Consider the following 118,855-nt stretch of genomic DNA (forward strand, 5'->3'; position numbering starts at 1 on the left):
TTCAATTGTTATACAAATCTGCATTTTAACATGAATGTCAACTGTCATTGACAATCACTGTCAATATTGTATATTGCATCTCATCTAAAAGTCAAATTTATACTTATCAGAAGTCCTCTGGGCGGCACGGTGGCCCGACTGGTTTGCACGATGGCGTCACAGTGCGAGACAGCATTGGGCGTGGGTTCAATCCCGGCTACGGCCATCCTGTGTGGAGTTTGCATGTTCTCCCCGTGCTTGCGTGGGTTTCCTCCGGGTACTCTGGTTTCCTCCCACATTCCAAAAACATGCATGGCAGGTCGAATGAACGCTCTAAATTGCCCCTAGGTATGAGTGTGAGCGCGGATGGTTGTTCGTCTCTGTGTGCCCTGCAATTGGCTGGCAACCAATTCAGGGTGTCCCCCGCCTACTGCCCGAAGATAGCTGGGATAGGCTCCAGCACCCCCTGCGACCCTAGTGAGGAGAAGCGGGACAGAAGATGGAGGGATGGAAGTCCTCCTAAAATTGCATAACAAATCCAGTGGTCCACATTTAAATAGTATCTGAGTTTGGGTGAAAGGGAAAGACCCTTCTACTGGTGGATGACCAATTGCAGGGCCATGTATAGACAAAGTACCATTCTCACTCATATTCAAAGCTATGAGCAATTTAGAATCTTAAACAATGGTAACATGCATGCTTTTGAAATGCAGAAGGAAGACAAAGTACCGTATTTTTACGGCCATACGACGCACTGCCTCAAAGTGCGCAACACCAGTTGAGGGTGCTATTTTCGTCTTTAATGCATATACTAGGCGCGGCGCATTACAAGGCGCTAGCTCGTTCGCGCTACGCGAACCGAGCTCGTTCTTGCGAGCTCTTCGCGCTAGCTCGTTCGCGCTAGCTCAGCTGATGCCAGCTCACCAGGACTCAAACCCATAAAGAATCGCTACCTGAGGTATCACCCCATTTCAATGACAGATGTCATGAAACTATTAGGAATCACTGTCAATAACAATGACTCTAACCAACAAAAGGTGTCTAGGCAATAGTCTACTAGACAACGTCAGGGGAGGGACTTCACTGGTCACCACACTCCTTAGAGTCACGGTTTCAAATCAAAACCAAAAAAAACATACAAGCAAACAATGAAACAAAGAAATAAGATTAACACAAAACATGTATCTCTCATGCCATCTATATACCCAAAAGAAATAAAAATAACAAAAAGATTATAGCAATGGCTTCTTGGGAGCCACTCAGCCTTAGCCAATTACAGCAATGGCTTCTTGGGAGCCACTCAGACTCAGCCAATCACATGGCAGTTTAGAGAGATGTGCATGGCTGTTTAGAGAGATGTGCTGTTGTGCTTTGGGCTTTTTGCGGTTTGTTGTCTAAACCTGGGACGTTTCTTGCTTGCAATAGCATAAATGATAAGACAGACTACAACATTGTGGACAGCTGCCCTTTTGTCCAGCTTTCTCCTACACCAACACCCAAACACCATAGTCACATAATGTATAAGTCACGGTCAATTAGAAGCATAGATGACTCGGACTTTGTCCAGCAGGGTGTGCTAACATGCACTCCGAACAGCCCAATGAGTAAAAGGGTTGATGGTCGCGAGTGATGCTTAGTCCATATAATGGGTGCGTCGCTTTACTAGGCGCTTTGTTTGTTTTGGGGAAGATTCGGGACTTTAAAGAGCGCCCTATGGCCCGGAAAATACGGTACCTGAACAGAATCAGAAATCCCTTTATTGTCATTGTATAGTGCGCAACGAGATTAGAGAGCTCCCATCTCCAGTGCAATACAACGATAATTTTATTAAATATATAAATTAGATAAATAAAAGAATAAATAATCAGATGGAAAATAATCCGAAATTGGATAAATAAAAACACATAACGTCGCTGTTCTGCAAGGTATGGGTGGTTGAGTGTGTGTGTGAGAGTTCAGAATGGAGATGGCTCTCGGAAAGAAACTGTTTTTCAGTCTATTAGTCTTTGATTTGATGCACCTGTAGCGCCTGCCAGAGGGCAACCGGTCGAACAGGTGGGAGTTCGGGTGAGTATTGTCTTTGACGATATTGAGAGCTGAGCTCTGCTGAGGCACCAGGTGGTGTAGATGTCCGACAGGGAGGGGAGAGGGCAGCCTATAATCCTCTGTGCCGTTTTGACTGTCCTCCTGAGCCTCACTCTGTCTGCCTCAGTGCAGCTGCTGTACCAGGTGGAGACACAGTAGGTCAGCAGGCTCTCGATGGACGAGTGGTAGAAGGCCAGCAGCAGCTTCCTGTCCAGGTTAAATTTCCTGAGGACCCTCAGGAAGAGCAGACCCTTCTTTACCACTGCTGTGGTGTAGTGTGTCCAGGAGAAGTCATCGGAGATCTGTACTCCCAGGAACTTGAATGTGTGGACCCTCTCCACACACACACACACACACACACACCTTTGATGTAGAGGGGGGGTGGCACAGTCTTGTTCCTGCTAAAGTGGATGACGATCTCCTTTGTTTTTGCAATATTGAGTTGCAGTCTGTTGTCCTCACACCAAGCCGTTAGTCTCTGGACCTCCTCCCTGTAAGCTGTCTCGTCACCTCTCGAGATCAGACCGACCACTGTTGTATCGTCAGCAAATTTGACGTCGGTGTTGTTACCGTGGGCCGGGCAGCAGTCATAGGTGTAGAGGGCGTACAGGAGAGGGCTCAGCACGCATCCTTGAGGGGAACCGGTGCTCAGCGTTTGGGTGGAGGACGTGTAGGGGCCGAGCAACACAGTCTGGGGTCTGTTGGTCAGAAAGTCCTTAATCCAGATGCGTGTGAGGGCAGGGAGGCAGAGAATGTCCAGTTTGGAGATGAGGATGTCTGGTATGATTGTGTTGAATGCCGAGCTGTAGTCCACAAAGAGCATCCTGGCATAGCTCTGATGTTGTTCCAGGTGGCCCAACAAAACACGCAGAGCAGTGTCGATGGCGTCCTCAGTGGATCTGTTTGCTCGGTATGCAAACTGGTAGGGGTCCAGTGTGGGAGGAAGGCAGTCCCTGATGTGCTGGAGAACCAGTCTCTCGAAGCACTTCATGATGACTGGCGTGAGAGCAACAGGACGGTAGTCATTCAGTAGGACTGCGGGTGACTTTTTGGGGACAGGAATAATGGTGGAAGTTTTCAAGCGGGGGTGATTGTCAGGATTGCCTTATGGCAAGGAGGAGGTGGACCCAATAGGCGAGGAGGCAGGGAAATGGATGATGTTAAGGGGAATTTATTGAAGGGATCAAACGAGGACGAACAGCGAGGCAGGATACAAAACAACAAGGGCAAACAGGACGCGACTAACTGGGACAAGGATAAAGGGCCGGAACGAGGACGGAAACGAGAACCAGAGCAGGAACGAGATCTAGGGGCGGTCGTGACAGTCCGTGACGCAGCAACAGGGAGCCAAACGGGATAATGACCCGACACTGGGTTGAGGGCATGGGAGGTATAAATAGTCCGGTAATCAGGGGAGCAGATGGGGAGCAGGTGTGTGATCGTGAACTGGGAACAGGTGCGTGGCTGGTGAGAACGAAAACAATAACACGAAGCACATGGCAGGGAGGTGACGAAAACAATAACAAAAGACACATGGCAGGGAGGTGACGACAACAATAACAAAAGGCTGTCATGCCCGACGCGGATCATGACAGTACCCCCCTTCAAGGGACGGATTCCAGCCGTCCCCAAGAATAACAAAAACGAAAAAAACCATGTCCCAAAAACAAGGGTGGGCGGAAGGGGTCGGGAGGTGGGTCAACGACCCGTGATCGAGGCCGGTCTGGCGGATGCCCGGGGGGCCAGACCAGCGAGTCCTTTCGTGGCCCTTCAGGGGGCCGTGCGGGTGGCCAGACCAATACGTCCCGATGGGGCCATTCAGGCGGACGTCCGGGACGACCCGAACTCCACCTTGAGTCCGCTGATGGGGCTGAGACGAGGGGCGGCGGCGGGACGCTGGGTGCTGCAGAGGACGGAGCTTGGACCGGCGTTGAGGCGGGCGCAGCCGAGGCAGGAACTTGGAGCGATGGCGGGACGTCGGACGCCGCCGAGACGGAGACGAGGCATGGTGGAACGCCGGACCCCGCCGGAGCCGGGACGAGACGTGGCGGTGGGACGTCGACCGCCGTCGAGGCAGGCACTTGGTGCGGCGGCTGGTCGTCGAACCCCGCCGAGACCGGAACATGGAGCGGCGGCTGGTCGTCGAACCCCGCCGAGACAGGAACGTGGAGCGGCGGCGGCGGCTGGTCGTCGAACCCCGCCGAGACAGGAACGTGGAGCGGCGGCGGCGGCTGGTCGTCGAACCCCGCCGGGACAGGAACGCGGAGCGGCGGCTGGTCGTCGAACCACGCCGAGACAGGAACGTGGAGCGGCGGCTGGTCCTCGAACCCCGCCGAGACAGGAACGTGGAGCGGCGGCTGGTCCTCGAACCCCGCCGAGACAGGAACGTGGAGCGGCGGCTGGTCCTCGAACCCCGCCGAGACCCGAACGTGGAGCGGCGGCTGGTCGTCGAACCCCGCCGAGACAGGAACGTGGCATGGCGGCTGGTCCTCGAACCCTGCAGAGACAGGAAAGTGGAGCGGCGGCTGGTTGTCAAGCCCCGCCGGGACAGGAACGTGGAGTGGTGGCGGTTCGTCGGATGCCGCCGAGGCAAGGGCGGCAGGCGGCGGCTGGTCCTCCAACCCCGCTGAGACAGGAACGTGGCACGGCGGCTGGTCCTCCAACCCCGCCGAGACAGGAACGTGGAGCGGCGGCTGGTCCTCGAACCCCGCCGAGACAGGAACGTGGAGCGGCGGCTGGTCCTCGAACCCCGCCGAGACCGGAACGTGGCACGGCGGCTGGTCCTCCAACCCCGCTGAGACAGGAACGTGGAACGGCGGCGCTTCGTCGGGAGCCGCTGTGACAGAGACGAGAAGCGACGGCGGGTCGTCGTCCACCGCCCAGGCAGGAAACTGGAGCGCCGGCGAATCGTCGAGTTCCGCCGAAAAAGGAGCTTGGGGCGACGGCGGATCGTCGAGCACCGCCGAGGGAGTGACGGGAAGCAATGGCGTGTCCTCGGGCGCCGCCGGGACAGGGAATTGGGTTGGCGGCGGGCCGTCTGGCACCGCCGAAGCAGGGATTTGTGGCGGACGCATGGCGTGCTCCGCCGGAACAGGGACTTGTGGCGGACGCAGGACGTGCTCCGCCAGAGCAGGGACTTGTGGCGGAGGCATGGCGTGCTCCGCCGGAACAGGGACTTGGGGCGGACGCATGGAGTGCTCCGCCGGAACAGGGACTTGGGGCGGACGCATGGAGTGCTCCGCCGGAACAGGGACTGGTGGCGGACGCAGGACGTGCTCCGCCAGAACAGGGACTTGTGGCGGACACAGAACGTGCTCCGCCAGAACAGGGACTTGTGGCGGACGCATGGCGTGCTCCGCAGGAACAGGGGCTGGTGGCGGACGCAGGGCGTGCTCCGCCGGACCAGGGACTTGTGGCGGACGCCGAACGTGCTCCGCCAGAACTGGGACTTGTGGCGGACGCATGGCGTGCTCCGCCGGAACAGGGACTGGTGGCGGACGCAGGGCGTGCTCCGCCGGAACAGGGACTTGTGGCGGACGCAGGACGTGCTCCGCCGGAACAGGGACTGGTGGCGGACGCAGGGCGTGCTCCGCCGGACCAGGGACTTGTGGCGGACGCCGAACGTGCTCCGCCAGAACTGGGACTTGTGGCGGACGCATGGCGTGCTCCGCCGGAACAGGGACTGGTGGCGGACGCAGGGCGTGCTCCGCCGGAACAGGGACTTGTGGCGGACGCAGGGCGTGCTCCGCCGGAACAGGGGCTGGTGGCGGACGCAGGACGTGCTCCGCCAGAACAGGGACTTGTGGCGGACGCAGGACGTGCTCCGCCGGACCAGGGACTTGTGACGCTGGCGAGGCGCCGGAGGGGGGGTCAGCAGCTCTCAGGAGGCCAGAACGGGCCCCCCCAGCTTGGGGTGAGCCGGGACGGGGCGTATCAACTGGCGGGGAGCCGGAACGGGGTTCAGCAGCTGGCAGGAAGTCCGGACGGGACTCAACAGCTGGGGAGGAGCCGGAACAGGACTCATCCGCTGGCGGGGAGCCGGCACTTGACTCATCCGCTGGCGTGGAGCCGGAACGGGGCTCGGCAGCTGGCGGGGAGCCGGGAAGGGGCTCGGCAGCTGGCGGGGCGCCGGAACGGGGCTCAGCAGCTAGCGGGGAGCCGGAACGGGGCTCAGCAGCTAGCGGGGAGCCGAGACGGGGCTCAGCAGCTGGCAGAGCGCCGGGACGGGGCTCGGCAGCTGGCCGGGAACCGGGAAGGGGCTCGGCAGCTGGCGGGGAGCCGGGAAGGGGCTCGGCAGCTGGCGGGGAGCCGGGAAGGGGCTCGGCAGCTGGCGGGGAGCCGGGAAGGGGCTCGGCAGCTGCCGGGGAGCCGGAACAGGGTTCAGCAGCGGGCGAGGAGCCGGGATGGGACGCTGCGGCTGGGGGGCAGCCGGGAAGGGACGCTGCGGCTGGCGGGGAGCCGGGAAGGGACTCAGCAGCTGGCGGGCAGCCGGGAAGGGACGCTGCGGCTGGCGGGGAGCCAGGAAGGGACTCAGCAGCTGGCGGGGAGCCGTGGCAGGGCTCAGCAGCTGGCGGGGGGGCGACAGAGGGCTGGGCGCAGCAGTCGGTCCGGGCACAGCCGAACCGGGGGCCCTGATCCCTATCAGCCTGCCGCCATAGGGAATCAGGGGAATGGGGAACACGAGGGACCGAGGTTACCGTGGCTGGTGAACGCGAGCTAGGGGGTGCCAGGAGAACGTGAGCAGGTTTTGAAACTGTTGGGGAACGAGGTGTGCGACGAGACCGTGACTTCCGAGATTTGGGACGTGAAGCGCGCGAGGTGGAGTGGGAGGTGATCTGGGAAGACTCAAACGAGAAAGGTGTCAGGAATGGTTCGGGGGGGAAAAAGTGACTGGTACTAACGGTGTCCGGGTTGCGCTGAGCGTCTAACAAGGCGTATATGTAGTCGGCATCGTACTCGTGATCCGAGTCGACCAACACGTGCGGGGCATAGTGCTCAGAATCATAATCGACCGACAAGTGAGGGGCATAGTGCTCAAAATCTTCTGCTAAATCATAATCAACAAAAACGTGAGGGGGGGGATTGGCCTGGTGATCAAAATTTTCGTGGTAATCGGAATCTATAATACAGTGCGGAGGAAGGTCGGGGAGGAAGTCGAGGGCGTTACCGTAACACGAAGACGAGGTACGGGGCTGGTCGGCAGGCTGATGAGGGCGGTTGTCTGGGCGGCGGTGTCCCTGACGCCGCCGGGAGCCCCTCGTTGGGTCCTTCTTAGGTCGGGTCATTCTGTCAGGATTGCCTTATGGCAAGGAGGAGGTGGACCCAATAGGCGAGGAGGCAGGGAAATGGATGATGTTAAGGGGAATTTATTGAAGGGATCAAACGAGGACAAACAGCGAGGCAGGATACAAAACAACAAGGGCAAACAGGACGCGACTAACTGGGACAAGGATAAAGGGCCGGAACGAGGACGGAAACGAGAACCAGAGCAGGAACGAGATCTAGGGGCGGTCGTGACAGTCCGTGACGCAGCAACAGGGAGCCAAACGGGATAATGACCCGACACTGGGTTGAGGGCATGGGAGGTATAAATAGTCCGGTAATCAGGGGAGCAGATGGGGAGCAGGTGTGTGATCGTGAACTGGGAACAGGTGCGTGGCTGGTGAGAACGAAAACAATAACACGAAGCACATGGCAGGGAGGTGACGAAAACAATAACAAAAGACACATGGCAGGGAGGTGACGACAACAATAACAAAAGGCTGTCATGCCCGACGCGGATCATGACAGTGATGACTGCTTGAGCCAGGGAGCGGTTGAAGATCCTGCAAAAAACATGTGATAGTTGGTGGGCACATGTTCTGAGGACCCTGCCTGGTATTCCGTCGGGTCCAGTAGCTTTCCTGGGGTTAACAACCCACACATGCAAGGGGAGGACATGCAAACTCCATACATGAGGACCTGAGCGTAGATTTAAACCACAACTGTTAGGGAGATGTGCTAACCCCTGCCTGCATGCTGTTATGTATTAATTTAATGCACTATCCTCCTCATTGCCCATCGCTTTGCATTCCCATTTGCAATATTTCTGATGGATTTGCCCTTTAAAAAATCTCTTTATATAAGGACGTTACACTGATGCCACAAATGGTGGTTGGGCCCAGCTGTTTGTTTGCTTCTTTCACAAATTTGTCCCACATGAATTCTTGACAGCCCCTTTGTCAGGCTTAACTCATTGCCTCAACCAATTTATTTTCCCTCCTAGATTGACAAGTTTGTTGAGGTAATAGCAGGCATCATGACACAACTATCAAATTGAGAGTAAAGACTCTGCTGGTTCGTTCATATGCTGACAGCATTTCAAACACGATCACTGCATCGAGAGCATCCCTTTCAACATCTGACTGACCAGTACAATTTTAGCCATTTTGTCTCTCAAGCTCAAAAGTTCATGTTAACGATTTGAGCGTTTTTTAGAATTGTGCTTAATAAACCATTAGTTTTTTAAATTTTCTTTCTTGAATATGCAATATACATACAACATCTGCAGAACAATGCAGAAAGGTGAATCTGTAAGCATTTTATTTTAACAGTTATCCTGTGCAATAGGGGAGTTTGAAATACTTTCTATGTGGTTGTTTGTATTGTGCTATAGTTATTGGAGATGCAGCCGGACAGAACAATGTTTGTGAGGGGACAGACAGTGAGAACTGAACAGTGAAAAAACAAGAAATAGATTAGCAAAACACTAGTAGAATGACATGATATAGACTACAATCAAATTTCAGTTTCTTCTTCTGTTCTGCCACATCAAGTACTCTACCTCTCCCATACCGATTTTAAAGGGAATGAGAGGAGCTCCTTTGATTGGCAGGCAATCAAGTTGGCTGTGTTCACACCCACAACAGCGCAAAATACCTGTTCGTAACTGCACCAAGATGCATGCGTCTGTGAAAATATCTCAACACAGTCTAGTCTGCACCTGCGCAGATTTGAACCACGATTTGCACCACACTTGTGTGATAAAAGAAAATAGCGCCCAGTCTGTCACTGGTGATTTATTAGTTAATAAACACCATTGTACATGCATGTTAGTTATCGGTTGTCAAGAGTGGCTATGTAAACACAATGAGAACATGTGTTGCATATAAGAATATTACAATGTGATAAATGTATAACTATTTGTAATTTGATGGAAATTTGTTAAGATTCAAAGTATATATATATTGCATTGATAAGGATAGAAAAATAAATACTTCATTAATATGGAAGCACAAACAAACATTTCAAATGGTTGAACAGGTTAAAAGTGTATTTAGTTTTTATTCTAACCCTTGTTTTTAATCTATCACACCAGTCAAAGTGGTAATCTGGGATCTCCCCACAGTTTGTGTTTGAGTGATCTTCGGTTGTTTGTTTGTTTCCATGCACCTACCGTTTTCTCACACATAAACAGGGTGTAACACAGGCAGACTTGGTCACTCACACTGGCCAGAAGTACCACCTCCCAAAGAGAGCAAACAAGCAGCTACACCCCCAGCCAACCACGCCACCTACTCACAGCCCAGTGCACCACACCAATGCAATTTCTCCGCTCTAGGATTAATGCATTCTTCTTCATCTTTTTTTCTTCTTCTCATGGCTGAGAGCACTTATGACCCGCAACCCGTGCCTGCTGCACAATCACCCAGCTCACCAAAACATGTTCCTATCTTTGTGGTCCTCCCAAGCCCAACACCGCTCTCCCCTAACTCGTGGGTGTATAGTGGATTAAAACCAGGGGCTAGCAGGGCAGAGGAGCTAAGTAGCTTGACAAGGGAACAGAGACAGCACTATTGTGCCATCACTTGGTCAACTGGTACGCCGTCTGCTCTCTATGCACTCATCCATCCATCCATCCATCTATGATCTGAATCGCTTGTGCAAAATGTTTTGTTTGTAGTAGCCATTCTGACTCAATGATATGATGGACACCCATATGAGGAAAAAAACAGGCTTTTATCGTGCAATGTAAGGTGGTGTCAATAGGAAACAAGGAACGCAAATAAACAACAAAACTTATGCAACATAGCCAAAATTGGAGTAGAATACGCTTCAATTTCCTCAATACAAATGGATCCACATACACTCCAGAAGGTTGGTTGCAATGTAATTGTGTCCCACCACCCCTGACAGCAGCAGGATCAGCCCAACTACAGGAACCACCTTCACGAGGTGTTGGGCCCAACTAAGTGTTCCTGGCAACAACGAGATACAATTGGCCCGAATTATCTCGTTGTTCAACAACAACAATAGCAGCAGGATCATTGATCATTCTGCAAGTCTGAAGTGCATAATACAAATAAGCAAAAGGCTTGCATATGGGGTCTCAGATGTGTTGGAGCACACTCGCCCCTCGTAAGTTCATTTCCTCTGTGTTGGTTTGGCCTAGTTTAGATCTGTGAGAAGAACTTCATATAATTTCCTCCATGTATTTGTTTTCAGAGGCAGAATCCTCTGGTGGCATGCAGATGATAATGGAAAGGACGAATTGATGGTCTGCCTTGTGCCTCTACAAGACTTTGGCATATATATATATATATATATATATATATATATATATATATATATATATATATATATATATATATGTATATATATATATAAATATATATAAACATATACTGACCCACATAGGTGCTTTGAACCACTGGCAGACTCAACAAGATTATCTGGGCCCCCTTCCCAGGAAGACCACTGAGACGTGCGTGTGCTGTGATGTGTGCGCGAAATGTATTCCGTAACTGAAGAATCAGTCTCTGCATGTGTTTATGCATTGCTGCCGCAGTTTGTGACAGAACATTGGATGATGTTGAAACACACGGAGAGGTTTCGTCTCCAGGTGATTCACGTTCTTCTGACTTCAGACTCTCTTTGAGGACGCATGAAGGAGAAAACTGAGGAGTTACGCTCTCCAGAGAGGCGGCATTCTTTGGCATTCATATACTGCAAGACTATCTTTGCTATTTGCACGGGTTAAATACAGCTGTGCTATCGTAGATGGAGATAGTTCGACATATTTCATTTATCCATTCATTTTACATTTTGCTTGTATAGTGCTATGGGTGAGCAGGGGTGTGCAGAGGGTAGGACCAACAGGCATCAACTTGGGGTCAAGCATGCATTAAAACTGACATTCATTGTGCATAATTTTGGGTTTACAATCAGCCTTACATGCAAGTTTCTGTAAAAAAATGGTGGTGGTGGTGGTGTGTGTGTAGGGGGGTGTGCGTGTGTGTGTGTGTGTGTGTGTTTTGGGGGGCTGTAGTAAAACCAAAGCATAAGGAGAACAAACATATTCCTCACAGGAGGGCCAGATCCGAGATTCAAACCTGGAACCACTGAATTTTTAGACATCCTTACTGTGTACTGTATATACTAAGGAGTTTTCACTGAACTGTAATAACTGTGCAATGACCTGTGCCCACTCCTCTATCTTGATTAGTTCAGATTAATAATTGGCTGTGCGTTCCAGTTACTTCCTCTAGCACAACCCTGAAATAAGTTCCCTCTGCAATCTGGCGTATCACTTTACATGGCACCAAATTTTTTTCTTTGAAGGCTTCAGAGGCAAGAAACCCTCTGATCTGACGAAGTAAAGAAAAAGGCCCCTGCAGTTAACATTCTGCTAAAAAAATAAAAAAAAAATCTGCAATTTGGCTTACATACAAACACTCACAAGAACATAAAGTTAAGTTAAGAAAACAAGAAGTGGTATGAAACAATGACAATCTGGACACACTGGTAATTTCCCGTTGTCGTTTGTGTGATGTGGTGATGATTGTTCTGCCGGGATCAATCAAACTCATGAGCAGATGGCATTACACTGCTCCAGTGGACTCGTGAGTATCTGTGTTTTATTCAGAGGCAGTAATTGGCCTGCTCTGGCGTGTCACGAGATGGAGCCTGCTAACTGCCACCACTGCTGCAACGCATCAACACATGCACCTTCTGCTTTAGCACACTTCGGACAGGCAAACCTGTGCTACTATTTAATACAAACTCTGAGTGGTTAATTGTTGTTATAGTTAATAAGCTATGACATCGGCCTGTTTGACAGATAATAAAAAAACATTTAAAGAGAGCAAAGTAGCTAAAAAAATGCAGAGCTAATCTGAGCCTACTCATTAATTGTTCGTCACCACTCCACACCTCCTCCCAGGAGCCTTGTGCAAATAATCTTCAGCTCTGTTACAGGCATCCGCAAAGAAATGCCACGGAATTTCTGACAGTCTGTGGCTGTATCTGCTAACAAGCTTTGCTTTTAGGTGAGGAACGATTGTGTGGATAAATGGAACCGTGTGTGGGCGAATTTGCACACGTTGAAAAGAGAACCAGAGTAATTGCTAGGTACCGTATATTTTAGAGTGTGTTGTTGGGGGTAGGGGCTGGTGAGGCGTTTGAGGCTGAGAAGCCACGCACTTCAAAGCTTTGATGTAGGCGCTCTAAATGAGGGCCACCAGAGGTCCAGACTAATGGGAGTTCATGGGGAGATTAGAGGCCCAGTATGGCAGGCAGTCAACACAAAATAATCTTTGTATTTGACAGCATAAGTTTGTGTGTAATTATTGTATTTTTTTGCAATTAAAAGTAAGTTTGCTTTGAAAGTCTCTAGAAAGTTAGATGGTGAGGAAAAAAATGCTAGCTTGTCCCTTATTCTGGTATAAATCCTTTATTAAATAATCATAACAATAAACAAAACAATCACAAAAGAGCATTTCTGTACAAAGACCCCTTTAAAACAACAACAACAGCAGCAGCAGCAGTCCAAGCAGTGCAAGAGGAGGTCTCGTTCTCTAATGTGTTTGGTCCTCCTTGTTCAAAGGGGCACAACTGTGGTCACTCTCAGTGTCATGCAACTGTCTAGAACTGGATCCAAAGGCAAGTTGGATACCCGAGGCTCCAAGGCACTTTGAAGAGAGTCAGTGGGGTTCCGAGACGTGGGCCTGTTTGTATGTGTGTGCGTTCGATAGGGATGTTGAGTGTGTGTAAATTGTGGACGTGATGGAAGGTGTGTTTCTTCATAATGTCAACGGGGATCTCAGTACATTAATCCCTGTTTTTTTGCAAAGGTTATGATAAAAAAATACTGCAAAAAAGTGAAAATAGTAATACCCAAAGCCATTTTCTTTAAATATGAAAGGTACTGTAACTCATTCCATAGTCTATGGACTCACACTAGTGAAGATGCAAAACTTGATAAATTGGCTGTGCGTTACTCTATAAAGATGACGATAATTTGTATTGTACAGGTGGGTCAATCTACAACATTGGGACGTAACACTAAGAAATATTAGTTTTGACTCACAACGTTTGTGCTCTAAACACAAGACAGTATGCTCAGTTACCACCATACTTACTGTTTATCCATTTGAATCATTTATAATTATGGCCTAAAATTGTTTTTTCATACAAATGATTCATGTGATTATGATACTACTGCAATTAGTATCACACTGTGGTGTTCTGACTTGACTGTACATAATAACTGGGTTACATCTGTGTCATAGGAATGGAACTCCGTCCCCTACACTGAGCAGCAAAGCGGAGCATTTTCAGCTCTTCAGCAGGATGAAATTCAATAAAAACAATTTGTGGTAGGCGCTTTATGGAGCGGGTACCTTCCAATAGAAACGTATTTCAATTACAAATCCATAAAGTCTTAATCGCAATATAGCGGGGATTACTGTGAAAGCCTTGGTTTCAAGTTTATTGTGCATCTGTGTAGGAGTGTGTGAGTCTCAGGGACCTTTGATCTTTGCACATGTATATCTACAAGCCAATCATGTCAGTGTGTCATTGTGAGATTTATGTAGCATCACAGAAAAATCTACATTTTTTCTCCCATTTTCCTTCTCGAGTCTTAGTATATTCATGTGCAGGGTCTTTTCAAAGAAATGCCCAACTTGCTTTACGGCAGCTGAAAATAGCTGAAATAAAAACATAATAAAGTAGGCCGTCGTAGGCCATGCCGTTGGGTGACACTTATGCAATGGTTGTTTGTGATGCCAGTGGGATAGGTCCTTCAAATCATGGCTTCTCTGGTCCAAAGTGGGATGCACTCTCACCTTGGTGTCTCTTCAGCACGTCTGTTAAACATTTTTAGTTTAAGGCTTGATGTGTGTCCATTGAGACGAGCAATTTCTAGTTGCATGTTCAATTCTCGTCTTTGGCACAGAGCGGGAACATAGTGGCGAGCGGAGTGCTCTCTGCTTCTCCTTCCTCCACAGTCGTCAGTTCCTGCCCTCAGCAGCAATCCATAGGTTGCACTCACCAAAACTCCTTGACCTTTTGCCATTAAGTACAAAGAAAACATAACTTTCTCTCCAGAGAACAGCTGCAAAGACTATAACTCTCCTCGCCATTAAAAAAAAAAAAAAAAAAAAAAAGCACACACACATTACCACCGCACTAACCTTCACCCCTACTTGACGTGTCCCCTACATATCAGGCATCACGAATTGGCCATGGGCCAGAACAGAAACATTAAACACAAAGAGTGAGTGCAGAAATCCAACCTGATGGACGTCATTGACTAAAAATACCACGGCAAAGGCGTGCCCAATAAGGAGCAGAGTCTACAATGGAACTAAAAGTCAATAGGCCAGAGAGTGGAGTTAAGCTCGAGACCAACACGTTCACGTTAGAGCCAAAAAAGATGCTAGTTAAGCACGTTCCTAACCTACCACCCTTCCAACACAATATTTCAACTCAGTGTGTGCACTTTCAAAACTAGAACTTTTACAAATCTATGACGATCATTTAGAAACTTCTCTTTTGGTGGGGCAGGGATCTAAAGTTGATATGTGTAGATATTGAGATGTCCGAGGCCTTGTAATGGAGCAATTTGTGGTGCTGACCTCTGTGTTTTTCACATTGTTTCTTTCACTACAAAAAAATTGACTGTGCCATTTTCCCAAAACTGGGGAAAGAGAGCTCACTTGAGCTAAAAAATGGCCAACTTGTCCATGTGTGCAGGGATCTGTCTCCTCGAGGAAATCAGCTGACACTAAGGTGAACCTAGGAGCAAATGAACATCGAGAGAGGTATTCACAAAACTGATGTTGTCCTTCCCTCTCTCTGTCCACTCACGCCTCGGTGCAGCAGCGCTGCTGGTTCAGTTTGACCTTGTGCTTGAGGCCGTCGTACAGTTCAAAGTTGTAGTTCTCCAGTGTGGTGGAAGAACGTGAGGACAGGCCACTGTAGGAACAGGTGCAGTAGAGAAGGAGGCCTGCGCACACTGCCCCCAGGAGGACGCCCAGGGAACTCATGACAATGATCGTGACCAGAATGGGGTCCAACGTGTACAGCCACGAGTTGTCCTTCTCTGAAGCCGGAGTCACTGGAGGGTCCAACGATGGCGATGCTGTGTACCATTCTGGAAACTGTAGACCTAGGACAGGACCCGAGTATGTCAGGTGGGAATTTTCTATATTTGAAACAAGAGACTAATGCTTACCTCCCCCAAGTGGTTCGCTGCCTCTGTCGAGCCGCACATCTCCAAAGTGATGAGGTGTCTTGACTGCTAGAGAGAAGCACACAACATTTGTTGCCTTGACACTAATCCAGACATTTTTTTGCATGCATGCACACAAATACATAATTGCCGCCATAGCTTACCCTGAGACTAAATTCTTCATTTTACTATTTTAAGACATTATAGACAATTTGACTTGGTCTGAACCAGCACCATGATGTAGCCATTAGCGCGTTCGCCTTTGATGTCCCAGAGCGATTATCCTGCGGTGTGGGGTGCTTTAATAAAGATTTTCTTTCCTCCAACATCTGCTCAGAAAATTTGGGTCTGATAATCCTCACTCTTAAAGCAGTTTTGCATTTCCAATTGAGAATCCTTATGTGTCATATTGAAGTTTGCTGAGCACCATTGTGACAATAGAAATGGAACTCCATCGAATTAGGAAGTGACATGCTTTTGCCGAACAGAGATAGAGGAGCACCTGGTTGTGCTGAGTGTTCGTATGACATGTTTCAAAAGTCATTCGCAACACCACAAATGAGATGGAGCGTTTACAACTGCTATGTAGATACCAGATAAACTAACACAGTCAAGGGAACCCCACATCTCGTCCCAAAGTCAGCAGGGATAGGCTATGGAAGGGTAGCTTGATGTGGACTAACTTGAGAATCCCGACCTGAACCTAATAATAATAATAATACATATTTGGGAATTTAATGAAGTTGGACTGAGACAGTGACCTCTGGCCTCACAAATGTTCTTGTTGATAAATGCAAAACCACAGAAACACACTTATATCATGGTGAAAATTTCTAACCGTGAGGGCGGAATAATTCCATTTTATTTTCTTCCATTTTCACCTCTTGCCACAGAGACCCGATGGACATGTGTCCATGCAGAGTGTAAATATTGTTACAAAGCACATAAAACATCCACCAAAAAAGTACAGCATTCATACAGTGTTTACAGAAATACAATATTGGACAGCTCTTGAAATAGTAAAAAAATATTACTTTATTAATTAGCGAAAGATCATTATGATACATTGCTGACAAAACACAGTCAAGATGTAGCATAGTGATGTTATAAGACTGTTCATTCTGTGTGAATCAAGATGCAAACTTGTCATTAGATAACAAAGTCTTCTTTAAAAACAATCAAAACTATCACCCTTAAGAGCCGTGTATTAAGTGAGTGAAGACTTTTTGTGTGTGTGCGTGTGTGTGTGTGAAGTGCACTCGCTGCGGTTGGCAGGCATACAGGAATGGGAGTAACTGCTTGGCAAGGCACACTTCTCGATCTGAAGGGCTGCGATGGCCAATAGCGTTATTACAAATGTTTCCAGGGCAACTGAACTTGGCAGGCTATAGCATGGTGGAAGTGCAGTAGAGGGACAGAAAAGTGCATTGCGCAGCCTTAATAAATGTAATCTGTCCATTAACTAATTACAAGTATTGGAGGCTTGAAGCGGAACCGTGTCAAGCTAGGTGTTCGGTCCCTCCTCCTGCTGATTTAAAAGCACAGCATCAGCCAAAACCACTCCGGACACAAAAGTGCAGTGACTGAAAGTGGCAATGTGCATCCTGCTGAGTGGCATGTGAGGTGCAGTTCAGTTTTATATGCTAATGGTAAGAGACAAGTCTGCACATTCATACATAAAAATATTCTTAGCTTTCTTCAGCTTGTTTTAACCAGACATATTAGTGAATCAATAGGTCGGTTGGTTCAAACCCAATAATTAAGAATAGAATGGTAAATTGATTAAGATGTCATTCCAGTGGTGCTTATAGCCACTGTCGGGCATATTTTCATGTTAAAAGCTTTCATATCCTGTGATGTAATAATTAGCGTTGGTAGACATCATCGCAGCATTCACGTAAAATTTGTCAGGGAATCATTATTTCTACTTTCCTGTTAAGCACCACCTATGAAAAGTAGAATAACAGCGATGCTTTATATTGCTCTTGGTTTTAATGGTGCCTTGGCTCAACCTTCAAATATAACGCCATTTTAAGCAGCTGATCAGATGGCCTACTTGGATTGGTAGGTGCAAACATCAAGAAAGGGATATTGGTAGACAGCTTTGTCTATTTTCAAGCCATCACAAATTCACCACTGAAAACACCCTCAACTTAACTCTGCTCCGTGCGGCTTTCATCCGGGCAGTACTAAAGATGTAGAGAGAATAACGCAAGTGGGCGGTGTGATGCGTAAAATGGGAGAGGACAGACGTGCTTTATTATGAAAGATAATACTAACATAAAAATTGAGCACGGATGATGACTGCATCTATCACTGACTGACGTCATACCAGCAACATTTCATTGTTTCCTAAAAGTGAGCATGCTTGTTTGGAAATGATCATGGAACCACCACCACCACCACCATCACCACAACAGGCCAAAGTCAAAGCAAGAGCAGAGTTCATTTCTACAGCCAGATTCATCCTCGTGTTTCAGATGTCTTGTTTTAGCTGGTGGCTTGGCAGCTGTCACTGGCTAAAGCCATCCCACACGGTTGGGTGGAAGTGCATGCTGGGGAGTTGCAAAAGGATGATCTGGGCCTGAGGGGCCAGACAGCACATAATGGGCCCTAACAATCTGTTCACATAAATAAGACACTCCAGGATCAGCGGGTCATAGTGTGACAAACGTCAATATCAAATTCCTCAGCGAAGGACGAGGATAACAAGCAACCAAAGCGTCATCCAAAAGTGAGTACACTCATTTGTTTTTGTAGGCTTTTGTAGACTTCCATCATCACCCGTGCTGCTGTAAACTGATGAGTAAGTTGATAGGCTTTGTGACACCAACGTCACGAGTAGGCATTGGGCAAACGCTCAAGCCAATCGGCTCATTTCAGCAGAGAGTGCGGTGTCGGTCCCGGCTGTCCAACCTCACTGTCAGCACTGGCTCCACCCCTGGGGTGGCCATACTTGTGGACCAATTTGAGTACTGGAAGCATTGTGAAGAGCTGTGATAGGCCACCGACTGTTGGCTCTTCTGGGTGGCCAGGTGTCGTCTGCAGCAACAAAGAGCTCTGACCAAGATGGCCACAGCCAGGATGATGAGTGTGGCTCCAACAGCCATAATGTAATACCAGTGGATGGGGAAGGGAGGCACGGGAATACCTCCCCCTGGTGGAAAGATACAGAATAATTGGCCGACAGGAAAAGAGAGGAATGGGGCTGCATTTGCTGTAATGATCAATTATCTAGGAGGCGGCACCTTAGCATGCACAAGCATGCTGAGTGAAAAAAAAAGAACAAATACCCAATGACCAAAGAAATGTTCAAATGCATCCATGTGCATAAATGCATCTTTGAGTTGGAGAACACATTTTCACACCAAGAACATTCATTTGAAATCAGCCCAATTGTCAAACTAATCAATGGAAATGCCACTGCATTTCTTAACAACTCAACAACATGACTTGGTGTGAAAGCAAGTTGGAATAATTAGTTGAAAAGCACCCGCACACACGGAATTAAGGAGTCTTTTCTTTCTTCTTGGGCCCTCAACTACATCACCATGCAAGACACCACATTCGAATCGAGTGCTGCCAGAGTTTGCTTTGGGCTGATGGTGGATTTGTTACTTAACCTGCTTGACTTGGCAGATAGGCTTCAAACATAGAGCTCGTGTTATTCTGTGTTCTTACTTTGCCTTTCCTCACATGCACCAGCCTCCAGGCCAGCCCTCTCCTCCACAAGCCAAAAGCGTTTCACAATGTTGCCCCTGGATTGAACTCCTTCTCCATTTATTGGGACTAACTAACCAAAACGCTTTCCAAGAAATCTCTACTCCAAAATTCCACACACAAATCCAATCCAGGGACTAAAGAAAAAAATTATTTCACAACTATGATCCAAATCTGACTCAGAGAACTTAAAAGGCCCTGCAGAGCAGCAGTGAACTTGGAGGAGAGAAGCAGAGCTGATTTTTAATGCCAGAAGGAGTTGCTACATGCCATCACTGCTGCAGCTTCAGATTGAGCACATTCATGAGGTGAGCTGCGGAGCGGAGGGACGCTCAGGCTTGTTGTGTGTATACGTGGCCATATTATTGTGTGGGATGTAGAAGATGCAGTGAAAGAAAGGCATTGGAGAACGAGGGTGGGCACACATGATATTTGCAGTGACAGCAACCACCATGCTCTTATCTTATTAGAGGATTTTATGAGATGCCAGAGCACAAACATCAATCTCATAGCGTCCCGCAGGATGCTCTAAATATTTTTCATGAGGCAGACAGTTATTTAAAACCCGTCAGGCTGGATCTGTGAGCCAGAAACTGAGATCCATGAAAAAGATATTTTCTCATATCTGACTGCAAGAGGTATGCTTCATTTCACTTGCCTTTCATGCAACGTGTGCATTTTCGCAAAGAATCATCTTGGTTCCACTGGGACACAATGAATTACCAAAATAATTATTTATTTTCTCCAAACTCACATAATCTGGCATCAATTAGTATGTGTTTGGTGATTTGTACATGCCGCTTCGGATGTGCACTTGTATTCATTCTGAAATCCTTGGAGTGTAGTCGGCCATGGGATAGTTTGTGCAGCTTATATTGTTATTGAGACATATTGGTGCTGCCAAGCGAAAACCCACAGCCTGGTGCATACTAACAAGCAAAAGCAGCAAGGCCAGAGAGTAAATGACAGCATACACTCACCGGTCATATCTGGAGAGAAGGCATTGATGGGTTCTGTGAGGACAGTCCAAAAACATGGGTGATGAGGGGAGAGAGAGAGACAGAGCGAGCGTGAGCAAGACAGAGCGAGAGAGAGAGAGAGAGAGAGAACGGTTAGATAACTTTACATATGACGGAAAAGCCAAGCAAATGTCAAATAAATGTCACAAGACACCCAAACTACTCCTGAGGAAATTTAAGTTAATTCCTGAGACAGCTCTCGTGAATTATGTCCTTTATTCGACTCCATTGTGAAAATGCAATTTATGTGAGCTGGGAAACGGCATGCATGCATTTCAAGATGTTTATCAGAGACCAGTTCAACAGTAGTGGCTATTTGGGAATCCACAGAGCAGAGCAAAGCCTTCACTTTGATTTTAGGGAATGAAAACACAAGTGTGTGGTTCTTGTGTGTGCAATGGATGGGCGGGTGGGCAAGAAGTGGAAAAAAGCCTTGAGAACTGGCGCCTATGGCAGAAACGCCAACGTACTGTGCAAAATTCTACCATGTTGGGTGATAAGCAGCATCCCAGCACACTGTGGGAGTGGCAAATGAGCCAGGCTTTGCTGTCAGTTTTTGCTTTCTTGACTGCTGAGCGGTTTAGACTCTCAATATACACACTCCATGACTGATGCAAATGCAGAGAGGCAAAAGCACACACAAGAAGCATTTTCCACATTGGCTGGTCTGGCTCAAAAGCACCATGGATGTCAGGCAGAAAACGGTGGCAGTTTTCTAACGCTGCACCTCCAGCTTGGTCTCTGATCTGCTTAAGACCCTCTCCAAAGCCCCTTCTCAGGCCAGATTAAGGAGACTACATTGGCTCTCGGTTTGCGCCAGCCGCTCCACCATTTACTTTGGAAACAGCCTGTCGAGTAATTCCCTTTGACAGCTCGGGAAAAGCTCTGTTTACAAATGCAACCGGCTTGTGCGCATAAGAAATAGAGGAAGGAGAGAAAGGGAAGAATAGAAATCTAATGAAACATAGATTAGCATCGCGGGGGCCCACAGGGCGTTTATGGCCTACTTTTCCTATTCTTCTTTTTTTCTGGGGGAGTTTATACAGTGCCCCTCCTTCGCTCGCTTCGCCTCTTTCATCTATGTACTAGGTGGGTGTTTTGAAATAAAATGTCTCTCTAAAGCTGCATGTGGAGGAATGTCGGGGGTGTTTATCATTTCGCATCCATTACTGATGCCTTTAAGAGGTGTAAGCCAAGAGGATGGTGACGGTGACAGAAGACTGGTGGGTCAAATAAAGAACAAAAAAGTACAGCACGTCCCACTGGTGTTGACACACGATGAATGTGGGTTTGCGCCACTTACGTGTACACTCCTCCAGAGGCGTGCTGGAGCTCATGCGGATGTTGTCAATCCAGACATGTCCTCTCGTGCCATGTGCAAAGAACCCCTCCATCACAACCTAAGCGACAGTAACAGAGCAGGAAGAAAAAAGAGGAGCGAGAGGAGCAAAGGAAGGATGGAAGGAGAGGAGAAAGGCAATACAAGGGACAAGAAGGAGGAAGAGGCGGAATGAAAACTTAATAGACTGCTTGCAATTTCAAAGCAACAACTCATACTTGCAATCATCTTCTCCCTTGCTTGCAAGCAACTTACTATTTGATGAGAACATCAGTGTGATGGCTGTAAAAAATGCAACTCTAAACAATCATGCAACCCAAAGAGACATTGTGGCTTCTTTTATTTTGTAAAGGTTCCACAGAGCCAGGGAATTCAACACTACCTGGTAGTCTTTAGGTGAGCGAGGCAGGATAGTGCGACCCTCCTTCCAGACGGGGCCCTGGTCATCTTTCAGAGTCCACAGAAGGGTCTCCTCATTGTGGATGTCTCGCAACAGGACCCTGAGGTGCCCCTGAGCCTCGCCCCACATTTGGTAGGAAAAAAGGAGGCAGACAGGTCCGGTGTCCGACGGCACCACGGGGCTGAGGAGACGAGCTCGCTGCTGTTCTGTCTTTGGGCTGGCTTCGATGTACAGATGACTGTTGAGCTCTGGAGAAGATGCAGCACCATGAGAGATCATTTGGTATTTCTATAATAAACGTAAATGTGTGTGCGCAAAATCCATAAGAAGCAAATACAGTATTGTTCAGGAGCAGTAATAGCAACAAAGTTTGAATAAAAATACTAAGAATTGCTGTAATGTGTAACATTAGTCAAAACTTCAAAACTGTGTTCCCACACACGTGCACAAAAAGAAACATGTTTTTCATTTTCATTGATTTCGGCCAGGAGGTTCTAAAAAGCACACATGATGCCGTATTTAAGCTAAATGACATGAATGGAGCACAAACACACTGTATGTGTGTGTTCATAGCTGCAATGACACCGTCGTCATCATCAATCATCCATGTGGGAAAAGAAAGCTCCAGTAATTCATCTTTATTCTTACAAACAGGACAGTACTTTGAACCCAATCGCACCAAGTGCAAAAAGGACGCTAGTCATCTCTTACTTACAGGAATGACATCCTATAGTTACCCTCTCCAAACAATATAAACAGACTGAAGAGTAAACACACAGAAGAATAGACCCAGTGAGGTCTCCCTTCTGATGACATCTGCCAAAAACCCAATGGGACAATGGCTTTTCAGTCTCGAGTAGGTCAACTTCAACTCCGGAAAAAGTCCAACAAATATGGTGGCCCTCCATTTGTTCTATCGTTAAGAGTTTTTACCTTGTAAATTGCCTGCACAATTGTGACCTAGGGAGCGAGATGCCTGAGTCTAGTGTATTTGCTTGTCAGTTGAAGACCTTGGTAAATGGGTTTGTGAGAATAATTATATAGATTAAAACATGGTTATCGTAACCACTCACTGTGTGAAAGTGTATGCAGATCTGTGTGTATTCATGCTTTTCCGTTTAACAAGCAGAGGGAATAAAGACCGAAAGTACTTAACATTACACACATTTGTGCATAATTTCTCACAGTTATTTTACTTTAGGTGGTTCCAAATGCACCATATTTAATGCTACACTTGCTGGTGAGACAACAAGAGGAAGTTTGCAACGGCTCTCTTTTTGCCCCCAGGTGGTAATGAAAGCCAGATGAAACCTGAAAAAAATGACAGAACGAGGGCTGTCTTACTCTCTTGAGTTCAGCATGACAATAAAAAGTGTGTGTAAAGTTTGCTACATCTCCTGATCTTGGGATATGTTTGTGAAAGCGTGCCACAGACATTAAGACACCAAGGAACTGTTTGAAATTGTGGCAAAAAAAAAATGCAATTATTTGACTTAAGTTGCATTATTTACTGTATGTATACAAGGGAAAGAAATTCATCTGTGTTTTAGTTCATATTTTCCCCAACCATGTTGTGCATGCTAACCAAACAGTTCATTATCGAGGCTGCTTCACAATGTAAAGCACAAGTGAACATTGTCAATCCATTTCACAACAAGTCCCTGCAAACAAGAAGCAAACTAGACCTGCATGTTTCAAGCATACATATTTGGAAACTGCAATTTTGGAGCACACTGTCAAAATAAGTATTACTTCTATTCTATTCTATTATTTAAAAGGCTACCAACGCACACAACCTAAAACATGGATGATAAATGAAGTAAGGAAATTTAAAAAAAAGTGGCAGGGCAACAAAAAGATTTTTTACAACTATTCTGTGAGGTCAAGAAAGGCAGACGTATTCAAATTAATAAATGACCACAAGGATAATTTTATTTTCTACTATTAACCAACTTTTTAATCCGGATTTTGGCCTCTTCCCTTTAACCCTGTGAATACCTTTTGTGAGGATTTTGCAGCCCACTTCAGAGGGAAGACTGACATCATCAGATGCAATATTTAATCTGACCGCAACATGACTTGAACTGCATATGAGTCCTTATCTCGACCGGAGGAAACACTGGACAAGTTTGCCCTGGTAAATGCTGAGATGCTTAATATAATTATCTCCATAGTGAGGCCCACCTCTTGTATTTATACTACCTCACAGAAGGTTTCATGGTCAATTTAGATACAGGCTCATCTATGAAGTAACATGCGGTTAAATATTAGGTCCTGGCGGTGTTATTAGTGTCCGAATGAAGTTCCATAGCTACGCTGATGACACGTAGTTGTACATACCTGTCTCCTGATGATGCCAGTCCTATGGATGTTAAAAATGAAACCGAGATTGTTTTTTATCACTTTAAGAATATCGCCAGAGACCGCCCATTTCTCACTCAGACTAACACGAAGGTGCTATGCTTTTATTTCCTGTCATTTAGATTTTTGTAATGCCCTGCTCTCTGATGTTCCTATAAAATATTGATATTTTTTATCACTTTAAGAACAAAGCCAGTGTCCGCCCCTTTCTCTCTTGGCCAAAGACGGAGATACTAATGTATGCTTTTATCAAATGAAATTGAATGCTGTAATGCATTGCTTTCTAGTCTTCTAGTCTAAAAAGAGCATTTCATGTCTGCAAAGACTGCAGAATTTGACAGAATGTGTCCTGACTAAAACTAGAATGCAGTAGCATATTACATCATTTTTAAAATTTCTGCATTAGTGTTTCAGTATTGATTTTAAGGTATTTTAAGGTGTTTTCAAATTTCTTAATTGTCGAGGGACTTTATATCTTTCAGAACTCCTTTAACCACATGAATCCTTGCAAGTTCTGTGCTCCTCCGCCACAGATCCTTTAATCATTCCCAAAGGCAGGACACACATACGTGGTGAGGCATTGTTCCAGTATTTTAGCACAGGTTTGTGGAATAGACTGCTGGAGAAAGAAGGGCTGTAGAGACTGTTTATATTTTTAAGAACCAACTGAAGACATACCTTTTTAATTTGGCTTTTAACTCAGACCTATTTACTGTACTTCTCTGTTTCAAATATTTTTATTATGAGACAGAGCATATCATTCATACAATTATGGAGCAGACATTGTGCCTCATTTTCCACGATCCAAACACAAAAAAAAAACGGAAATGGAACTAAATAATAATCCAAAATAGTAATTATAATAAAAATGATGATAATAATAAATAGCAAATTCTCTATAAGGAAAAATGAATACATGTAACGAAACACCTGCCCCTATCCCACCCCACAGAAGAGTAGTGCTACTCGGTATAGATATGACAACTATACACAGTTAGTTTTACACATCTTTTCTCTCCAAGAATGAAAGCAAATTCTTGGAGTCTTTCGTTGAGGGCATACCGAATCCTCTCCAGGTGAAGGGTATCAGTAAGTAATGATGTCCAAGCTTTGATAGTTGGTACAGCTCGCTCTTTCCAGAATAGTAGAATTAGTTTCTTTGCACATACAAGGCCATATGACAGAAGCTGTTGCTGTGGATCCTTTAAGTGTATAGACGTTTCTGAGATACCCAGTATGATCAAAAGTGGATTTAATGTTAGTTGGACACCAAAAATCTTAGAATAACATGAACATATTTCAGTCCAAAACTCTTTTAATTTAGGGCAAGATACATAGCTGTGTGCTAAATCCACTTCTGCTCGTTCACATTTATCACACACAGGTGAAATTTCTGGGAAAATTTTATGGAGCGTTACCTTTGAATAATGTAATCTATGTAGGATTTTAAACTGAATCGCATTGAGGGAGCAGTTGCTATCATATTTCAAACACTTATCCCAGATGTCTTGAGAAATTACTATTCCCAACTCTTTCTCCCAGTCCTGTTTGATGTAGTTCATGTTAATTTGTTTTAGTCCTTGTAATTGATTGTATATAAATGAAATTGCACACCTTTCTTTTGTACAGTCTCTGAGGCACTGATCAAGCTTATCTGGTGTTGCATTTTCAAAACTGTCGAGATGAGTTCTAACAAAGTGCCTAATCTGGAGGTATCTAAAGAACTCCATTTTTGACAATCCATATTTCTCCTGAAGCTGTTGGAGAGATGCAAATGATCCCTGAATGTACAGATCGCCAACACAATACAGTCCAAATTCTTTCCATTGACTGAAGGTACCATCAAGAACTGAATGAATAAATGAAGTGTTCGCAGCTAATGGCAACGTAAAGGACAGAGGTCTGAGCTTCAATTGTTTTGCTATTTGTTTCCAGATCTGTATGGAACTGTGTAAAATTGGGTTACAATTGTAGTATGCTTTCTTCAGATGAATGGGAGACATAAGAATAGTCCCGATCGAGTAGGGAAGACAGTCCTCCCTTTCCATGTTCAACCAACTAGACAGCACAATTGTCTCATCCAACCAAAAGGAAACAGAATGAATATTTGCCGCCCAGTAATAGCACCTAAAATCTGGGAGGGCCAGTCCACCCCTCTTTTTACCCTTGCACAGATGCTCTTTTCTTATCCTATGGGATTTATAATTCCAAATGAATGGACTATTTACTGTACTTCTCAACTTGATTTTTATGCATGTTCTTCAATTTTGTATTGTATCTCATTCACAAGCTGCTTTTATATTTTGTATTCAGATGCAATTAAATTTTAGTGTTTGGAGTTTAATAGTTTTAGCTTTCATAATAACTATTGCTATTAATATTTTCTCCTCTCAGTGGGAGCCCTCTGCAGCAGGAGTTGGGCTGTGTCCGTATCCCATGGGGTCCGCGACCACTGTGTGTGGAGGTTCTTTCTGTGATACGGCATCAAGGGACTCCATTTTGATGGCCTGTGGCTGCGGCTTATGGTTCTGTCCCAGCCCAGAGGGCTCCTTGGGATGGTGTACTTGTCTTTTGGATGCCCTGTGTCAGCTGAGCCTTATGTTTCTTTGGTCAGTTGTGTTTTAATTTGAATGTTTTTGTGTGTGCGTGTGTGTGTGTGTGTGAGTGCGTGTGAGTGTGTTGTCTTTTGTGGTGCTTCGAAGCTTTGTGGCTTGTTTTGCAGGAGGTGGGGTGGGGGTTTTTGGAGGATTCATTTTAACTCATCTAAAGCACTTGCGTTGCATATTTTGGATGAAAAGTCCCATATATTTAGAAAGTTGATTGTATTGCATTGTGTTGTATTGTATTCTATTGTACTCTATTCTATTCGATGTTCATTGAGCTAAATAATGTTCATCATTGTGCCTCATTCAGAGCGACTTTATGTGAGGAAACATTGGCTTGTTGGTTATAAGAGAAAAAAAAAACCGAGTGACAGTGATTTGGCAGTGGTGAAATAATAATCCTATCCTGGATGGGATTTAGGACCTTTGACACCAACAAGGAATTCAAAGGGTATGTGGTGCCGGCGGACGGCTGGAAATGATTCCTTATGCACGAAAGCCACAACTTGGACCGATCCAAGGAGCAACGCTTGAATGCCGTATTGAAAGACGACACTTTGAAGCTCCTTGTCAGAGACAGCGTGGCGCTCAAGAGGTCACACTGGAGCACTCCCTTTGCTTTGAGATCGGATGAACATGATCCAGGTACTAGCTGGCGTTTGACAAAAATGTACTTAATTCCCACCAGATGGAAAAAACGAAATCTTTCACGAAGACAGTGAATTTCAAAACAAGGTTCTGCAAACCATCTCTTAAATTTCATAGAAAAAACAATGCATTTAAGAAAACACTGTGTAAACGCAGAGAGCTTGGTCTTTTACAGCATTCAATATCATGCCAAAATATACACTTTTGATCCACTAATATACAGAAAAGAGAGGGACTAATTTCTTAAAGTGTTTTAAATGGTTGGAAATTGCACAGCACTCTTCCCGAGATAGGCAGAAAAAGCTGTCTTTGAATAATAGACTGCATCTCTTTGGAATCTCCTCTTCTTAGTTTTTTTTCCTACTGCTCCTGCATTACATACAAGTGCGTGCGTGGGTCTGCGAGTGTGTGTGTGTGTGTGTGTTTCTGTCACATATTAGCATGCCTGGCACAGACGTCTAAATTTGTTTTCAATGGAAGGAATTATCTTGGTCACATTGAAAGAGGAACTCACTAAAGTTGCAGGAGGAGGAAAAAGACTCAATTTAATTGTAAGAAACCCTATCTTGTCTAGACTCAGTGATAAATTCAACTTCAATACATTTTTGTTTGTGCATTTTTATGAGACCAATTGTAATTTTGCCTAAAGTTGCTCACATAAACACTCTGGAGTAAATAGAAACCAATGGAGTGCTTGCCCATTCTAATTGTGAGGTGCATTATGTTTACTGTTGTATCTTTTAGACTAATTTGCATGTTGAGCTTTTGTCCACCAAAAGCTCACTGTGCAGAAAACATCAAATCCTTGAGCAGGCAGAGATGCTGACTGATGAGGTCACTCACCATGACTGTGCATGGACCAGAGGAGGGGCGCGGAGGGGTCATGCATCCACCCACACAGACCACGCTCAAAGTCACACACGCCATCTGCTGGTGGAGGGGTGGCAACTGTGCAGGAGAAAGGCGAACAACCGTGAGAGCCAGCAAGCAGTGAGCCTCCTTTCTCTTCCACAGTTTGGTCTTACCTGTGCTGGATACAATAACAGTGGTGGTCTGAGCAGGTTGTGTGGGCGTGACCGTGTCTGCTGGCGTGGTGATTTCTGCAGGAACAACAGGGACATCAGACTCAACTCAACACAACTTTATTTATAGAGCCCTTTAAAACAACCACAGCTGCATACAAATTGCACACAAAGTAACACATCAGACAAAGACAAATAAAATGATCTTAAATTGAACTCTAAAATGTACAGGGAGCCAGTGCAGGGAGGCCGATTCGAGTTGTGTGCTCCCTCCTACTAGCTCCAGTTAGTAGGTGAGCAGCAGCATTTTGAACCAAATGGAGACGCTTGCTCGAGGACTGGCTGACTCCAGAATAAAGAGCATTACGCTAACCCAGCCAAAATGTAACAAAGGAATGAATTACTGTTTCCCAGATTACTGTGAAAGGAGAGGCTTTATCAGCTGCCAAATAGATGGATTTAACACAGTACCCATTTGCCATTACAATATAAAATCACAGTTTCATTTAAAGCCCCCCAAAAAACAAGGGGCCCCAGTCAACAGGATACCACAGGGACCAAACACTTCAACTTCTGTTCTCTTTTCGTTGAAGTTTAGTGCCATCCAAACTTTGATTTCCTCCAGACAGGACAAAAGTGGCCATAAGGAGAAACTGTCCTTTCTCCTTAGCAGGCTATAGATATGACTGTCATCCATAAAGCAGTGAAATGTAAAATCATGGGGCAGCAAATACATTGAAAACAACAGAGGTCCCAAAATTGAACCTTGCGGAACACCATACAGCTTTGGGGCAGAATGGGACGCAGAGCAAACAAGCCTAACGCAAAAATTCCTGTCTGCCAAATAGGATCAAAACTTCTCGAGAGTGCTACCAGTAATGCCCATCTGTTGTTGAAAACAAGCCAACAAATGTTAAATTTCACAAATCATATGAAGTGAACGATTGCAAATATCTGTCAGGACGCTATTATCGCAATAACTGAACCTTATCCTCACTCTAAATCACAGGGATAGGCCCAAGCTTTTCTCTGACAGAGCCCAGAATAAATGACAGCAAATGGAGAGATGGATTTTTACCGTCACATTTTGGACAATTAATGTGTTTTGCATTCTTGCCAAATCTCACATGATAAGAAACAACCCTCAACAACCCAATTTTACAGCCGAAGCTCACCAACCACTGTGTGTATACTAATGCACCCCTTACTTCTTGTTTCAACACGTAAACCCAAGTGAGAAAATGACAATTGAGGTATTACAGTGGGCTACGTGTCAGATTATTTCTTGGCTGAGAGCAGATACTTCTCGGGGTCTGTGTTGGTTGCCTGGCAACTGGTCCTAGCAAAGCACTTGTGTGGCACAAATAGCAAATGAACTTTTTGGCAGGTGGGGGATTTCATTGCAATGTAAAGCACATGTAATTTTTCCCTATGTTTTTCTCTTGAAGATCATCAGAGAATGCTTCAAATCCATTCGCTGAAGTTTTAGAACTTTTCTCATCCTACTAAGGCCAGCAAAAAGACCTCTAGTACATCAAGGTGAGTGTGCCATATTGTGGCTGTGTCATTGTCAGTATGTAGACACACTTGCACATACACAAGCACATACTGATTCTCATTCATCTCTGAGGTATTAATTTAACACTTAGTTTATTATGGTGATTCCCTGCAGTTGAACCTATTGTTGTGATGCTTAACACTAATTAGAAGCATCCTATTGACCACTCTCCTCTTTCCAAATGACTTGTGACATCCTTTGACAACTATGGAGGCACTGAGGGGAACAAATGCAGTGTGACACACAACTGGTCTACTCAAAGGAACTGTGACCAATTCCCAACTGCCGAGATGGCTGACATGAAAGCACTCTCGTAGTTGGCGAAGGCTTCAGACATTAATGCTGCATTTATGTTCCGTCCGTTATGCCATCTAATGAGGTGCCTATCTGTTCAGCGTGTTGAGTTGTTATGGCACTTTCAAAATCAAGAGTCTCGTTTTGCCTTTTGTCCGGTCTTTTGCTGTTTTTAATAAAGTTTTATTCAAATTCTATTTCAGGTTTTGGGGTAAGATCTTGTAATTAACCAAATGCCTAATTGTAACCTGCTTGCTGTTGAATAAACACACAACTGTTAAACACACAGAACAGACACAGTGCCGTCGGCTATTAAAATTCTCTCCAGCTCCTGAAAGCTCAGTGCTTTGAAAGGTCACAGTGTAAATGTGTTGACCTTTCATGGGTGACAGGAGTGTCATGGGCAATGGGAATAAGAACGACTTGCGTGATTGTGGGCCTGTGGATGTTTACACACAAAGAATGTGCCTGACCTAACTAGTTCATTGAAAGCTACTATTGTTGATGAGAACAGGGAATATGTCACATATTTTGTGGCCCGGAAATTGATCTTCTGCATGAAAGTGTTGTTTTATATTCTGGGCCCTATTTTAAAGTTAAGTCTAGCACAAAATGCAGTCTAACTGTGCACATGGGTGTAGTTTCCTTTCTTTTTTTGCTGAACTTTGTGCTGGTAAAAATGGGTGTAACGGGCGGGGCGTTTGTGCGCCGTTGTGGAATGTAGTGTTTTCCTCCTGGCCAATCATTGTATCATCCATCATTCAAAAGCATCACAATTAGGGTGGTACGGAGAGCAAGACTGAGTACACCTTGCACAAACAAAAATAAAACTCACTGGAATCTGTGCATAACATTGACAAGTAACCTGCAGTATCTCCCCTTTTGGAGGATGTAGTCGGCCGTGTGTGTGAATTTGTCTGCCTGTGCCTCAATTAAATACACTAAGATCACATTAGGCCACCTGCGTTGCAAAACTCACTACCATTTAGACAGTCTAAAATGCAGTCTACTTTTTGTCACTAAATTGCGAGATGCGCTGGGCGGTGCAGCACGAATGCCCAGTGATGCGTAGCGTGCCTCCTAAATTCACAAACACGGTGATCTAGACTATTGCCTCGACATGCAAATGACAATGCGCTCAATTTTATGCAGAGTGCAGACTACTTTCTGTGACCAAATTATTAGGTGCAATGGGCGCGAGGCTCCATCGTGTGCCGACATACCCAGACAGGCGCAATACGGCCCCAAAACCTAGACCTGAGCTGGTACAAAAATGAAGTTACGTTTGCGCTATACGGCGAGCGCACGTGCTAGTCTACCAAAACTAGGCCAGAAGTGTTTTTCACAGTTGCATATGATGATGTAAGCCATCATCAGCAGACTGTAAATTACCAATTGGTGCACCTGCACACGAGTTAACACCTGCAAGACTTAAGTCCCGGTTTTGGTAGACTGGCATAAAAACACACATACCTTCATGTTCATGCCAGTAAAAGTCAAGTCGATTGTGTAAGGGGCCGTGTTGCATCTGGATGTTTTAGCGCATGGCGTTGCCACAAAAGCAAATCAGCCGACAATTGGTAACAGAAAGTAGGATCAGCTCGGCGTAAAAATGGGCATGGGCAATGATCTAGTTCAGCATGTTTGAGAATTTGGAAGACATGGTATGCCTCACTGGGCGTTGCTGCCTACCCACCTGCGTATCTGCAAATTTGGTTACAAAAAGTAGACTAAATTGTAGATGGAAAAGGACTAAAGGACTAATTTTGCAGCGTGGGTATTTTGCATGATTTTAGTGTATTTGATCAAGGCAGACAAATTCGGTGCGGTGTAGATTTGCGTGGTGGATCTCATGCTTTTTCATTCATAAATATGACACCAGCGTGGGGCAATACCTCTGAATCATTGCAGTAATCAATTGAATGGATATAATCATCATCTTAAAAATATTTTAATAGCACCCCATCACTATTGTTAGGGGGGGGGGGCGAAGGGTGGGGCCAACGGGGTGGCTGTTATCCTTCCGGAAGTGGGCATCACATCACAAATGACTAATTCCCGCAGTCGACGTAAATGTGCCAGGGCATGTTCTTCAGCCGATCAATAATGGAATAATGTTGTTGAAGGGGCATCCCTCGAGGATAGAGGGGGCATATACTTTGAGACAGTTCCACTCCTCGAATATGAAAAAAATTCGGGTAATGTATAACGAATGCCATATACCTTTCACTGTGGTCATAAGGCGATTTGGTGAGCTGGCAGTCCGGGTTCTTTGCTCGGCAAATAGTGCTGTGCACTCCCAATCCAGCGGCATGGGGTCGATCAAAGTTGGGTGGTTTATTGTTTCGGCAATATCAGACACTCCGTACTCGGGTGTGCCCTATGACTGCGTTGAATTTGATGCAAATGAGGGATGTTGGGAGGATTTGCCGGGAAAAGTATACTTCTATCCCACAAAGGCGCCCAATTCTACTGGTGCTAAATCTAGCAAAATATCCCCCCGAAGAAAAAAAAAAAAAAGAAAACTGCAGCCACGCACAGAGTTACAGTACACTTTAGCACCTGACGTGTTTTTCATGAGATATTGGGGTTTTGTCAGAAAATAATGGACTATAGGTCAAATTAGCATAAAATTGACAAAAGAAATTTAAACCGTGAATGATAAAAAAATACAGTAATACGCCCCACTACTTTCAATAATGCGCACAATTTTGGCGGCTTAAAAATAGTACTTTGTGTTTGAGGAGGGTGCTGTGCAAGGACTGTTTTTTGGCACTGGAAATATTTCTATTCAAATAACATACAGTATTTGCTAATAAATTGTTATTCAAATAAACCCATTTGACTTTTTGCCTGTCACCATCCCAAATTCTGTATGTTATGATGCTGTGACACCAGACATTTAATTCGTAGATGTGCATGTGTGAACAATACAATCCTCCTCCCAGACTGAAATCCTCCTCATATATTTTGCATTTTGGAGAGAGTACTTTTGCAAAAGCAGTGAAGTGAGGGTGTCTGTGTGTATGTGTGTGTATGCATTTGCGCAGATATGTAGAGGATGAGATGGGGAGGATGAGAGAATAGACAAAAAACATTATGAACCCACGCACAGGGCCTCGAGGGGGAAAGAAGTGCAACCATATGTTGGTATGGTGAGAAGGATTTTATTCTACCCTACTGTCACAGCTTCAACTTCAAACTACACCAGGAGTCAGGTACAAGGTTAAAAATATGGAAATGCCTAGCAAAGCGTAAGAGGGCATGATTGAGTGCAGAAATGAATAGTATACAGTACATGAGAGAAAATAGAGGATTTATAGGCTGTCATCAGTGGTTCAGCTGAGCGTGGAACATGGTGTGACCCTTGACATTAGACGTGGTACTTCCACTTAATAATTTGGTGATGCACTTTCTGTGTTGCACGCGTCAAGCACAATAAAATGCAATCGTCACCCATGACAATGGAATGGGGCATGATGTCATATCTCTGTGCTTACGTGTATATCTCTCAGTGGTTTGCTTGATGGGAGTGTTGTACGTATGTGACATGCTTGGCTTTTACACGGCACCAGTCATCCTGTTCAGGCTCAGAGGGAGTGGTGAACAGTGCAAGTCCACATGTGTGCTTGTGCAAGTGGATGTATGAGTATGTATGTATCAGTGTAAATGTGTGCGCCACACACACATCTGGACAACAGACCATGCAGAAAGTTTTCTCTGGGGATGCATTCCTGTAACACAAACCCTGTCCACTCTCTCCTGGTAAAGGCACGCAAGCTTGTAGATAAGTCATATTTTCCAGGTGAAATAATTTCCAAACATATCATGCTGAAGGATTTTTGTGCTGGCTCTTCAAATCTGCAATTGGTGTCTTTCTTCCCCCGACTGACTGCATGTTTGTCAGTTGTTATTCAGACACAAGTCTCACTATTGTTGGAAGCACCTTCCCTCAGGTTCATTTTGCTTAGATGGTCTGCGTTTTTATAGCATATATATATTTGTTTTGTTAAACAGTTTATTATTTTATAGGAGGGCCTCAAGTTACGAACAACTTCTGCTCCGACGCTGAATACATACCCCCTAAATCTCAAAATAAATTTTGAGATACACACATTATATGTCATAATAATAACATTTATTAAATCAAAATAATAAAAAAACAAGATACTGTACTTAGAGAGTTTAGCCGTTCAGACCGTGACAAAAAAAACAAATCTGATGCTGGTCGCATAGGGCCCAAAAAATCTGATCTGGGTCCATTTGCCTGTAGTGTGAGTCTAAAATGATGGATGTGACTCGGGCGTCGTAAAGTCAGAACAGCGCAGGACGAGTAACGTGGAACTTGACAAAATATTACTAAAATAAACAATTACACATACATTTAAAACTCCAATCAAATCATTGGTTGGTTCATTAAAAATAAAGTAATAAAAGCCGATTTTCCTTTGGGTATGGATTGGGTTTGAAACTCCTGTCGTGCCTTCCTGCTTCCCTGCACTTACGTCCCAACCATGCAAAACACTCACACTTTCACATCTTTTACATTCAAATTTTAACAAAAGGTATACAATTGTTTCACAATAATCCCTGTCATAGCAGCAGAATCTCCTACCTGGAAGGTCACAGCCCAGTATTTCCACTCTCATCCCAATCCCTGCTGGAGACCACCGCTCAGGGTACAGTCTGATGTACTGGGCCACTGTCTCCTCAAAATGACGCAGCTCTGGTGTGTCATAATGTGTGTTACCCTCAAAGATCTGGAAGAAATAAAGACAAACACAATCCACAGAGTTGAATCTCCAACAAAAATACAACATCTATCCTGCTTTCTATACCCACCTTGGGCTGGCTGGTCTTTCTGTCTATGATGAAATTCCATTCTTTTCCATTCAGGCTATATGCAACTTTGTACTTGCGGACAAAAGCCCGGTTCTCTGTGGCTCCTCCACTTGTTGCATCTCCCCCCCTTGCTCCCTGGGTGATGACTCCACGCACTGTTTTGGGCATACCCAGGTCCACCTGGAACCAATCAATTATGAAAAAAAGCCTTTATGGTTCTCCAGCAGCTTGAATAATTAGCCCTACCAAGGAGATTATGCTTTCATAGTCATGTGTTTTATTTTTGTTTACGGGCAGGAAAAAGCAAAATCACATTAACAAATATCCACAAAAACATTTTGCCTCTTTAAATTTTTCAGTAAACAGTGAATGAATATTCATTCATTCATTATTCAAGGCCCTTATCATCACATGGGGCATGCTGGAGCCCATTCGAGCCCTCTTAAGGCAGCAGGCGGGTACACCATGAACTGGGTGCCAACAACCATTCACACTCACAAGGACAATTAAGAATGTTCAATTAATTCGGAGGAAATCAGAGTACCCGAAAAACAAAGCCTACACATGCAAACTCCCCACAGGGCCGGAATCGAACCCCAGTCCACTCTACTGTGTGGCAGACGTGCTGCTAACCAGTCGACCACCGTGCCGCCAAGGTTGGGCTAAATCTTGGCATTGAAGGTGGAGCTCTATAAAATGTGTACAATTTGGTGCATTGTGTTTTGCTGATTGCCATGATAACATGCGATGCATCCAAATGAGAAGCAATGGAAAACACAGTTCAAATTTTATCGTACCTGAAGCCACTCTTCCCCAGCAAGGGGCTGTGAAGGTGCAGGGAACCAGCCAGAGCGACTGGCCACTAAGCGGGCTGTGCTGGGGTTCCACATCATGTCCCTACCGGAGGAGGCAGAGATCTGGTTGTCAGGCAGCAGGCCGGACAACAGGCCCTGCAGCCTGGAGCATGGAGCATCTGTGAAAATTGATATTATCGATCTTATTTTCACCTTCACCTCAAGTGGGCGGATGGACACATCGGAGTCATTGACCTGACACGTTCACTCATGCTGTTCCACATATTCCCAACTGGAAGCAGTTAAGCTCCACCACATCATAGCACTACTGGCCTCTGAACACTACGACTGGAGCAAAGGCTGAGTTAGATGGCAAGCGTCTATATGTTTAAAATTGGTGTATATCAGTGGGATGAGAGCATGTGTTTCCTCAGCATTCATGAAAACATCTCAATGTATTTGAAATACCTTATTTCGGATCCCATCAATCATCTCCATTCACACACACATATACACACACACGCACATTGAGTAAAACACACCCGTCGGAATGAAACTTATTCAGATATTGGAAAGAGGGTGCCACTGAAAGTTGCTGCATGCGAAGGAGAAATGAGAATAAATGGGGGCTGGGATGACAGCTTGGGGATGCTGGAATGACACTCCGGCAGTCATAAGCAGAAGCTGTGGGAAGGCAAGGGTGAGGCAACCATCAAAATGGGGGGAGGAAGCGGATGAGACACAGGAAGTGAGAAAGGGCTGGAGGAAAGGAGAATTTAGCTGTGGTGACAGTTTAAGAGAACACAGATCAAAGTTTCATGCTGTTATGTCATTGCAAAGGATGTAGAAATAAATTATTTATTTAAGGCACAGGGTTTTTATACGCTTGTGTGTGTACATTTCAAAGGGTGTGCTACTACATTTAGAAACTATCAGCGCGTGGATGTACTTGTTCTAGTGACGCTAATAGTTATTTCACTTGCAGTGGTTAGCAGCTGAAGTGGATCACAGTGTGCCATATACGGACTGGGAGGCATCCATGAAAGATTGATTGCAGCTCATTCCCCGACTGTGTAGGCTCACAGAGCAAAGAGGACACATAAAAAAAGTCTAAAACCATGAGAGGGAAGACGGGCGCCGTCTGGAGAAGGAGCGAGAGGTAAATGACAGCAGTGAAGAATCTGGAAGGAAGAATAGAGTAATACTTTCCTTTCATTAGCCTGAAGCGAGCTGTGTTTAAAATATAGCACGGGGAGTGTGACGGGGAGTATGAGACAGCCTAATTGAGTGCGAATGTGCGTGCTTTTAATGGTTTAGGAAAGTATTTTCTGTTTAAGTTGAACTAAATAAAATTGCATTGTATTGCATTGTATTGTATTTAGTTACGCTTTCTTTTTCAAGGTCAGACAGAAAAATATTATGAGTTTCGAACAAGCTCAATTGTTTTCTTTGCATGCATGACACAATGATATCCTAACCTCTTGCTATGTAAAATGTATACAAAACATTACATTTCTTGGGGTCTTTGGTTTATGATGACTGATGAATAAATACTTAATAATACTTATTTGAAATATGAATGTACCCTCTACTAGTATACAAGTCACAGCAAAGTCCGTATTGTTTTTATTGAAATGTATTATTATTATTTATTCATTCATTCTGTTGTTATTATTGTACCATTTAATTATGTTTTTGATGCATCTAAACATGCAAAAAAATTGATAACATTTGCACACTCACATTTTCACCGTGACGGCAAAAGCTGTAGGAACTCGACCCAGATGATAATATTTTGTCAAGATTTCACACATTTGAAGTAAATCCAGGCCTGAAGACATTTAGGAACTTATCTTTCATTGTAGTGGTAGCAATACATATTGTAGCCTTTTATCCCCCCCCCCCTAGCGGATTAATGAAATCAATCTATACTTGCTGGGAAGAGTGTTTAGGCTTCTATAGCCAGGTTTACATGGACCCTTGTAACTCTGATTAGAAAGGATCGGAATGAATCCGAATGGAATTTCATTTGAATTCATAGGGGTACTAGCTTCCTTTTGCCAGTCATGGCAAAGTCATGAGCCCGTCATGAGCGACATGTTAACAGTTTAATCAGAATAGCCAGGCTGCGTCCGGTCCACGCATACTCTGTCTTGACGTAAATGCGTAGCGTCCGCTGCTTACGCACTTTAAAATGGCAGCGTATTAGCAGAGCTCATCTGTGATGTGAGAACTTGTTTAAAAGCACTGCTAACTTGTCTTTATCAAGATGTGGCTTTAATGGAAGTGTTATAACAATCGCAGCACAGTATTGCTAAATAGGTGAATGACTCCTTCTTGTTAATCATGTGATGTTTACTTATATTGATCTCTGCCTGTCACATGGCTGATATGATTAACAGGGTGGAGCAAGCAAATGGTCAATCGGAAAAGATCACGTCACATCTAAACAGGTGACCGGATACCTTTATTTCGAATGATTTCAATCAGAATGACAACAATGTCTCCATGTAAACCTGGTTAATGATGTTGAAACAAAAAGTTTGTGGTGTTTTGTGAAACGCTTTTGCCGTGGCAATGTTTTCTGTTTTATGAGAAAAAAATCAATGCTGCTTTTGACGGTCTAAACATGCACAAAAGATCAAGAAACTGGCTTTATTGTGTCCCCAAGAAAGTTTTAACAATGCAGCCCCAGTTGAGGTTTCACAAAGATCTGCAAGACGTTTTAGGCATATGTAACCAGCCCAAGACCAATAAAAAAGTCTATTGGTGTTGAAGTTATCAGGAAGTCCACCATTTTTATTTTTTTTCATATTTGGACACATATTTTGCCTTTTAATGAGGTTACAGTTCAAACAACTCCCCATAGAGATTTTTACAGATTGTCGTGAAACTGGGTGTGTTTCATCTAAAGATGTTCAAGATGGAAAGTAAAACAATCTTTGTATTTCGTCAAATGTTGTTGCCATAGTGACACGCTGTTTAACATGAACAATTATGCTGATTTGGATGGCGTGAAAGCATCTCATCACTGTTCAGTGAAAAAAAAAACATGACCAATTTTGTCTTTTTTTTGGTTTAATTTCGACGTTAATGGAATGTCTGTAATACGGAAACCCCATTAACATCTATCCATCCATTATCGAAGCCACTTCTCCGTACAGGGGTCGCGGGTGTGCTGGAGCCTATCCCAGCTGGCCTTGGGCAGTAGGCGAGGTACACACTGAACTGTTTGCCAGTGAATTGCAGGACACACAAAGACAAACCATCTGGGCTCACGCTCATACAGAGGGACAATTTATAGGGTTCAATCACATCCCATGTATGTCTTTGGACTGTCGGAAGAAACTGGAGTACCCGGAAAAAACCCACGCAGTCACAGAACATGCAAACTCCACACAGGAAGGCCGGAGCCGGAACCAAACTCTGCACCGCTGAATTGCAAGGCCATCGTACTGACGAGTCGGCCTAATAACTAGCTGGCAGCCACCGGACAAAAGCAGTAATCAATCGTGCCATCTTTTGATCATGCACATTTGCTACTAACAATGATGCACACGCTGTTAGGATTATGACATGAAAATTACCGTATTTTCCGGGCCATAGGGTGCTCTTTAAAGTCCCTAATCTTCCCCAAAACGAACAAAGCGCCTTGTAAAGCGACGCACCCATTATATGGACTGAGCATCACTCTCGACCATCAACCCTTTTACTCATTGGGCTGTTCGGAGTGCATGTTAGCACACCCTGCTGGTCAAAATCTGAGTCATCTATGCTTCAAATTGACCGTGACTTATACATTATGTGGCTATGGTGTTTGGGTGATGGTGTAGGAGAAAGCTGGACAAAAGGGCAGCTGTCCACAATGTTGTAGTCTGTCTTATCATTTATGTTATTGCAAGCAAGAAACATCCCAGGTTTAGACAACAGACTGCAAAAAGCCCAAAGCACAACAGCACATCTCTCTAAACAGCCATGTGATTGGCTGAGTCTGAGTGGCTCCCAAGAAGCCATTGCGGTAATTGGATAAGGCTGAGTGGCTCCCAAGAAGCCATTGCTATAATCTTTTTGCGTTATTTTTATTTCTTTTGGGTATATAGATGGCATGAGAGATACATGTTTTGTGTTAATCTTATTTCTTTGTTTCATTGTTTGCTTGTATGCTGAGTTTTTTTTTGGTTTTGATTTGAAACCGTGACTCTAAGGAGTGTGGTGACCAGTGAAGTCCCTCCCCTGACGTTGTCTAGTAGACTATTGCCATGACATCTTATATTGGTCAGAGTCAGTGTTATTGACAGTGATTCCTTATAGTTTCAGGACATCTGTCATTGGAACGCGGGGATACTTCTGGCAGCGATCTTTTCGGGGTTTGAGTCCTGGTGAGCTGGCATCAGCTAGCGCGAGCAGCTGAGCTAGTGCAGCGAGCAGCTGAGCTAGCATGAGCCGGTGAGCTAGCGCGAGCCGCTGAGCTAGCGCCTTGTAGTGCGGCACGCCTAGTATATGCATTAAATACGGAAATAGCACCCTCAACTGGTGTTGCGCCCTTTGATGCAGCGCGTCTTATGGCTGTAAAAATACGGTATGTTTACATTTTAAGATGTACTCATTATTCTTGAGGGGCCCATTTTTAGGAGTTCACTGTGTTACATTGAATTGCATTTGTTGTACTGTTGAATTGAATTGCTTGAAATTAATGAAAGAAATGTACATTAATAAAATGTTGTTGTTGTCAGTACCAATGCTTTAAAATTGGTCATTTCAAACAAAAGGAAATGTTTTTTCTTTTAAAACCATAATCCCCCACCTCCAAACATTTTACCATTGGATTGAAGCAGCAATGACATGAATAGAATGTTACGTTGTCTTCTACACACCTGTAATCTGGCATCCATAGAGCTCAAAACGCAAGGCGATGCCGTTACGCCACGACTGTGGTCGGATACGCACAAACCGGGCCAGAACGGGCTGGGGTACGCGATTGAGTACCACTTCAGCTGGGTCTGTATTGGCATGGAAAACCTGCAAAGAAAAGTAAAGACTATTATTATCAGATTGGTTGCTGTTGAATGTACTCACCCTTATGCGGGTTTGTCTTATCTGTCTTTTCCTCACACTTCAGCGCACAGTGAACGGCTGCGCTTGGCTACACACACACAAACACACGCACACACGCACAGAGACAGGCCAACACAGTAGAGACAACCCAAACATGGATCCGATGTCTCCAACCCAGCTGTCATTGTGTTTTGGGGTCAAAGGTTTGAGTCTAGGAGGCTGGGAAAGCGAGAGGATAGATGAGGGTTTATGATCTTAGGGCCTCACTCACACAAACTCACTCACACACGCAGACAAGCTCCCACACACCTCTCGGTGGTGACTGTGAGAGAGACATGACCTAACAAGAACAAACATGATTTGGTCATTAAGCTCAGGAAGTGTGCCCAGGTGGGCAGGATGTGAGGACATAAGGTATCCAATCCATCCCATAGTCAACATTCACCTCTCCTCAAGGAACATTCCCTCCCTCCCATTGGGTCTTTTGCGGCCGAGCGGGCCTGCAGGGGTGAGAGGGCAAAAGTAGCCCGCATTCTCTGGTTACTTCCTGTTTAGAGGTAAAAAGAGTCCTGGATGCACAAAGGGTCATTTCATGGTGGCTTTCATTGACAGAATCTTCCTTTAAAAAGATCACTTCCTCTTTTCTATGGCACATACTCTTTGTGCAAATGTGTATTTCTCACGTTAAATTTAAACCACACACAAGCAAAGTAGCTGAAAGACAGTTAAGTGTATATTTTGTTATGTTATGTTATGGCTAGGCATCACAGTAGAGAAGGGTGGAAAGGCAAACACAAAGTAAAATGATTAAAAGTGCCTGAAAATACTTGCTGGTGGAACCATGTTGGTTGAAAGTGACCCATTTGCAATATTCTTTCTCTGGCATATGCCTCTCAGAGTGACAAGACAGATGATAGGACTTCAAAATGTTACTCTAGGGTTTTATTTGATTTTGGGCATGGCCTGATTTAATCAAGTGGAGCTGACGGTGGTTATACAAACTAGTCAGTGTTTGAACAGAAAAGTAGGCTATCTGCTGTTTCTGCTGCTGGATGAATGACCGGCAACCTTTTATAATTAGCGTAGAGGCCAAACAGTGGATGTGAGCTCTTATGAGGCTTATGCAAACACCCACACACGCCAACACAAAGGCAACGTCTTTGTCGCTTCTAGATATTTGAAACAAAGAGCTGTGGGGGCGGGGCCGGTGGGTAGAAGACAAGAAAAACAAAAAAAATAGATATGAGAATGTCTTGATACGAATTCATGAATGCAGGTGAAGAGCAAGGATGTAAGAAGCTCAACTGGAGGGCACCATTTCAGTACCCTTCCAATTAAAGTCTGGGAAGGCACCCACAGATTATCCTGAATGATTGTCTACGGTGTGTGTTAAGTGACAGTTATAAACGTTAAACATGTTCAATATATGTAATAAGAGATCCTAATGTGTGTGTCGAGCCAGAGACTCCCTGATTTTTTATGTGAGCCTGAAAGAGAGCCACTTAGGAAGGGACCTGAAGCTGTGCTGTTGTCGGCCACAAATAGAGAAGCCACTGGATATGTTTGTAGTCTACACATATAACCAATTGTGTCTTCCTGTACCACAAACCCATGTGGGTGCCTGCACCACCATCACGTCACTGACTTTGAAATAGACAGTACTGATGGGTCTCTAGCTCATCGGCCTGTACCTTCTTTGATGGCTCAGAAGAGTACGATCTTGCGAACGTACAATCATGCCGCTCAAGCAGGCAACCATTCCAGACATATAGAGTGTTTGTATAACGTGTCTCACAAGTTGCTCATCATGGTTATTTGTGTGCGTGTGCTGTGCTGTGTTGGTAATCTAGAGTACCTCACACACCACACAAGTAGAACGCACACACACGGCTGAGGTTCTTCTTGGCCACATATTAAAAACACAACTAGATGTTAAAAATTGTTTTGTATGCGCTGTGCTTATCTTGATGGGGAACAAGAAAACAGGCATGGAGGGGTAAGGAACGGGGCAAGTGGGAAGCACAATAAGCAGCTTTATCGCTGGACAGGAAGTAAACTATCAGAGCATTAAATGGCAAATTAGCTTAGACTTGCCATTAATATGGATCATGAGAAAGTCGAGGTAATGAAAGTGGGACAACAGACTGGAAAGCAGAAACGGATCCAAAATGCCAACCATATCCAATGAGCATATCTGTGATTTTGTTGCCAAATTTTGACCACAGGCTATTTAAATGAAACAGTAAGACAAATTAGCTCTCAAGAGTTCGGAGCAGAGAAGACAACGTCAGCGAAGAAAAGGAGACAAGGGAGACACAAAGTCAATGGCGGTTCAGTTTCCTCACTTCCTCTTGTCTATTGTTGCAGCAGCCGACCCCAGTGCTTCAAACGTTAAAGGCCATCAGCTTTGGGAAGCAGATGCTTGCTCAACTGACCAACTTGTTGATGGTGGTGTCACTTTTTAAATGGCACTGTTTCAGAAACAGAAACGTTGCGTTTAAAATGCTTCCCTGTAATCTGCCTGACGACTGGGGTGCGGTACCAGCTTGTGTCACATGCAGGCGAGGTGAGTTGAATAATTAAAGCGGCCATGTTGTGTCTCCTGGCGTGGAGAGTCATGAAAATATAACGAAGCTCCGCTCGTTGTGGAAAGCTCGGCATAAACACACACGTTGGCTGCATGTAACGGCCAGACAGGGTGTGGACCATAGGTATTTAACTATTGATGACCTTTTGAGAAAAATAAGGTCACAGTGGAAGATGTGTGTGGGTGTGTGTACAATGCTACACAGACTTTGAAGATCAGTTGTGGCGGCCCAGCAAACAGAAAGTCAAATGGTGATGTGCACCACACAGTAGACATCATTTTACAGAATGTGGTTAGCGCTCTGGGACAAAAGATTTCTATGCACGTCACAGCTAACTTCATGTCCCCCTGTCGCATTCCTCTCACTTTTGGATCCGTCTGGCCTGTGCAGCCTCAGCAGTACCCTCCTCGGAGCTGACTGACTGAGTACACCACAGGGAAACGTGGCGAGCACTGCACCGCACATTATCAAACTAATCTTTCACTCATTTGTGTTTTTCTTCCATCTTTCATTGTCACGACAGTCCTCACAAGTCTCCTCCCAACTTCCTTCTACCCCATTTATATCCTATTTCTCCGCCTGTAAAGCCATGACCTCCACTCCTCTCCCTACCTCGTTCTTGCTATGAAGATGTTGACAGCATGAACTGGTTTCAGATGGCCGCTTGCTCCTCTGGGCCCTGCGATGGACTGGTTGCATGTGCGCACGCAAGTATGCAAACGTGTACGTGGGCTAACATCTCATGAAGGAATGAGATGCATGTGCAAAAGGTGTGTTTTTAAATCAACGTGTCACATGGGTGTCAGATGGACAATGTGTTGCAACAAAGACAGCCATAAAAACATAGGCCAATAGTAACACATGCACTCACACACAGATTAATAAAACAAGCATACACTTGTGCAAAACCACAATATACTCTTGAGCACTGTGCTAAATGACAATTACAGAAGCAAAATCCTCGTCATTATAGGACCCCCTGACAGAAAATGAGCTTCAACCACTTAAGGGCTCTTTGGGGAGCTTAGGACGGCTAACCGGGAGTTTGTACTGCGTGGATGATGGATTAGCAGTCACAGTAGATTTGAATGTGCCCCATGGAAACAACGGGAGGAACCTGGCTTGCTTCAGTCAGATAATTGTTGTTAGCTGGCATTTGCTTTGTATGAATTTATCGTAAAGTCTGTTTATTCATTTGGGAAGTTACACCTAATAAAATATAATTCTGTCATTTTTGGAATCTCAGAAATGTGTGAAGTGGCTCAGATTACAAAGCGGCTGTCTGTCTCGTGACAGGGTGACAAAACAGAGATTATTTTACAGGAGCACCCCGTTGAGGCGTTCTAGCAAACTGCACAGATGTTGTTGCTTTTATTTAAGTCAAATCCACGTTTCACTCAGTAATCTCCACATTTGATACCCCCCACCGGCCCAACCCAAACTAATCAGGGGCCAGCGCAGAAGGGGTCTATGTTGTTAAATGAAAGTGGGTGTGTGTGTCAGTGAATTAACCCGTCCACAAAGCCACCATCCCCCTCAACACATCTTTTTTCTAGTAAAAACCCACAGCGACCTCTACCCAGATATGAAGAATGGAGACCAATGGGCTGTGAAAACAACATCCTGCACAGCACATACATTTATACATAAACTCGTAAATGTGCAAGTGTGGCAATGTGAGAATGATTACAGATAACACTCCCAGTAGAAGGGCACACAGAGGACTCCATTGTATTTGTTGTTGGGTTGCCTCTCCGTCTCGTGCTTCAAATTTTCCTCCTTCCCATCACCTCTTTTTTGCTACATGACTAATGTCATGTGTCACTCTAGAAGAGAGGCTCTGTTTCCACCAAGATGTATTTTTCAGTTTGGCATAGTACACAGTTGTTTTGCCTTTCAATTCTCAAACATTTTGTTCTGTACTATTGCGTCCTCATTCCATACCTGGAATGAGGAACTGATGGCCCGCGGGACATATAGTGAGTAATTTGGCCCCCAAAAAAGTTTTTTGAACACAAATAATCCTTCAGAAATGCTGATAAATATTCAATAGACATTTTAAAAAATGTGAAAAATTAAAAATGTGAAAAAATATATTAAAAAAACTAAAACAAATGATCCAATATTACTAATCACCTCAAGTTGTTTAGTAGGTTTGTGCCATCCTTGAATGGTAATTTTCATGCAAGAGTGCGCTTTGAGAAAAAAAATTACAGTACATTTTTATTTTGTTGTTTGCTTTAAACCCTTTGTTGTTGGGTTAGGATAATGGATCTTCTATACATGCATTAAAAAATCAAAAATGAAATATATTAATAGCGAGTATTTTCCACGTATGCACGTATTTTGTCTTTTGCATACTGCACATCTGGTAATGAAGTTGATGGATTCAGAAGAAAAAAGATAAATTTAAATGCATCCATCCATTATCTGTACCGCTTCTCTTCACTAGGGTGGCGGAGGGTGCTGGAGCCTATCCCAGCTGTCTCCGGGCAGTAGGCGGGGTACACCCTAAATTGGTTGCCAGCCAATCGCAGGGCACACATTAGACGAACAACCATCCCCGCTCACACTCATACCTAGGGGAAATTTAGAGTGTCCAATCAACCTGCCACGCAGGTTTTAGGAATGTGGGATGAAACCGGAGTACCCGGAGGAAACCCCCGCAGGCACGTGGAGAACATGCAAATTCAACACAGGAAGGCTGCAACCGGAATCAAAACCACGACCTCCGTATTGTGAGGCCATCGTGTTAACCAGTCGGGCCACCGTGCCGCCCCAATAAATTTCTATATCCAGTTTCCACCTAAAAAAAGCTTTTTTCTAATAAGCAACCAGGGAAAAAGGACACAAATACTGTAAATGAGCTGTTTTGCATTTTTGTCCTTTAGTTGATGCATCACATTGTTGAATTCATTGCCAGTAAGATGTGCATTGCGTGCACATGCATTTCTGTACCTTGTGGTTCTTGCCATGCCGATAGATCATCCAGTCCTCCCCGTTGGTGCTGACCTCCAGCTTGAAGGTGGTGACGTAGTAAGACTTTTGTGTCTCTTTGGAAATGGCCCCTTGGGTGGCAATGCCCGTCAACACCTTCAGGAAGTGAAGGTCAACCTTGAAGAAAGAAGCAAAGGGAACGTTGAATATAAAATATGTTGTATTTTCTTCATAGAGAACGATACATGGGAGAGGAGCAACCGTAAAGCATCCAGTGGGGATTTATGAGACACAGGATTGACATAAACAACCAAGACAAGCATCCAACTGTTCCTATTTTTCATGCAGACAGCAGCGGATCTACGGCACACATGAAACTGGGGTGGCGCTTGCGTCTGGGCATTGTCATGTGTAAATGAAGAAGAACGCTGGATGCTAACATCAGTGGCATTATATTTGAAAGGAATGCACTGCAGCATCTTCATCCATTATACTGCTCTCGCCCTGCACATATGCGTGTATATAAATATAAATATACTGCACACCGCGTGTGCGTGTTAAGCGCATTTCCTTATCATCAGTTTGCAGTTCCTTGAGTGCACGTTTCTTCAGCGTCACTGCTGCTTAGTGCATTTGTATCAATAAGTGACGTTTTATTTCGAGCTTTTGTTTTCATTTCTTTCTGGAGATGGAAAGGGAAAGATGCATTGTCAGACCTGGATGTACTCTTTGTTGCTGTCCTCTGAGGGCGTCCAGGCGTTGTCGTGGTTGTTGAGGCGAGCCTGACGCGGCAGCCAGCGATTGTCGTAGAAGCTTGTGGAGGCACTGATCTGGTCATCACTGATCTTCCCTGACTCCATGCCGAGCGCCATACTACAGTGAAACGCTGACAGAGGGAAAGAAAAGGGAATTTGGTTGGCATGGAAGGGTGAATAGAATGGATGATCAACTCAAGACGGAGTAGATTATAAAACCGGAAAATGTGAGTGTCAAACCACAAACAGAATGGGCAAACTGACTCAGAAGTTAATTGGGTTGGTGTTAATTTAAATTTGAAATAAAACAGAGGTGCTAAAGGGGTGAACTCCAGGATTGCATTAGGGCAAGCCTCACAGAAGTTGAGGTGTAGAAAGAAAAACAAGTGTCGGAAAATGGTGCAGAAATAGAGTTTTAATAAGAGCAGGTAAACAAACCTGCCAAACACAAACACACACGCACACCCCCACCCACCCCCACACACACACGCGCACACACACACTCATATATAGAGACAGGGCGACATCGTGCACTCACAGTCGCTGATTTCTTTTCGGGTCATGTTGTATCGGGCAGAGAAGCCGTCTTTGGCCACCGCCATGTCCGTGTGGAAGGAAAGTGACAGCAGCCCAGAGGACGACTGAATCTCTGGAGGGATCTTTGTACCACAGTAGCGCCCGATCAGCGGGGAGACTGCAGATAACAAATCACGTTATTCAACAAGTTAGGACCTTTCAGTGATTTAAATGAAAACAACACTGGACTTTTATTTTGCTTCAGATATTTGTTGGTGCTTTTTGAGGATATAGTAGCAAAGAAATGAACTTTTATTCTACTAAGTGATGGCTAATGATGTACCACCATTCCCACACCCACCAGCGTCATCTTTCTTTCTGCTGATTCCCCCTCCATCTGTGTGACTGAGCCAGACCGCAGCAGGGGGACGAGAATCCTCGCCTTAATGAAAGCTGCTCTCGGATCATCCGCATGCGCGCGCAACCAAACCAGGGAGGATTACAGTAGTCTCAACACGTGCTCCCTTGCCAGACGCCAAATTCTTCACCCTTCCCGCTTGTCTGCAAAGACCCTTTCATGCCTGAGGACTAGGCTCACTCCAACTGGGATACGGTTTAATTTCCTCCTAATTCTCCTTCTTTGAATGTCTGCAACTACCTGATCTCCCAAATTCAAGGCTATACGTAATTGAAAAATTCGATCCATGTTTCCCTTTTTCAAAACCCCAAATTTAATTATTAAAGCAAAGCAGGCCATTGTCTTAGATGATTTAAATAAAAGGGATGAAAAGAAAAACGGAAGAGGGTGAGGAGCAAAAGTGCCATTTAGTCACATTAATGTGGTTTTCATCAGTGATACGGTAGCCATTACTGTTTGGTGGTAACAATCAAAGCTCTTTATAACAACTGTTTTTGGTTTGCCATTTCCTGACATTGTGGACCTTCACAAGAGCCAAATAGAGTCCCATCACGAAACTCACGCTCATCCAGGGAAGGAAAGAAACATAAGGAGTAAGGACATTGGGGATAGGAAGGCATTGATGAAGTGTGTTCATATGCGGGGAAGATGGGCATGAGAAAGGCTTGCTCCTTTGGGGTATCGAAGCCCTTTCGGATGCCAGTGTGAAATAATGTTTCCTATATGTAACCTAAAGCAGTAGAAGGCAAGGCTACACATCAAAGCGGGCTCTTCCTGAGAGAACGTTCACGTGGGAATGTGGAGATGCCGCGGGTCTGCATGGGCTTGCAGTGTGGAAATGAATTTGAGTGTTCTTGTGCACTTACCTTGCGGCAAGCCGTCCCACACGTCCAACCAGTCGTATTTGCAGTCTCCCTCTCCCACCAGCAGCGGGTCATTCTCCAGGTCAAAGGTAAGGAATGTGAGGCTGATTTCCATGTTGGCCGGAGCAATGATCATGTATGAGCACTCAAGATTGTGCGGGTATTTATCTGGGAAGCCTGGTGACTCAATCATAGCGGAGCTGCTGGTGAAATTGCGGAAGCAGAATTCTGACCCTGAGATGAGACAAAGATGAGAAGAAGCCATCTGTCATAAAAGAGCTTACAAATCATAGATATAGAGACAGAGAAAGTTCATCCCTGGCATTTTACAGTGTGTCCAATATTACATGAAGACAAAATCCCCCCCACCCCCCACCCGGCGGGGTCAAAGCCTGCCAATCATGAGCACTTTGACACAACACCATGCTGTTTTCAGCAACTTTTGCATCCTAAAAAACAATAAAATTGCTTCAAGATGTGAAGAAAGATCTGTTACTCATTCTAAGCCTTAAAAGCTCCCAAGCAAATGTGTTTTTTATAGAAAGTAGTTTGACACGCATCATTATAGGCCAGGCTTTTGAGGACCTCAGTAGTACCTCTGACTTGTGAGCTTTTGCATACATTCGAAATAAAGTTCGCAAATGCTCCCTATAAACTCTCATTTTCAGTCGCTCCCTTTTCTCATGAAGTCAAACATACCACAGACTTTATGTAATGGCTCTAAGTAAGCCCTTTGCGGCAGTTCCTTGTTAGCTATGCAGATCTATGCATGCCACTGTGAGGCTCACCTTGAGTGTCTGCAGCTGCACCACACTTCCCATCTACCCATTGGACCTTCAACTGTTCACAAACTACACCTATAATGTGTTGATTCACAACACTCTGCTATATTCAGCTTCACCTTCATCTTATTCCAACACATATTATCGGTCACATTACATGTTTTTAAGCTTCTTTCTTTTCTTGCCTTAATAACCGCATCTTGAAGCAATGGAGTTGATAAGTACATTTTCACAATTTCTTGATTGTATTTTTAGCAAATTGAACATAACAGACAGGGGAGAGGTTCCGGTCTCTGAAGTTTAAACCTGAGACCAGAGAGTTAACAGCCACATCGAAATGTATAAAACGAGCTCCAGGACCTCAGACATGTTAACAGCACATTCCTCCAGCAGCATTCCAACAAGGCACCGGTCTTTATTATCAGGCAGACCTATAAAAGTGGCGGGGTGGGTTGGCTGTTACCCCACTGCTGCCGTCTGCGCTTGATAATGGCAGAGGACCCACCTTATTTAGCCCAAGGATGAGTGAACAACTTCACAAGGCTAACACTGTATTTCCTGCTTCCCACTCTTACTGACTGTGCTTGAAGCACAATGTGACGTTCCCATGTCGTTGCTGGTCTAATGACATAAATGCATAGTAAATGCTATTTTCTTCAGTGCATTTAAAAACCTTGTTGGTCTTCTACATTCAAGCCAGGGTGACGACCCATGCATGCATACAAAAGAATGCAAACTGCACACTGGAAGGCCTGAGTTGAGATTTGAACGCGGCACCTCAGAAATGTTAGCCAGATGTGTTCCCCATGAATCCACTGTGCTGCCTGCTTGCTGATAATTATCAGCAAGTGGGAAGCAATATCTACAACAAGCTAAGGGCATGTACATGATTTTAAGTTCTCATGTGTGGGTCACTTTTTGTGAGGGTCTTTGCTTGTATTTCTGTTTTATTAAAAGCCTAGTCTTTTCTTCTTTGCCACTCTGATTTTTTTTGTTTCTTTTCTTTCATGTGCTGCATGTGAGGTGAGTGCGTGATAGCTACTCAGTGTGTGTCAGACCTAGTAACACAGTGGCCTTGTTTCTTACTGGGTCACAAATCAGCAGTCTGGAGTTGCGAAAACTTCAATATGAGCACAGCTTGACTCCATGTCTCCGAGCACAGTGCTCCACTGTGTTTGCATTTTGCAGCTGATGTGCACCAACTGGTCACTGCATGCGCCACACACTGTGCATGGGTGTCTTCGTTATTTTGCGTTCTTCTGAGGCAGTCACGTATGCACGAGTACTTTCACCTGCTGTTCGTGGTCATTAGTTCACGGTGCGCGAGCATGCCAAAAACAAGTCTTAGAACCTCCCTCCATCACTTTCTGTGCATATATTTGACCAATACAAGCTCCTGCTTGGCGTGAGCTGTCATTGGTCAAAAGCTGTGCACTGGCCAAGGGGAGGAGTTACACTCTCAGTGTGAGCCTGAAATTGGGCGCGAAAAGCTGAGTTGCTGGGTAAAACCCCCCCAAGTTTTTCACACGAGTGCCCCCTGATTCACCCCCCACCCCCACTTCACTGTTTTGACGTGCAGTCTGCGCTCTCTCTCCATCTTGTCTGCTGTCTGATCTTTCCCTGCCTTAGCACACAGCTCCTACCAAGGATTCACCTCTGCGCCCTCCTCAGTGTCTTGTATCGTAACTGCATTCACCTGCTTGTCTGACACACGTCAAGCACTCAGAAACACGTCTCTTGTGTAACCCTGCCAGAGCTACCCGAGTACATTTATTTAAAAAAAACAAATGTGGGGTAAATTCGAAATTTCAAGGCAACAAATATGGATACTATTTTAAATTGGACAATTCAACAAAATGTTTTATGTTTTGATGTTGTGAAAATTGCTTTTTCTGCATTTCAAATCAAAGAAATTAGTTTCCACAAAGGTTGACTTTTTGTATTGTAACACTAACTAAAAGACTTAAGGACAACCAACTTGCTTGCTTTGATATACGAACTAACATTGTTGCCATAAATATCTGTAATAATTCGGAGGTTTTCACGCTTAAATGAATGTTTCGGGACAAAAATATCCAATTTTCTTCTTTTTTTTTTTTACAGTGTTGAAGAATAGAAGAATAATCGGTTCAGGATACATGCAGAAGGTGCATTCGCAATAGGGTGAGGACAGAATGAGAGTAAAATCATCAATAAAAAAATAATAGGACATGAAAAGGCACGAAGAGAAAAGCAACATTCTTGCCACGTCACAAGTCAACAGGTTTAGGCATAGCGAGACGGTTTGCGTGAATGTGACGCCGCTTGCGTCAAACTCAGACATCATTTTGTTGACTTTAATGTAGGCTGTGGAATTGGCATTTTACAATCTTGAGCATGAACAGACTTAAAAACTGTTTATTTGTCCTTTGATTTACCAACGCGTTATTGTTTCTTTGAGGATGACATGAATGATGAAGAAGTAAAAGTCAGTATGGCATTTACTATAGTAAAGTCCCACTGTTGTTCGGGAGGGTCGACGTCCGATCATTGTGACGGAATCAGAAATACATACAGTCTACCCAGACCATGTGTGACTGGCGCCCTGGCTAACAGGGGGTTTCCAGCCTCTGTGCTCCCGCCGTGACCGTTCACATGTCTTGGCTGCGGTCACCAATGGTCACAGAAGGGACCTTGCGCCTTCAAGTGCACCCGCCTAGCGATTGGCTGAGATGTAGCCCCATACCACTCTAGTAGTGGGGCTTTGGGAACCAGGAAAAGCTGGCTTTCACTGGTGAGTCTGCCTCCAGTAGCCGTGGTAACAGCATCAACGACACGTGACTGAGTGAGTATGGATGACGAATGGATGAGGGCGTTGGGGGAGGGGGTAGTCCCCGATGAATAAAGGGTTAAGCACGCACCAGTGAGAGTGAAGTAGGCCACAATAATATGGGCATTGGGCTTGGGGGTGGAGGAAACAGGGACATACAATTTTACTGTACAACATTTAGGTTAAACCATTCAAGTGAATCGGGATTAAGAGGCTGTTTCTCAGTAGCACATTTGTGGGAGTGGGAAAGGTTGTGGATATCATGGTGGATGCGGAGCCAATTGGGCACTCCCATGCCTCCTACATGTAAATCATGAGTATGCACACACACGCACGCACACACAAATAACCACATCCACACACAACTTAATGCACATGTTGACACTAACAATCCAACGCTCCCTGGAGTAGTTACACTCATCGCTTACGTAACAACATTGAATGAGCCAAACAAAAACAAGTCAGTCGTCAGCTCGAGCAGAACACTCTCACACACAAGCATACACACACCAACACACACAATCCCCAGATGATGACCAGTGTCTGGCCCTTGGAAGCAATGTGTCGGGTGGGCTTGTGCTCAGAGCCGTGTTGTCTGGATGTCAACAAATACATACACACACACGCACACATGCACACGCACACCCACGCACACTTCTCACAACACATGTAACTGTTTATTGAGATCTTGATCTGTGGAAAGACACGCCCTTTAACAACACATGCACATCAAAGAGCCTTAAAACTGATTATAAAAGAGGCAAAGACCTTTTTATTTTTTTGCTCAAATATGTTCTAAAAAGGTAGCACCCGTATAGCTTTAACGTTATACAAGACGACTGTAATCACCAAAAGAGTGAAGGTAATTGAAATGCAATTACTTTAACTCTAGTGAATAAACATGTCAGTTGGGAAGTGGTGTGTGTGTGTTTGTGTGTGAGTGTGCTGCCTCATCCTGCTGTTGGAAGACAAACACCGATGATGATGATGAAAGTGTTGCAATTAACACAGGGCCTCAACCATCCTCGTCATCCTCCTCTTCCTCCTCCTCATCATCATTCATCATTACCTTCCTCACCATTCATATTGTCTGTCAATTTCACTAGTCACCATCTCTGTTGTCATGTATTTATCACTGCTCCCACACATTGAGACATGTATCACGCTGAGTCAAAACACCCACTTGAGCAGCAAGCAGACACCTATGTGTGTTGGCAGTGTCACACGTCTGCTGAATGCTGCAAATGTATGCCACAAGCTTGTCAAAAGCATGGGAATACTGAGCAAGTGTTTATATGTAAGGCTGGGTTTACAATGCAGGTCCAAGGGCACATTTCCACTTTAATGCCTAGTTCCAAGTATATTTTCAGTAAGACATATCATATGTGGCTGTGTTTGCAGTGACGAACGACATGAAAGAATGCAAATGTGCAGATGCCCTTGTACATGGATAATCCTTATATCATCAATCACTGACAAAATGGAGGAAAATAGCAATACATATAAAACAAATACTAAAGATACTGTTCAGTTTGCCTGGACTGACACTTGGACTCATTAAATGCGGATAACCTCAATACTATTCCATAGAACACAATTATTTTGCTTATTTAATTTCAGTCACAGCTCTCATCAACCATATTCTGTAGTTTTAATTGTCGATGCATTTACAGTAGTTAAGACTTTCAAGGCTGTTACGTCGTGACTCCACTTCTTGCGGAGTATGACATCTGATTAGATTTTAGATGTCATGGCATCTGACTATTATAAGATTCCTTTCATGCAACCAAAAACACATTGGGATGCAGTTTGTCTTTATAAACCATGTTTTTTTCCTTCTGACAAACAAAGGTATACTTTAAATATACTCAAAAGTATTCAAAATAAAAGTGAGTGGTTAACATTTTTATTGTATTGTTAGTCAATTGATTTACTTTGGTGGTGTATAATATGAGTGCATTCTACTTAAGTACAATAACAAAGTATTTGCACTCTGTTACATTACAAGACTACTGGTGACCAAAGTACCAACATCTGGATCACTGACACTTTTCTTAGAAGCATAAAACATGTAAGAGGTGACAACTAAATTCTGCATTATGAAGTTTGCGCTGGCTGCTTTAATCCTGACACACTTTTAAAATTTATATGCGCTTTCAGGGAGTAGATATTTTGCTCAAATTGAGCTGCCTAAAATGTTGTTGAGTCAAATCAACTCACTTCAACATAAATCCTGCAGCTGCCTCAAGGCCACCTGACCATTTCACCTCCTCCCACAAATACACACACAACCACGCACACTCTCACAAACACATACGCGTACACACGCACACACCAAGCACAAAACAACCTCACATTCAAACTGCACTCCACCTTGTGCACTTTAGCGGCATCCGCAAAATTCCATTTGAGCCCATGCTCGTCCCCGTCAATTTCCTTGCTTCAACCTTTACCCATAAACCTTTGACCTGAGGAAGACTGACTCCAAGAGGCCATTATCAGTCCTCCCATTGCCGTTGTCCTTTTCCTCATTGCCTAAGAGGAAACTGATTTCACTTCATTTAATCAAGCATTCCTTACATAGTTTAAGGTGGATTAAAGTTGTGAATAAAATATGACTTTTCACACCTTTGTGCCACTTGCTTGGCCACTTTTGATTAATTTTTTTGGGAGTTCTGGGGAACACCATTGCGACCAAGCCTTGGTTCTAGGCAATTAACCAGAAGCAAAGAACAGGAGGGGACGACACAAAATCATTAAGAGAAGTGATAGTGTGAAGTCTTTCAGACAGTGATATAAATGATAAACAGTTTGTATGTTTGCACTCATTTAATCTGCAACATGATTTAAATTCAAATGACCTTCCCTTTTTTAAATTTGATATGGCCCTCTCCAACTGGAACCATGCAGTGTCAGTGTTACATAAAATTGATTTTGAAAGGCCCTCATCACATCAGCGGCTGCGGACACCTCACCTGTTTTAAAGATTTCGTAGCGCAGAGAGAAGCCAGCCCCTTGGTGAGCATAGTCTGACACAAATCGTATCTGGAGGGAGGGACCTGATGATATGATTGGTGCCGGGGCGATGTTGCTGCAGTGCCGACCCAAGACGTCTGCATTTTCCGAAGTGCCGTCTCGGATTTCAATGAAGTCGTACCTGGTTTGAAAAAAGGGGGGTTTGGGTAAAAAGATGAGTGGTTAAACATGTTCTTGACCAGCGACACTGCAGTAAGGGATTGTTACAATGGAAAGGAGATGAGGCAGCAATGTGAAAGAGAGACAAAAAGTCACAATTTGCACTGCAGAGCATTTAGGATCACAACAACCATGCCAAGATCGAAGTAACCATATTAGCCACGGACTTGGCTCTTGGTCAACAAGTAGGCATCAGCTGCTTCAGATGCGCTGCCTTCAATTAATCTTCAAGTCACACTCGTCAACTCTGGAAAACCCCAAACTTTGGACCATGGAGAAAAACAAGTAGCAAGAATCTGAGGATGTGACTTTCTTTTCACCCACCCAACTCTGTTTTAGATTACAAAAAATGATTTATGGAATACTCTGATCACACCATCACTGACTGATTGTAAGTGGGGGTGTAAGTTATTGTGAAGAATGTCTGCCTTGGATAGTCAGAAGTATCTAGACTACACTATTGGTTTAAATTAAACATATAGCATTTGTTCCTGGTACATTTTACCCAAATGACATTGATAATGCTCCTGCTCAGCAAAAATGCCCTTAGGGTACAGGGTTAGTACAAATCTCCACCTGATGCTTTTGCATGCGGATAAACGCCGCCAAAGTTGTTTTTGTGATCTCGTTTTTAAAATGTATTTTTTTTTGGGTTCGAAGGGATCAAACATTTTTTAAATGCCAGTTGCTTGTGGACAGTGCCTGAGGGCAATGATGCCTGTTGGGTAATTAATTACATGAATTGTGGTTGGGGGTGCTTTGGAGAGAAAATGGGTTGGGGCATTATCGGCACAAGGGATTAAGTGAAAAGAAAATTCGGATCAATTAACGTAAAGGCACTTCACATGCTGGGGTTAACAGTTCATTATGATACTTGACCCGGGAGCTGACCCTGAACAAAAAAGCTAATTCTTAGGTGTCAAGACAGAGTCCACCTGGCCCATCCCAAATGACCTAACTTGGAGCAGTTTTTGGACCGTGTTTGTTTTTGCATAAATATAATTTAGTCTCACAAGCTCGCGCACGCACACACACGCACATACACACTCCCACACAGAAAGAAGATGATGTTACACCTTTTGGACACTAGATGCGGTCACATGAGTTTATGTTTGACTTTGCTAATATCACACAGGCCAGCCAGAGGCATGTTGATGAGTCAATGTTCCACATGTCTCTTTTGTTTGAACATCTATTCTCTTTAGAATAAGAGAGAGAGAAACAACAAAACTGAAAAAGAAACAATTAAATGGTGTATGGTTTTTGTATTGAAAAAAAAAATCAAGATATCTCCTAGTAGTAAATGCAGAAACCAGTAAATTTGACTTTTACTGTACACAGTTTATGATAATTTTGATAACGGGTATGCTGGAGCCTATCCTTGCTGACTGCTTGGTATACTCATGACTGAATACCAGTCAGTTGTAGCTAGACAATCTTCTTGGAAGTTATTAGGGGTGGGACAATACGGGTAACTCACGATTCGATACTGTGACGATATGTGGCCCACGATAACGATAATATCACAATACACAATGTCTACGATATTCAATATATCATTAAAAATCGCTTCAACAATATATCACGAGATATGTGACTAAAAATGAAAAAAATGGCCATAAAAATTAAAACATCCATTTTTTTTTTCAATGCCAATACGTGTACAAAGTACAAAGAAAGGTGCATTTGCAAAGTACCTCACTGCCGCTGAGTCTTAACACTGTAGCTACGGCTGAACGAATTAAAGTGCACAAACATTAATAACATGTTTTATGTAAACCAAGACACTGCACTACTTTCTGAACCTGAAATGTCAGTATCAACTGTCATTAAAGTGCTATACGTTAACCCGCCCAGTGGAAACATCAAGGCATATTCTTCTTGAGGAACACTAACTGTACAACATGCTCCGACGTAAGAGCACACTAAAGGGAAACTTTGCTTTGAAAGCAGTAGTGATTGTCGGCTGTCTTGGTTCGCCTTTTATTATCACCTGCGAGTAGTAACCGTGATAGCGAATGAGGTAGCTTTGCAGAGTCGTAGTGTTGATGTTATATTTAACCTTTGCAAAGCAGTTCTTGCAGATTGCATACTCTTAATCCAGTGTTCTCCCGTCACCGGTCTCGTAAAAAGCAAAGTGTCTCCACACTTTCGAGTGGAAACTCTTGAAACTTGATTTGTTTTTCTGGGTTTTCCGCCATTCTTGCATTAGTTCTTTATCTATTGTAAATTCTTTACACTCTTCACCGGCCGCTGACCCCGGCAATTTTAGAACCGTTTGCGACATTAGCGCCCCCACTGACAGGACAGGAGAGATTAAATACGGATGGTGATGACGAGGTAAATCCATTATGTGCGTTGTTTTGAAATATCGCTATTGCCACCAGGCTATCAATTATTTATTGCAACAGAGTTAGCAACAATTTATTGCAATATCGATTTTTTTTCCCACCCCTAGAAGTTATCATTTCAAGTTGCTTACTAAAAAGTTACTTTTCTGTTATTAGCCAAATCAAAACAACAAGTCAACAAAAAGGTAAATCCTCACAGCTGCTGTTGCATTTGAGGTGGTACAACTGTGAGTAACAAGTCTTCTAATTCTGCTTCCTCACATGCAGAGATGAGCATATCTTCCCAGGATTGGAACAGTCCAATGAACGCCCGTTTTGATGATGGAGGACGGAGGAAAAGAAGTTTTTAAAAAAACGATGGACGATGGATGGCTGTGTGAAGAAGCATTTGATAGCTAACTGGTAAAAAAAAAGGACAAAAGAGCTTTTGTAGGACGAAGACAGACGGCGGCAGATGGTTATTTTATAAATAAAGATGGCTGGACGATGACAGACAGGTGCCCAGGTCACGGACCGGCAAAGTAGGGTAAAGTGCCCATCTCTGCCCACATGTCTCTAAATAGGCTCATGTGACAACACCATCAAATACAACTGGACTCCTGCTCATTCATTGACCACTGGTGTAAATACTGCTCGATTGATATGAATTTTGTTAACCGTTTGGCCTACTTTCAAACAGCTCCAGTCACATATGGTTATGTCTCAATTCTGTGATTTAAGTCCCATTTGGAATAAAAGGAGAACTGAGTCTGAAATTTCAGAGATGTGATGATTAAATTGATGCTCAGAGCAAAGTCAACGTTTAGGCCCTGGAACTGAGATGAGATGATCCAAACCTGACATTAGAGAGGAGGCACATGCAATCTGGGTAGCACCAAGAATGAATGGTAGCACTACTACCGTATGTAAGTGCAAAACACACTCTTGGGGAAAACATACATGCAAAACGAGACAAAGGCAGGAGAGCACTCATGTTCACAGCACCATTTTGTGAACAGTGAGGATAAAAGGCCTGTGAAGAATCTGAGAGCCTAATTAGTTTTTAATTGATTTTGGAGTGGGTCTCTATGTTAGTTTCCCACTTCCCCTTGCTCTGTCTCACGCTCTCCTGTCGTGGATTAGCGTCAGTGAGTGAGTGTTCCTCAGATGTGATTATTGACCGGTGCGCTCACCCTCGGATGAATACATGCATTAGCGTCTGACACGTCTCCGGCACACACTTGAACGCATTCCAGGACACATTTTTCTTTCGTGCATACACAAAGACCCCAAAAGCACCACCTCTATCTCGCTAAGTCAAGTCCCCACTCCTAGTCTTTTGTCTGAGAGGCAGAAGATGTGTGAATCTTGTGCTACGCTCAACAGGAAATGATTGGTCCGAACGCTAAAAGACCACTGAAGACCAGCAGATGTACATTAGTCGGCTTTTCCTCTCATAACCATAACTCCAATGCGCCGCCATAACATCTAATTGCCTTTCACACTTTTGGCTATTTGTGTCCAGGGACTTTTTCTCCAGTATGCACCTCACTATTGGTGTGCGTGCGTGTGTGCGTGCAAGTGCATGCAAGTATATTTAGGCATCATGAGCGGTGGCTTTAAGGGGACAACAGCAGTATATTCTCATTTTTTTCTCCTAGCAAGGGATTGAAAATCGCTGGTCATTTTTTGATTATATTTGGTCCCAAAGACATAATTTACTGTAGTTGCTCATGTTAACTCAGGTTCAGCCTGCTTAAGCAGCTTGAGTTTCTTGTGAATATAAGTAAATGCAACTTTGCAGACTCTTGAGTTGCGTCTGCTCCATTGTGTACTTTCCCTTGTTCGTCCATAACAGAACAAATGGGAACACAATCTGCTAACAATCGGGGAGCTGTCATCTTTTTTTTCTGCTTCTGCCTTCCACAAGCAGGAATAAAATAAGGGGAGGGGGAGTGAGTACAGTAGAAACACACATACACACGCTTCTCCCGCCCATCTAATAAACCATAAGTGCCTCTGAAATATTAACAAGATGCTGGGAGCAAAATCCCCGCAGAACCCGGGGGCCTGCCATCTTCAATCCAACCCAAAACCAAAGAGCTCTCTTCCTCCCCATGTCCTCACATTTGTGCTAACCATCTCACCGCCCATCCCTGAGACATGACGACCTGGATCAGGTCACCAACAGAGGCAGTTATTACTCAGACTTCCATCCATCCATATTCTGTGCCGCTTCTCCTCACAAGGGTTGTTGGGGGGTGCTGGAGCCTATCCCAGCTATCTTTGGGCAGTAGGCGGGGTACACCTTGAACTGGTTGCCAGCCAATCGCAGGGCACACATAGACGCAAAACCATCCGTGCTCAAACTCATACCTAGGGGGAATTTAGAGTGTCCAATCAACCTGCCACGCACGTTTTTGGAATGTGGGAGGAAACCCACGCTGGCACGGGTAGTACATGCAAACTCCACAAAGGAAGGCCGGAGCCGGAATCGATCCCACGACCTTTGCAGTGTGAGGCCATCGTGCTAACCAGTCAGGCCACCGTGTTGCCCTGAATCCAACTTTGGAGTGGAAAAATGAGGCTGCGGTCAAGCAGCATACCTTTGTTGTTTGAGCCTGCTGCAATTAACTAGTTGGATCTTCGACTGTCTCATAAAGGAAAGGTCAACACTGTAGGACAGCAGGTATTACAAGCCTGTCTTTAATGCCAGCCCTATATTGATATTCCCTTTGGTGACGCTTATCAGTCTTTTTCCTCACCGTCTTTGCCCGGAGTTGCTCCATCTGTATGTTAGCGCTCATCTATTGACTGCTTATTACAAGTCAAAATATAGGAATTAATCCAAGATTGCCCTCCATTGGGAAAGTTCAAAAATGCATATACACACACACCCCCACGCACGCACACCCACACACACACACGCACACACACATATAGTAAATGAACAGCAACAGTTTACACCTCAGGATAAATCCAGCAGCAAATTGGCCAATTTGATTTAAAAAAAGGTGAAATTGTGTGTGTGTAGGGGTGTGTGTGTGTGTGGGTGTGTATGCGTGTGTGCGTATTGTCATTCCGGAAGCTCCCATGTTTAATTCAGGTGAGTAAAAATCAAACGGGCCCCCTTCTGGCCTGCAGGAGAGGCAGATGGAGAAGGCAGCAATGTGAGGGAAGGCAGCTCAAGAAAGGGAACAATTGGTAGGAGGAACCTAGAAGAAGCAGTCCTCCGTTGCTCTTGGTGTATCCTGGGGCGCGACAATGGCAGATTGCATTAGAGATATGGGCCTGATATTTCATCTAGCCTTTATTACATTTAGTTCACATCAATCGGCTGGAAGCCTGGAGGTTAGGGCTTTTTGGCATGTGGCCAGACTCCCTGTGAGATGAAACCCTGAATTAAAGTGCCACCTCACACGCGGAACTCTTCTATACGGCTGCAGATTTGATTGCAGCAGCAGTGTGGTGGTTCAGGTGTGCTAGGTTGGCTAGGAGTTTGAAACCGCTAAGGGGAACTAGCCAGCAGGGATGTTAGGTGGAGAAATTTTTGCCGGGGCTGACCAAGCACTTCTTGTGGTGTTGCAATTGGCAGACGAATGTGCGTAGGTGGGTGTATTCTGTAGTACATCCACTGTGAGCAAGTTCAAGTGTAGCTTGCATAGCTGTGTGCGTTTTAGCTAAATTACTGTTATGGAGCTCCCAGCTGTCATGCAGATTTGATTTCTCAGGCCGAACCGAGACGGGGAGCCTTTAGCCTCTGCACCCCTCCAGAGGCTGCCCACCCCCATAACCTCACCAGTACGAAAACACGCACAAATCTACTCCTCTGCTCACTGGCACCGCTGTGCCTAATCGCACTGGCAAAGAGAGAAGCTACCCGTGACGGTGCTCATGGGGGCGTACATGCACCTCGGGCTAGCGAGCATAGCCGGTCTCAAAGAAGAGATTTTTATTTTTCATAAAAATAGATTCCAGTATGATGTGGTAACTCTAACGAGACGGATGGAGGGAGCAACAACTCTGAATAAAACTCACATGCTTGCAGACTTACTCACACGCTCGCACCGTACACCACAAACGCGCTCATCCAAACACATTCCGAGAGAAGAGAGTGAGAGTGGGCGTGTGTCAGAGGGGAGGCCAAGGCCTTCGTCCCTTCAGGCAAGCGTACAGAAAAGAAGCCCCCATAAAATTCTCAGTGGGAAGTGAAGACGAAAATTTTCGAAAGTTTCTTGTCTGCCTTTTTGCCTCCCAGTCTAAGGCAGCTAGAAACATCTTGACACTGACTTGAACAATAGTTTTGCTAATGTGCAGTGCTGTGATTGGGAAATAAAGATTCATATCCGGAGGATAAAAAAATCCGACATCATAAAATTGAATGACATAGCCACTTTTAATGTTAAGTAAATAACTACATTTTACAGAGAAAGGATCGGATGAGTGTGACTGGCTTAGCGTAACTAACGGGTAAACATTTTACGGAAACCTGAGTTTCCGAGTTGATGTAAAAGTGTCATAATTGTAATTGTTATTTGTACTTTTAAATATTTGTCTGGGAAGAAAAATGTGAGATTGCGCTTTGCAGTGTTTAATTTACTCAATTTCCAATTTACATTTAATATGCAGCAGCATATATTTCAAATAGGCAAAGAAACTGATTTTGCATTTGCTTCTCCCATGAAAACAAGTTCCAATAACTGCTTGCTTGTTACAGCTAATGTGTTGTTTTGATTTAAATTTGAACAACTTCCAACATTGAGAAAATATTGGCATATGAGTTTTGAAAGTGGATGAAACAGAAGAAAAGTGTTTTTACTCTCGTTGAGTAAGAAACAGATGATTTGGATTACTCACACTCCGGGAAAATTGACCAACAGTGACATCCAAACAGCTGGACTTTATTCTGTGCTTCTTGCCCGTCCCTCCCGTGCTTGCCTTCTCTCTGACACCCACCAGCAAATGTTAATCATTTCTTCCCTTGGTTCTGTCTGTATTTTGAATAATTCCTTCCATTTAGCCTTTTTTTTATTATGACCCGCATTCCTCGTCCCTTCAACCGCAGAACTAAGGTGCTTATGAGCTGACGTGCCCCCGAGCAAGGAACTCCAGCCGGTAATTGCCCCCGAAGAAGCGCTGAAGAGGCCAAGATGTTTGTGGTTGAGCTTGGCCGCATCCACCCCATTAAATGTGCGTGATGCTGTTTGTACTCAATTCTCTCAATAACAAAACCACAGTCCACTTAATGGTCTGCATCTTACACAAAACTTGTAAGTACAATTAAAGTTTCCTTAGCGACTGATCAGAATCCTGGGATCAAACCATACAGAACAGCTGACAGCAATTACAATAATACGTAAAAAATGAGTAAACAAGCTTGCCACCACCCTCCCTGTCTTACTTGCAATCCAGCCTCTCGATCTCGAAGTGTGGGTTGAAGTTGAGGACGATGCGCTGCGAGGGCTCCGGTGCTGTGATGACCCACTGGCAGTTCTGGTGAGGCGGGTATTCAAGAGGGTATCCGGGGGAGGTGATGTAGCCGGCCTCGCTGGCATCAAAGATACCCCTACACTCGCTTGCTGCTAAAAGACGACACAGAGGCAACATTGAAAAACACACACCACAAAATGCAACTGTTGAATAGGTAGATATTATTACAGTATATGAGAGCAATTTCTCTGTGTCCTTTGCATAACTGAATTATAAACGCGCTCCTCATTATCTTGTTTCTTCTCTATAAAGATATGGTGCAACAGATGAACAGTAAAACAAAGAATACAATTTAGGCCGTCAACTTGGAGGAAATTGGAAAAACTTCTCCATTGTGAAATCTCAATGCAAGCGACTAATAAAACGATACAAAATCATTGCAGACACACATTCTATTCTCTCTCTTCCTCTCTCTCTCCCACTCTTACACACACACACACTCAGCCCCTTCCACACCCAGGCTCTTATCGCCCCATTCCCCCTTGGGGAGCGTTCTCCAACTATAATTGTTGCACCAGCAAGCCAATCTGCAAACATTAGAACACATTCTCCGATCCTATCACGCTCTCCCAGGAACAATAGCCTGCCAATGGCATCGCTGAGTAGGCTTAGACAGGAAGTGACACGCAGACGGCCTGTCTAGCGGGGCTCTGGGGGTTGGTGGTCACCCCAACTCTGTAATGAGAAAGTAACGCCACAACAAAGTCTCCTTTCTCTTCTCAGCCACACACAGCTCTTCTGCTGTTATCTCCCCAAAACACGGCAAACACGTCAACTCACATACAAAAGAATCATGTATAGACTCGATGAATCTTTACAATACAATACAATTTTATTTATATAGCGCATTTCATAACAACTGGAGCTGTAACAAAGCACTTACCATATGCCGTCATATAAATTAGCAGGTAATTAGAACACAAATTAAAACACATAAACACATTTACAATAGATACCAGAATAATAGCAGAACAGCGATAGTCCCATGTTGAGTCGAACGCTAAGGAATAAAATGTGTCTTCAAACTTTTTTAAAAAATGGACAGAGAGGGGGGTTGCCAAACATTTATTGGAAGCTCATGCAATAGGGAAGGACCAGCAACAGAAAAGGCATGATCCCCCCAGAGGCTCCGCCTAGTGCTCGGCACCTTCAGCAGCATTTGGTCCACAGACCTGAGGCAGCGGGCATGTGCGTAGGGGTGGAGGAGCTCAGAGGGGTACGCTGAGGCGAGGCCATTTAAAGATTTGAAGACGAACAGAAGTATCTTTAAGCAAACTCTAAAGTGCACTGGGAGCCAGTGAAGTGAGGCCAAGATTGGGGTTATGTGATCCGTCTTCCGAGCGCCAGTTAAGAGGCGAGCGGCGGCATTTTGGACCAGTTGGAGGCACTTGAGCGAGGACTGTTGTGTACATTGTGTACAATGCGTCTTTTATTACTCTTGCCTTGCCATAGATTTGTAGACTAATCATTTTTACAGGCTGATAGGGGTTCTATATGAGGACTGCAAGTGGTGGCTGTAGATTTGGTTTGTACTTTTGTTTATCGGCAAAGGTTTGATAAATTTGATATTCAAATGGTGTGGTGTGTAAAGTAAAGCGACACTATGACTGGCATTTATTGGCTATACAAAAGAAACTATACTCTCTAACCTATATGGTGACAAATAGTGAGCTATGGCTCTTCTTGACATAAATGGGTTGCTATTCTTGCATGTTTCTTTAAAAAAAAAAACTGTAACAACAACAATAAAGGAAGCGAAAAAAGGTGCACCAGATGCTTGAAGTGTAATAGACCCTTCAAGCGTTGACATTTCCGCCTCCTATTGTGCTTAAAAGGCACACTTAAGATTTTTTGACATTTGAAAGCGCTGCAACGACTTCCTTTGAGGAGAGACGCCCACGTGCACTATTGTGCGTGTCTTCCTGGCACCGAAGATTTGAGCCTTTTGGGAAAGCTGCCCACCAAGTGAAAGTCTCACGATGATTGGAAAGTTGAGACATGTACACTCGTGCACTCACAAACAAACACACATGCGCACACACTCATATTTGGGAAGCATACAAAGCAAATTGGTGCAGCAGGTGTGTCAAACCCTCCGTATATTACAGCAGGCTACACATACACCGATTTTGAAAATCTCAATCAATGTTCAAAAGGACCCGAAATGTGATGAAGAACTTGTATTCTGGCATGTGTGGAGTGTGGTTTACTGGAAAATACCAACACAGCACACAAAAACACCAACAGTATCTTCCTGAGTACCAAGAATGGCCTGTAAGAGGCAACATGGTGCCACAGGCCAACCAGTTTGTCAGAAAAGACAAAAAGGAAGAACAAGTAATAGGGGTTGCTTATCTTGAGACTGCTGTAACCATTGTGGTGCAAACGCTTATCCTTCTTATTGCTATGACTTATGAGACACGTTATACCAACACTTAACAGAACCAGTTGCTCCTGTAAACGTGTCAGGCAGCAGCAGAAGTGTCAGGTTGCTTCCTAATTGGCTGTTGCTCTGTTTCTCATCACAATCAGTGACAACACAAATCAGGATTTGTGTGAAGAAAGAAGGAACAGGTTTACAATTTACAGGGCGACTCTTTTGTGCGCAGATTGGGGAGGAAGAAAATCACTCTTAACACACCTTACACAGCAGGATAATCACTCAGGATAATTTTCTTCACACTTCTGTCAGACTTTTGCTGATTTGATAGGAGATTGAGGGAATATGCTCAAATAGCGGTCCAATTTTTGGCATGTTTGTGGTAAGCCATGCCGGGAGCATCCTGCAACATTGACACTTTCTTCCTTGGCTGTCTATTTAAGCCACAGGAAGGATGAGGAGTGAGAAAGGGATAGCGTGCTACAGATAAAAGATGGATTAAGGCAGAAAACGCAGGAGATTGATCAGAAGGTAGCGAGAAGATTGAAGGAAGCAATTTAAGATCATATATGAGAAAAACTAACAATGAGGAGAGTGAGTGGTGCTCGTGATGAAATGTTGACAATGTTGAACCCCCTTGAAAACCTCTGCCACTCGCACACAAGATGTTATTATGCATTTGTGTTTGTGTGAGCGCACGTCAGCTTCGTTACAAAAAGACATCCATGTTTAGTTTTGTGCCACTTGTAGTCATTACTAAGAGTCACCGTCATTTCCTGGAGTTGTATCATAATACCATAAAGATGATCACTATTTGGCAGGCCTTACCACTGAACAATTTGTCCTAAATGAACAGGCCTTCCATATTTAGTGCACAAGGGTAGCTGTACCTCTTTTGCATGAATTAATATTCACAACACTTTCTGCACTCATGGATTTAATTGCAACGTTTCATTTCATTTGTGAAGGGTTCTCTGTGCTCGAGTGTGTGTGCGCGCCCACATCCAGTCAGATGCAGACATCTCTGCACAAAGCAGCCCCTGCCTTATCTTCTCTATCTGTGAAAATGTGCATATGTCTGCATATAGAGCTCATTTCTATTAGCTGCCTTATCTGGAAAGGGTGGTGTAACGTTCTGGGATAAGCAGCGAATGTGAAGGGAGGCTGATAAATCCCTCCATCATTCCCAGTGCAGCACCCCCCACCATCATCTACGCCCCATCCCACCTTAATTAAAAAGTGCTATCACCCAGAGTGAGGGAATGAGAGGGGCGAATGAGCAGCGCTCATCCATTCAGTCCAAAGCTGAGCTTTAATCTCAGCCATCCTCCAGCAGACTGGACTCAGGATGAGGAGGCGTGACCAAAAAGCAAGGCACCGAACTGGATGTCTTTTCTGGGGTGTCATTTATTCGGAATTTATACTGTACATCATGAGTTCCCACATCATCGACATTTACTGCTACTGATCATCCAACGGAAATTATTATACAATAGCTTTTTGTTCATCAGTTTTAAATCTTGAACGGGATTTTGCTCCCTAAAGAAACTAACAATAGCCACATTAAGGAGAGATAATGTCAACCCCCACTGTCTTTTTTACTTCTATTCTTCTTCCTTTCTACTCTTCCCTCCCTAACAGGATAAGTGTCCCATGCTAATCAGCTAAATGCACAGTGCTGCCCATTGTGATCGATGCTTCAATGGATCAATCGGCTAAACAGATGGTTGCTGGTGCCTGCGGGGGTGTAATTGCGGGGATCTAATCCTAAACACTACCTGACTGCAGTATCATGTCTCCTTGCTTCGCTAGCGCTCTATTTCCTCACACAGTGGTGTCTGAATGACAACACGGAAGCACTTCTCCAGGGACGCACTTCATCAGCAGGGGAAAAGTGTGAAGAATTAATATTTTGCTGCATGAGTCTCTGGTGATTTGTTGCCACCCCTGTTCTGAATGCATTATTTTCTCACAGGCTCACACACTATGATTTAACCCCACTTTTCAATAACAATAAATCCTATATGCGCTTACAAACGTGATGCTCTCATCTGCTAAGCTTGCCCCCCCTCCCCAAGGCCATTAAAATAAAACCATGTGAAAGACCCAGCTCTGGTCTATTTATGGAGGTATTTTGGCACGCTGTTTGCATGCATGCATACCTGACTCATATTGAACAGGCCGCTTGGCCAAGAAACGATGAGACGTGACCTTGTTTTCGCAGCTGATACCTCTGAGACCCAGGCAGATTTAAAGATTCGAAGGGCGGCACGGGGGAAGACGTGAGACAAACAACAAATAGAGCAAAACACAAGGAGGGAAAAATGAGAAGCAGCCTGAAGCGAGCATTTGAAAAACAAATGATTAAATGAGCAGATCCAACTCTGGGAGAAAATGATACCATAGGTGGAGGCGCTGCACAACCACCCACTCAATAAACATGCAAATGAGCAGCTTAATGGAGGGAATATTAATCCTGGTGGTTCTGGTAATTAATGTACATGTCAGCGAGTCAAACTATTGTGATTACAGCACAAGTGTGCAATGAAAGTTTCCCTGCATTCCAAGTGATGAGCAGGTTTGAAAATGGACAGGTGAAGTGTGCACATCTAAGCACATTTTTGCTTTTCAAGGGTCATCAGTCATGGTCACAGAAGTCAGTCACTTGTAGCAAGTCAAGCTCCTGTGTGCACGAGCTTGTTGCTGGACAAGTCAAGCTCCTGTCTGCACGAGCTTGTTGCTGGACGCCTTCCTTGACGTTATGGGAGACCACTTGCTAAAACGTCTCGCTAAAGAGGCCATGATGTGCTCTGGGGGCATTGAATCACAAGGGAGCCACTGTCTGTGAATTCACTCTCACTTCTTGAACCTAGATCTGCACTGCCTCTGTCCGTTTTAACTCAGCGACCCAGCATGCTTTGATGTTGCCCTCTGGCATGAGCAGCCCACCCCCCGAGTCACGCCGCCAAGTCTCCCTCCTTCACGTTATGCTTTGGCGGATGCCACTCATCTCCACGCACAGCACTGCACGCATCCTCCTCCTCGTCCTTCCCCTTCTCTCCACTAGCTCCCCGAGGCCTCCTGCTCGGCCTTCTGGCTGCTCCCTTCCTGCCTCTCCCTCCTCTGCTCCTCTGCCGTCGACTGAAATGTGGCTCTTGAGGCAAACTCTTGGCAGGGAGACACAGAAGGAGGGGATGGAGCTTCTTGGGCCGTTACTGCCTAGTGGTCCACATCTGTCTAGCATCAGCGGTGCATCGGCAGACAGTAAAACACATACACCCGCACCCCGTCACGCACACACACACGCACGCACTTACAAACAGCCAGAGGAGCCCCTGATGGAACAGGTTGCCAAAAAAAAATGACAATGCCATAAAACAACAGTCACCATCACTTAGGTCATGTACTTCCCACTTCTGATGACTAACTGCAATAAAACTAAACGGAAATTTAGACCTATAGAATTTATGAAAAAAATGACGCAAGTTGAAATACACTTTACAATAACATATCCTTTCTGCACTTTATCTATCTTCACCTATCACATAAAAGTTTATATGATCCAAGCATATTGATAATAATTAATAAATTATTGATCATGGGAAATCTACAAACTTAGCAGACGTACACCTTAGGACGATGATTAATTAATTTAGGACAGCATCAATTTTTGGCTGCCTCAAACGATATCCAAAAATACTCCACTCACTGTAGATGTAACCAAAAGGTTAAAAATAACATTTATACTTGACGTGTTTTTTGTAAGTAAAACGGGAACTTGTTTTATGATAGCTGCTGCTCCGCTGTTTTTTGTTTTGCTTTGTGTGTTTTTTATTTATTTATTTATTTTTTAATTATAATAATAATTTTCGATCCTGCGTTCCGGTGCGTTTATGTTTGTGGGGGGTGTCGCTTCGGGCTGCCGGCTGGCAGACCTGAGCCTGCCGAACAGGAGGTGATAATGAAGGACAGACTTTTACTCCCCGATGAAGATTATCGAGGTGCCGATTAGGCTCCACTTAGCCTTCCTAGAAACAACTAACAGACCAGCTATGTGCACGCTTTTTGGACACCAGTGAGTGTTTTCTATTTTGGAGTATAGTTGTTTATATTCTTAAAGAAGGAGAAAATAGTGGGAAATTGGGATGAATAACTTTTTGAATGTATGAGACTCAAACCAGACTCAATTAAGCCTCTACATGATGTTGCACACAGAATATATAAAACTTGTACTTGTGAAGTGCCATGTATAAGTAAAACTCACCGTCTTCTCCACTGACATACAGCACCAAATGACACAGTGCCAAAAGCCATCCAAACAGCGAGCACACAAAATCCATCTTGGAAGATGCAATAACTTGGTGTCGATTTTTCCAATCTTTACACTCGGAGAAGCTAAAATGGGCTCCACATCCCCTCGTGAAGAAACGGGAATGAGATCAATAATCCCACGGCGCGTATTCAGTCACGGTCGATTTGGCAACGTGACAACTACATGTCACAAAACTAATTCAAACGTCTGCCCCGTTGCCCCATGCCATGTACTGACAGCACATTCACATTCAAGGAGATGTTTAAGTCACCCAAAAGGGGTCTGACTGCCTGCGTAAGGAGTCAGGAGGATCCGCAGAGTGTGCAGTCCGGCTCCGGGGTGCGCCTCTCTGTCCACACGTGATTTACGCACACAAGGGTCGCCTCTCAAGAAGTGAGTGGACAAGTCCGCCGCAGTGTCTCACTTGAGTCAAGCGCGCGGGGCAGTGTGTGAGCTACTCTACCAGCAGCTGAGTCTGAGATCTGCTCAGTCCTCAGCATGCGTCTCGTGTGCTTGGGAGAGAGAGAGAAAGAGAGAGAGCGAGAGAGAGAGAGAGAGAGAGAGAGAGCGAGAGAGAGAGAGGGCGAGAGAGAGAGAGAGAGAGAGAGAGAGAGTGAGATAGAGAGAGAGAGAGAGAGAGAGCGTCGTCTCGCTTTTGAGCCCAGCAGCTATCACATTACAGTCAGCGCCTTGGCCCCGCCCCCTCCAGGCGGATTAAGGGGAGGGAGAAAAAGAAAAGGCGGGCAACTGGGGCTGGCGGTGCACGTGCACGCGCTCATACTCCCCTCACACAAACATACGCAAGACGATCAGAGCAGAGATAGGAAGCCCTCCACACAGATAAGACGAACCACCCCACAAAGAAAACACCTCCCAAGGCTGTTTGAAAAAAGAGAGAGCAGAAACAGACAGCCAAGAAATATAGTGAGGGTTGTAGTACTGTCAGTGCAAAGGCGAGGGTGCACAACAAATGGCAAATGGTGGCCTTTCACCACAAAACACATGAAACAGTCTCACCATTGTCATCGACTTTGACTCAGTGGCGTGGCGGAGCCCACCTCGTCCCTGCCCTGCAATCAGTGGGACTAAATTCAAAGTGGCCAAGGTCTAATGACACACTAGCGAGCCCAAAATAATCTGCTGAGAAAGTCCTCCTCATGTGCCCTGCCCATGGCTTTGAGTTACTATGTAATAGAAGGGCTTGACATAATGAGGCCTCATTGGCATCTTTATTTGAGTTGGCTAGGTGCATTCTCAAAGACCAGACGTACGGAAAGCTTTGGAAGGAGGTGAAACGTTGTGGAACCTGAAAGCTCCAAGGCAACCCGTGGAAATCAAACGCCACTGAGGTCAAACGATTCAGCCAAAACATTCTGGAAAAATATGTCTCTTCCCACAAAACTTAATTCCGGACAGTTGTCATGCATGATGTCACACAAAATGTTGTAATTTACATGCCCTCAATTCAGCTGGCATTGAAAGATGAACTTGATGAGTGCTGTGCTTTTTCATTGGTTTTCTGTCTGTTTTCTGCTCCACACATTATAATATAGAAGTATCGCTATGAGGGATGATAAAGAGACAATAAAAGAGAGGAAAAGACTATACATTCTGTCAAGCGAGCTGACTCGCATTCAAAGCATTTGTCACATGCTATGAAAGTTAAAATCAGTTGTTTTTCAAATTGTTTCCAGGTTTTACAATGGCTTCATTTTTTTCCCAGTGAATGACAATTATGCACTACAACTGTATCCGCTCAGCTTACCTGCAACTTATTCATTGTGCTCAGGCTAATTGCAAAGTGAACTGATTACTTAAATGTCACCAGAATAATGCAAAATAATAATAATAATAATAATGATAATAATATAAATATACATAATGGAAAATGAATGTAAAGCAGTGAGTTGCATTACAAAATTAACAAAGTCACTGCAAAGCAAAGTTTGGGCTTTGAGATTTGCAAACCTTGTGAGTGGTTTTGCAGTAGATATTCATAGTTTTAGAAATTGTGCAACAAAAATAACTGTTAGGGGTTACGCATTCAGAAAAAAACAGTAACAAGAATATGATCAGCCTATCTATTGCTCCAAACAAACACTTTTTGCTTCCACAGTAGACACCCAATTTAATGCACCTGATAATCAATCATCAACCTCTGCATACATTTTGTTTTTGACTACCAAGCCATAAACTATGCATAGGAGATGTAATCATTCCAAATGACCCAGAGCTGAATACTGTTGTTTGGGACTGTAATAAATTTTTTAATATAAGACAGTAACCGAAATATCAAGCACATTATTGTAAAAAAATAAAAATAAAAACAAAAAAAAAAAACACTGCGTGTCCACCGTGCTTTTTTTTTTTTTTTTTTTTTCCAAATGTGACTTCAAAATATCCAGCACAGATAGAGAGAGACCAGTGTTCAGCGTCCAGGAAAGCATTGTTTGAGCCAGAAAAAGAAGAAAGAAAGAATAAAAGTTGAAGAAGAACAAGAAGAATGCTTTTGAACTTCCACTCTACTTATTCAAATCCAACATATCCAGCACACTGCTATTAAAACTTCAGAACTACCACGCAGGAATAAAAAGAATCAAGTGCCCTTGACTGAAGGTTGCATGACAACTGTGTCTGCATCTGTATTTGTGTGTGTGCGGGTGGGTGTGTAAGTGTACGTGTATTAACCCCTTCCCCCGCAACCCCGTGTTGAGATGCCCTCAATGGCCTTCTTGCAGCATGTCACTTACTTTTAAGACCACCCCTGGCCCGAGGGTGCTGTCAAATGTCACTCAGATTGTCTTATCTGGGCCTTCTGGTGGTGTACGTGGGGCATGAAGCAATTCATCATTTGTACTGATGTTATGACTTTAGCTTCATGCACACAAACTAAAATGTAGTGGCCGCTGGGTAAGGAGGCCTTCATTTAACCTCAGTGCTGACCCCTTCTCACTGATAAAGAGATAAAGAAGACAGTGTAAAACCTCCATGCAACGCTGTTCTACCACACCGACCCCCACTCTCATTCCTCAAGGGTCATGTGATACCCCTCGCGCCCATTTGTCAACATCTCCCCCCCCTCATGTGATCTACCCTAACATTAGGTCAATGCTTGTTCTAACGGAGGGCAACAGTCAACTGGAGGACTTGGAAAAAAATATTTCTTGTGGATCCAACAAAGAGAGCTGAATTTCTTATAGAGTTATCCATATTTTTGGGGAAGTCCCGAGACTTCACCAGACCCCAAAATTTTGAGTTGGGTACTGAAATTGCAACTGCCAAGACTCGACGACTGTCCCCGTGTACACCTCAGCACACTTGTACTTGCTCCTGCGAGCAAAAGAGCAGAATGCAAGATGCCATGCTACACTGTAAAAAAGGGGAGTGATATTTACTTGAAAAAAATCTAGTCGTATTTTCACTCAAACATTCTAAGTAAATTTTGCAAGAAGAGTTTTCGAGTAAATTTCACAAGTTTATTGAATTTTGAAAAAGCCACTGATGGGAAGTTAGCGTTTACTTTCCCCACACAGCTCATTTCATACACAAGGTTACTCAATGGGATTGAGGTTTGAACCAACTACCACCAGATTTAGAGACGGCTGCTCGACACCTGAGCTATGGCTCCGCGACTTGTTGCTGGTGTCTCCAAAAGAAGGCCAAATATTGCTTTGAATGTCGGATTTTGAGATTTGCACCTGACAACAACAATGTACTGATGGGCAGTAGCAAACATGGCTCATGTGTAGAGTGGCCGTGTCCCACCCTTGAGGTAATAGGTTTAATCCTCTACTGCATTGAGTTTCCTTGCGTATGAAATGTGTGTACAGGACTTTAAAATGGGTTTTCTTGGAGTTACTTTAAATTAGTTTACTCTGAATCTTTGAGTGAAACAACTTTACTAGGATTTTTCAAGTTTTTTGAAACTTCAAAGTTGGCCCGAAGACCGACAGCATGACTGATAACACCCCCACCTAACTATTTCACTCTCTTAGCTTCTAGCCACCCACCCACCACAAAAATCATCAGACCATTTTGCTAGCCAACATGCTCAAGGTTCAAGTGTTTTTGAGTGCTCATAAGAGACTCAATAGAGATTCAACATCTAATTTAATAGTGGTGATTTGACCCTATCAGTGTTTTAAAAGAGAGAGGAAGGGGCTAAGAGGACCCCAAGTATAGCAAGATTGGAGATGAGCAATTGCTTTTGAAATTCATTGGTGTGGTACCTCAGTGCAGATCTTCTTCTTCTTTTTGATTTCAGTGCCATTAAATGAAGACTGAGGCTCTGCAAGTCAGCAAAATTTGGTGTAGTTTTACCTTCGGCTAAGGTGACCCAGATTCCCTGTGGGATCATCAGAATGTCATCTGATCTCGATCTCAAAGGCCCTTCTGCATGTGAATGCACAAAACCCAAATTGACACATTTTTCTCCAAAATAGCGGGACTTTATTCTCGTTGCTATACAGCCAACCCAAGGTAACCATTGTACACTGTGGTCCAGCATGTGCTGCGGTGTCAGGCTGGTTGGAAACATCTGGATGTCAGGCAACTCCTCCCACATTCTGTTGAACATGCTGCTTGCAGTAAAAAAAAAAGAGCTGTCTCTCAATTCATTTGCAATGCACAGGTGAGCCTGATGGGGCAGCCACCTGGATGAGGTTGCGACAGCAAAGAGTCAGGCGACAGGAGCAACGCGTGAACAGATGAGTAAACGCGTTCTTTAATTCAGAAGCATTTGGGCGAAAGATACAAAATAAATGAAAATAAATAAATTAATTAATTAAAAAAAAAGATTATTAGCAGAACTGTGACAAATTCTTCAAAAATTGTAGTTAAGATGTGCAGAATGTTTTTGTCATTTTGTCAGCATTGCTTGATTCTGGTTCTGACTTAGGCTTGAGATGTTCTGCTCTCAGAGAATGTTGTTTGCTTGCTTTAATTGCTAGATGCCTGCTTTATTCCCCAGCCAACTCTAGTTTATGATGAAGCATCATTATCCGCTGTGTGCTGTAGGAGAGATGAGAGGACGCAATTCCTTTTCCTTGCCTTCTCCACCAGGATCCATTTTACGTCTGCTCAACCTCTTTTCATCTCCTTCCACTGGGCCGCTGTGTGTCTTTATTGGCACATCAAAGTGACCTTCAACACCCCGTTTTCCTCCGAAACACACCCCTCCTCTCCGCATCCATTGCTTCATTTTAGCAGGCAGGAAGACTCAAGGGAGGGAGGGGGCTTAGGAAGTTACGGCACACACTTTCCAGATGGCAATCCAATACCTGATAGGAGTGGTTTTGCAATTAAACTGCAACAAAAAAAGATGTTTTCTCTAGAAGTTGGAAAGGATAGCCTTGTGAGTGCAACATCTTGAAGTGTCCCCCAGGACTGCTCAAATGATGTCATTGGAGTGAGCTGTGCATAACAAAGAGAAAAGATGCCATTCTCCACGCCTTGTTTACTGTGGGGTGCTTTTATTGCGCTGTAAGCTCAGGCACAGAGCAGCGCACTCGAGAACTAGTGTATGCTAACGAGAAAGAGAGAGTTTATTGTTTTATAGAGAGGGAGGGGCAATGCAACCAGGGCCGCCTTTACCTACCATACTCATGGGCTCTGTGGTGAACCCTCAAATAAAAGATCTCCTCCCAAACCTGAATCAAAATGCTCAACATTGACAAACAGAGCACCATGCATATTTTTGCATTGCAGCAATTTTAACAAATAGAATAGCCAACAAATCAAAAGGTTCACACACTATACTTTTGATGAAACATTTTTTTCCTTCCATGAATAAAAAGCATATTTTAATAGTACTGCACTAATATAACAACTGCACTTAATCATATTAGCACACATAGCGCACTCTTGCGCCTACTATACTTGCACAGATTAAAATTTTTAGTATTAGTATTTAAAAAGTAATAAATGAAGCACAAAAATGTACAACAAATGATAAAGCGCTTGACGTTGGCCTCACACATCCCACAATGCCGTGCGCCAAATGCAAACAACATCATTTAGGCACAAGTTAGAAAACTTAACTCGCTCATTTAAAGAAATGCCACAAGAGGTAGCAAAAAAGGTGCGAGCAGAGGGTATCAAAAGCAGAAACAATTTGTGCCAGTGTTTGGACGGACGGTTCCTCAGTCTCTTTCCAGCGCCAGGGTAGCTGCAAGCTCCCACGCTAGTGCCATCCACTTCACCATCCAGGGGGCCCAACCTCCCATTCTTCAGCAAGGCCAATACGCAAGTCAAGTTTTTTTTCTCCCTTAAATAGTTTTGAATCTCAAAATATAAAAAAAATAATAATAATAAAAAGTACACATTTCATAGAGATCAATGAAATCCCCTGGTCTAAAACCCCACATACAGGCATAGACAAACTCGGAAATTATCCATTAAGGAAAAAAGGGAAGAGACCTTGAGCAGGGATCACATATGGAGGATTTCCTTCCAGGATGACTAGGCTGCAATGGATGCTGAGTGGGCAACATTAATTACATGGCAAATAAATTCTATCCAATTTTAGTTGTCCATCAGATGAAATTAAATACCGCCTTTGGGAAGTCTGTCTTGGCCACAGGCACAGCAACAGCGTCACTTCACTCATCGCCACCCTCATCAGGCAGAGTGAGAGGCTAGTTTTCCGCTCAACCAAAACAGAGAGTGTACAAGTTTTAAGTCAAGATTTAAATGGAAGTAGCGCTCTGTTTTCCATGTGTTGGGCATTCAACATGACTCCAGCTGAATAGAGAATCGTCTAGATCCTGCTGACTTCTTTTTAAGTAAGCTGTGAGCGCAAAGCTCGGGAGGGAACACAAGTCAGCAAGATAGCAAGGCACTAAGCCATGTAATATCTTTTGAACAAGTAGCAAAACCTTTAAATCACATTTCAGCTGGTGCCAGTGCAGGATGGTCAGTATCGGGGAAATACGATCAAACTTTCTAGGCCAGCTAAAGAACAATTTGATATTAGGCATGGGAAGACCACGCACTGTTCCAATAGTCAAGATGAGATGAAACACATACGTGATCTATGGTCTATGCAGCTCTCAGGGATAGAAAGAACTATATCGAAGCTAGATTGCCAAGATGAAAAACAGTTCCTGCAGTGTTATTTCAGTTAGTTTTTTTTTTTTTTGCTGGCTTTGGCACATTTTTTGTTACCATTGGTTAGTTTTCAAAACTCTTCAAAACATTGTTGTCATCTTGCAAAAGCAAAAATCTTCATAAAAATGATTTTGCCTCAAACAATTAACACAAGCCATCATATTAGTAAGCACACCGTGAGTCAACTACACGCTGATGAGAAGAATGAAAAACACATCTGGCTTTTGATTCCCTTGTGCACAAGTTAGGTTATGCGAGATTGAGGGTACATTTTTGCCACAGTTCTGTAAACACAAAGGGATTTCAAGTATCTGTATTCAAGGTGTTTTCTGTATTTACTTTAAACACTTCAAAACAAACACAAAACAGTATTTTTGCAATGTCAAAACACACATACCCAAAAAAGCAAAAGAAAACAGTTGACATTGTGTCGTCCTTCTGGGTCCGGCCACAAGATTTCGTCAACATCACATGCATTGTCTTCAAGTCCACACCAACGTCTTTCCTGTAGCTTATTTATGGTGCTCTACCAAATTGCAAAGTGAAAAAAATGATCTTAAGAGTTTTCTGCTGTGATAGTGTGGCCAGTTGACAGAATAGTGTAAATAATAGCATGCATGAATGTCAATCAATAGTTTTGCAAGGAGATTGTTGATCATTTGGAAATTGAGTGGAAAGCAATGTTTCAAAATTAGAAACCTAATACAAAGCAGTGTTTCTGATTCAGCTTTTTCAAAATAATACACATTGTATTATTATTATTATTATTATTATTATTATTATTATTATTAAGACTGTTTCTAGTCAGTGCAAAATAAAATGATGTCTACTGTATTATTATGTTGAATATTCAAGTATTGCAGGTTGCAGCAGTATTGCACAGTGGAAACATTTAAGAGTGCGGGATTACAAAAGAAAAATATTGCATATTGTAGTTGACGGATTGTCATGTAATTTTAATTTTGTATTTATTTTGTTTTCTTTTGTTATTTTGTTGATGTTGTATTTAACATTGAATATGAAAGATTCTGATCACATAGTGATGCAATGATTTTTTCAAAGAATCTTTTTTAGAGGGTTTAAAGTTGGGTTAAAACTATTTTAGTGAGTATCCTATAAAGATTCAAAGTTAAATGACTGAGCCTTACATTTAGCAGAAAAGAAATATCATGAAGAGAAACAAAAGACAAAGTGAAATGTGCAAAGTGCAGGATTTCCGACAAAGGAATTATTCCACTAAAGTCAGCCAATTAAAAGCAGGGAGATAAGGATGATGTGAAGATATAAAAGCGGAGGAGATCTGCTGTGGAGGAAGTTGAGGGCGAGGCGAAGGGCATACAAGAAGAAAAGTCCTATTAAAAGAGACTGCAAGAAGCAGCACCAGCGCCAAAGGACGCCACTTAAAATAGCGGACAACAATTAAAAAAGGGAAAATCTTGCGTTCTTTACCCAGCGGTGTTCACATTACCATAGTAATCTTATCAATAGGAGACGGCTAAGCGCTCAGCTCCATTAGTAGAACCAAATCCACTTCCAGCCTTTTGACCACAAAGGTAACATCTGTGTCAGCCAGCTAAGTGACTAGCCGTGCGCCGCCGCCACCACACGCGCGCACACACACACACACACACACACACATGCTCGTTGTGTGCCTCCTTTGGCAGTGATTGACCTTGATATGCACCACTGGATGGAAAATAGGAGTGCAGCTTTGTCTCCTTGAGGTGGGATGTGCAGTCAACGATGCTGTCTGGCCTTCATGGTGGCACAAAGGAACATCTCGGCGCACGACAAACGTGATGTCACCGAGGTTGCAGCGCACACAAGAAGCGTGACTAAAAGGAGACAGGTGAACAAGACAGGCCACAGATCCATCATTATTTAGACATGGATATAGAATATCATATCCGCCCAGGCGCCTAATATATTCTGATGAAAGCGAGAGAGATGTAAGACACATGAAATCTGATGGAGAATGACACTCCATCTTGATGAACTGTAATCCAATAAAGTCTCCCGAGTTTCCTCATAGTAAATCAATGGTGACAGAAAAACAAATATAGAAACAGTCAATAAGCAGCCGTCTGGGTAAACTGTCATGATTTCCATGAGTCTATGCTCTCACCAACAGCGAGGGGAAGAATGACAAGCGATCTTAGGTATGCATTTGGGGTTCATTTGGAAAGGAATAAGGAAATATGTGGAAGGGCTGTTATCAAACTTGCAGTGACCTCAGGTGAAGCCTAGTGTAACCAAAGTGAAGATGGATGAAGATCAATGGGTGACAGGGCAAACACAACAAACACGTTTGTCTGAAAAGAGCAGTTGAGGTCATCCCACACCTTCTCATGGGTTTAAATTGTGCAACTATCCACAGGTGTTTTAGTCTTACTATCGTGGACAGCCCCCGTGCAGCAATAATTTGACACTGCGGCATATCTTCCTTGCCACATGCTTGTAAGCGCTCTATTCAAACTGCATTCATGAGTAAACAGCAGACCAGTCAGGAAACACATAGTTAGATTCCCTCACTCACATTAGGTCCACATCTTGGAAATAAAGTAGCAGAGCCAATGCAAAGTTAATTAACTGCTTAATATCACCTCGAACACACCTGCACTACCCTAATGAGCTACAGCCCACTGGAGCAGAAATGTGTGCGCACACGTGTGGGTAGGGGTGTGTGTGTGTGGGGGTGTGGGGGTGTGTGTGCGTGTGCATGTGTGCGAACACATCTCTAATGCAGCTAAGACTTGCTTGTTACTTTATTTCCAACTCTGTTTGTAAGCTGGCCAGACGTCCTGTTCCCACAAACATGTTCTCTTTCTGGAACGGGCTCTAACAGACCAGATTCAACTGCGATTGTTCAGTTCCCATGCAGTGATTGGCCAGGCCATGTGACAATAATGAGCAAACACACCAAGTGAGGCCACAGTGTCATGTTTTTAGACAAGTCAAAAATGGACACTTTAGGTTTGAACATTGAACAACAACCTTGTTGTTTTGAGTTAGTGTACAGGCGTCAAATGTGCACCCCATGTTGTGGTTTCTTTCTGTCTGGGCAAATCTGTCAAATGTTTATCAACATGATGTTTTTGGGTGTTTTCAATTTCCATCTCTTTGTACTTTCAAGACAATATGATGAATTAGGGGTGACAAATATAAAAAGGAGAAAGTGACCTGTGACTCGTGAATATAAATGTTATTTGTGATGTTATGAGGACATGAATCACTTTTGTTGCCAGATGAGCACAATGTGATTCGTTTAGTACCTGAATAACTCAGAGATTCCTGAGAACTTTTCTTTCTGAATTGTGTATAAACTAATATCAGAAAAAAAACAAGTGCATCTTTTCCCAAACTAGTTGCACACATATCCAACATTTGTCTGCCACCAGCAAAGCCATAGTAAATGAGGTTAGAGATAAATCTGATTACATCCAAATTAAACTCCTATGGTGCTAACTTGACACAATGGGATTCTACCCTCAGGTCGAAAGTCTAGACAAAAAATTGTATACATTTATTTTCGTCAATTATCAATTAATTAGGAAATTATTACTTCACCCCAGGCATTGGATGACTGACCTAATAAGCAGAGAGTGATAGCGGCAGAATGAGAAAGTTGATTCACCACTAACACTGCTTGTGAGTTTTGCTCCTAAATTTAGTTTTTGAAAAATTGAATTAAAAAAGCCGGTGTTACCTTTTGATACAGAAATGCTTGTGAGTGTGGGTTCTGTGACACATGATTGTGCTGACACACACTCAACACAATACATTCACACATTTTCCTATTAACACGCCTGTAGTGAAATGCTGCTAATTATACAGTGCAACTCCTCTTTGCAGGCGTGTGAGATGAAATCTCACCCACTGTGCCTTAGTTTGTTTCTCTGTGTTGACTGATGGAGTGAAGCCCAGTCTACAATCTGAAAAAGAAAGTGACTGACTTTATCTTCCTCTCTCAGGCACTACCCCTCACCGTTGTCTTTTGACAAAGGTGATGCGGGAGGTTCTTTGATGTGAATGGACCTCAAATTGTCCTTAACAAAATTAGCCACAGAAGTCTGGGGGAGGGGAAGCATTCACACCCTCCATCAACAAAGCTCTATAAAAGAGATAGAGGAGATAATATAATTGCAAACACATTTTGGTATCCCTCTTTTATAGACAGGAAAATAATTACTAAATAATAATAATAAATGAAAATCAACCAATGATTATCAAATATGGCGGCACGGTGGTTGACTGGTTAGCACGATGGCCTCACAGTGAGAGACAGCATCGGGCGTCGGTTTGATTCCCGCTCTAGCCATCCAGTGTGGAGTTTGCATGTTCTTCCCATACCTGCGTGGGTTTCCTCCGGGTACTCCAGTTTCCTCCCACATTCCAAAAACATGCATGGCAGGTCGATTGAACACTCTAAATTGGCCCTAGGTATGAGTGTGAGCGCGGATGGTTGTTCGTCTCTGTGTGCCCTGCGATTGGCTGGCAACCAGTTCAGGGTGTCCCCTGCCTACTGCCCAAAGATAGCTGGGATGGGCTCCAGCCCACCACCCCCCGCGACCCTAGTGAGCAGAAGTGGCACAGAATATGGATGGATGGATAATCAAATGTGGCTTTTGAAGTGTGTTTCAACAGAATGATTATAAAAAAAAAAGCTGGAAGAACTGATGCAACATGCAATGACTGACTTAACTTTACTGGCTAAAAGGTGGTCTATTTTTTAGCGCAGGTGGTCAATCGGGATTTGGGTGTATTTAATCGTGGTGTAGGCAGACAGTTTTAGCGCTCTGTGGAGATACAAAGTGGACATTTTGGGATTTCATTCATAAAAATGACAATTGTGTGGCATAATCCGTCTGATGGTAGAAATCAAATCATTGAACAAATTATAATATTATCATCTTAAAAATATTTTAGAAGCATTTGGTGGGCTCAGACACAGGCGCATGATCAGCAGGTCCAAAGACAGTCTCCAATTGTACATCACACACACAGTCGACTACATCATCCAAAAGGTGAAATATTGCAATTTACATGCCAGTGAAATTTACAAACTCCAGCTAGTTTAGTTTCTGTTTCTGCAATGTTCAAGCACGGCGTATTCGGGCATGTGCTCCGTACGACCTTGATTTTCATACAAATGAGCAATGGCACAAGTATTGGCAGGGAAAACACTGTTCCATCCCACAACGGCACGCAAAGGTGTAAACGTCTTGTTGCAGTCAATTCTACCGACGTAAAGTCTAACAAAATATAAAAAGAAAGAATTCCACCTATGCGCACAGTTAGACTGCGTTTTGTGTGAAACTTAGAACTAGCACTTAGAACGAAAGTAGGGCAGAATATTTTGAGGCAATTACTGTAATCAAACAATTGTAACTTTCACTGCGACTTGTGCACTTGTCAGGAGTTATTTTGGCTCAGACTTCATGGTCAAACCGATCCAGTTGTCTCAGATTTGAGGGGTATTTTCTCTAGATGATGTTTCTGCTCCTTCCACAGATGTTCAATCGGATTTAGATTAGGGCTCAAAACCCGTCTTTGTATTTTTAGCTGTGTATGTATGCGTTTGTGTATCATCATGTTGCTCAACCCATCACATGAGTCTGAGACCAAACATTTGGACACCCGGTAGAACATTTGTCTTTGGAAAACCCTGACACTCTTCAGCATTTCATTGTAGCCTACACAGATTCAAGACACTATGTTCCAGATGTAGGAAAGAAGCCCCGGAACATAAACAAGGCTCTTGCATTTTTCACAGTAGGGACAGTGTTCTTTGTGTTTTTTCCACAAGTTCAGTTTTGTCTAATTTGTACATAGGATATTCTCTGAGAAGCTAGTAGCATTTTAACATGCAGTTTCTATATGATTTATTCTCAACAGTTGCGTCCTCCTCTGTCGTTTTCCATGATATCCACTTCGGCCCAAACATTGACAAATGGTGCGATCTGACACTGATGTACCTTGATCTTGAAGTTCACCTTTTATTTCTTCAGCGGTTGTCCTGGACTCTTTTGTTACCATTCTGTCTGCTCAATTTGCCATCAATTTTCCTCCTGCAGCCACATCCAGGCATGTTGGCACCCATCCAGTGAATCTTATATTTCGGAATATGTGTAACTGTACTCCCTGGAAAATCAAGCTGCTTTTAGATGGTTTTGTCCATAATTTTCTTTCTAATTTCTTGAGTGAACACACTCCTTCTCTTTCCCTGGCCATTGTTCATGTCATCAAACCTCTCAGTGACTACTTGTCACCCTCAAATAGGACGACTGTCTGATTACAAGTTTGAAGACACCTGTAATGTTGATTAGACGCAACACATTGGTTGTTGACTGACAATTTAAAAGCAATGTTTGATTTTCATCGGTTAATTTGCATTCCAACTTGAATTTCTTCTTCTTCTTTTTCCTTTTCTTTTTTTTCTTCTTATTTTTCTTCATCTACTTCTTCTTATTATGATTATAGTCATCATCCCTTTATTATTTTCCGAATCACTTATCCTTAAAAAGGTCTCAGGATTATTATTCATATTATTATTTCATTAACCGATTGATGCAAACAATTTTGCCCATGTGTGTGAACGTTGATTTAAGATTTAAATGATAAAGACCCAACATAAACAGGAAAATTGTGATTGTGAGTTTCACCAATCGCCCAAATGCCTGCAAAGGTGACAGAGAGCACTGTCATATACATTCCAGGCCAACGGTCATGATTTGTATTTGTTATATTTGGTTTAGTATTTAGTTTCATGTTTTGGCCTTGCGTTCCTATGTCTTGTCTCGTCTTGTCTATTGTGTCCACCTGTGTTCGTTTACCGAAGCCCTTTTGTTAACCAATCCGGTCCTTCCAACCCTCCGTGTCTTGTCCAGGTGCTCCTCGTTGTCTCGTCAATTTGTGCGTATTTAGTTCCCTGGTTGCTTTCACTTCTTGTTGGTCCATTGTCATTGTCACTGTTGCTTATCCCTGTCGCTTGTCCTTGTTGCCTGTTCCTGTCGCTGGTTTCCTGTCGTTGTCCAGTTTTTCCAAGTTCCTCGTTTGCCTTTTGTTTTCTGTTTATTAAATGCCCTTTAAGTTACCCCTGCCTGGCTTCCCTGCGTTTGGGTCCTCTCCTACCTCAACCCGTTACGCAACAGAATGGACCAACCAGTCATGGACCCAGCGGGAAGCTTACGGCGGCGTGTTCGACGTCGCCGCTCGGCCTACTACCCCCCAAACTCTTCACGTAGGTTCTGCTTTTTGTTCCAAGCCTGTTTCTCCCTCTTCTTCCCGTTTTAGCATCTTAGATTATGACACCATTTTGTCCCCCCATGTTTTTGTTGATCCCGATTTAGATGATGACCCTTATTTTACTTTTTCTGATTCCGAGTTTGACCCAGATTTAGATTTTTCACATCAGTTTTCTTCTCCTAGTCCGTTTTTGTCACTGTTTCCTTTTGAGTCCACCCCTGAATCCCACCCATCAGACCTTGACTTGGGCACCCGGTCGGCCATCTATCCCGGACCTCTGCGGGGTGGTAAACGACGGCGCCCAAGTAAAGGGTCTGCCACCCGTCGTAATAACACCCGCTTTTCACACCCTGAGCCACATTCTTCACAGCCACTTCGTTCACCTCGTCCACAGTCGGTTTCTGCCCCACCTTCTGTTCGACCCACGTTTTGTAGCGCACGTTCACCAGCCCCTGTAGTCCCGGTCCCTCGCGTCTCTCGTTCCCCTGAATCCCTATGGCGGCAGGCTGATAGGGATCAGGTCCCCGCTCCGGCTTCACGCCAGCTGCGGCCTCCCGTCCCGGCTCCTCGCCAGCTGCAGCCTCCCGTCCCGGCTCCTCGCCAGCTGCAACCTCCCGTCCCGGCTCCTCGCCAGCTGCAGCGTCCCGTCCCGGCTCCTCGCCAGCTGCAGCGTCCCGTCCCGGCTCCTCGCCAGCTGCAGCGTCCCGACCCGGCTCCTCGCCAGCTGCAGCGTCCCGTCCCGGCTCCTCGCCAGCTGCAGCGTCCCGTCCCGGCTCCTCGCCAGCTGCAGCGTCCCGTCCCGGCGCTCCAAGTCTTTTCTCGGCGGCGCCCGACCCGCAGCCGCCTCTCGTCCCGGCGCTTCAAGTCCCCGTCTCGGCGCCGCCCGACCCGCAGCCGCATCTTGTCTCGGCCTCGGGCCGCCCGACCCGCAGCCGCTATTCGTCTCGCCCTCGGCGCCGCCCGACCCGCAGCCGCCTTTTGTCTCTCCCTCGGCGCCGCCCGACCCGCAGCCGCCTTTCGTCTCTCCCTCGGCGCCACACTCCACGCGGCTGCAATGGCCTCCCGGACGCCCGCCTGAATGGCCACTGCTAGACTCGCTGGTCTGGCCTCCCGGATGCCTGCCTGACCAGCCTTTATTGCGGGCAGTGGTCCCGCCTCCTGGCCCCCCTTCCGCCCACCCTGATTTTGGACAATTTTCTTTTGTTTGTGTTTGGGACGTCTGGGATCCGTCCCTTAAGGGGGGGGATACTGTCATGATTTGTATTTGTTATTTTTGGTTTAGTATTTAGTTTCATGTTTTGGCATTGTGTTCCTGTGTCTTGTCTTGTCTATTGTGTCCACCTGTGTTCGTTTACCCAAGCCCTTGTGTTAACCAATCCGGTCCTTCCAACCCGCCGTGTCTTGTCCAGGTGTACCTCGTTGTCTCGTCAATTTGTGTGTATTTAGTTCCCTGGTTGCTTTCAGTTCTTATTGGTCCATTGTCATTGTAACTGTTGCTTGTCCCTGTCGCTTGTCCTTGTTGCCTGTTCCTGTCGCCTGTCCCTGTCGTTGGTTTCCTGTTGTTGTCCAGTTTTTCGAAGTTCCTCGTTTGCCTTGTGTTTTCTGTAGTGATGGCTCGATGAGGCATCCTGTATCGTTTAGACACAGTGACACAATGTGTTGACACTGTGTTGCTGAATACTGACACCTGGTGGACTTGCAGGAAACATTTGACAGGGTCATCTGACACTGATCTGTCAAACTAATTTTATCCAACGCCATTGATTAGCGATGTGATGTGTTTTTATATACCCTATTTTGTATTACTTTTCATCGCACTAATTATTCTCTTATCTAATTTATATATGTAACTGAATTATTGTTGTATTGCACTGGAGAGGGGAGCTCTCTAATCTCGTTGCACACTTGAGTACAATGACAAAGGGATTTCTGATTCTGATTAGGCGTTTGCTTTCACATTATTTTTACATACACGCAATTTCATAAAAAAATCTTTGATATTCAAGACGCAGTTGATAAATTAAGTGAACATGTGTCTGAATGCCCAAGTAAAAGTGTTGTGAATGACAATGGACTCATTGTAATTAAAGATTTTTATTAAAAAAAATTAGTTTCTCCAGCGTTTTGTTATTCAGTCTACTTCTTTTTTTGAGGCAATTTCCCCCGCCTTTTAGAAGATCCTCTCACAAGGCACTGAAGAGGCCGGTGTGCACAACGCCTGTGTGGCTAATATAAATAGGTGAGGGAACGTTGCCTCCATGGACTTCCAGTATAAGAGCGGGTCTTCCGTACGTGCAACGTGTCCTGCTGACATATAGCGCTGCACCTCTGAGTGCGCATCAACAGTGACGTCTTCCATCTTGCGGATACTTAACGCAAAGTAACGCGCCAATAACTCGATGCTTGTTTTGAGCGTCCATCCTGTTGACAGATGCGCTTCCTTATGAACACAGTTTGGCGCGCGACCGCTGTGTCGACACGATTCCGGTAGTGGTCACGTGACTTTCTTAAAGCGGTACGCGCACCGACATGGGGTTTGCCCTGGAAGCTCGGCACGCGCATCGACGCCTCAGTGTCGCTGGACCCATCGCTAGTTTTGTTTATTAAATGCCCTTTAAGTTACCTCTGCCTGGCTTCCCTGCGTTTGGGTCCTCACCTACCTCAACCCGTTACGTGACACCAACAGTTGGTGGTGCCAGTTTTTTAACGTACTGTATTTTCGCGACCATAAGGCACACTTTAAAGTCCCAAGTCTTCCCCAAAACAAACGAGGTGCCTTGTAATGCGACACGCCTATTATATAGACTGAGCAACTCTCTCGACTATTGGGCCTGATCCCCTTGGGGTATTTCAGAGTGCATGTCAGCACACCCAGCTGGCCAAATTCTGATTTATCTATGCTTTGAATTGACTGTGAGAAAATACAAATAATGTGAAAACGGTTTTTGGTGATGGTGCAGGAGAAAGCTGGACAAAAGGGCAGCTGTCCACGATGTTGTGGTCTGTCTCATCATTCATGTTATTGCAAGCAAGAATCATCACAGGTTTAGACAGCAGACTGCATTAAAATAAATAAAAATAAAAACATACTGCCCAAAGCACACCACTCACATCTCTCTAAACAGCCATGTGATTGGCTGAGGCTGGATGGCATTGCTGTAATCTTTTTGAGTTATTTATATTTCTTTTGGGGATATGAATGGCATGAGAGATACATATTTTGTGTTAATTTTATTTCTTTGTTTCATTGTTTGCTTGTATGCTGAGATATTTTTGGTTTTGATTTGAAACCGTGACTCTGAGTGTGGTGACCAGTGAAATCCCTCCTCTGACGTTTCGATTAGGTGTGTTGCCATGACATCTCTCATCGGTATGAGGTGCTGTGACTGGCAGTGATCCCTTATTCGCATGAGTGCTGGCATGTGTGAGCTAGCACGTACGAGCTAGCTTCGCAGTAGTATAACTATTAAATGCCGAAATAGCACTCTCAACTGCTGCTGCGCCCATTGATACAGTGGGTCTTTTGGCCGTAAAAATACAGTACTGATTGAGTGTGCTAGCAAGATTTTCCACATTTTTTAACACCCCCTCCTTGAGCCATCACCTGCTTGTGATGGAGGGTTTCGCATGTCCCAGTGATCCCAACAGCTAAGTTGCTAGTAGCATATGCCCCTGGTAACATCACCCAGGGAAAGCAGGTCCTTGGTGAATGGCCAAAACACGGCTCACAACCCCCAGTGATGGAAAATAAAAAGGAAGAAATGTAAATGGATGATTGCCTCACAGTGCAGAGGTCTTGGATGCTATTTCCGCTCCGGCCTTCTTGTGTGGAGTTTGCATGTTCTCCCCGTGCCTGCGTGGGTTTCCTCCCACATTCCAAAAACATGTATGGCAGGTTGATTGGACTCTCTAAATTGACCCGAGGTATGAGTGTGAGCACGGAAGGTTGTTTGTCTCTGTGTGCCCTGCAATTGGCTGGCAACCAGTTCAGGGTGTCCCCCGCCTACTGCCCGAAGATAGCTGGGATAGGCTCCAGCACCCCACGTGACCCTAGTGAGGAGAAGCGGTACAGAAAATGGATGGATGGACAGTATTCACGTAAGGTTAGTGATGATTTATGGATTTATTTGTAGTCTGCTCATTGCATGCATGTACTCATTTACACTTAGATGGAATCATGTGTAGTTTGAATGCTATTTATTTGATTCAGTGTATTTAAAACCTAAAATTATCCATTTAACATTGTTTAGGTTATTACCTGCTGATTCTTTCTGCTCTTTGAACTACATCCACTCATCATTTACAGCCAAGTGTTAAATAAAAAAGAGGAAAAAGGGGAAGATTTTGACCTGAGTAATACTCGCAGTACACCGTGGTCAATGCTTTTCCGTGGGAAAACCGAACACTGCTCAATTTCAAGTATCGCTCCTTAAGCTAAAGTTTCGATATTTGCAATTAATTTATTTCCTTTACTTTATCTCAATAATTTGTAGATTTTTCACCATGTTAACTAATTTTTCCTTGCTGCACAAGCGGCGGGAGACACGAGCGAAGCAAGGTAGTACGGTAGTTCACGTGATATGTCACGAGGAGAAAGTAGTTGGCAGAGATGGGCACTTGACCCTATTTTGCTGGACTGTCCTCCATCCGTGCATGACGAGACACTCACAGCAGAGGTTTCACAAGTCACAACTTTATTTAAAGCTCATTGGCTGGATAATTTCCAATTAAAAACTGCTTATTATAAATTCCGGACTACAAAACACACCAGGTTAAAAGTCACAATAGCTAAATTTAGCCATAAAAACAGATTTGTACATAAATTAGCTGCTTTGCGCTCATAATTAAATTATCTATATTATATACAGTGGTTTTTTTCCCCAAGCGATGCTAATCGTTACAGATTCATTTTGTCACACAAGGCAAAATTCACAGATGAGCTCGGACTGGGATCACATTGTAGAGATGGCTGTAATAATTGCATTTCATCCCTTTGTTCAAATTAAATGCAACTTCAGATGCTTATTTTGGGTCTTAATTGCTTTTTCACACAGCCGCGCATATTGCTTCCGTGTTTTTGCCCTTCCGGTCTTGCGCTCTCTCTCACATTATGAGCTAACACACTTGGACACCTAAACAAAGTATATACATGGATACATAGGCTAAATATCCAGCTTATGATTATATAGACTGCTTAGATTTGATAAATTTTCTTTGCTTGCATTTTCTTTATCGTATATACTGTATTTTTTTCTGAAAAAAAAACCCCAACGCTTAGTAGCATGTAGCAGTAGCATGATTTAAGTAACGGCTGCATTATTGAATTTTCTTGAGATTCTCAAAAACACATTTTAAAAAATTTTTTCTCATGAAAAATTAATACACTAGTTAAAAATAACCCTTTGGTTAAATGGTAAGGTTCAGAAACAGTAAAAAAAAAGTTCTAGACATTAAAGATAGAAAAAAAATGTCCAAAAATAACTGGTTCGAAATGGAATCAAATGAAAGAATTGTAATTGGTATTGTCCAAATTCAAACGATGCCCAACCATTTTTTCCATGCCATGTATCATGTATCATAATTGGCTGGATATACTATCATACGTCAGCGGGCGGGCCTTCAGCCAACGTAGATGTTCTTGTGTAGTAGTTGCCAAAGAGACAGGCGGCATGACCCAGGTGGTATTCAGATCTGCTCAGGGTTCCTAAAGGTTCTGGATGTTGCTGACATGTCTCTGCAGCATTACAAGGATTCAGTGATGGTGCTTCTGGTTTGGCAGACCAGGCTTTGCAGAACATACATTTCATGTTGTTTGAGAAATGTGATTTGTACACCCTGTGGCCCACCTTTGTTTTGTCTGTGATGTACTAGAAATATCTAGACGAAACACTTGAAATGCTAGCTCATATCTCTCGTGTCCCAGGATGTTTTCCGTGATGATTACTTAGTAAATGGTGTAATTATGGAACATTCCATTAAGACACAAATCAGGAGCCACAACAATTGATGTGTAAAATGGAACCTCGGTCGGCAATGGACAGATGGAGTGGGCGTGCAACCAAGTGCGATCAAAATAGAATAGGAAATCAAGGACAAACAATAGAACAAGACAAATCCAGGCCAACATTTAGCCTCAAATGTGGAAATGATTTTTATTTTGAAGTGGCTGCGTGAGAGCAGTTTCCTGTAGCTTGATCACAGGCAAAACAACAGGAACAACATCAAACATTCCCGGCAATGACATGCACGGCTCAGAAACAAAAAGAGGGGGCTGAAGAAGGTAAGTTAGGTGAAGGAACGGATGACAACCAACCGATATACATGAACTGTCATATTATGGCTGTTGTGGGATGACTGATTGTAGTTGCCATGCAACGGCTTGCCGAGAGTGCATAATTTATTTGCATGCATGTAATGTAATTGTTAATGTAATTGTTGAGTTATTATTTGAAAAAATATTGTTGGTAGGTGTGTTCATACATAACATCTGCACTGTCACAAGAAAAGTGAGGAAAATTAGAAAGGTTTAGGGCAAAGCAGAGCATCATTACAAAGATAGACTTTAAGGACAAGGCTTTAACAGAAAATAAAAGTGATGCCTATATGGAACATTAGTTAATATAGTTACAAAATAGAAACAATAATAACAGGTCAATGGAGCAACAGAGGAAAATGAGATTGACTCTTTATGTGCCATATGATACCATGAGGGAGTAAAACCTTATTTGTTTATTTTTTTTGTCCGGCTGGTTTGCACACCTTTCACTTTTGTGGATTCTCCTGTCTAGACTTCTGAAACGCCAGGAGAGTGACTCACTGAAATCGGAGGTTGGATGCAAATCATGGAGCATGGACTCTTCCTGATTCTTATCAATCACATTTAAATTAATTTGGTAAATACAGAACACTTAAAAATGAAAGTACCTTAACATTGCGGATGTGACGTGTTGCCTGCATATGTCATTCTCTCGAACAAATACAAGTTAAAGGGAAGCATTTAATATTTTTTTATCTATTGCACAATTGTACCATTACGAAGACTGTAGTGTAGTGTTGATTTTGTTAATGAAAACCAAAGAAAAATATTTCTTTTGCATTTTTGTGGACTCATGAAGAGCAAATGAAAATCTAGTTTGTCAAATAAAGACTTGGCTGTAATCTATAGACATTTTAATTCATGAGCAAAGATGATCTGTGATTGGCTGGCATCCAGTTCAGGGTGTACTCGCAAGCGCACAGGGGCCACATGCGACAGAAAATTGCCACATTTTACAGTTGCTTGACCTTGAGTGCCAGAGGTGTCCAAGTCCAGAAAGTAAAAACCTTCCACAGTTTGGCTTTAGCCACAGGTGCTATTACTCATCCGGTAGGTAAGAGCGTTATTACCTGACGGATGAGTTGAAGCACCTGTGGCGAAAGCCAAAATGTGAAAGAGTTATTACTGTCAGGACCAGGATTTGTCACATTTGCTGAGTTGTACCTGGCATGAGGGTGTGTGAATGACAGATTTGAGTGGACGGGTGAATACACGCAGCCTGGAAAGTGCACGGCTGTGAGGTTTTTGTGATCTACACAAATGGGAAAATATAGTCCCATGTGAAGTGACCACCTCCTGCATGTATATCATTTTTCATTTATTTCATTTATAAATTAAGAGGGGGTACACAAATAATTTCTTTGGAGTTTATTATTAACAGTGATTAACTTCTCTTAGAAGTGGTAAGGCAGTTAGGAATATCCATCCATCCATTATCTTGTGTGCTGGAGCCTATCCCAGCTATCTTCGGGCAGTAGGTGGTGTACACCTTGAACTGGTTGCCAGCCAATCACAGGGCACACACAGATGAACAACCATTCATGCTCACAAACACAACTAGGGGCAATACAATCAACCTATCATGCATGTTTTTGGAATGTGGGAGGAAACCGGAGTAACTAGAGGAAACCCACCCAGGCATGGGGAGAACATGCAAACTCCACGCAGGAAAGCCGGAGGTGGAATCGAAACCTGCACCTCTGAACTGTGAGGCCATTGTGCTAACCAGTCACCACCGTGCCGCCCCAGTTGAGGATATTAAAATGTTATTTCAAATACATAAAGAAAACTATCTTTTGCACAAGCTTAGCATGATTATCTTTCTGAATGGAGCTCTTGTATTGGATTGCACCTAGACTGTATACTTTATGTTGTGGCCTGAGCCGGACTCATTATTTCCCATCTCCAGTGCCAGGGCACTAAGCATCCAAAGGTCATGGTGATACCCTCTAATTGCTTGGATGGGTGGGTCACAAGCCTGTTTTGGTAAACAAGATGTTCACATGTCATGCTCATCATTATTAATAATGACCTCATGGTTAAAAACCGCGTTGACCATGCAGCTTCGTGTCAGTATGCTTCCAGTCTGCGTAGGTTACCTGTCAGATGTTCTTGAAGTCATGCTGTCACAAAAGTCGACTCTTTACATACACTATGTTGTTGCTGCTCACGCCAGCCAGCATCGCTGCTGTTGTCCACTTAAGTTATCCCAGTGGCTAGTTTCATCTGTGGCATACAAATGCATGACAAAAATGATAAAGGAGGTGACATGCACGTGCACATGCACACACCCACACACGTAGTTCAAGATTCTTTTTATAGGTCTTTAACAAACAAATATAGCCAGAGTCCAGTTGGTCATGCAGAGTTGTAATGTCAACAATGAGGTTACATTGCTGACTCGTGACAACAACTTTCCAGTCATCGCACTTGTAAGTGTCACACATGCACACAGTTTGTGTAAATGCATCAAACTGATGGCGTTTGTTATCATGCCACCTCAAATCATCTCGTCAGCCCATACATAAATCATTGATTTTGTTGCTGTTGGGCGGAAAACCCGTTTGTCCAAATTTGCACAGTTTAACTTTTTATTTCGATTATAGTTTTTATTTTGCTGAGAGAGCGAAGGCGAAACCATAACCATCCCACAGATTTCTGTATATGTTGCAGAGACAGCAGCATTTGCAACACAATCAAGTCTGGGAGCACACTTGCTTCTTGCTGCCACAATCGGCTTTTTAGGGAAGCTTTAGTGCCATGACAATTAAGAGGTTGGATGAGTGGGCTAGAACTGGGATTGCCATTTTCGACCGCAAGAGAGCTGATCCACACTGTGCACACACGATGCATACACAATGAATTGGCAGCTGCTGTAAACAATAGCTAGGTCATTTTCGTGAGCAGGCTGCTTTCTGTCCAAGCTTATAAAATGAGAATATTTGCATCATTGGAAATGTCCTAAATACGAAATCCATTGCACACTCTGCAAAGACAACAGTGGACACCACAACAGGCAGCATGCTTGCACAAAAACAAAGTTGGTTTGCTTAAAGTTTCAATTGACTCAAAAGGCCTTGCATGCACACACGAGTCAATCTCTTCCAAGAAACTGATTAACCTCTGATTTTATATATTTTTCCAATAGTGAAGGAAATGCAAGTTCAGTGATAATTTTTTAGGGCAATCTATGCCATTTCTAAACCTTAAATAATGGTAAAAGAACGTGTATAGAAACATTTGAACAATCATAGTAGACATACAAGTGTAAGAATGTGTGAACCATTGCACATAGTAAAACTCATTCGAGAGGATGAAGAGGCAAGACTAGTAAGCACACATATGATGCATCAAATTGTGCTTGTCATTTTGCCAGGATGGCCGAGTGGTCTAAGGCGCCGCATTCAGGACCCAGTCTCCCCAGGAGGCCTGGGTTCCAATCTCGAATTTCCCCATTGTGGGACTAATAAAGGGAATATTATTATTATTATTATTATTATTATGAGATTATGCAAGTATAAAAAAGAAGTTATGTGCTGTTCACAGCAAAACTTGAAAACAGTACAACATGCAACTTGCAGATTACTGCTTTGAAGCGTGCTTAACAAAGACTAACTTCAGATCCATTTTTTGTTTGTTTTTTTGTCAACTAAGTTGACCTTGCGCTCAACAGCCAGAATTGACCTCTTAACCTATTTTGGCAAATGTTACATTTTCTTCTTGTTGCCACACTCGTACCGCGTTTGTGGTGGCATGACAAACAAAGCATAAAAACAAAATGCAAAGCACAATCCTACTCAGCTCATGTCTTGAAAGATTACATGAACGACAACAGTATTCAGAAACAACAGAAATAAATCTCGTTGTATATTACAGATTGACAGGTGCTTGAAGAAGTCACATGAGTAACACTTTGCTTTACTGCGCTCCACATTTCCTTCTTTTAATGACCTGAATCCAGCCTCATAACTTTAAGGCACAGTACACCAGTTGCTGTCATGCTATGTGGCACGCTAAAAATAGACATGCTATTCGTGGGCCGGTCCCATGCATATTATCTTTGCAACACCATCTTGACATAGACACTTTGGAGGCAAGATCATACACGTGTGGGTGTGTGTGTGTATGTGTATATTTGTCAAAGAGCAATTAGTGTGACATGTCAGTGTGGTTTATAGCCAGCTCATTTTCATATCAGAGGTGATGTTATGGTGCCATGATTGATTAATATGTGTTCAGAAGGATATTTTTCAAAGACCTGCACATGACACAAAATAACACGCACACACGCGCACACGCAAATGCAGCCACACACGCACACACCCCCCCCTTCGCACACACGCACAGACGCACACACACACACACAAATGAGATGAACACTAGGCCGTAAATGGCTCTTAATTGAAGCGCTGCATCCTTTGATTCATTATTTACAGGCCTGCCTCATTATTCCCATTCCACAGTGCCGTTTCCATGATAGGAACAAATACAAAACAGGAGCCCAGAATAGCAAAACGACCCAACAACATTACACCAAAGGGGTAAGGTGTGACAACATCAGACATTGAGGAAACCACAAATCAATGCTGATCTTGCATACTCGCTTCATATTTGGTCATAAACCGTGGAAGCAGAACTTGAGAGCCCAGCCCTGTCTCTAACCGTTCCTGCCTTCTTTGAAACAAAAGTTGTTAAAATGTCTCAGATGACCAATAACATGGTTTAATTTACTTTATACATTCCTTACAGGAGTCAATTTAAGGCGTCAGCTTTTCCAGCAAAAGGAGACGGCGCCTTGGAAAAGTCATGTGAAACTTGGAAAGGCTGATTAAAATGTAATGTTTGATTGTTGCTGTGCACGTTGAGAGGGAGGTCATGTTGTGATGTGGACGCCATTGAATCAGGCTGCTGTCTCCAGACTGGCCATGAAGAGGCCCAATCTACAGCTGCCTTAGCAAGATAATGCGTCTAGTCACTACAAGGTTTGGAAAACAAGAGTATGATTTCGTGAAGGTGTGTGCGTGTGGGGGTGTGCGTGCGTGTGTGTGGGTGTGTGTGCATACATGTGCCTGAGTAGACGTCTGAAATCGAGCCAAAGGCAGACTGACATGCCTGCAGCATGAGCAGCAAACTTTCCGCAGTAACTGAGAACTCCAGCTGCTCTCCACAGAGTTGTGTAACATTTATGCTGCTAACGTGAAGCGACACTCCAAAAACGAGGAGGGGAAGCCCTGGTCCCATTTGAGGATGATAAAACAAGAACAAATGTCGATGAGAAGAAGAGAGAAACATTCTCATATCAGATGGGGGTGGGGGGATAGAGGAAGAAATGCAGCCCAAACTCTAAGATGGACTAAAAGAGCAACTTGTCAATCACGAGCCCAGGGGACACGCGATGAGCAGGTGAGCTGAGGTCTAACTGATACTCATGCTGACGAGTCAATTACGGCCCGGCGAGGCGGAATGTCACGGCCGCCTGGACACTAAACCGGCAGCTTAACCTTCATGCGCCACATCAATATGCTGCCGCCAGAGAGGAAAAGCGACGGACGGTGTGGAGACGGGATTGCTGGGGATGACAGCACACGCATGATGGCAAGTTGCAGGCATCACACCCATTAAAATTCATGCGGGGAGACGGACCATTCCCAGAGTTATTTTCCCCATAGAGATTACATTTTAATCACTGTTTGTTAGCAGAATAATATATGAAAAAATGAAATTCAAAACTAATTATCCATTTAACTTGATCAGTACTGTAAATTAATCGAGCTCCACAGCAAATTCTAATCAGGATTGCGTATTATGTCCCTAAACATATTTTTAATACAGATTTAAAACATGTCTACTTTGTGGCGTTTGCACATTCTCCCCATAATTTTGTAGGTTTTCTCCAGGTAATCTTCACACCTTCTACAAATATGCATGTTAGCTCACTTGAATACTCTAAATTGTTCCTAGTGAATGTTTGTGTGAATAGTTGTTTATCTATTACTGCGCGCAATATGTGCCCTGTGATTGACTGATAATCGGCCCATGGTGCAGCTTTCCCATGACGCTAAAAAAGACAACTGCGATTGAAAACGGATGGCTGGATGATTAAATTACTATTAAAATAAAATAAAATAATTATTATCTTCTTTCATATACAGTATATTTAAAACATCCTCCTGGCCGCCTCAAAGCATGGGTGTGAGGGTGGTGGTCTTGGCCCACATGGATGCACTTCATGTCAGGGTTGGAAGGCAGTCGTCCATTGCTCACCTCACAGTGGCCTCACCCGCAAATGGAGATCTTTCAGTTGACATACATACTTTGTAAGTGTTGTGCTCATTGATGTACTCCACCAAGTCAGTTTAGGCTCCCACCATGTCGACCGGCCACCTCTGATTTTACAGGGAATGTGAGGATCCACTTTCACGTCAGCTGTGTGTCACTCCGACACCGGTCCAAACGCCCCAATCTAACTAAGTGCATCTACGAAAATATTAAAAGAAAACTCCACCCAGGTGCACAGTTGAACCACGCTTTGGGCTTGACTGGACTAGCGCAGGGCATGAATAAAGGCCCTGAGTGTGTTGTGGTACTCTTCTGAAGTATTGACTTCCTCATTTGCCGAGCACATCGTCATTTGTGTGTGTAAATACACTGTTGTTCTTTCTTGTCACAAGTCTGCAGTATGGATGTACATATGGTGCCTCAATTAGAATAAGAACAAAATTATGAGGCAACCTGAGGCTCACATGCGAACATACGCTTCTCCTCTGAGAATCCATGATTTTACAATGGCAACACTATTCTGTTATCTTTCATGCAAGCTGATGAACATGTGAGCGTATGTGTGTGTGCCTGATGGTCTTGGCAGAGGGAATCTCCTGCCGGGCTTTGTAGACTGAAGTGGGACAGTTACACAAACACACGGGCTCAGCGGGAGGTCCGGTGAGCAGGTCATCAGTGCTGCTGTTTACAGGGGAAATCCACAGTGTGGGTGGACATGAGGACAGCACTGGTCTGTGTGTGTGTGTGTGTGCGTGTGCGTGTGTGCGGGAGGAAGTCGAGTCATCATTTTTATCTGCAGGGAACGACTGAGCGACTCCCAAGGTGACTGCACACTAGGACTACCAGGGAATGTGAATTTTAATAAAGGGAAGAGGTCAGTAGGGTGACAAAGAGTCAGGAAGTGTTGCAGCTTGCACATTTCAACATAAATATATTAGATTCCTTATGACTAGTGTGCGTGTGTGCGTGTGTGGGGGGTGTGCGTGGGTGTGTGTGTGTGTGTGCGTGCGCCTGTGTCTGCATGTATGGAGCTCTCATTTTCTTCCTATCAGTGCTCATCTGTGCACACTGCTGAATTGGGAGAGTGAATGCGAATAAGGCGATGGAAAAAGGTGGCAGAGGGTAACGGATGAAGGTAGCACCAAGTTACAAAGATGTGAGGAGTGTGTCGTGCACACACACGCACCCCCACCCCCACACCCGCATGCACGCACACACACACACCCGAGTCCTGTTTTTTTTCCCCATATTTTTTTTCACGACAACCAATAATTGTAACAATAAATAATACTGTTTTATAGCACCTTTCAAGGCACCCAAGGAGGAATAACTGCATTACTTATAGACATACAAGTGTGTTCATATCACTGCCGGATGTTGTGTGCAGAAAAAGAGGCGAAATAAAATGGAAATGACTTCCATATTTAAGGCCATGCATTCCAAATTTGGATAGACAATAAACCAAATAGCACTTGCATAGAATATGCTTGAGTTTTTGCCATTCAGATTCATTATTCATTTATTCAACCTGCGGTGTCAAAAAGGTTGAAAAATAAAATTCAGTATTATATCCAGATTAACAATTTAATGGGTTCATGATTTGCAAACATCAGTTTCAGTACACACCTACCATTTCTTTTTTAAATGATATAAACCGATTTTTAAGAAACGAGAAAAAAAAATCTGTATCCGTGTGCTTACTGCTATTATAATGTCTCACGTACTGAAGATGACCAACGGTAAAAAAAAAGTCTCCCTTAGTAAACCTAAAAATGTTCACATACAATAATGTTTCCTATGAACCCTGAGCAATTTTCAGGCAACAGAATGTGACAAAATGGATGCTCCATGAGATGGATAATTCTTACTTAACTCATGTTCCACAAACACAATATTAATAAGAATGCAGTATTTAGTCCAGTGGGGGCACATAAAATGTATTATTGTAAAGAAAAAAAATGGTTGATTTCCCCTTAAGACACTTTGCTCAGAAGCAAGGAAAAAATGCTTGAATTTTCTCAATTATTGATAAGTTTGTAACCCACTTCAGTATTTTTTATTTATTTGTTTTAAACAAACCAGCTCTGAAGCAAAAGGGAAAGGCACTCTTTCCTTAATCGAGGAAGCTTGTGTGTGAAATACAGGTGCATGGTTGTGGAAGCAGTATCACTGCAGAGAGCTTCTCATATGGCGAGCAGGACATTTTGCACTAATGAATTTGGCAGCTGTGTGTGTGTGTGAGAGTCTGTGTGTGTTTTGAGAGATAGAACACAGAGATCTAATGGGAGCTCGGCTCATATTCAGCAGGCTGTTTGGCATACCCTGGAAGGAATGCGTGGATGGATTACACTGTTGGCTGCAACATTGACTTTCCAATGAGACTCCACTTTGTCTTCAACCATATCTATCCATCTTGGCAAAATGAACATGAGAGCTGAATCTCAGTGCCTGGCCTGATTTTTCCTTTTTTTTCATAGACGCACATTTTAGCAACTACATTCTGTTCACTGCACAAAAAACAGGGCAAAAAATATAGCGAATCAGTAGCACTCACAAAGAGTCCTGGTTGAACATGAGCCAATGACGGGAGTGTGATGGACGTTGCATGTGGTGTCAACAACTCAAAGCCGGTCACAAAGTGAAGACAATATATCAGACATGGAAAGTAAGCAGCATGTAATTCCACTTGGGCCTCTCTACAGTGCTCTATATATGGGCCATTGGGGACAGTCACATTACACCCACAGCAACCCAACACTAGTGACATCCACTCCACCCCCGACCACCAAGTAAACTCCTGACATCTGTATGAGAAGGGCACCAATTCCACAGCGATCTTTCTCTCTCACACGTGCACACACACACGCACACGCACCCCCACACGCACGCACACACGCACAGGCACGCACGCACGCACGCACGCACACGCATTTGCCGCCTGTGTTTGTTTACAGCCAGCATCCCACTGAGCGGCGAACGTTTGCAAGTGTTTGCAGGGCAGGGCTATTTCTTTTTCATCAGGGTTCGTTCGTCACAAGATGATCAACAATTTTTCTTAGCCAAAATTTTCTCGAGACAAGAAAAATCATTCAAACTGTTGGCGAATGTCTGGTGAACGTCAGGCAAATGTTCGCGACCTTAAACGAAACCTGACAAACACAAGAGCATATCGCGGTGTGAAAGCTTCAGGAATCTATCTACAAGGTTCTGTTCATGTGTACGTTATATCATACCTGTCAACTTATACGGTTTCCCCGTATTTTATACGTTTTTTGACAATTTCTAATCACATACGGCGTATAACGACTTTTATACGGGAAACCACAAAAAAGTTAAACAAAAAAAAATCCCAATGACGTTTCAGTCCAGACCGATATCGACTCGCCATTCGGTAATAATTCCTGGCGCGTGAGGCTGGTGCGGAGGGGACGGTTTCGCCCGCTGACAAGCGGGCGGGCCGGCCCGTTACGCCCGCCGCGCGCCGGGGCTCGCCGCGACCCGGAGCCGCATCCGTGGCGGTAGGTTCAGGCATGCAAGGAGTAGGTACCGGGACCCGTGCGGTAGTGTGGCCCGCGGGGACGGCTGTAACGGGGCCGGGGAGTGGGGATTGCGGGGGCTGCACGCGGCGCGAGTCGCGTGCAGTTATCCGTTTAACCTCCTCGAGGAAGCGGGGGCAGTTATCCGATTCCTTTTCCCTCGGCCCAACCTCGTCCGTCCCCGGTCTGGATCGCCCCGTCCCCGCCGCCTCGTCCCGCCCCGCTCCTGCTTGTTACGTTCCCGCCGTCTCGGGTACTAGTCTAAACCCCACTAGTCTGGCCGGGCCACGGCCGGCGGGCCGGGGCCGGGAGGGGGGTGCTGGGGCTCAACCGCCCTGCGCTACTCCCCCTCCCTCAGCCCCGCAGCCGTCGGTGTCAGCGGGGCCTGGCCGCCCTCGGAACCAAAAACCAAGTTGCCGGGTACCCAACTCTTGCCCCAGACTTCTCAGGATCAAAGGTCAATTCCCAAAGAATTTTGGCCTAAAATCTTTGAGCTGAAAACTGGATCTGGCCAAGAGCGTTTCCCCCTCATCCGACAGCTCTACCAAGTGCTCCTGTGCCTGCCTCATAGCAATGCTGACAGTGAGCGTGTGTTCAGCAACGTCAGAAAGATTCACACCGAATATAGAAAGACAATGGGCACTGACACTCTTACAGCTCTACTCCAGGTGAAGTTAAACTGTGATGACCTATGCTTCAAAGTTAAACCATCTCGGGAGCAGATTATGTCAGCAAAATCATGCACATCGGAATATAATAAAAAACATTAAACGTTAACACTGACTATGAAAATAAAGGTGAAATTGTTTATTTGAATACATGCTGGGCCTGGAAGTACAATGCAAGAATGTTATGCATACTGCCTTTATTATTTTCCATTACATTGTCTTTCTTGCTAAATACTTAATAGTGATAATAAAATATAATTAAAAAACGCCGCGATTGTGTTTATAAGGTTTTTTATCCATTTATAAGGGGAACTACACTGGTTTATAAGGGGAGTCACTGTCCGAGGTTGACAGGTATGTTATATAACTCATTTAGGTAGCTTGTCATTGATCCATTTTATTGGAGGCTTCCATTCTTGGGTCCCAGTGGTGGTGGTGATGGGGTCCCAGACTTTTACCAGGTCACATCGCAACTCGGTGAAGAGGGCACGAGGATCAGGTTGGACTGTCAGTGCACATTTCTCACTGTTGACATAAAAAGAAAGCTAAGCAGTTTAAAGACGCGAAACAGAAAGATGTTGTCGGAAGGTGTGGAAAAGGTAGCGAGGGCTCCAAAAATACTTGGTATGAATCACCAACATCAAACACATCCTGGGGAGAAGACAATCTGATTCTCTGAGTGGCACCAGAGGCTTACATGCTAACCGTACTCCTAATGGGCTATCAAAAATGAATGCCAAATGTCAACAATGGACAATCAGGACAGGTTTCGCAAATAAGCGTGCGCTGCCAGCAAGAAATACAAGAAGGGGCTGCTGTGCAGAAGAAGTTGCCCATGTTTCCATGGTGACAGTTGGTGAAAAAGATGATGTGTGGGCGACTCCGAGCCAGTCGGCAACATTGCTTTTAAGGGTAAATCAACAACCCCCCCCAAAAAAAAACGCAAAATGTAAGAATGGAACCTTTAAACAAAGCGCAAGGTGAGAAACCAAGCAAGAATATTGCACCGGATATGAAATAATTTCTAATATCAGGCCAACTGTGGAAATCCAATTTCACAGATGGTGAACAATATGAAACAAACACGGTGGCTGAAGGAGCACCCTCCAAGTTGAGTTATGCCGTGTGTGGCGCCACCACAGCAGACATGAAAGTGGATGAGGTGTGTGAAGGGCAGGCGAGTTGGCAAGAATCATCCAGAACAGCGCCAATCTCCATATTCAGGCCCTTTAAAAAGCACATCGGTCGCCAGATATTCCCTTGGCCTCATGTGGACCTGAAGGTGGGGAGGAGGGGGCTTTTTAATGAATGATATAATTATCGGGCCAGGGCGGGTTTGTGACGTTTTAACGAGGGCTGAATTGAAATCAGTGGCAGCAGGTGAAGGACAGAGCGATGGCGGCCCAACGCGGGGGAATGGGCCTTTAATGAAGAAGATGAACGAGGGCGATTGCGAGGAGGTCGAGGTCATTGTGGGTGCTCACCTGGAACTTCATTGTGGATGTTGAGGGTGAGTCATCCCAACATGCACTCGACAGACACCTTCCTCCCTCCCTCCTCCCTGACGTTTTGGGAACTGTGTGAGGCAGAGATAAGTGGTTCAGCCCTTCACTCTGCCCTCCCTGGAGCATGCTGTTTGATTGACACATGCTAACAAGGTAAGGTGTTGGACAGAATTCGCCCACAATTCAGCAAACCGACCAAGGGAGCGGCTTCTTCATTCCTTTTTCAGCATCCTGAGGAGGCACAAATATTCAGATCACAACTGGAATTTTAATTGTTTGAATTCTTTCATTAAACTTCATGCAATATTCATCAAGGAAAGGTTAAGGAGTGAAGAACAAGCCTCAGATGTGCAACAAAATTCAACATCATGGCATTTTCTTCTACAAAGTTTCAGAAATGAATCGTTTTCACATACGGCGACAAAAGCAGCCTCAGTGGAGGTAAAAAAAAAAAGTGGAAATCAAATAGACAACCTGTGAGAACATCTTCGTATAATGCATATGCACACTAAATGATGAGAGGCAAGACAAAGTCATTAATTTGCATCATGTGACTTGTGAAGCAGGAAGACAGTACTTAGAGCAAACGTTTAGCCCACATTCAGTAGGATGTTCAATCGATGGAAGATGAGTTGCGGCTGTGCATCGTCTGTGCCACCATGTTGACCACGTGTGGAGGCTGTGGCGCATTTTTGCTTTAAATTACCATGAGTGGGTGGCTGAGAATGAATGCACGGGCACATCACAAAAATAGAAAATTTAGCTCCGTGATTAGCATATTGCATTGTTGTAAACTTGCATACAAACACCAAAAAAGTTGGTTATTTTTTGTTTCTGTTAGAGTAGCATCCATCAGCAAACTAAGGCAACTAAGTCATCCCCAGAATGATGCTCTGTTTTAACATCAGGGTCTTATAATGCACAAAGTGATCTTGTCTGTGCATTCAATGCAGCACATTTGTCTAATGTATCACAGAGTTAATGATGTACTTTTAGCTTTGCGAATAAATCCAACAATGAGGAAACCATGTGGTCAAATTGCATAGAAATATCTCTCCATACTAACACCTTCAAAGTTAAATCCACGCATGTGCATCGAATGTGCTCCTAACAAGGTGCTGCACTAGCAAATGCACAGAGTTAAATTAGCAGCCAAAAGTATGTACAAATTGAGCAATTATCGAATGAAATAATGCTTAAACCAGAGGTCAACAACCTTTTTGAAAGTGAGAGCTACTTCTTGGGTACTGATTAGTGCAAAAGGCTTGCGGTTTGATACATACCTGTGAAGTAACAAATTTTCAGAAATTATCTCGAATGATTTCATTATTGATGAATGACAATGATATTTATCAATTTGAAGATATTATCATGTTAATCATGTCATGAAAACTCCTTAGTTCTATAAATCTCTGCAAGTGCTTATATTACACATGATCACTTCAACTACATTCCTTGAAAATCCCACGTCCCAGACCTGGTATTCTATATTTTTTAGCTCCATGCGATGCAAGTGGTCCTTGGGTGCTACATGTTGCCCGCTCGCACTATATATGTAGGCTTACACACTGCTCCAAATTCTTTCTAATGGTTCAGAACACACACACAAAACAATAAAACAAGCACTTGTGTGCATGTGTGTGTATGGCAAAAGTATATTAATTGGTATCATACCCCAAAATGATAGCCTTCTGACCACTTCAGCCATGACAAATAAATTATTCAGGAGTCCAGAAAAGGTGCAAGTGGTATAACAGATTTGTCACAACTTGCATATATAACGCATTTACAGTAACTCATGTTTTGAACCATGAAACCCCAATCTTGGCCTATCTTCACCGGCTCCCAGTGCACTTTAGAGTTCGCTTAAAGATACTTTTGTTCGTCTTCAAATCTTTAAATGGCCTCGCCCCAGCGTACATCTCTGAGCTCCTCCACCCCTTTCGCACCTGCCCACTGCCTCAGGTCTGCGGACCACATGTTGCTGGAGGTGCCAAGGACTAGGTGGAGCCACAAGGGCCTTTTCTGTTGCCGGTCCTTTTCAATGGAATGACCATGCATTAAATGAAAGTTCATTTTGTTAAAATGAATTGTAACACGGTTTTATTCTCTATATGCAGCTGATGCTGGTTTAAGGGTGCAGACAGCAGCATCCAACCGGCGGAGGCTTGCCCTCTGTTGGCTTTGACGCTAATTAAGGACTGATTAAAAAAGGGCCTCTCTCTCCACAGTAATTATGTCCCTTTCAGCACTAATTTTGCCAATCAGTGCCATCTATAGTTCGGAGAGCAAATTGGGCCATAATCATTATCTTGGAGGAGATCTAATTGCTGCCGATGATTTGGTCCTTATCAGAACACTGGCTACTTCTATCAGTCATCTCACAGAGCTCATTTATCGCAAATGATCTGCGGGTAATTTAGGCTGAATATTATAAAGTGATGACTAATGATGTTGTATTAGTTCAAATGAACATTTGAAATATGCATGTATGCGAATAAATGAACCAGAGCAAAATAATTTTCACATTTATTAATGCAAAATGTTTATATAAAAATTGTGTTAAATTAACTGAGGCACAGTATAAAGTCATTTATCGTCTACACTTGATCAAACATTTTACATTTCATCAGAAACACCACAAATTATTATTATAATATATATATGTCTGATGAAACAATACTAGCAAAGGACATCATTCCAATATCCTGTACTGTGATTCTGACATCCTGCGACTTGAGTGAGTAGAAGTGTCCTTGCTTTACCTCCTATCCAGTGAAGCCCAGTTTGTCGGGAAAAAAACGTTGATTCTATGCAAAAATATAGCATAAACTGTCTATATGAAATCAAAATACCCTAGATTTCACAATTTTACAAGATTATAAATACATACACATGCTTGCAATTATAAAGCTGCTTTTTGGCCATCCTTGGTTTAGAAAATAATCTCTGGATAATAGTTCACAGATTTAGAAAAACACCCACTTGCAAAGTTTCAATTAAACAGCACCTATCATGGGGTTCTTCTGTCTTGGATCAGGCTGCCTGTCGTCTCTGTAGTCATAGCGATTTGGGCTGGCGTAACGACCAGGGCTGGCCTGTCGGGAGCCACCCCCACCGTTTCCTACAGCCTCATAGTAGTGACGTCCTTTGCGGCCACTTGCGGGGGAGGACAGAACGTCCTGACTCACGGCCGCACGGGACTGCGGTCCGGCATGGGGAGATGAGGTGTAGTGGCGTTGGTTGTAGGCTGCTGGCTGATGGACCGACTGACTTTTGTCATGGTGGCGATCCTGGTAGTAATCTCTTGGTACATCATTTTGTGTAGCTCTAGAGTGGGTCGGGTAATCATATGGGTCCCTCCTGAAAGAGACAGATGAAAAAGCCATTAGCTGAAGCGACCAATTTAACTTCAGGTGTTTGCAAGTGTCTCATACTAACTGTAAAATATTAGGATTATATTAGACGAAATGAAATGAAATAAGATTAGACGAAGTCCCCACTTGAGGGACATAGTGAAGGAAAGTTGAGGGCGCAAGCTGCTTACTAATTGCATAATTGGAAATACTGCACTGCATGTGCCGAGAAACACACGGCTTGCATCAATTTGGCTCATGCTAACTCCCCCTCCAGCTGAAACCTCCCCTTGTTCTGCCATCATACCAAAGCGTCTCCGCTGTCCAGTCCGAGTCTGTCACAGCACCTGTTGACTCGCCAATTAGAATGCCTCACTAACCACAGATTAGACAGCGATTTAGGGTGAGTTCTGCCTTCCCATGAGGATATTCCTGGACTGCGGTGAGCTGGAGTGCTATACAAAAATGTGTGCGCGTGTGTTTTGACCACCCAAACAGAGCGGTACACACAGGTGGTCCCAAGAATGAACAGCGCTGCTTTGTCTGTCAGCAGAGGCGAAGTCACAAGCAACAAATGTGCTGCGGCAGCTCAGTTCTAGGAATGTTAAGCTCCGATTCCTCAAGGATGTACAGTTTGGATTCAGCCTGGCGCAGGATTTCCATTGGTTCAATTCACCAAAGTCGTGGATTCAACCCAAATATGACTCACTACTTTTTGAAAACCCAGCTACAGTCAGTCAGTTTACACACAGTAAAAATAAAAGACTGAATGAAATCAATAGAAAACAAATTAAAATCACCTCATACCTTATAATTGTGTTTGACTTTTGGAAAGTTGTAATAACACAAACAGACAATTTTATCGGAAATCAAATTCTAAGTCGAGTGTCGGCTTTCTGCGCATGTGCCAGCCAGTGGTAACAGCATTTTATTCACAAAAGAGGAAGTTGGGTTGGAGACCTATGGCAAGGAAATGATTGCAAACTGCATCATCTGGATAGAAGCAAACTTCAATTTTAAACGGTGAAATGTTGACAAAGAATACACCATTAGTGTATTCTATTTATCCAACAAACATCATTTAAATAACAAAACAGCCCTTTTTTTTAATTCACTACTAAATCAAAATATAGAAACAATATTTTGTTCATCAAAAACAAAAAACATACAGGTTAACATGTATTTACAAGGGTTGTGTTTTTGCTGTCGGTTGGATATTGAAATTGGCTTGATGATTCAAAACATTTTGTGATAAATATGCGAACCAACTTAGAAAAACCATAACACATCCAACCTCTCTGGGGCAACCTCTTCCTCCTTGAAATATCCACAGCAAAACAACCTGAGAGTCGTTTGAAAGCGAGAACCTCAGAACTGTGAGATAGATGTGCTCACTGGTAGGTCACTGCAGCTGCTCGAGGCCGCCTTTGGTCTGCTCTCAAGGGACAATTTAGGCTTTCAGCTGTGAATCGAGTCCATCAGCAGATAAAGGGAGCTAGTTTGCATTTATTCGACTAAATATTTAATCAACAAATAGGATATGCAAACTTATTGCATTCAACCATATGAGAGTATTTACGTGTGGGTGTCCGACCAAGCAGGTGGGGGATTAAAGGGTCCATGGGCCCCAGTGACCCACGGAAAGCCTCATTCCCTGGGGTCATTCAGCTGGCTTCAGCCTTGCTGCAAGATTAATGGGGGCAAATTTACAAAACTGTGTCAAATGCACAACTATTTTTATGTTGATGTTGAGGACCTTCGTGAACTGTTCGGCATGTACCTGCAACAACAAATGTAGTACTATAGAAGCCATGTTCTGCTCTAGCTGTCAGTCAATTTTTATGTTCCTGTTTTCATTCATCCTTCCATTTTGGTGTGTGCTTCTCCTGTTCAGGGCTTAGTAGAAAATCACAAGACTGGACAGGCAATCATTCACATGCACATTCATACTCACAGAAAGTCTCCAATGAAACTGACATGCAGACATGGTTTTCATGTGGGAGGAAGTACAGTGGAGTTATGAATGATCCATTTTAGGAAATTTTCAAAGTATACAGAAAATTTGAGTTGAAAATATGTCTCTCATACGTACATGTTTTGTTATGCAAATGCAAAACCATTTCCAGTCGTTACAATTTGAAAATTTACCTTGATTTAAGAAGGTTTTAAGTTCCAAAAGGGGTCATGGAACCAATTAAGTATGCAAGTTGGAGTACCACTGGACCGGTACTTGGGACGAATTCACGCACACATGTAAGCGTGTGTGTGCGCTCATGTGAATACATCTGGTGGTGTGTGTGTGTGTGTGTGTATGATAATAGTGGCACTGCTCTGCACTTGCTCTCAACAAAATTAGTCGCCTCAAATCTTTTGTAAGCGCAAAAGAGGTGGAAAACAACATTTGGCTCTCTCAGAATCAGACACACACACGCGCACACACCCACCCCCACACACACACCAAGGTGACTGCCAATACACTGATCCATGCTACTCAACTACATGAGATTTGCATTTAACTAATGAATGTACTCATTGCAGAGTTGAAGAGAACCTACAGATGTATATGTGAGCACATTTGCCAGTGACTAATAACATGAAAGTAACCGGGAAAAGACACATTTGCATGCACACACTTTAATGGCAACATATTCGATTTCAATGTCAAAATCATATGGTCGCTTTTGCATTGACAAGATGCATCCTACGTTGCTTCATTTATGGGAAGTAATGTGTTTAGACTGAACAGTTTTAATACCACAAATTGAGCAAAGTGTATGTGAGAAGTTCTCCAGACTCCACAAACAAACATTGCAATGAAATTGGCGTGATGACCAACCAGGCCTCATGCCACAGAAGCCACCATGGAAGCCTGCCTGTTCATAACTGGTGAGGTCAACAACAGTCACACGTGCCCCTGTATGCAGTTTGTGCTTACCGCAAACAATACATGGCGGGTTGTACTTGGGCCGTATGTGGTTATTTCCTCACTTAGGTCATTTGATCATTATTAGTAAAAGTCGTCCCTGCATTGAGGCATGGTGGAGGGGGAAAAAGAGTAGTGGGAGGTCATGTATTGGTCGAAGGAGAGTGATTGCGCTCTAGAGCCAAGCTGAAAGAAGACATTTCTGTAACATTTCTGTTAATGACAGAAACAGATGGACTTCTCTGTCTATGAATGCAGAAAGGCTCCCTCACTGTAACAGCTCGTGTCGAGTTTCCTCAAGGCTTGACAGTTCACGTGAAGTTCGCCACGTGCTTCTACTATTCTACTCACTTCTATTCGGGTAAAGACGAGTTTTGGGGTTTACACACTTAGCTTCCTGAAGACCACGCGGTCATGTACATGGCAGTTTGTGTATTACTTATTGAGCTCACAGGGAGCACAAAGAGCTCAAAGCATTTACATTTTGAGTATTTATACTGCTATGATTCCATTTTCCCATAGACAGCTCAGGGAGGACTTGTGGTGAATGGATGCAGAAAGACAGACATAAACAGAGGAGACAAATGCGGGCGGGAGGATTTATGGAACCGCAGCATTATTGTACACAGGTGGCACCCCAGGCGTCTGAGTCATGTGACAAAGCCAGCAAAAGACTTTTCTTTTCCAATCACCAACCCAGTGAGCTCAAAAACGGTTAGCTGGACCAAACATTGTTGCTTCTGCACACCAGTTCATTATGGACGATCACCGTCTGAAATGTAGCATGCAGAATGAGCAGTTGTTTAAAACACACGCACGCGCACACACACACAAAATTCTTCCCTTGGACTTTTTATGATAATTAAATGACTTGCACTGCTGGATAGATGAAACTGATGATTGCTTCAAAAGTTGTAAGATCTAAAAGATGGTTGACCAGCATGGTGCAAATATCACATTGACCACAATTGGGAGAGTGACATGAATGTCTTCTATTATTCCATTTTGTTCTTCACCGGTGCCAAAGGGTTCACATGCAATATTAAGACATGAGAAACCCAAGAGGCTGAAAATGTGCATGCATGTAAGCGTCCACGGAATGTCAGCTGAAAGTACTTCAGGCACACTGCGGACAGTCAAGAGGACTGAGAAGTTCCAGGATGCACTGTCATGTTTTTGGAACTCCATGTTGATAATGAATTTGACCAAATAGCTACCAGCAGGACTGACAGTCTCAGATGGAGATGCACATGGAAAAATATATTATTAAAAAATGTTTTGCCAACATCAAAATGGCACAGTAGTAACAGTGAGGGATTGTAGAAAAAAGGGGACTCAACATGCAAACTGAAGCAAAACAATACAATGAAACATTAAAAAAAAAAATGTCCTTTGGTGTGTCGGGGGCCATTGTAAACTTGCCCACCCTTCAGAAGGATCCATCTGCCCCTCCAAACAAAAACGCACCATCGTAGACCCACTAATGCAATCACCTTAACGGAATGGTTCACTGTGATTGGATAACCTGGGGCTGGGTCAATGCGCCCCTGACCTGCTACTTTGAATTGGTAATGATGTTAATGTTGTCCATGTGTCAGTGTGCATTTGTGGCCTGCAGCGTCCGGCTGGGGTGCACCCCTCTGCTAACGTAGAGTCACACAAGATGATCAGTCACACTAACATGCTCCCTCGGGAGAGTCTGCACAGCCATTCCCAGAACATGCTTAAAATCCTCTTCACTAGACAAGCGTGCATAAACTCATCTTCTTTTGAGTGCAGCCTAACGTGTCAACAAGCGACTTTGATTCAACAATGACGATGACGTCTGACATCGGCCGGAAAAGACACAAAAAAGGTACATTTTGGTCCTGAAATGAGGCATCGCCCCACCCAAATGTGTCTTCATTTGCAGAGATGAAGTTGCATCTACAGACTGGCACTCACTTTACTTTGCATCAATTTCAACCCATCCTCTAAGTACTACCCTCTCTCCATGCGATCCCATCTGTGAGGTGCTTTGCTTGTAAATTATCCAAACACACACGCGTGCACGCCCAGACACACACTCTCTCGCCCACTCATCCATCAAGCTGCAACCCGGACCAGTGCTACACAAAGCCAACCCAAATGTATGCTAATGAGAGACAGGCCAATGGCAGAGGCGCACTCATTTTGAGGGGAAATGGCTTTCAATAATGACGGCACCCGAGGGGATTTTGCACTAAGTTCAACTATCAAAGACACATTCTATTCACTGCTTTATTTTCTCGTTTTCCTTCACCTCCTCTTTTCTCACCTTGATGAAGAAACAAAATGGAGCAACACTACCTGCTCCCCTTGCTGCGATGTTAAGTGCCATGCTTTTCTGACTCTCTCTTGCCTTTTGTTCAACTTGGAGGCAAATTAAAACTGTACATTCATATCACACTGACGACAAGCAGCTGGTGTATGGCCTAAAGTAATTCAAAATGGGGATGAACATCTAAAACACACTGAATATGGGTTGTTGTTTTCCTATTCAAAGTACAACATATAAATATGAATTTTAGACATGAAAAAACTAATTATCCAAAAGTTGTTTTGTTTTTAGTCCATCTATCCATCTTCTAGGTGATCTTAGCCTATGGGCGAGAGGATGGGTATACTCTGCACTGCTCATCCACCTATTGCCGGGCACATATAAAAAAAAGAACCATTGATTAGCATATCGTGAAAATGTGAGTCCTCACTTAACCCTAATTGCACAATTTTGCAATGAGGAAGCCACAGTACTCAGGGAAAACTCGAACTTCAAAACAATTAGGCAGGCATGCTAAAGCGGTGGGTCACCGTGTGCGCTGCCTTACAAAAGAGCCATGTCTTCAAATATATTCATGTTTTGCAATCTAAACTTCATGTCAGCCCTCATACAGCAGTTAAATAATAATAATAAAAAAGTATAGTTGGTCTTTAACTATCCAATGTCATCAGGTCTCAGTTTGAATTCTTCCGCGTTCTTTGGCTCCAAGATATGCTCTCTTGGTTCGCTGGCTGCTTTCGGTTATATCAGGCGCCCCAATAAGCCGTGAAATGACTTTTCTCTCTCCTCATCTCCCTACTGGTGTCCTCTCTACATTCACCTTGCGTCTTAGCGTCCCTCGGCTGCGTAGCTCTAATGTGAAACCTTCAACGGAGAACTGACGAGCCACACATGTTTACGTTCCTAATTTGACAGGAGAGCAGCTAAACAAACACAAGGAGTGAACACAATCGTCAGTAAAGCCACATGAGAGGCTGTGCGTGCCTTACAAGTGCTGAGCGTCCTCAGGCTGGTTCTATGCGTAAGCATCCTGCCGATGCCTTGCTCTCTGGAGACCTGATCAGTCCTATTCCTGGGATGAGTAGACACTCCCAAGGCAAACACTCCAGATTTAATTATGAGCTCCAAAGAGGATTAGCCTGGGCCGTGAATGTCTGTGTGTATGTGTGCGTGCGTGCGTATGGGAGGGAGTGAGGAGGGCACAAAGATCGCCATAATCCTGTCTTCTCCCCTTGCATTGAGGAAGAAATACTAGCTCTTACCTTGTGTGTGTGGGGTGCGGCCGGTCCAATTCCTCATACAGGTGTAAAGGTCGGGATTCATCACCTCTGGGTGCCATCTGTAAGGGACAACAACAAAAAGTCCCACTTTATGCAGTCAACATGATCAAGTACATATAAAACTGGGCCCTGCAAAGTCTTCATTGAAAAAATGACTTCTGGCCAAGACCCAAAGAAGAACGTGTTTCTCCCAAGAGCCATAGCCATGCTAAAATACATCCCGTATTGCCTTATATAATGAATGACAATGTTCACATATGAAATTAGCACAAGAAACATGAATATTAGCATTTTATTCACATTAACCATACACTTTGGGAAAGCTGTTGTACAATAGATCGGCTCAAATACTGAAAACAAAGTTTCAAACAGTTTTTTTTGTTGGTGTGATGTTGGCTGTTGCAAACCACTCACTGACACCTCACCTGCTGTGGATTGTCAATACACTGTACAAAATGATGAGGGTCCCTGTTTCAAAAGTAGTTTAAAGTGCAATTTAACAAAGCAGCTCAGCATAAAACACTTTGACTGTGTTTGGATGAGGTCTGTTAGTTCCAGTGGGATCAAACAACAAAGGAGTGAAGACTGGAACGCCCCACATGTGGTAACGCAAACACATGGACCCACAAGTCAGCAATGCGCCCTCATGTTGAACATGTGTGTGTATGTTCTATGCCAAAAATACTGGCCTTATGAAAATACAAAACAAAGCAAGTATATGCAGAGTAGAGCGGAGGGAGCACATATCCTCCCACCCGAGGAAGTGCTGATTAAAGCCACTTGTGGGCAGATACAATAAAACTACAAATGCTACTTTGGCGCATATTTGCGTTTTGACGCCAACTTGAAAAAGACCAGCAAAACTTCCTCCAACTCCTCTTGCTGACGATGATAACATTCTCTGCAGAGTTGGGCAGTGGAGTAACTCAGCTCGCAACAGAACGGCAACAATTAAGAGGAACCCATAACATCGACCTGAAGGGTTTCACGAGAGCAGTGAGAACAATGTTAATATAAATATAAGAGCCCTTCAAAGTAACCAGATTTTGATAAGTCGTAAAACACCACCTTACAAGGAGAAGGAACTCAGCATTGTCGAATTTTTGCAGATAAGATGCTGAAAAGCATACAATTAACTGAACGCAGTTGAGACAAAGGAGCTGAAGAGACATGAAGCATGCACGAGGGTGATCTGTGTTGGCATGTACCATAAAGTTCGGAATATAAGAAGCAACTTCTGATGCCAGGAGCATCACATTGCTGTCTTTTCTTGGCTCACCGCACACTGAGCGACTCGACCAAACGTGACGGAACTCAATAACCGCCAAGCAATTAAGAGTCGGTGTCTCTCAGGTACACACGTACCCAATGAGACAACATGATTGAATCACAAACAACGTAGCGATTGTCAACATAGAAGTTAATTACCAAGGCCGCAGTAACTATATTATTATAACATTAACAATAATAACTAGGGGTGTCCCAAATCCGATAGTATCAGATTGGACTCCGATATCAGCCCAAAAAAAAATCTGTATCGGGTTTTATCGGACTACATCTAAAACGTCCGATATTCGCTCTCAGACAAGCAGTCCATGTGAGAAGGAAACTACATCTACCGGTATTATAATGTATTCAGGATACAAAAAAACCTGCAACTGTATCCCATTCCTGTTGCAGATTACAGGTAAATTTAATAAAAATGCGGAGCATTTTTGCAGAATTACATTTTTATGGTGGGGGAATGAGATTGCATAGTTGAATCCTTGCCGCTTTTCAAACTGTAAAAGTAGTGGAGGGTGACTGTTTTGGATCATATTCACTGCAGCACTTATTCGTTTTAAATAACATTCACAAAGATATGTGTCGACTGTCAAAATCATCCGGACTGCTTGTTATCATGTATGATTGCGACACAACTCGTAAGTAAATACTTTACCAATTCTCGTTACAACAGCTTTGCAATTTAAACGCCATATTACCAATATTGTCTGCTTTGTCACCAGGAATTAAAAACAAAACAAATGTATTTTTGAGGTTAACGTCATGTCTCAGTTAAAGAGCACGTGTGTGTGTGCGTGCCTGTTTGTATGAGACGGGGTGGGTGGGGGTGATGATGAAGCTAAATTTTTCTTTTCTCCCTTTTACAAATGAACAACCTGGTCACGTGGAATGGTTTGAAAACCTTAATGAAGCTACCAAATTTACTTTCCCTCAACACAAAGTTATCTGTCTTCTGATCTATATGACTGTCTGCCTGTGTCTCTGCTGAGTGGTGCACAAGTAGTTGTCAGTATGTCTCATTCACGTTCTTGTGCTTTGGATTTGAATTATGGGTGCTCAGCCTTCCTCCAGCATTCCAAAACCGTGCATGTTAAACAGATGTAATGCGGTAAAAAACAGAGTAATACAGAAAAATAAACATCATGGCACACTATCTTTGACACATTGGGAAAGATTTGGGGTATACAATGAACCCTAATCCACTTACAGCCCTTTTCGGAATAACCCCCACCACTCGTTCAGTCCAAGACCACTCAAACTATTGTTTCTTTCACCACTCTGCTACCACCACCATTCTGCTTAAGTGGACTCCACCATCCCCACCTACTCATAACAGGTGGATTCGGGAACTCTTACAATGCGTGAGGCTTGAGAAGATCAGATTTTCCCTCAAAGGTTCCCTTCAGGCCTTTCAGAAAACCTGGCAACCCCTCTTGCTTCATATAGATACCTTGCATATTGATGCGGCTCAACAATGAACCATTGAGTTCCCCCCCGGTTTTTTTATCCTACGATATTTTTCAGCTGCATTTATTTATTTTTATTTATTTAATTTAATTTATTCTTATTAGTTTTTTAAAGCCCTGGAATTTGTGGTGTGAATGTGTGGCTGAGTGTGTTTTTTGGGTAGATTATGGTAATTTACTTTTGATTTCCTACATACATAGATCGATACATACATACATTTATGTCACCGATTTGTACTTGTTGAAAACTTGTTCTTATTGTCTCCTGATTGGATGTACCCATCACAAAACTGAAAAATGGCAATAGAAATGTTTGATTTTGTACATTTTGTTCTATTTCTTTCAACATATCTGGTATTGGAACAATCCAAAAGTAATTAAATGTATTCACGTTACATTAATATAACACTTTCATTATATATCAAACTGCATTTCTTTAACAGGTAACTAGTAACTGTATGTATGTATCCATTTAATAGTCAGATGCACTCCATATTTGGAATAAATGGGTTATATATTCTCATCTCGTTGCTGATTATTGCTATTTGGTTTAATATTATAACTTGATCAAGTCTTTTCTAACAATTCAGAATAAAAATTTAAAAAAATACAGCATGTAACAGTCCTGCTGATATTGTATCGGACAATAGCGGAATTACTGTAGGTCACAATATCCGTATCGGATCAGTCTTGGAAAATATTGTACTGGGACACTCCTAGTCATGATAATAATAATGGGGAAAAGGTGAGAAATAAAGGAGAGTGTGTGGATATTTGAGAGGCTCTTGGCATTGATAGATCCATTCAGAGACTGCACTTGCGCATTTTGGCGACAAGAGACTTCCATATGAAATACTAATATTATATGTAACAAACATATATACTGTATTGACACATCTTGGAGGCAGCTGGCTGCATCTTGCTTTATACCTGGAATGATTTTTTTGTTAAAGATCATGCGACATGACATGGCATTTTGACAGGCTATTATATCTGCAATGTTGGAGTACCATCCCTCTATCCATTATCGGAGCTGCTTCACCTCACAAGTGTCGTGGGGGTGCGGGAGCCTATCTCAGCCGTCTTCGGGCAGTAGACGGGGTACACCCTAAACTGGTTTTCAGCCAATCACAGGGCACACATATAGGCGAGCAACCAACCACGCTCACACTCACACCTAGGGGCAATTTAGAGTGTTCAATCAACCTGCAGCACTTCATTCAATTGACTCTTATATTATCTCATCTATTATTGCATAGCATCATTGTATGTGTCAAATGTTGCCCAGTTGGCATCCATTGCAGCCTGGTCATCCTGTGGTCCCTTCTCAAGGTTTCTCACTTTTCCCCTAATGAGGTTTTGTGAGTTTTTCCTTGCCCTCCCGGGGTTAAGATCGGGGATGTCGATTGTGGCTATGTAAAGCCCTTTGAGACTGTCTGTGATTAAGGGCTATATAAATAAAATTGACTTGACTTGACTTGACCTGCCATGCATGCTTTTGGAATGTGGGAGGTTGGCACGGGAAGAACATGCAAACTCCATACAGGAAGGGCGGAGCCGGAATCGAACCCGGCACCTCTGAACTGTGAGGCCATTGTGCTATCCAGTTCTTAACCATGCCGCCCTGCAGCAGTACCATTTACCTATAAATCAAATTTAGATTTGCAAGAAAACTAGCCAAAGGTCAGCCTCTCATAAAAGCTAGTTTATGCAAGATCCTTGATTTCTTTTTTTTTTTTGTATTAACTGTTCATTCATTTACGGACGAGCTCCACCTTGAAATGTTACCCGTTCAAGAAACAGCGCGCACAGTGCACTATCTAGATAAGTATTCAGATTATACCCAAATCATGACATGCTATTTTTGTGTCACACATTTTGTCATAGAACTCAGTATGTTTGCTTCTGTGCTACTTTGTGCTGTTCCCACTTTTAGCCAGTATGGTTGGCAGTTCAAGTGTTCTCTCTTATGCCTAAGGTGCCTTAGAGTTGGCAGCCTGCTACAAAAGCTCTGCTAATTTTCTCATTAATAATGAATTTTCCACCTTTTTTTGGTGTCATTTAAAATTTATTGTGCAACGTGTAAACGCACTGTGGGCTGTTTTCATCATTTTGGGAAGTGATGTGCTTTGTTGAAGTGTATCTGAGCATGTTGTTTTTATTAAGTGGAGAATACGGTTGCTTTTGAACTTTTGCGGCTTGCCTCTCCATGATGCTACAACTGGGATCGGGCTGCAACTGAGAGGAGTTATAACCAAATAGGACAAGAGAACTCTACTAATCTATCTCTATGAGTGTTACTGACCATCAGACAAACTATTGGTTGTTAGAAAACTACAGTTGCGAGTTGAATTGAATTGAGTATGGAGGATGACATCAAAAAAGCTCTTCCATGTTTAGTTCAGCAGATAGCTAACAGACACAAATGACAGGCAAAGTGTTCTCACTGCAAGCCATTTGTTTCAAAAGTTCACTCAAAGTATTTTCACCGCATCAGCACAACCATTATAATTAGAGTAACATTACTAAACAGTCCGCTAGCTTATTGCGAACACACAAAGGTATTATTTTTTTTTTTTGGTGCAGCTTTTATCTATACCCATAAGCTCCCGAGAAAGAATTATACGGTCAAGTTCCAAATATATATAATCTCAGGTCTGGTCTGGATTTTCTGATCCAATCCCAGGCTGTTTACCCTGTGGATGGCTTTACCTGTCAAAACTGGCACACACTGTTGCACATACAGCGCATGTTTCTTACATGCACACTGACAGACGTATACAAGACCACTGACAAGCTAAACAAGCAAGCACGGGTCATACAAAAACACACACTGCACACAAGGCTTGACAGAACAAACAAATACAGCTCAATGAGCCCAAATAGTTGCACAAGGAGCTGTTCTGCAAGCACGGACTAAATCATTTTGAATGCTATTGTACATTAGCACATATCATTAGCATGTCTGGGTACTCCAGGGAACACTAATGTTTCTCAACAGG

General features: G+C 43.8%; 2 protein-coding genes across 10 annotated transcripts in view; both read right to left on the reverse strand.

Moving 5' to 3' along the window:
- Positions 1-12,766: 12,766 nt before the first annotated feature.
- nrp2a (neuropilin 2a) lies at positions 12,767-71,053 on the reverse strand. Of its 6 annotated transcripts, none has more exons than XM_088290054.1 (18): positions 70,542-71,053; positions 63,809-63,986; positions 55,858-56,039; positions 49,295-49,525; positions 48,033-48,188; positions 47,456-47,625; positions 46,761-46,916; positions 41,034-41,178; positions 36,163-36,338; positions 35,366-35,545; positions 35,139-35,283; positions 28,675-28,749; positions 28,493-28,597; positions 22,020-22,285; positions 21,602-21,698; positions 20,260-20,292; positions 15,563-15,625; positions 12,767-15,496 (listed from the first exon to the last, which is right to left on the reverse strand). In XM_088290054.1, the coding sequence occupies exons 1-18, from the start codon at positions 70,615-70,617 to the stop codon at positions 15,192-15,194; spliced, it is 2,739 nt and encodes a 912-aa protein (XP_088146180.1). In that variant the 5' UTR covers positions 70,618-71,053; the 3' UTR covers positions 12,767-15,191. The 6 variants fall into 6 exon arrangements, with proteins under 6 accessions (XP_088146180.1, XP_088146179.1, XP_088146178.1 ...); XM_088290053.1 differs by having other exon boundaries at positions 15,563-15,628; XM_088290052.1 differs by having other exon boundaries at positions 63,809-63,989.
- Positions 71,054-105,761: 34,708 nt separating this feature from the next.
- Positions 105,762-118,855, reverse strand: part of pard3ba (par-3 family cell polarity regulator beta a) — a 146,636-nt gene continuing 133,542 nt past the window's right edge. For all 4 annotated transcript variants that reach the window (XM_088291030.1, XM_088291029.1, XM_088291031.1 and 1 more), the window contains 2 exons: positions 113,086-113,162; positions 105,762-106,608 (listed from right to left, as the gene is read on the reverse strand). In XM_088291030.1, the coding sequence (XP_088147156.1) occupies positions 106,245-106,608; positions 113,086-113,162 (441 nt within the window). In that variant the 3' untranslated portion in view covers positions 105,762-106,244. The remainder of the gene's footprint in view (positions 106,609-113,085; positions 113,163-118,855) is intronic.

The sequence above is a fragment of the Idiotropiscis lumnitzeri genome, chromosome 3 (assembly GCF_059441095.1).
Source record: "Idiotropiscis lumnitzeri isolate Australia: NSW breed Sydney's pygmy pipehorse chromosome 3, RoL_Ilum_1.0, whole genome shotgun sequence".
Taxonomy (NCBI): domain Eukaryota; kingdom Metazoa; phylum Chordata; class Actinopteri; order Syngnathiformes; family Syngnathidae; genus Idiotropiscis; species Idiotropiscis lumnitzeri.

Bases quoted from the DNA above. Each gene is read 5' to 3' on its own strand.
- nrp2a (XM_088290051.1), bottom strand. From the start codon at position 70,617: ATGGATTTTGTGTGCTCGCTGTTTGGATGGCTTTTGGCACTGTGTCAT. The intron at 21,699-22,019 runs GTAGTGTTGAAT...ACTGTCGCTTAG, and splicing joins GCTCACCTAAAGACTACCAG to GTTGTGATGGAGGGGTTCTT. The intron at 15,497-15,562 runs GTAAGCATTAGT...GTCCTGTCCTAG, and splicing joins CAGCGAACCACTTGGGGGAG to GTCTACAGTTTCCAGAATGG.